The sequence below is a fragment of the Leucoraja erinacea genome, chromosome 11 (assembly GCF_028641065.1).
Source record: "Leucoraja erinacea ecotype New England chromosome 11, Leri_hhj_1, whole genome shotgun sequence".
NCBI lineage: Eukaryota > Metazoa > Chordata > Chondrichthyes > Rajiformes > Rajidae > Leucoraja > Leucoraja erinaceus.
In genome coordinates this window covers 15,348,890-15,493,068 of record NC_073387.1, presented here as the reverse complement: position 1 = coordinate 15,493,068, position 144,179 = coordinate 15,348,890, and the positions used below count along the sequence as shown (strand labels likewise).

General features: G+C 42.7%; 1 protein-coding gene across 9 annotated transcripts; it reads right to left on the bottom strand.

The window, feature by feature from the left end:
- Positions 1-48,150: 48,150 nt before the first annotated feature.
- On the bottom strand, positions 48,151-143,627 carry LOC129701489 (uncharacterized). 9 transcript variants are annotated; one of them, XM_055642705.1, is made up of 14 exons: positions 142,529-142,636; positions 137,996-140,146; positions 137,287-137,395; positions 132,914-133,255; positions 127,645-127,914; positions 123,699-124,040; positions 123,310-123,570; positions 72,672-72,773; positions 70,741-70,839; positions 69,644-69,718; positions 68,476-68,550; positions 52,890-52,943; positions 49,317-49,360; positions 48,151-49,188 (listed from the first exon to the last, which is right to left on the bottom strand). In XM_055642705.1, exons 3-14 carry the CDS (start codon positions 137,363-137,365, stop codon positions 49,120-49,122), a joined length of 1,812 nt encoding a protein of 603 aa, XP_055498680.1. In that variant the 5' UTR covers positions 137,366-137,395; positions 137,996-140,146; positions 142,529-142,636; the 3' UTR covers positions 48,151-49,119. The 9 variants fall into 9 exon arrangements, with proteins under 9 accessions (XP_055498680.1, XP_055498681.1, XP_055498679.1 ...); XM_055642706.1 differs by lacking the exon at positions 137,996-140,146 and having other exon boundaries at positions 142,529-142,638; XM_055642704.1 differs by lacking the exons at positions 123,310-123,570; positions 123,699-124,040; positions 127,645-127,914; ... (2 more) ...; positions 137,996-140,146; positions 142,529-142,636 and adding exons at positions 74,072-74,332; positions 74,461-74,802; positions 79,286-79,555; ... (1 more) ...; positions 89,013-89,121; positions 95,609-95,736.
- Positions 143,628-144,179: the final 552 nt, after the last annotated feature.

Here is a 144,179-nt window from a genome sequence, read left to right as displayed (position 1 = left end):
GTCTTCTCTTTGCAGTGTCATTGGATTCACCATCAGGGCAAAGCCAGAAGAAAGATGTCAAATATCCTGACCAACTCTGGAGGAAGTCCATTAATCTCCAGGAATGACGCAACTTTTTGACTGATTGGAATCATCACCAATTCAACACTGAATTTTAAAAAAGCACCAGTGATGACGAAGAGGAGGAAAAGACCCAGCCAGGACTTAACAGGAGAGCATGAGTATCATAACTGATACTGCTTGTTGGTGGGAAACACAAGCGAGGAGGTTAAAGAGAACAATGTGTGCCGTCCAAGGGAGGATTCAGCAGCTAAAGACGGTCCTGTGGTGGGTTCCGGAGGTTGGACGAAGACAGGCCCTCGATGGGTGCCGGAGGACGGAGAGAAGACGAAGAGGAGCATCTGCCAATGGTAGTTACGACAAATGCAGAATGCGACACTTGAAAGCCAAGGGATCTCGTAATGAAGCCTATCCGTGTCACAGGACAGAACCCACATCCAAATCAACACTGGTCAAAATGTGTAAGGAACATACATGGGAGGAACAGGAGCAGCAGAACTCTATTACGGATTGTAACTGGGAAAACCAAGGCATCACAACTGACCAGATGTAGCCGGAGCTAACGATGATTTCGAACCAAGCTGGACTCCTCTTTACAGTGTCATTGGATTCACCATAAGAGCAAAGCAAGAAGAAATAAGTCAAATAGCCTGATCAGCTCTGGGAGGACTCTACTAGCAAGGCTGACTCTCCGGCAATTATGCATTTTTGACTGAAGATGGAGCCATCACCAATTCTACACTGAAGAAAAGAAAGCACCAGTGATGACGAGGAAGAAAAGACCCATCCAGGACCAAATAGGAGTTCATGTTCATCATAACTGACTGTGCTAGTTGATGGGTGCCAGAGGGTGGACTTGCCCCGGGGTGGGGACCGGAAAGAAGATGAAGAATAGGAGCAAATGGCAAAGATAGTTGTGACAAATGACCCAATTTCGTCACCCAAGCGAGACGGATAAAGAGAGTGAGCTGGGCCCTCAGGGAGCGAGGAAGACGGATGGAGCCATCCCAGCGAAGATTCGACAGCTGAAGACAGGACCACGGTGGGCTCCGGAGTTCAAGGAGAATATCAAGAGGAGCAAGTGCCAATGGTAGTTATGGCAAATGCAGAAAGCAACACCTGAAACTCAATGGATCTCTGGTTATGAAGTCTATCTTTGTCACAGGACAGAACCCACACCCAAGTCAACACTGGACAAAGTGAGGAACATACAAGGGAGGAACGGTAGAATCCGAACCCTACTACAGATTATGATCATGAGCTTCATAACTGACGCTGCTTGTTGGTGGGAACACAGGCAAGGACGTTGAAGAGAGCAAGTTGTGTCGTCCAAGAGAGGATTCTGAGCTGAAGACGGGCCCGCGGTGAGTGCCGGAGGTTGGACCTTACCACATTGTTGCTGGACTGAAGATGAAGAAGAGGAGCAAGAAGCAAAGATAGTTACGGCAAATTACCCACTTTCATCACCCTAGCAAGGCGGTTGAAGAGAGTGATCTGGGCCCTCAGAGAGCGAGGAAGATGGATGGAGCCGCCCAAGAGAGGACTCGGCAGCTGAAGACGGGCCCTCGGTGGGTGCCAGAGGTCGGAGAGAAGACGGATAGGAGCAAGTGCAAGTGGTAGTTATGACAAATGCAGAACGCCTGAAAGCCAAGGGATCTGTGGTAATGAAGGCTATCCTTGTCACAGGACAAAAACCACACCCAAGTCAACACTGGAAAAAATGAGGAAGGAATGTACATTGAGGAACAGGAGCATCAGAAACATACCATGGATTGTCGATGGGGAACCAAGCTGGACTCCTTTGCAGTGTCATTGGATTCACCATCTGGGAGGACTCTGCTAGCAAGGCAGACTCTCCAGGAATTATGCATCTTTGACGGAAGATGGAGCCATCACCAATTCAACATCGAATAAAGAAAGCATCAGTGTTGATGAGGAGGAAAAGACCCAGCCAGGACCAAACAGGAGTTCATGAGCATCACAACTGTGGGCGCTGTCCTGTGCACGGCTGCCCTGCCAGCAGTTGTCTGTCTTTTCATCGTTTTATTTTTATTTTTAGTTAGTTAAAGTGTTTTGTTTGGAGGTCTAGACTTTTTTGTGTGGGGGGTGGAGGGGAGGGGGAATTTGCCTTTCAGGGTCCCTACCTGGTCGAAGAGGCAGCTTTTTTCCGGGCTGCAGCTTCGACCCGTCCTGGTTGATGAATCCCTGTGGCCGAACACTGGGTCGGAGCAATGAAGCCCTCAAGAGTGGACCCGGCTACGATAGGATTTGGCTTGGTGGTTAGCCTGATGGACCCGGGTTCGATCCTGACTACGGGTGCTCTCTATGGAATTTGTTTGTTCTCCCTGTGACCTGTGTCGGTTTTCTCTGAGATCTTTGGTTTACTCCCACACAAGGCGTACAGGTTTGTAGGTTAATTGTGTACGGTAAAAATTATAGAAACATAGAAAATAGGTGCAGGAGTAGGCCTTTTGGTCCTTCGAGCCTGCATCGCCATTCAATATGATCATGGCTGATCATCCAACTCAGTATCCCATACCTGCCTTCTCTCCATGCCCCCTGATCCCTTTAGCCACAAGGGCCACATCTAACTCCCTCTTAAATATAGCCAATGAACTGGCCTCAACTACCTTCTGTGGCAGAGAATTCCACAGATTCACCACTCTCTGTGTAAAAAATTGTTTTCTCACCTCGGTCCTATAAATTGCTCCTACTGTGCGTGATAGTGTTAATGTGCGGGGATATACGGTACGGTATAGACTCAGTGAGCCGAAGGGCCTGTTTTTGCACTGTATCTCTAAACTAAACTAATTCACTGATTCTCTTTTGCCCTTGCCTCTGTCTCTATCTTCGCTTTCACCAACCAATCCGGAGGGCATCAACTCCCACTAACCTTCCTCCTCAACCCTCCTTCTATGCTGTCTTGGGTAAGCAGAAGTCACCAGTCATCTATGTAAGTGTTAACATTTACATTCAAAAAGAGATTTTCAATTTTAAAAATGTTTAATTTAGATACCTTCACTGTTGATCTTGTTTTTAAATTTTTTTCTTTATTAAGGATTGATGGACCAATGCTCTCAGATCTTGGCTATTATAGACCTTCTGTGGACCAATGAGCTTAACCCGGCCAATCTGCATACTGACAGTTGCCGTCTTGCCCGAGGAGACCCAGAGCATCTGCAATGTTCCCTTGCTCATTCCAACAAAGCCTCTGGTAAGAGCAATCAAAAAGAGTAATTTATTCCTCACTGACTGTCTTTTAAAAATCCCTAGAAAAAAATGTATTGCCCAAGTCTGCCATTTACATTTATTTTGTCTGGATGTCCTATTTCTTTATTTGTAGTGCTTCATAACAAAAGATGCAAAGTTCGGGCTGGGAGTTGAGATTCAGGCTGGGCAGTAGGTATCATACAACTTAACACAACATGGTTTGTGTGAAAATATTGTACACAAGCTAACATTTTCTTGAAGATCTCAATTACATAAATGCAAGTTGCAGGCATCAAAGGTCTATATTTTTCAGCTGGTCCCAGTCATTAAATGTCAAGAAACTGTACACGGTAATTTAGAGCCACGGGAATCTGTAGATGCTTGAATCTTGATCAAAAAATAAATATGTTGCTCAATGGGTCATGCAAACCTCTATGGAAGAAATGGTCAGCCAACATTGTGGGTTGTGACCCTTCTTCAGTCTGTTAGTTTAGCACTAGCAGGGGATATTAGAGGTAAATTTGAACAAAAAATGGCAAATGTTGGAACAACAAAAAATGCTGGAAAATTCAGCCCATCAGGAAACATCACTGAAGAGAGAAACATCATAATCAATGTTAATTAAAGAACAATCTATAATCTTTTGAGATGTTTTTCATGAAATCTGGTGCTTCAGTAGATTTGTACTCAATGAACGCATGACTTTAGGAACAGAACTGAGTTTTTTTAACTGGCTGCATCTGATATTTTACTTGAGTAAGACCAGAAACTCCCTGATTTTGTGCATCTTTTTGTCTCTAGATGGTGCCAGAGTCTGTCTTTCCATAGCAATAATCTATTACATTTATAATTGTGCACCAGCTAACAATACTTTCTAAAGAGTCATGCACGACAGAAATAGGCCCTTTGGCCCAACTTAACCCCGTCAACCAAGATGATCCATCTAAACTAGTCTCATTACTTGCATTTGGTTCATATCCCTCTAAATCTTTTCAATCCATGTACCTGTCCAAGTATCTTTGAAATATTGTTATTGTCCCTGAAATACTTTCCCTGGCAGCTCGTTCTCTATACCATCCACTCTCTAAGTGGAAAAACTTGCCCCTCACTTCCCTATTACTTTTTCCCTCTCACCTCACCTATGGTTTAAATGATATGTGGACAGGTACATGCATTGGAAAGGTTTAGAGGGATATGGGCTAAATGCAAGCAAATTGGACTAGTTTAGATGGGGCATCTTGGTCATATTTTTTTCAAAGCTTATCAAGAGAATGTTTTATGTTATGCTGACAATGTTTGTTTAGGGTCAGAGGTCAAATATGACTGGTCACGTGTGTGACCTCACAAGGATTTTTTTTTTTTTTTTTCATAACTCGGTTTTATCTTACAAACCCTGTGAATTAAAAAAAACTAGAATGTTCATATCTTTAGCAGACATGCATTATAGTTCTGTCGGTAGGAAAATAACAATGAATAGCCGGGAAGTGGTGTTAGGTAAATTGAATGGATTAAAGGCCGATAAATCCCCAGGGCCAGATAGGCTGCATCCCAGAGTACTTAAGAAAGTAGCCCCAGACATAGTGGATTCATTAGTGATCATTTTTTTAAACTCATTAGATTCTGGAGTAGTTCCTGAGGATTGGAGGGTAGCTAATGTAACCCCACTTTTTAAAAAGGGAGGGAGAGAGAAAACGGGGAAATACAGACCAGTTAGTCTAACGTCGGTAGTGGGGAAACTGCTAGAATCAGTTATTAAAGATGGGATAGCAGCACATTTGGAAAGTGGTGAAATCATTGGACAAAGTCAGCATGGATTTATGAAAGGTAAATCATGTCTGACAAATCTTATAGAATTTTTCGAGGATGTAACTAGTAGAGTGGATAAGGGAGAACCAGTGGATGTGTTATATCTGGACTTTCAGAAGGCTTTCGATAAGGTCCCACATAAGAGATTAGTATACAAACTTAAAGCACACGGTATTGGGGGTTCGGTATTGATGTGGATAGTGAACTGGCTGGCAGACAGGAAGCAAAGTGTAGGAGTAAACGGGTCCTTTTCACAATGGCAGGCAGTGACTAGTGGGGTACCGCAAGGCTCAGTGTTGGGACCCCAGCTATTTACGATATATATTAATGATTTGGACGAGGGAATTGAATGCAACATCTCCAAATTTGCAGATGACACAAAGCTGGGGGGCAGTGTTAGCTGTGTGGAGGATGCTAGGAGGCTGCAAGGTGACTTGGATAGGCTGGGTGAGTGGGCAAATGCATGGCAGATGCAGTATAATGTGGTTAAATGTGAGGTTATCCACTTAAGTGGCAAAAACAGGAAAGTAGACTATTATCTGAATGGTGGCCGATTAGGAAAGGAGGAGATGCAACGAGACCTGGGTGTCATGGTACACCAGTCATTAAAAGTAGGCATGAAGGTGCAGCAGGCAGTGAAGAAGGCGAATGGTATGTTAGCATTCATAGCAAAAGGATTTGAGTATAGGAGCAGGGAGGTTCTACTGCAATTGTACAGGGTCTTGGTGGGACCACACCTGGAGTATTGCAAACAGTTTTGGTCTCCTAATCTGAGGAAAGACATTCTTGCCATAGAGGGAGTACAGAGAAGGTTCACCAGACTGATTCCTGGGATGTCAGGACTTTCATATGAAGAAAGACTGGATAGACTCGGTTTGTACTCGCTAGAATTTAGAAGATTGAGAGGGGATCTTATAGAAACTTACAAAATTCTTAAGGGGTTGGACAGGCAAGATGCAGGAAGATTGTTCCCGATGTTGGGGAAGTCCAGAACAAGGGGTCACAGTTTAAGGATAAGGGGGAAATCTTTTAGGACCGAGATGAGGAAAACATTTTTCACGCAGAGAGTGGTGAATCTCTGGAATTCTTTGCCACAGAAGGTAGTTGAGGCCAGTTCATTGGCTATATTTAAGAGGGAGTTAGATGTGGCCCTTGTGGCTAAAGGGATCGGGGTATGGAGAGAAGGCAGGTACAGGATACTGAGCTGGATGATCAGCCATGATCATATTGAATGGCGGTGCAGGCTCGAAGGGCCGAATGGCCTACTCCTGCACCTATTTTCTATGTTTCTAATAAGATTAATCTTACTATAATTTTTTAATGTATTACTTTATGTGATGCCATCTGATCACATGTGTGACATCTTTGGTTCACTTTCCAAAGAATGGCCCATAAACTATTTTATCTTTTACAGCTGGGTACGATCCAGAGTATGAGGCACTGCCCTAACCATTAGAGATGGATGCCATGTTGAAAATAACCTCAAGTATTCAGAAAGGAATGGATGGATCCTGCTTCTTATTGCTCCCTCCAGCAAGATGGCAATGGTACGCTTCATCCTCCAGATCACCACAACAGCAGTCTGCAGTACCATCGGGCAGCTCATTATGATGATGGTAGCTGGAATCACCAGGACAATGGTCCAGACTTCCAATTTGTACATTGACATAATTGAAACCGCCTTATTGGGTTAAAGCATGGAATGGATTTAGATGAAGGAAATAATATGAGCGACTGAATTCCATCATCACCAAAAAAAGCATACCATCGTTTCTACTTCCTCAGAAGACAAGAATATTTGACATTAATTTAAAGACTCTTACCAACTTCTACAGTTGAACTGTAAAAAACGTACTGCCGGGTTGTATCACAGCTTGGTTTGGGAACAGCTTTGCCCAAGACCACAAGAAATTGCAGAGCTATGGATCACTCCAGCACACAGACCAGACTTCTCACCATTGACTACATATATAGACTTCACTCCCTTGGGAAAGTAGCCAACATAATCAAAGAACTTTTCCACCCTTGTAATTTCTACTTTTCCCTGTTTCCGCCATAGAGGATATAAAAGCTTGAAAGCGCGTACCTTCAGACTCGGGAACAGCTTCTTTCCCTGTTATTTGAATTCTGAATGGTCCTTCCAGAAGCTAGGATACATTTCCTAATTTCCAACCAACATTATTGTGAACATTGGACTTTTTCCTCAGGAACGATTATGCTACAATGTTGAGAAATTGTGCTGCACTATGCATGTTTCTCCTCTCTCTACCTATTATGCTTGTGTATGGCTTGATTGTAATTATGTATAGTATTACCTGATTTAATTGCATAGCATGCAAACAAAAGCTTTTCACTGTATCTCAGTGTACACAACAATAAAGCAATTTAAACTTGTTTTGTGTGCCACAGTAGATGACTTCACATTGCCATATTATATTCCTTCTCTTATGTTCTGACCCACACACTCACCTTGTTTCTATCCCTTTAAAACCTATTTACATCATTCTCACTGCTCAAACATTTCCCAGGTTTAGTATCATCAGTAAAATTGGAAATGTGATATTTGGCTTCCTCATCCAACTAGTTGAAGAAGACTGAATAATCAGGGTTCCTGTGTTACCCACCTATTTATTCCCAATCCTTGGTTTCTGCCTCAGCCAATTCTCAATAGCCAGCAGTATACTACACGAATCACACACCTTCTGAAGTTCTAAATGTACCACTGCCATTGTCCATTTAACATATCCTCAAACATCTTCAAAAAAATTAACATTAACTATTGCTCAGACCATTTGCCCAACTGATTTAGATCCTGCTGTAATTTTTGATAACAATCTTCACTGTCTATGATACCACACACATTAGTGTCACCTGCAAACTTCCAATCCCAAAAGGCCACTCCATTACAACTTGCCTTCATTTATTGCCTGCTTAATTAGTCCATTTTGATCACTTTAGCAAGTCTACGGCTGCCTTGAAATCCCTTGGGAAAGCAGCCAACATTTGTACTGTTTCATTCCATAACTTGGAATCCAATTCAATTAGTGATTCACTTTCTAGTTCATCAGGCACCTCCCAAAATATTTGAGGAGATTGGGCCATTGTTTTGTGATAAATGGGAAATATTTAGAAATTATATCAACATCTTCGAAACTGCACATTATTTGTCTGAGGTTGGGACTGTCATAAGGAATAGGAATAGAATGAGGACGTTCGACCCATCAAGTCTACTCCACCATTCAATCATGGCTTATCTATCTCCCTCCTAACCCCATTCTGCCTTCTCCCCATAATCTCTGACACCTGTACTAATCAAGAATCTTCTCTGCCTTAAAAATATCCACTCACAGCTTCCACAGCCTTCTGGGGCAAAGAATTCCACAGATTCATCACCCTCTGACTAAAGACATTTCTCCTCAACTTCCTAAAAGAACGCCCTTTAATTCTGAGGCAATGACCTCTAGTCCTAGACTCTCATACTAGTGGAAACATCCTCTCCACATCCACTCTATCCAAGCCTTTCACTATTGTGTATGTATCAATGAGGTCTCCCTTCATTCTTCTAAACTCCTGCAAGTACAGGCCCAGTGCCAATAAACGATCATCATAGGTGCCTCATTACTGTGAAGAGTAAGCCACGATTGAATGGCGCAGTAGACTTGATTATCCACACTGAACAAGGATTTGACAAAATTATGTTCAGGAGGAGAGAAAAAAATGTTTTTACCATTATCAAATAATCAGAAAACATATTGGGTCTTGATAAACATAAATGCTTGTAACCAGCAGAAATCTAATGAAACAGGAGCTGAAAACTGCCAACATTTTTATTGCTGGTGATTAGGATAATAAAAACTACTGGAATTTTAGTTTAGAGATACAGCGTGGAAACAGACCCTTTGGCCCACTGAGTCCGGACCGATCCCCACACACTACCACTATCCTACACACACTAAGAAAATATTTAATTCATACCAAGACAGTTAATCTACAAACCTATATGTATTTGGAGTGTGGGAGGAAACTGAATATCTTGGAGAAAACCTACACAGGTCACAGGGAGAACGTACAAACTTCGTACAGACCGCACCCGTAGTCAGGATCGAACCCAGGCCTCTGGCGCTGTAAGGCAATAGCTCTAAGGCACCTACCACTTTTAGAGGTGGGATGGTACTTTTAAATTAACCATAAGCTGCAGCGATGGACAGGAAAACGGCTTGCACAAACTGACAAGAGAAAATACACCAAACAAAAGCAAGGCCAAGATAGGTTGGCAGCTCAAAGGTAGGTACATTATCAGAAACATTAGTAAACAGTTACATTCACCAAGTGTCGGCACATTTTAGATGTTTCTTAAAATACATAATCATAATCATAATTTATTAGCCAAGTATGTTTTGTAACATACCAGGAATTTGGTTTGCCGTGGTCATATCAAAAAAGCAACAAAGATACACAACTACATAAAAACTTGACATAAACATCCACCACAGTGGCTCCTCCACATTCCTCACTGTGATGGAAGGCAAGTCTTCTTTCCTCCTGCAGTCGGGGGTGTCGAACCATCCGCAGCCGAGTCCCCATGCCGGAAGCTCCCGCATCAGGGCGGTATAACTCCTGCGGCTTGGAGTTCCCAAAGTCGGTCGCTAACCTGTGACCATGAGCTCCATGATGTTAAAGTCCGCAGGTTGGAGCACCAAAAGCCGACTCCTAGCAAAGGGATCACCCGCTCCGAGATGTTAAAGTCCACAGGCTCCACGGTTTTGGTGCTCTAGACATCCCAGCAAGAGGCTGCCAACTCCACGATGTTAGGCCGCAGTGGCGGACGGAGATACGACAGAAAAAGTTGCTTCTCCGTCGAGGGAAGAGATAAGAAAAGTTTCCCCCGCATAATACAAAAACTATAGATAAACAACAACATATATTTTACAACAAACTAAAAACACAAAGAAGGATAAAGACGAAGACAGGCCGTTGGCGAGTGCAGCCATTGTGCTGAAAAAAACAAGGAAACTGCAGATGTTTCGGGTCAGAGTTCATTTGTTAGTGAAATATTGCTGCTCCTCAATGCAAATTTGGAACATAACCAGAGGTGCCAGTGTGTGTGTGTGTGTGTGTGTGTGTGTGTGTGTGTGTGTGTGTGTGTGTGTGTGTGTCTGTCTGTCTGTGTCCTTGTGTGTGAATCAGTGAGTGTGGAGGGGAATTGGAAAAAAAACACAAAAGTGGAAACCAAGAAAAGATGTACATTAGTTTTTAGTTTAGTTTAGCGATCCAACGTGGAAACAGGCCCTTTGGCCCACCAGGTGTGTGCCGACCAGCGATCCCTGCACATTAACACTAGGGACAATTTTTACATTTACCAACCCAATTAACTTACAAACCTGTTCGTCTTTGGAGTGTGGGAGGAAACCAAAGATCTCAGAGAAAACCCACGCAGGTCCCGGGGAGAACGTACAAACTGTACATACAGCACACGTAGTCGGGGTCAAACCTGGGTCTCTGGCGCTGTGAGATATTTCCACTGAAATATTTCCAAGAATGGCAGGCAAAGAGGTCCCAATAAGTAATTACCAGTCAGAAAGAAGGCTGACCAAACTGTTGAGAGTAGCTACAGAAGTATTGGTCTTATAAGTTAGTCCTTTGAAATGATATTTTTCCAGATGGTAGATGGTGGATTAAAAAAATCCAGCTTATTCAGGGCTGCATTCTATTCTCCAGTGTTGGTCCAGCTGTTCTCTTTCTCACACTCTGCTCCTCTTGAGAGAGGTGCCCTGCCTATGAGCAACTTTAGAGCAGAGATGTAAGTGGATGTGGGCATGCCTGGGCATGCTTTTACTGACAGCTTATCCTCCCACGTATTTTACTTATTTCAGAAGAAACCATTTGCATCAGACATAACCTTTACAGCCATCATGTGTGGGAAGGAACTGCAGATGCCGGTTTAAACTGAAGATAGACAGAAAAAGCTGGAGTAACTCAGCGGGTCAGACATCATCACTGGAGAAAAGGAATTACTGACGTTTCTAACGTTTCAGATCGAGACCCTATTTCAGACGGCCATCAGTTAGAGCAATGAGCACAGATTTTATTGTGTAGGAAAGAACTGCAGATGTTGGTTTAAATTGAAGGTAGACACAAAATGCTGCTGCATCTCTAGGGAGATGGGGTGGGGTTTTGGGTCAAGACCCTTCCTCAGACTATTTCCTGCTATCGGGTAAACAATAATCAAAATATGTATATATGTGTTTGTGAATGTTTGAGTTTTTTTCCCTTTTTTGGCTCGACTTTTTTTCACTTTTGGCTTTTTTCCCTTTTGCCGTTTTTGGGGCTTTTTCCCTTTTGGCTTTTTCCCCCTTTTTTCCCTCCTTTTTTTCCACTCATTTTTTCCCTTTGCCTTTCATTCCCTTTTGCATTCTCCCCCCCTTTTGTTTTTCCCTATAGCCTTTTTGTTGGCTTTATTTGGCTTTTTCTCCTTTTGGCTTTTTCCCCCTTTTGGCTTTTTTCCCCTTCTGGCTTATTTTTGCTTTTTTTCCCCTTCTGGCTTTTTCTTGGCAATAATTTGCAGTGCTAAGAGGAAATATCTAAGGAAAAGGACATGGAATTGTTCTGCCAGAGCCAGTACAAACACAATGGGCCAAATGGCATCTTTCTCTCCAGCTACATTTCTTTGATTCTATATGTGTCCTTCATTTCCCTTTTAACCACCTCTTCCCCCTCCCCCTCCCACATGGTGGCGCAGTGGTAGAGTTATTGCCTTGCAGCGCCGAAGTCCTGGGTTAGATTCCGAGTCCGGGTGTTGTCTGTACGGAGTTTGTGAGCGTGTGGGTTTTCTTTGAGATCTTCGTTTATGGGATGTTGAAGGAAACTGGAGGAAGCCTACACGGTCACAAGGAGAACATGCAAACTCCACACAGACAGCACACAAGGTCAGAATCGAACCTGGATCTTGTGCACTAGTGAGATAGCAGCTCTACCAGCTGAGCCACTGTGCCTCCCAATGATCTTAGCAACCCAGTAACCTAACCCAACTCTTCCCAGCCTCAACTCCACGTAAACCTCCTATCATTTTATTGGATTAGTCGAACACACTCTTAATACCCTCCCATCTGCTATGGTATGGAAGAGCCACATCAATGATCCAAGCCTTCAATTGCCTTGGAAGTTTCTGCCTTTGTGATAAGCTGCCGATTATGAAAAGTGCCCCCATTGTTCCCGCTGCTTCTATGCTACCCTGTGTATTATGATCAAGGGATTAGTTACTTCTAATGGGAGAGGATGTATCTGCAATAATACTATTAGCTCTGCTTCCATGGCTACTCATAGGTATTTCTGATGTAAACACTTCACCTTGTTCAGTTAGCACAATTATAAACGCATTAATTTTCTTGATTGGGTAAATGGAATGAGAATAGATGTGGGAGGAGAGGTAAGTCTAAATATAAGAATATAAACAGAAGTAACATTTAACTTCTCAAACTTTGTGCAAGACCATGTCTATGTCTTGGGTTCACCTTTCATCCCACGTCTGCCATTTCCCCCCCAAAAAATAAACTATATGCAGAAGAAAAAATATATACAAAACCAAATACTGCAAAAACTCATTATCAGTGTCTATACATTGGATGTTGTCATAGAAACATAGAAAATAGGCGCAGGAGTAGGCCATTCGGCTCTTCAAGTCAGCACCACCATTCAATAAGATCATGGCTGATCATCCTAAATCAGTTCCCCATTGCTGCTTTCTCCCCATATCCCTTGATTCCGTACTTTGATTCCCTTGATTCATACTTTGTAGTGTTCACACCTATCTTTAAACAAAAAACCCTTGTGGCCTCCGTGGGGTGATATCCCTGCCCTTGTTTGAGGGGGATTTCCCCTAGACTCTGCCCCTCAATGTTCAGCTGCGGAAGGACCCTAGACTGTGCTTCTGGAGTGTCTACCGTCATTCCTACCCCAAATAAGCATTATTCAGAATAATTAAAAAATATACACAAAACAAGAACAGTGCAAAAAAATTTCTGATATTCTCAGTGTTTATACATTTATTAGTGTTTTATGGTAGTGTTCTTATCCTTATTCCACGCACCCTTGCCACTCATGTGGCTCCCTTCCCTTGTTTCAGGGGTGCCTCCACCAGGTACTGCCTGCCATCTTATTTAAAGAAGATAAACACAAAATGCTGGAGTAACTCAGCGGACAGGCAGCATCTCCAGAGAAGGAATAGGTGACTTTTTGGATCGAGACCCTTCTTCAGAGCTGCCATTTTATTTAACTTGTCCCACTTCTTCCTTAACGTTTGACTGTTGCTGCAGCAGTCCCTTCCCCTGGGGTGTATTCATAAGTTATAAGAGCAGAATTTGGCCATTCGGCCCATTATGCCTCGCGGGTCAATGGTCGATGAGAGTGTCGAGGACCGCCATGAGGGGAGGGAAGAACAACGGAAGACCCGGCATGGGGGGAACCGCCGTGAGGGGGGGGGAGAACAATGAACAATGGGAGGGAGGGAGAACAAAGGACAATGGAGACCCGGTGTAGGTGAATCGCTGTGGTGGGGAGGAACGATACGCGGAGCCGAAGTACTTTGTAACTTTGCCAGTGTCATAGGTGGCTGTTATTTGTATAAATTGGGTATTCAAGCAAAGAATTTCACTGTGCCTTGTCACATGTGACAATAAAGTGTTCCATTCCGTTCCAAGTCTACTCTGCCATTCAATGGCTGATCTATTTTTCCCATTTAACCCCATTCTCCTGCCTTCTTCCCATAACCCCTGACACCCTGACTCGAGCACCAGTTATGCCACAGGGGGTGGAAACCAAGATCCCTCGATGAAACCTTATGCCCACCATGGCCCTTTTACACTGTTTCCAAATGTTTATGATGAACACAGCCATGAATGAACAGCTGCAAACCAGTTAAAAATAAATGGACGGCACAATGGCCTAATTGGTAGGGTTGCTGCCTTATAGTGCCAGAAACTCAGCTTCGATCCAGACTAAGGGTGCTGGCTGAACGGAGTTTGTAGGTTCTCACTGTGATCACATGAGTTTTCTCTGGGTGCTCCAGTTTCCTCCCACTTCCCAAACATGTGTAGGTTAATTGCCTTCTGTAAATGTTCCCAAATGTGTAGGATAGAACTAGTGTACAGGGAGTACAAAATAGTGTGTGGTACACATATTGGGGTAGACATTGCACTATTATATTATCTGACAAAATGGGTGATCCAATAGCTAAGTTGTCTCGCTCCACTTTCTGAAGCAGGAAGGTTATGAAAAGGACTAGTGACTTGTTGCTGTGTCTGTCAGGTGTGGCTCTGCAGGGAGTGCCCTTGTTTGTGGGTTAAAAGACAACAGGTTAACATCCCACTCCAGAGACTTGAGGTCGTAACGCACTGTCAGAGGAGCTGTTTCCTAATAAACAAGTTATAGAAAATGATAGTATATGGACCACAGCTTCAATGGGGCAAAAGGGGGTTAGGGGTCAGAGAGTTTGGATATTAACACAAGGTCCTGTCTGACCTTGTGTGTAGGCATAACGGATCCCATGGCATGAATGGCAGCAGACATTATCCCCCATTACTGGGGCCAATATTTATCTTTCAATCCATACCACCAAATCTGATAGCTATTATCATAGTGCTGTGATGTTTCTGTGCACAAGGTAGGTGTTCCCAAACAAACAGGGAGATGCAGAGGAATTTAACACTTCTGACAGGGTGAAACAGAATTACAAGCCCCTTTTCTATTTTCATGATGGTGCACATAAAATCCATGTATATGTGTTAGGAGTTAAGGGGAGAAGGCAGGAGAATGGGGTTAAGGGGGAAAAGATAGATCAGCCATGATTGAATGGCGGAGTAGACTTGATGGGCCAAATGGCCTAATTCTGCTCCAATCACATGAACTCATAGCTAGATGCAATCATTAGTAACACAGCCCCAACAGTACTGCAAGCTAACTGCAGAGGGTGCTGCTGAGTTCGCAAGGGCATGTGAGGGCTCGTGTGAAACTGCAGCATTTCCAGTTTGTGATGATTACTGCAATTTCATGATTCAAGAGAGTTTATTGTCACGTGTCCCAGATAGGACAATGAAATTCGTGCTTTCCTTCAGCACAACAGAATATAGAAGGCATGAATACAGAACAGATCAGTGTGTCCATATACCATTGTATAAATATATACACACATGAATAAATAAAACAGATAAAGTGCAAATAAACAGATAATGGGCTATTAATGTTCAGAGTTTTGTTTGAGTTGAGTTCAATAGCCCAATGGCTGTGGGGAAGAAGCTGTTTCTGAATCTGGACGTTGCAGTCTTCAGGCTCCTGTACCTTCTACCTGAAGGTAGCGGGGAGATGAGTGGGGGGTCCAGGTTACTAGACCTGGTGGATTTATTGGAAAGGGAAGTATGGTTCATGTTAGATCCATGCCACGGAAATATTCAAGATCATAAACCAATTGCAACTGTCAAAGATTCTACCTTTACTAAAACTAAAGAAAGATCAGGACCTAAGGGAGGCAGTTTTGCTACCGCTTTAATACCAATGGAAACGACAGGTGGAATGAAAGTAGATGTATCTACTATCAAGCAAAAAGGATTTTGTTTGTTATGTGATGAAGTTGGTCACACCATAAAGTGGTATTGAAGATTCAAGAAGAAGGAATATAAAGAAAATTTGATTTCTTAAAGGGAATCTGCTTTAGATGTTTGACAAAAGAACATGTGGTTAAAGACTGTGAGAGTCCTATAACTTGTGATAAGTGCAAGCAAGATCATCCTGAAGCACTTCACACTGAAAAGAAGAGGCCGGAGCAAATAGAACAGAAGGAGAAGCCAGCTACTGGTAATGCTATCACCTCACCTCAAGTAACTGCACATATTGGGGCCAGGGTCAAAACCTGTATCTTCTCTATCTTACCAGTTCAGGTAAGGAATTGCAAGATGAATACAGTGTTGCAAACATATACATTTTTGGATCATGGAAGTCCGGCTACCGTTTGCACAGAAAGCTTGATGAGAAGGCTGGACATCACAGGAGAAGAGGTTAAGATTCTATTTTGTACCATGAATGAAGAGAAGGAGTGCGTTAGTCATTACATTACAAGTATGGAAATATCTAGTCTGGATGAAGACAATTTTATACCAATATCTGAAGTATTTACACATGAGACCATGCCTGTTTGTCATCAAAATATACCGAGACTTGAGGACTGGAGACAATGTCCTTACTTGAAGGATGTCAAGATATCTAAAATAAATTATGGTATTGACCTACTTATCGGATCGAATGCTTTGATGACATTGGAACCTATGAACTGTGAGGAGCCAAGGGGATGGACCGTTTGCTGTGAAAACCCTAATAGGATGGGTTAACTATGGTTCCTTGAGAAGGGACAACGAAAGCAGGAAGACCGGAAGAACTACCCTGCTGCTGCTGTTTATCAAATATCTACTGGTAAATTAGAAAAACTATTGATCAAGCAATACAATCATGACTTAAATGAAAGTACCAGTAAGGAATCTGAAGAAATGTCCAGGGAAGAGTTAAAGTTCTTGGATATTATGAACTACTCAGTAAAGATAATAGACAGACACTATTGTCTGGTCTTACCTTTCAAACAAAAAAGTGTTAATCTGCCGAATAATCGTCGTATGGCAGAGCAACACACCCAGAATTTGAAACGCAAGTTTGGCAAGAATACGAAATTTCATGAGGAATATATACGCTCTTCCTAAATTCAGACAAGAACCAATTGCTTTAATGGCTGATATCAGAGCGATGTTTCATCGTCCAAGTATCAGAAAAACACATTGACTACTTGCAATTCTTATGGTGGCCTGAAGGGGATGCACAACAAGATCTTGTTGAATACCGGATGAAGGTACATCTCTTTGGAGCAGTGTCATCACCAAGTTGCACAAACTTTGCATTAAAGAAGACCGCAGAGGACAATAAAGTTCACTTTCCAGAAGAAGTGATAACCACTGTGAAGAATAATTTATTTGTGGATGATTGCTCAAATAAGCAGTAAACAATTCAATGGTAAAATATATGACTTCCCTCTGCAATAAGGGAGGATTCACGCTTTCCAAGTGGATCAGCAACCGTCGTGTTGTATTGGAAAGCATTCCACCAGCTGATAGAGCCAAAGAGACCAGGGAGTTGATTTGGACAAAGACAATTTGCCAATGGAAAGAGCATTGAGACTGCACTGGTGCATTGAAACAGATGTGTTTAAGTTCAGAATCTCGATTCAAGAGCGATCATGTACTAGAAGGGTCTGTGATTGGTTTACATTTACGACCCTTTAGTATTTCTTGCACCGTTTACACTGCCAGCCAAGTTGATTTTGCAGGATCTTTGTAAGGAAAAACTTGGATGGGATGAGAGTATAACACAAACTTCCTCTCACCAATGGACAGAATGGTTAGCAGATCTCAACAAGATCTCAAAATTAATAATGGACCGGTGCATGAAGTCTACAAGCTTTGGTAAGATCAGAGGTGCACAGCTGCATGGTTTCTCAGATGCCAGTGAAAGTGGCTATGGTACTGTTTCATATCTAAGACTGGAAAATGATAACAAAGAAGTACATGCGTATCCCTCCGCAACTCCCTTGTTAATTCTTCCCTTCCCTCCCGTACCACCCCCTCCCCATGTACTTTCCGTTGCAACCGCAAGAAATGCAACACCTGTCCCTTCACCTCCCCCCTCGACTCCATTCAAGGACCCAATCAATCGTTCCAGGTGCGACAAAGGTTCACCTGCATCACCTCCAACCTCATCTACTGCATCCGCTGCTCTAGGTGTCAGCTGATTTACATCAGGGAGACCAAGCGCAGGTTGGGCGATCGTTTCGCCGAATACCTCCGCTCAGTCCGCAATAACCAACCTGACCTCTCGGTGGCTCAGCACTTCAACTCCCCCTCCCATTCCCAATCCGACCTCTCTGTCCTGGGTCTCCTCCATTGCCAGAGTGAGCAACAACGGAAATTGGAGGAACAGCACCTCATATTCCGCCTGGGGACCTTGCGTACGGATGGCATTAACATTGACTTCTCCCAATTTTGCTAGCCCTTGCTGTCTCCTCCCCTTCCTTAACCCTCTAGCTGTCTCCTCCCACCCTCCTATCCGCCCGCCCTCGGGCTCCCCCCCCCCCCCGACCAGGATGCGGTTGAAGAAGTCACGGACTTCCTCGCAGACCCCCCGGACAATAATAAATATCTCGGCCTGAAAGAGCTCCTGCTCCAGATTTATGGACTGAGTAGGATGGAGCGGGCAGGTAGGATCCTGCATATGGGGGGCCTGGGCGACCAGCGGCCATCTACCCTCCTAAAGGAGATGGTGGCGCTACTAGATGGGCACATGCCGTGCCTGTTGTTTGAATATACCTACCTGCATCTGCTGCCGGCCTACATTCGGTTGCAGCTCACCGACGTCTCGTTTGCCGACCTTCGGGCCCTCGGGAGGCGCGCCGACGCCCTGTGGATGGCGCGCCCTGATGACGTCAGCGTGCTGGGCGTCAGCAGAGACGGGGTCGCGCTGAGGTCGACGCGCCCTGATGACGTCAACGCGCTGGCCGTCGGCAGCCACGCCGATGACGTCACCCCAGCAGCTCCCGATTTCCTCCGGTGGGGCGGGGGAGCTGTGGAAGGAGTGACAGCTCCAGCCCGACGGCCCGCACGATCACCCCCAGCGGCAGTGAGGGGTACTGCACCCGCAGTCCAGCGCCAGCAAGCTGCAGGCACCACCAGCAGGGGCAGGCAAGCTCCAAATAGCACCAACACAAGTAGCTGGTGCTATTTCCATCAGCGTTGGGGTGCTGCAGCACGACAATGCCGCCAGCCATGCACGTTCCCGGGAAACGCCTGGGCCGGCTGCCAATAGTCCCCGCGGTGGCCGGCCAAATTCACCGCCTTTTCGCCTGGGATCGGCGCTCCGGGATCCGCTTCCTCGTGGATACAGGAGCGGAGCTCAGCGTCCTGCCCCCTTCGCTGGCCGACATTCGTTCCGGTAAGCGGGTGCCCGTCCTCACCGCGGCGAACGGCAGCCCCATCCGCACATATGGACTGCGCATGGTTCCCATCGTGCTCGGCTTCTGCCATTTCTCATGGAACTTCACCATTGCCAACGTCTCCCAACCATTGCTCGGGGCCGATTTTCTCCAGGCGCATTCCCTCATGGTGGACGTCGGGCGTCAGCGTTTGATGGAGCCGATCACGTTGCGTTTGGATCAACCGGTGGGACGGCCACTGGCGTCCTTGGACTCCCGATTCGCACGGATCTTGGCTGCGTTCCCGGACATTCGCACTCCGCAGTTTCAATCAGCAACCCCCAGCCACGGAGTGGTGCATTATATCCCGACTACCCGCCCACCACTCCATGCATGAGCACGACGACTGCCACCAGATAAACTGCGTCTGGCACGGCGGGAATTCCACACGATGGAGGCCTTGGGGATCGTCCGCCCTTCGAGCAGCCCTTGGGCGTCCCCACTCCACATGGTCCCTAAGTTAAGCGGGGGCTGGCGACCTTGTGGGGATTACTGACGGCTGAACGCTGCAACAACAGCGGATTGATACCCCGTACCCCACATCTAGGACTTCACGGCCCATTTGGCTGGGGCCACAAATTTTTCAAAAGTGGATCTGGTACGGGGTTATAATCAGGTCCCGGTTCACCCGGATGACGTACCCAAGACGGCGATCATCACGCCATTCGGGCTTTACGAGTTTACTCGGATGCCGTTCGGCCTCAAAAACGCTGCACAGGCCTTTCAGCGCCTCATGGACGGGGTTTGTCGCGACCTCGAATTCGTGTTCATGTACCTGGACGACATCCTGGTGGCCAGCCGCTCGCAGCAGGAACACTGCGCTCACCTTCGACAGCTCTGTCAGCAGCTCAGCGAGCATGGTTTGGCCATCAACCTGGACAAGTGCCGTTTTGGGGTCATCGAAATTGACTTTCTCGGCCACCGCGTGACTGCGCAAGGCGCGGTTCCCCTGCCTGACAGGGTTGAAGCCATCCGTCGGTTTCCCCATGCACGCACGGTGCGTGGCCTGCAGGAATTTGTCGGCATGGTGGCATTCTACCATCGTTTCGTGCCATCCGCGGCCCACATCATGCGGCCCCTGTATCAACTTCTGGCGGGTGGGCAGCACAAGAGCGTTGAGTGGACCCACGAGGCGGAGACAGCTTTCGACGGCGCGAAGGAGGCCCTTGCTCGGGCCGTGCTGTGGTGCACCCGCGGGAAGATGCCCCGACTGCTCTCACGGTGGACGCCTCGGAGTCGGCGGTTGGTGCTGTGCTGGAGCAGCTGACGGGCGGAGTTTGGTGGCCCCTGGCCTTCTTCAGCCGGCACCTCAACCGCGCACAGACCAAGTACAGCGCGTTCGATCGTGAGCTCCTGGCTCTGTACCTGGCTGTGCGCCATTTTCATTACTTCCTGGAGGGCTGCCCGTTCACCGCCTACACCGACCATAAGCCGCTCACTTTCGCCCTGCAGAAGGTTTCCGACCCCTGGTCCGCACGTCAGCAGCAGCAATTGGCTTACATCTCCGAATACACCACAGCCATCCGCTACGTCAAGGGGAAAGAGAACCGGGTGGCCGACGCATTGTCTCGCCCCGCTATAAACACCGTGTTCGAGGTGGCGCCCGGAATTGACTATTCTGCTCTGGCGGCCGCACAGCTCACGGACGATGAGGTGCCCGCCTACCGGAATGCCATCTCCGGCCTCCGCCTTGAGGATGTCCCTCTCGGTCCTGGGGGAGTGACAATCCTGTGCGATGTGTCGTCCAGTCAGCCGCGCCCCATCGTCCCTGCCACCTGGCGCCGGAGGTTGTTCGAGGTGATCCACGGACTGGCTCACTCATCAATCCAGGCGACAACGGCACTGGTGGCAGCTCGTTTCATGTGGCACGGTCTGCGCAAGCAGGTTGCCCATTGGGCTCGCACCTGCATTCCATGCCAGATGGCAAAAATCCAGCGCCATGTCCGCGCACCTCTCCAGGAGTTTGGTCTACCTCACCGGCAGTTCGACCATCTCCACGTGGACATTGTGGGGCCTCTTCTGCCATCCCAGGGCATTACCTACCTTCTGACCATAGTGGACCGCTTTACGCGGTGGCCGGAGGCCATTCCGTTGGCCGACACTTCAAAGGCTACGTGTGCTCGTGCATTGTCCGCGCACTGGATTGCTCGCTTCGGGGTGCCGGCGCACATCTCCGACCGGGGGCCACAGTTCACCTCCGAGCTGTGGTCAGCCATGGCTCGCATGCTGGGGGTGCAGCTGCACCACACCACGGCTTATCACTTGCAAGCTAACGGTCTGGTGGAGAGGTTCCACTGGCAGCTGAAGGCGGCATTGAAGGCACGACTCTCCGGCCCGGACTGGATGGATGAGTTGCCGTGGGTCATGCTGGGCATCCGGACCGCTCCCAAAGAGGACTTGGCCTCATCATCGGCGGAGCTTGTGTACGGATCGCCACTCACAGTGCCCGGGGAGTTCGTGCCATTGGCGCCGGAGCAGCAGGGAACGCCCTCCTCCACCCTTCAATGCCTTCGCGAGTGAGTTGGCAGGCTCGCACCCGTCCCGACGTCCCGCCATGGGACATTTCACCCACACGTGCCATTGGCCCTCATGGACTGCCCATACGTTTTCCTGCGCCGTGATGCCCACCGGACACCCTTCCAGAGGCCGTACGAGGGCCCGTTCCGGGTGCTGGAACACGGGCAGTCGACTTTTGTCCTGGATATGGGGGGCTGGCCGGAGGCCGTGTCGATTGACCGTTTAAAGCCGGCGCACCTGGACATTGACCAGCCGGTGCTGGTTGCCCATCCTCGGCCCCGAGGGCGCCCCCCCTCATGACTCCCTCCACCTGTCACTCCATCTGTCCTTCCGCCGGTCCCTCGACCTGTCCCTCCATCTACGCCCCCGCAAGCCCCGGGATCTGCTGACTTCCGCACGCGGGCCGGCCGGGTCGTGCGCCCACCGGGACGTTTTGTGCCTCTGGTTCTGGGGGGGGTGGGGTCCTGTGGCGGCTCCTAAGGGTCGTGCCATTATAATGTCGAACCCCTCGGCACAGGAGTGGTACAGTCCGGAGGCGGCCCTCAGCCTGAGGGTTTAAAATGCAGGGTTTGGGTGCCATCTTCCTCTGGTTTCGACTTCCCTTCAACCGGGAGGAATACAATAAAGGTGCTTCTCAAACACTGGACTTCGTGCCTCCTTTTGAGACCCACACACCACACTAGTGCATTTCAGTTTGGTTTTATTACTAACTAAAACTACTTTTAGAGGTGTTCAGTGTAAATCATGATGACCACCCAACCTTGCTGTCTGAGATAGTTTTATGCATGCCACTACATACAAAGGGCCTGTACAGAAAAAAGGGCGGTCACGGTGGTGCAGTGGTAGAGTTGCTGCCTTCCAGCATTGTAAAATATCTGTGTCCTGTGGGCCAGCCGCAAAATGTGGGACTGGACTTCAGCCAATCTGAAATGGTTCATCTGGCATAATAAGATTTAATGTACAAGTAATTCTGCTTTATAATGTGTGCTTCATTGTAAGCAAGCGTCAGTGTTTTGACTGATTTTAACAGCAATCATGCGATATCTGGTTTATACAGAAATGATTATAGGCCTTTGTGACATCAAACAACTTCTAACAATAAAGGAAACAGGGACCCATCCACTCTCCCACTGAGTCAGTTTGAGACTGATCCTGTTTCACGAACCCCCTCTCCTGCCTGATTCCCACATCTGTTACTTTCCATAGAGAGGGAAAGTCAGTGAACATATTCAGTGATTAGCTGCCACAGATTGCCAACATGGATAATTCATCAGAGAACTGTGCTTGTTCAGACATTGAGCCCTGCATTCAAAGCTGTAAGTTGACCAGAGTCGGATACAAAGTGCTGGAGTAACTCATCTGCAGTATCTGTGCAGAAAAGGTGTCGGAGATATTTTGGGTTGGAACCTTTCTTCAGACTTCGTATACCTCATCTACTGTATCCAGTGTTCCCGGTGTTGGCTCCTATATATCGGTGAGACCAAGCATAGATTTCACAATCATTTCACTGAACACCTAGGCTCAGGTGGCCTGAGATGGCCTACGCAATCTCTCGTTTTCCAAACATTTTAACTCCCCTTCACATTCCCATACTCACTCTTCTGTATTGGGCCTCATACACTGTCAGAGTGAGGCCACACACAATTTGGAGGAACAGCACCTCATATTCCGCTTGGGCAGCTTACAACCCAGCGGTATGAACATTGATTTTTCTAATATCAAGCAACACCTGCATTCCATCCCCTCCCTTCTCTCCACCCCCTCCCTCATCCAAGTAATTCTATAAGTTCCACTGGTTGCATCCTTGTATCCCTCATGTTATCACAACTTCCTCAGCCAACAATGGGCCATTAAGGGGCTCACCCTCCATGAGCTCATCTGTTGCTGGCCCTAATTTATTTCAGCCTTTTCTCACCTCCAGTTTAGTCCCTTTCGCCAAAGATGCTGCCTGTTGAGTTACTCCAGCATTTGATGTATATCTTTGGTGTAAACCAGCATCTGCAGTTCCTTTCTACACACGGCCAACCCTAGCCACACCATTGATTGAATCCTAGATAGCTCTCCCGGTGACAGACTGTGATTTCTATAAACTGCAATTATGTCTGAGAAATAAGTGAGTTCTAATTTGCAGAAACCAACTGATAGATGTTTAAATGACATTGAAAGATGACAAAAAATAAATAAATGGCATGAACATTTGTTTGTAGTTAAATTAAGTGAAATTATTTGTGAAGCAATAAATGTTGGAAATAATTGAACGTAATTAGAATGAAGTGAATTTTAACATCAACATTTTAAGGACACAATGTGTTGGAGCTGTTTACAAATACACAGGACTAGATGTTAAAAGTCCAAAGTGCCAAATATCAATTTACTCCCGATGGTGATGGGAGCTTTCTGCACTCACCTATGCTCCTCCGATGTTGAGAAAGGCTAGGCAGACACGTCATTGGGGTTATCAAGTGGGCACCTACTTTCATCGACGTTTCACTGATTGAACCCACAACGTCTCCAGTAAGCTCAGCGGTGCATTCTGGCATCCCAGACCCACCCCCCTCTGCATCTGTCTAGTCGGTTATTTTGGAGACCAAATGGGGTCGTTCCTCTTCAGCCAGAGCCACTGGCTATCTGCTCTGCCACCCGTGATGTTTATTTGATGGCCTGCCATAGGGCTCAGCAGGTCAGGCAGCATCTTTGGAGAACACAGAGATACTAATTTTGACCTGAAGAAATTGTTTCCAACATAGACTTTGTTCCTCGTAACATGATTCAAATATTTCGTAGCATGTCTTGCAGTTACGCGCTCCTTTAGCTTCACCCAAAGCGGATAAAGTAATTTTCACATAAAGGAATTGGAATGATCGGCATTAATGTCTTATCAATGGCTGCAGTTTCAAAGCGGCTGGGCTTGTATACACTGGAATTTAGATGGATGAGAGGGGATCTTATTGAAACATATAAGATTATTAAGCGTTTGAACACGCTAGAGGCAGAAAACATGTTCCCGATGTTGGGGGAGTCCAGAACCAGGGGCCACAGTTTACGAATAAGGGGTAAGCCATTTAGAACGATGAAGAGAAACTTTTTCACATAGAGGGTTGTGAATCTGTGGAATTCTCTGCATCAGAAGGCAGTGGAGGCCAATTCTCTGAATGCTTTCAAGAGAGACTTAGGTAGAGCTCTTAAAGATATCAGAGTCAGGGTATATGGCGAGAAGGCAGGAACGGGGTACTAATTGTGGATGATCAGTCATATGATAATCATATTAAATGGTGGTGCTGGCTTGAACGGTCGAATGGCCTTCTCCTGCACCTATTGTCTATTGTTGATTGTAATATACCAACCAGCAGACTGTGGTGGAGGGAGTCACAAGTCAGACTTGTTGCCCATGCAAACTATCTGTGACCCATGAGGTAAATATGAATTCACCATAATAGATCGGCCAATGTTGACCTGTTGTCCAAGTCCAAAATAGTGAAGGACAACACAATAAAGGATGGGTTCAGACACCTACCCCTGAAACAACAATGAAAATAAATGTCAGCAAAGTCACATGCAAGCTTAGCCAGCTGTCAAAAGATTCACGAGCTGTGAATTCTTTGAAAATGCCTGTTATTCAGAAACATTCACAACTATTAAAAATATTAAAAATTAACAGACAATTTAAAATGTAAGAATTATTCAAATGCATAAAAATAAGTTTGTGACAATTTTAGAAACAGCTGTTACTTCACTCCTGCGGGTGGATGATTGATTGCCAACGTGGCCAGGGTATGTTACTCTCTCAAATTACCATGTTGAAGATCCACAGAGACTGCAAACGGTTCAGGAAGGCAGCACATCAGCACCTGCACTGGAGTAGGCCATTCGGCCCTTCGAGTCAGCACCGCCATTCAATGTGATCATGGCTGATCATCCCCAATCAGTGCCCCGTTCCTGCTTTTTCCCCATATCCCCTGACTCTGTTATCTTTAAGAGCCCTATCCAGCTCTCTCTTGTAAGCATCCAGAGAACCTGCCTCCTCCACCCTCTGAGGCAGAGAATTCCACACACTCACAACTCTCCAGTGAAAACTGTTGGGTACACCGAAATTAACCTTTGAGAATGCAGTCAATATTGCAACAATGATGGAGGTTGCTAAACAAGACATAGAGCAGATCAAGAAGATCGGAAGGCCTAAAGATGATTTTACCTTCGTCCATCAGCTTCAAAGGAAGGAGCCTGTACTAAAGAAGACAAGGAGTCCACAAAGGGCATCCAGAGACAAGGAGCCTGGACTAAAAAAGACCAGGAGTCCACCAAGGGCATCCAGTGACGAGGTTCAACACTCAGAGAAGTGCTGCAGATGTGGCGGCAGCCATGAGCCAGCGACGTGTAAATTCCGAGATGTTACATGCTTCAGGTGCTCGGGAACGGGTCACACCCAAAGCCAGTGTGATGCTGTTAGAGCTTACCAGCAGAGGAGACGATTCCAGAAAGAACCAAACCACTTGGAGGAGACTGATTCAAATTCATCAGAGGATTGTATGAGCCACTTGGAAGATGAATTAATTAACAAGTTGACAAACTCTGAACCGTATACAGCCACTGTGATAGTGAGCGGCAGGGAGGTATAATTAGAAGTTGACACTGGGAGTACATGGACTACCGTACCAGAAGAAGTCTTCAGAAAACTTGGTCAGGACCCCAGGCTAGATCCATGTAGCCTCATGCTGAAATCCTATACATGCGAGAACATTGACATCTACGGACAAGCAGCAGTACAGGTACAGCTCGAACCTCGCAGGAAGCCAGAAACGCTCACCCTAGTGGTAGTAAAGCAAGGTGCAAGCCTATTGGGAAGAGACTGGTTGAGGAAGTACCCTGGATTGCTGTCAAATCTAGTCAGCCAGAACACTCTGGTCCAAGCCTAAGTCCACCGAGTAGCATACACAGAAAGAACTTCAGAGAGGGACGAACCTCGAGTCCATAGTGATAACATATCAAAACCAGAGCCCGATATCGCAAATAACATGCAGTCCAACTCAGACAGAGAGACGCAGGTCTAATAGGACTCAAAGAATACCTAAAATATTTGAGGATTTTGTTCTTCATAAATGAAAACACAAAGCAATGTGTAATGTATTTCGTTTGCCACACCATGTTTAAGGAAGATGGATGGAATGTAAAATCATAAGTGCCAAGTTTATGCATGATTATTACGGTTATAATGATGTAATTGTAAGACGACTTTAATAATACAACTTGGGAACAGTGTATTAGTCAATTATATTTCAGATACTGTGAAGGTGAAAATGTATTTCCTGCCTTCGTTAAATGGGGAGGAGTGTTGTGTATGAAAATATGATTTGTTTATTTAATGTCTTGCGCATGGCGGGCACATTAGGACTTTTGCGAGGCTAAAAAACACTCCTGGGAGAATAGTTGGCACGATTTACGTTAAGTTGCTGTTGTGGGCTGGCTGGGTTGAAATCTTTCAACCAGCAAAGTCTTTCAACGCGCAATGGAACAACTCTTCACAGAATATCCATGTGCCATCAATGTTGACGATATCCTGGTCTATGGCCGTGATCTGGCCGAGCATGACGCCAACTTAAAGAAGATACTAAACTGTGCTAGAGATATCAACCTCAAACTCAACCGTCTTAAGTGTAAGGTACATGAAAATGCTGGAGAAACTCAGCGGGTGCAGCAGCATCTATGGAGCGAAGGAAATAGGTGACGCTCCATAGATGCTGCTGCACCCGCTGAGTTTCCCCAGCATTTGTGTGTACCTTCGATTTTACAGCATCTGCAGTCCCTTCTTGAACATCTTAAATGTAAGTTCGGGTTCCAGATGTCACCTACGTCAGTCATGTATTCACCGGCGACGGATTAAAGCCTGATCCGTTAAAGACTGCACCCATCAACGAGTTGCCAGTTCCAATCAACGTCACCAGCTTGCAACGATTCCTCGGCATGGTTAACTACCTGGGCAAATTCATTCCTATCCTCAGCAAATTTTCCATTCCCTGCGCCAATTAACCCACAAAGACAATGCATGGTCCTGGTATCCCCAGCACCAAAGAGCCTTCGAGACACTCCAGCTCCAGCTAGCCAGCGCACCAACACTGGCATATTTGAACCTCAACTTGCACTGCAGTCACAGTCACCTGCGATGCATCCCAGTACGGGCTAGCATGCCTACAGACAACTACCGACGGCGACGTGATGCCTGTCTCCTATGCATCACGCACCCTAACAGACACTGAACAATGCTATGCCCAAATCAAGAAGGAACTGCTCACCGTCGTCTTCGCCTGCTCAAAATCTAAAGACTTTATATTTGGCAATACCTTACTGTCGAGACTGACCACCAGCCACTAGTCACCATCCTAAACAAGCCCATCCATGCCACCCCAGCTCGTCTACAACGCATGATGATGCAGCTGCAGCAGTTTGACTTCCGCATCGTATACAAGAAAGGTAAAGACATGCACATCGCAGACATGCTCTCCAGAGCCCTGCGCACTACAGCGAATGTCAGCCTATCGAACAGGACGAGTTCTCATTTCTGATGTTCTTGTTCATGCCCACAGACCGCCTATGCCGCCTTGCTGAACACACAGCTGCGGACCAAACTTCACAACTGCTGACCCCCGTCATAAGGAACGGATGGCCAAACAAACAGTCAAGCATTCCTGGTTCGTGACAAAATAGTGCTCCAGAACGGAATAATTGTCAAAGGCCACAAGGCAGTCATCCCCTCCATTATGCGGAGTGAGTACTACAAAAACATCCACGGAGGTCACCCCGGCACATTAGCCACTCTAAATCGGGCACAGTACATGATTTACTGGCTCGGGTTGACAAGCTACATAAGCGGAAAGATGGAATCATACGCCATCTGCAACAGCTTGACACCACACCAATAGAAGCAACCACTCAGCCGGCTCCCTCCCTCCCGTGGTCGTCACTGGCCACTGACATCTTTGAATGGCATGGGAAACATCTTGTCTTGGTAGACTCCTATTTGGGCTGCTTCGAAATCAACCTATTCCCAATGGTAACCTCTGAAATAGTTATCCAAAAACTATCAATCCACCTGTCTGTGCATGGAGCACCCATCCGTCTTCAAACTCAATTTACCAGTCAAAAGTTCAAGAACTTTGTCAAACGTTGGAACTTTCAACATGTCACCGGCAGCCCAGAGTACCCACAGTCCAATGGGCTTGCTGAGCGCACGGTTCAGAGCGTTAAACAATCTGACGTTTACCTGGACCTACTAAACCTGCGGAACAGTTCAAGGGACAGCGTTGTTTGCTCCCCCGCTCAACGGCTAATGTTCCGCCAGACGTGTCCACCTGCTTCCCAGCAACAGCTGCAGCCGCAGGACCGCTCTCCCACCATGATACAAAACCAAGTGCAGTTTAAACTGACACACAGCCCCCAATTCACAGGCACGTCGTCGGAGGGGGGGGGGGGGGGGGGGGGGGGGGGGGAGAGATTGAGGGCAGTGAGAAGGGGGGAGGGACAGAGAGAGAGGGGCAGAGACAGAAGGGCAAGAGACAGAGGGTGGGGAGAGAGAGAGGGAGGGGAGAGAGCGAGGAGGGGGGAGTGGAGTGGGACGGTAGGTCGTGGGGGCCCGACCGAGTCCGGAGCGATCCTGAGGACCAAAGATCCTGCAAGCTCTTTGCTGAGGACTGCCAAAAGCAGTGGACGACCAGCCGATCATGGCTTCCGCCAGCGTTACAGACGTTCGGGTCGTGGACACGGAGAGGAGGTCGTCCCCTGTGAGCGGTAGAGACGAGAGGAGAGGGGAGGAGGTGAGAAGAGGGGGGGGGAGTGGAGGAAAGCCGGGCGAGTGAGTGCGCTGCCTAAAGCTGGAAACCTGCAGCTGAGTGAGCGGGCGGGGGAGGGGAGGGGCGTGGCTTCACATCCGCAAACTTGGTGATATTGACTTCAATTCCCTCATCCAGATCATTAATATATATTGTAAAAAGGTGGGGTCCCACCACTGAGCCTTGTGGTACCCCACTAGTCACTGCCTGCCATTGTGAAAAGGACCCGCTTCCTTTGCCAGCCAGTTCTCTATCCACATCAATACTGAACCCCCAATACCGTGTGCTTTAAGTTTGTATACTAATCTCTTATGTGGGACCTTGTCGAAAGCCTTCTGGAAGTCCAGATACACCACATCCACTGGTTCTCCCCTATCCACGCTACTAGTTACATCCTCAAAAAATTCTATAAGATTCGTCAGACATGATTTACCTTTCGTAAATCCATGCTGACTTTGTCCAATTTTTTCACCACTTTCCAAATGTGCTGCAATCCCATCTTTAATAACTGACTCTAGCAGTTTCCCCACTACCGATGTTAGACTAACTGGTCTATAATTCCCCGTTTTCTCTCTCTCTCCCTTCTTAAAAAGTGGGGTTTACGTTTGCTACCCGCCAATCCTCAGGAACTACTCCAGAATCTAAACAGTTTTGAAAGATTATTACTAATGCATCCACTATTTCTGGAGCTACTTCCTTAAGTACTCTGGGATGTAGCCTATCTGGCCCTGGGGATTTATCGGCCTTTAATCCATTCAATTTACCCAACACCTCTTCCCGACTAACCTGGATTTCACTCAATTCCTCCAACTACTTTGACCCGCGGTCCCCTGCTATTTCCGGAAGATTATTTAGGTCTTCCTTAGTGAAGACGAAACCAATTCAATTGGTCCGCCATATCCTTGTTCCCCATGATCAACTCACCTGTTTCTGACTGCAAGGGACCTACATTTGTTTTAACTAATCTCTTTCTTTTCACATATCTATAAAATCTTTTGCAGTCAGTTTTTATGTTCCCTGCCAGTTTTATTTCATAATCTATTTTTCCTTTCCTAATTAAGCCATTTGTCCTCCTCTGCTGGTCTCTGAATTTCTCCCAGTTCTCTGGTATGCTGCTTTTTCTGGCTAATTTGTACGCATCATCCTTCGCTTTGAAACTATCCCTGATTTCCCTTGTTATCCACGGATGCACTTCCTTCCCTGATTTATTCTTTTGCCAAACTGGGATGAACAATTTTTGTAGTTCATCCATGCAGTCTTTAATTGTCTTCCATTGCATATCCACCGTCAACCCTTTTAGTATTAATTGCCAGTCAATCTTGGCCAATTCACGTCTCATACCCTCAAAGTTACCTTTCTTTAAGTTCAGAACCATTGTTTCTGAATTAACAATGTCACTCTCCATCCTAATGCAGAACGCAACCATATTATGGTCACTCTTGCCCAAGGGGGCACGTACAACAAGACTGCTAACTAACCCTTCCTCATTACTCAATACCCAGTCTAAAATAGCCTGCTCTCTCGTTGGTTCCTCTACATGTTGATTTAGATAACTATCCCGCATACATTCCAAGAAATCCTCTTCCTCAGCACCCCTGCCAATTTGATTCACCCAAGCCATATGTAGATTGAAGCCACCCATTATAACTGTTTTGCCTTTGTTGCACGCATTTCTAATTTCCTGTTTGATACCATCTCCAACTTCACTCCTACTGTTAGGTGGCCTGTACACAACGCCCACCAGCGTTTTCTGCCCCTTAGTGTTTCGCAGCTCTACCCATACCGATTCCACATCCTCCAAACTAATGTCCTTGATTTCCATTGCGTTAATCTCTCTAACCAGCAATGCTACCCCACCTCCTTTTTCCTTTCTATCTCTCCTGAATATTGAATATCCCTGAATGTTCAGCTCCCAGCCTTGGTCACCCTGGAGCCATGTCTCCGTGATCCCAACTATATCATAATCATTAATAGCTATCTGCACATTCAACTCATCCACCTTATTACGAATGCTCCTTGCATTGAGACACAAAGCCTTCAGGCTTGTTTTTACAATGCTCTTACACCTTACCCAATTATGTTGAAAAGTGGCCCTTTTTGATTTTTGCCCTAGTTTTGTCTGCCTGCCACTTTTACTTTTCACCTTGCTACCTATTGCTTCTACCCTCATTTTACACCCCCCCCTGCCTCTCTGCTCTTGTACCCATCCCCCTGCCACATTAGTTTAAATCCTCCCCGACAGAACTAGCAAACACTCCCCCAAGGACATTGGTTCCATTCCAGCCCAGGTGCAGACCGTCCTGTTTGTACTGGTCCCACCTCCCCCAGAACTGGTTCCAATGCCCTAAAAAATTGAATCCCTCCCCCCTGCACCGGATGTACGTCTTTGGAGTGTGGGAGGAAACCGAAGGTCTTGGAGAAAATCCACGCAGTCATGTGGAGAACGTACAAACTCCGTACATACTCTGTAGTCGTGATCAAACCCGGGTCTCCGGTGCTCCATTCGCTGTAAGGAAGCAACTCTACAGCAGCGCCACTTTGTCGTGCTGCTCTGGAGAGAAAGAATGGGTGACGTTTCGGTTCGTGATCCTTCTTTCGACATTGATTTTTGGACAGGGAAAACCAGATGCACATAGTAAAATCCCACACAGTTATAAATTAGATGACTACATTTGCATTTTTCATCCATTCCTTGAGGAATAAATCACAACCATGAAGCCCATCTCATCTATATGAGACATTGCAGCATTCTGTCAATATTGCAAATCAAAGCGATGGCCAAGAAAACACAACTTTACTTTCTTCATAGGCTCATTCAGCATGTCTCCAACACTCCTCACTAACTTCTCAAATGGTTCGTAGAAATCATTTTATTGGGATGCGTCACAGACTGTTTGGGAACAGGTCCATCCAAGACCGATGAATTTCAGAGAGTTATGGACGTAGTCCAGACCACCATGCAAACTAACCATCATTCCATTGACTCCATCTACATTTCTGGCTGCCTCAGCAAGGCCGCTAGCACATTCAACGACCGGGCTCACTTTGCTCACTAACTCTTCTCCCCTCTCCAATCAGTCAAGAGGTACAGAAGTGTGAAAACACATACCTCCAGCTTCAGGGACAGTTTCTTACCTGCTGTTATCAGGTAACTAAATGGCCATCTAAATCAACCCCACCAGATACCTTTGAACTGTCTTTTATTGGACTTTACCTTGCACTAAATGTACCCGTTATCATTTATCTGTGGATGGCTTGATTGTATTCTTGTGTAGTATTTGACTGGATAGCACACAAACAAAACTTTTCATTGTACCTCAGTACAGATGACAATAATAAACTAAACAAAACCATTACTGAACTATCCTACACAATAAACATTTTTTTTTCACATTTACCAAGCCAATTAAGGATTGTCAGCGGGTGGTGCCACACGCGGCAGCCTTGCCAGTTCGTCCTTTCGACTTTTTTTTTGTTTTTTTGGTATGTCAAAATGTATGTTTTACAATGTGTGTGGGGGGGGGGGGGGGAATAGGGGGAAACCGTTTTCAGCCACTTACCTTGACGGAGATGCAACTTTTCTCATTGTCGCATCTTTGGCCCCCTCACAGCCTAACAACTGGATTGGTGCGGCCTTTCTCATAGACCGGCAAAGAGCTTCAGCAGCAGGTGCAGCCCGTACTTTAACATCGCAGAGTGGGGCTATCAGACTGGCACACAAATCAATACACGGCGCTACAGACTTGACGCTTAAAGGTAACATACAGCGTTGCTGGTTTGGTGCGCAAAGATTTAAACAACGCTGTTGGCTTAAAGCGTGGGAATTTAAAGATAACGCTACCGGCTACAGCGTTATGGGGTTTAAACATAGCGCTATGGCCACAACGCCATGGGTCACAGACTGTTCTTAAAAATTCTCGTAAAACACCATCTCGTATAAATTTTACTTATGGGATTCAGCAAAAGTCAGGCTAAATTAAAATCTCGGATCCTAAAATCTTGTACTGAAATTGGAATTTAACATACTAAGCTCCTGAATCAATGAAGCCGTTAGTTATGTCCAGGGCCATTTATTAAATGTTCACTATGTTCTTGAATTCTTCGCTTCCCAACAGCTTTTCAGACACTTATTTTCATTCGGTTTTCCAGGTGTTGAAATGTTAAGTACTGACAGTTAACATGTTGGATATTAATATGATAACTGAATTGTTACACCATAAGCCACATTAATGGTGAGGAAACATTTTCATTATCCACTTCCTCATTTATATTAACAAGAACTAGCAGCTTGAAATGAAGAACTGTGCCAAGTTGCTAAACATAAAAACAGAAGTCCAAATGGATCAAAATAGTAAGATTAAACGAGAACTTACCAGTTTGAAGTTTGATCTGTATTTTATGAGGAGGAACGTTGAGGGAATACATGAAAGAAACCCGCTACGCGCATGCGTGTCATCCTTCAAAGCAGCGGTGTGAGGTCACAGATACCCTATATTGACCTAAAATAGCAAGATTATCAAAGAGATACCAGCTCAAGATTTGACCCTATGAGGGTGGGAGCGGAGGGCATGTATTCCCTCAACGTTCCTCCTCATAAAATACAGATCAAACTTCAAACTGGTAAGTTCTCGTTTAATCTTACTATTTTACTTCGGAGTCACGTGAGGGACTCCATGAAAGATTTCAAAGCTCTGTGACCTCATGCCGTGGAAACGAGTCCATGCTTCACAACTGCCTTGGTAGTTAGAGAGAAATTGTTAATTATATTCAAAGCATTCATACCAATTATTTAATGGAAATGATAAATAATATCGAATTAATTGAAATCATAACCCTGTATTCTTCAGGGATAAATTATCATACAGAACTTAAAATTGGTCCCCGAAAACACGTTCCCATACTGCTAACTGGTTTGTTAACATTTCTGAAACGTATTCTCCAACAACCATCCTGCAATCCTGATGATTTGGTCCATGGATACATCAAGGCGTTTTGCTGCAGATGTAGCTGCAGCCCTGGTGGGGTGAAAATGAAATATGTTATTGTCCACTCCCGCCTATCAGACCATTTCGCGGTGGCAGAAATATGGGATATGAGTTACACTCTATGGTACAGTATCATAAAGCTGATTAAACGCCAATTCCTTGCCTCTGATAGCCTTTTTTCTTACTGTATAACAAAACCGTACTTTACTATACAGAGGCATTGTCCTCTGGGTAGGCCATCAATTCTATGACCTGCCCCGCTAATCCTGGCCTATTTTGTTTAATAATACGGTCCTGGATCACAAACCTCAATCTTCGTGCCGAAATAGTGAAGCCATCCAGTCTTACTTTTAGCAATAACTGGAGCTTATACACTGTGACTAGCGCTATCAGCATACCATTTCTAGTTAGTTATCCAGATATAATGCTGTAGCCGGCGACCAATTCCTTAGCAAGATCAAAGCCACACTTACATTCCAAATATAGTTATGTTACTGTTTCTTGCCATAAATAACTTGACAATGCACTTTCGGCATTATTCACAGTGCTGAAACACAGTCCTCCATATTGCAGGCTGGTAAGCAACTGTAGCACCCCCGGAACATCCTTATTTCTGTGGTCCAGAAAGTTATCATGGCAGTAATTAGTCCATTTTAATAGGACGTAAATACTGTTATAGAGTAGACCTTCTTCGTGCTGCTGTGATCATGTCCACAGTTCTATCGATAGCCCCATATCCCATAGCGGTGTTATAGAGTCTACAACCTACTAAATCAATATTTTCTATGACATGGATAGCTATCCTCAGTTACTGGATGCACCAGCAACTTAGGACTACGGCTATCGTTATACATAGTTCCAGCACCATGTCCTGTACCCCGGGAAAACCATAGTTGGGTAAGCCAATCAGGTACTAAGACATCCCCAATGCCGATTCCTGTTGAATGTCCCTTCGTACCCCAAATTTATAACTAGACAAGGAGGTAATACATAAATGGAAAACCCCTCCCCTAGTGCAGTGAAAACAGCATCTGTAGCTTCTGCCTCAGGATCTGGTATCAATGATACATACCTCGGTAACTGGTGATTTAACCCCGGATGCAATTCTAATATCCGGCCTTACCTACTTTACTGATTTTAGCAAATACCATCTATCCAACATCCATTTAGTACTTCCAATAATTTTTCGTGGCCTGGTGTCTGCCACTGATTTAGTATCCCTGGTAGATATGTAGCCCATAACCAAATATTCCTTTGGACACACCATTCCCAACTTTAATTTGCCAATTCATCACAAGCTGGTGATATCTTTCCACCCATATGACTTAAATATGCCATCACCGAGGTATTATCTATCTACCATCTAGCATGCTGCAGTTTCATTCCTGAGCAATAAGATTTTTGCCCATGAAATGCACTTAACATTTCTAACCCTTAGTGTTATGTAGGTTAGCTTCTTATATATTCCATCTCCCCCATAGCTCGAGATGGTATCAGTTGTACCATAACCAATTGCACTGGCGTCTGTTTGTAATAGCACAGACGGGTTGTGAATAACTATTGGGTTTGGAGCAATACTAAACATTGTGTTCCCCACATTGTAATTCTTTTATAGCTTCTATCATTTTTCCATTGGCCAAAATAAATGACCTCTATAATATATGCACCCATTAAACTCTGTGGCTTTCCATATTAGTAAAGTCATTAACATATTAAATGTGTTAATGGTGTCAATTTTGACTTAAGTGGATGGATAATGAATCCCAGCTGTTCAAACAATAGTTTAGTGGCAACCACTGGCTAACATGCCGATTCATAAGTTATTCCCACAATAAGGATATCATCCAACTATACCATTACTCTATGATTTTGGTGTTGCAGCAGTCCCAACGCTGGTTTAAAATTTTTCCCCCTGTTGGATATTGAGTAGCAAGGATCTTAAAGATTAATACTTGCCATACAGTAGTCTGCTGAACACTAAGTCTTTAGCACTGCTAAAAATATCCATTTTTAAAATGAATATATTGCACAACATTGTGAAGTATTGATAATCCATAATAATACGGCAACCCCCATCTTTCTTATTTCTAATAAAGATATTTGAGACAAATCCTGTTGTTCAGGTTTGGTTTATTCCATTACCAGCATGTATATCTGTCCGGTATATGTTGTACTGGAGGGTTTTGTTTGTGTAGAAACTCTATCAGATATCCCTTAAAACTGCTAAGGATATATCTGTCCATAGATATATTACACCACGCTTCAACATGAAGTTGCAATATCCCTCCAACTTCCGTGCTCCCTATTAATGCTGGAGCCCCAAATTCACCTACCTCCATGGTATTGGTGGTAACCAAGTTATTTTTCTTGGTTTCATATGCAGTTGTGGAGAGCCTAATGGTTAATGTTACTTATGCATCTTCCACAGTGGTCGTCCCGGCCGAAACCCTAAACAGGACGCTGCTGCTGGGTACCTCTGCCCAATTCTTTGTAGTATAATACAAAAACACTACCTCTCTTAGGATGCACATGAGGTTAATGTCTTCCCCAGATAACCTTTGGATGCTTTAATCAGCCCCAAAGTGAAGCCTCCTCACCAATTCTTTACCTGTTTAGACAGGTCTCCCCCCCCCCCAAATAACGGGGTGTATAGCCCTTTGCTTACATAGTATAGCGAACTAGGGTCTAGAGCTGGCTTAATGGCCCTTCAAACTGCACATTCCAAAAAAAAATAGTGCTAATGGCATCCTTGTGGTCACTAATATTGTACACCTTATTTAACATGCGGGCCAAAGCTGTTATGCCCGCCATGAGACCTTTCAGAGTATTACGGATTTTCCCAACTCCTAACGGCCTTCCCAACATGTCTGCAAATGCACCTGTAACAATGGCTACATTAAGAGCAGCACAATATTCCGGGGTATAGAAGCCTTGCCAACACTTCAGCAAAATATTAGCTTGAAGTTGATGGGTGGACACACAGTCCTTCAATACTCACAGCCATCCTCTCGCAATCCTTCTCCGTGAGTTCTGCTGGCAGTACTGCTCATCATGTTCGGCAGGTTGTTTCCCCCCCCTTCAATAAGGGACAGTGGCTCCATCACCTGCTCAGGCTTTACCCCGTCAGACCTTCCATACCCTCCTAAGAGGCGTCCGACATTTCATGCAGCCCATATGGGAAACTGCTGTGGGACTTATATTATTATTTGCCCACTGTGGCTACCTCCAATCCCGGAGCCTGCCAATATGGAGAATTTTACTCCAGCAAACCGCTCCAGCCGACTTACATGCTCTCGGGCACTCGTCGTCGCGGGTGCTTAATATATGGGACCGCTCCTGCCGACCTTGGTGCTCTCGGGCACTAGTCGCACGCGGTATATCCCACAGCCCGTCCCCATGCCTACGGGCACTGGACCGTTCCCCATGGTCCTGGTCCTCACGGGCACCTCTACCCATTTAGGGTGAAGTTTGGCACTCGCTCCCATCTGGGAGATGCTGGTGCCGACATTTATAGCTGGCTGCTGCTGGTCATTAAACAACAGCCCTTCAGCTCTATACTGACATCAGTCGGTGGCTCCCTGCTGTTCAGCATCCCACCAGTAACCACCTGTGGCTGTGCCCTGACGTCCTAGCTGGCTCCCTGCTGTTCAGCAACATACCAGTCTCTTCAGAATTCAGCAAGCACTCTGGAAAAAGCACCAAAAAAGGTAAGGGAAATTTGTTCTTACCTGTACTGGTTTTCAGCCTGCCGTTTTCGGAGGAACGTCCTTCCTCCCGCAGCCCCACGGACCCCGTAGCACAGGTCCATGGGCTGCTGTTCCCGATGTCTGCTCTCTCTCTCTCTCCCCGGGTGGTGCAGCTGATTTAATCAGCTGCGGAGCGCCGAACGACTGCGTCTAAAAATAGACCCGACTTGGTCTAGAAACTCCCCGGGCCGTGTAGCTTAGTTTCCCGCCCGGCAGCAGTGTCTTGCCGGTGCGGGGAGCAACGTCGGGCACAGCTGTTCTGTGCTAAAAATAGCCGTTAGGGAAACCTCTCCGGAGGATTCCCCGCTAACGGCTGCTGCTAGCTGGTTCTGGCTGCAACATTTCTACAGTCTCCCTCCAGCTCCTGCAGCTTCTTGTATTTCCTACCTGCAAGGTAAGTGGAAAAATTTTGCAGTCTCTTACCTGCTTCTTTGCCTTTCTCTCTAGGGAGACGTTGTCTCCCACTTCTGACTCCTTCAATGCGTGTATGCGATATGACACGCATGCGCGTAGCGGGTTTCTTTCATGGAGTCCCTCACGTGACTCCGAAGTAAAATCCTTCAGACTACTACCAACCACCACTGCACCTTCAACAGGTGGATCACAGTCATTTAAGAAGGCAGCTCACCAGTTCGGGATAGGTAATAATTATTGGTTTTGAAATGACATCAACATAGTCTGGAATAATAAAATAAAATACCACTCATCCAGTCATAACACATTTTTATCACACTTTCCTCTGTAGATGAACACAAGGAATGGATTTATCATGAGAATTAAGGCAGCACTATGGGGTCACATTTTATTCATGCAAGATGCAACAAACAATGCTATTATGTAAATATTTTGGATTGAACAGATTGAATCAATTTTGCAGGTTTCTGTATATTTTAATATAATTTGTCAACACAATCTTCATGGACAAAATGTTCACATTAATTTTTCCATTGTGCCCAAATGAGATCAACAGCAGTGTAAGATTAAAAATCATAAATTTGTTTTTATTTTATGCCATTGATCTGTTCATTTCACACTTTACTCTCTTAAACATTGTATAAACTTATGTTCTGAGATGTCATTGTTTTCCCTGTGTTTTGGATTCTGCCTAATTCTCCCATTCCCCCCCCCCCCCCCCCCCCCCACTTTCCCTGTGCACCTGGACTTACACCTACTTCTCCACACCCTTTCCACTTATATTCATTCCTCTAGCTTCACAATTCGCATCTCTTCAATTATTTTGTCTCACACCTTTTACACTTTTAGCCATTATCCAACTGTCCGCTTCAAAAAATTCCAGTCGTCTATGTCCGCCTATTACCTGCTAGGTTTTTTCCAGCCCCTCCTCTCTTCAAGTTTTCTTCCCCATCTCCCTTACAATCAGTCTAAAAAGGGGTCCTGACATGAACCATCCTTGCTCTCCTGAAATGTTGTCTGACCCGCTGAGCTACTTGAGCACTCTTTTTTAAATATTTATATCTGTATCAAGCCTAATTTATATTGCTAAAAAAAACACCTGTTCATGTATGGCCTCATTTATCCCAATAATTCAACTATGGCTGGAGTGTGATACAGTTAGGAAGCAGGTCCTATGGCCAAACTAGTCCATGCTGACCAACTTGCTTAATTTAGTAGGTCCCATTTCCTATTAAGTTACACATATTCCTCCAAACCTGTTCCATGTAAACACACCATCTATGTGACAATGTTACCCCTTAGTTCGCTTTCTCATCTTAAATCCTCACTCTGGTTTTAAAATTCCCTACGGTGTGGAAAAGACTGTAGCTATTCATCTTATCTGTGCCTCATAATGTTATGCACCTCTGTAAGATCACACATCAGCCTCTTAGAGATTAAAAAATAACCCAGACTATCTATTTTTTCTTGTCACCCAAATCCTCCATATCTTTGCCCCTCATGATGTTTTGTACCTATCTAAGTTCACATTTCAGCCACCCATATGCCATAGAAAAAATGACCTAGCCAATCCATTTTCCTAGTCGCTAAAATCCTCCATTATCCTGTAACCTGAGAAACGTTTTGTTCACGCACAAAGCCATGCTGTCCATCCCTGATTAGTCCTTGCCTTTACAAGAAGAACCTATCTCTCAAAATCCCCTCCACCAACATAACCACTACTGATGTAAGGTTGATCTGCATTTCCCAGCCTTTATCTTGCATGCTTTCTTAAACACTTTAGTTTAGAAGTACAACATTTAAACAGGCCCTTCAGCCCACAAGTCCATGCCAACCATGGACTAGCCATTCAAACTAGTTCTAGGTTTCCAATTTCTCATCCAATGCCTACACTTTATAAAGGCCAATTAACCTACAGACTCGCATATCTTTGCAACGTGGGAGGAAACTGGAGCACCTGGAGGACACCCATGCGGTTACACGGGGAACATGTAAACTCCACACAGACAGTATCCAAAGTCAGGAACGGATCTAAAATTCTGGCGCTGCGAGATAAGCTACACCACTGCACCACCCTATAGAGTCACAAGTTAAGCCATCCTTCCTTTAAAGTAATTGTTATCCTTCTGGCGTAAATATTTAAGGGCTTCCATGCCTTGTCATAACAACCATGTGCTCTTATTTAACCAGTATGGACTTGCCATTCTGTATTGTTTACACTTATAAGGGCGGTGGGTATATGGATCGATTTGCTTAGGTCGCGCTTGCCGCATGGAGTCGCATGCTCGTTTGACAGGCCCTTACCACTTCAAGCAGGGTGCAGGCCACCAAACTCAAGTGCAGTTTCATACCACTTCAAGCAGGGTGCAAGGCCACCAAACTCAAGTGCAGTTTCCTACCACTTCAAGCAGGGTGCAAGGCCACCAAACTCAAGTGCAGTTGCATACAATTTCAAGCAGGGTGCAAGGTCACCAAAGACAGAGAATCGTGACCTTTCCCTCCCTCATCTTGCAGCGACTGAGCCACGCCTGCACTTCCGGGTTTCATAGTCCCTCACCTCCTCCCACCGGAAGGGGCGTGGCCTTCATGGCGTGATTGACAGGAGAGAGAATCTCAACATTATTAAAACACTTATAACTCTTTTTATTTTTCATCGATGGGAAAAATGTTCGGCACTTGATGAGCGAGGGGGACTCTGAGTAAGATGGCTAAAAATCACAGCCGTATGTGGTAGCATTTTTTCTAAAATCAATATACAGCGCAAACAGAGAGTGGTCAAGATTAGACTTTTAACTATAAACTAGACCAAGTGCAGACCTGTTGGGTCTGTATCCCCAACGGCGTTTTAGGGGGGGGGGGGGGGGGGGGGGGGGGGGGGGTGCTGCGGCATCACACTCACATTAACCACCCCCCAAACACACAGGTGGGGGGAGGGGAGGGAGGGGGAGAGGAAGAGGAAACGGGACAGATTTGGGAGGGAAAGGAGAGCGGAGTAGGGGGTGAGAGAGGGGGATGGGGAGAGAGATGTGGGGGAGGGGGTATGGGGAGGGAGGGAGAGGGGTGAGAGGGGGAGAGAGGGGGAAGAGTGTGGAGGGAGAGTGGAGGGGGAGAGGTGGAAGAGTGGGGAGGGAGGAGGAGAGGGGTAGGGGGAGTGATGGGTAGGAGGAAGGGGGTGGGCTAGAGAGGGAAGGGGGGGTGGGGAGAGAGAGAGAGGGGTGAGGAGAGGGAAACATAGAAATTAAGTGCAGTAGGCCATTCGGCCCTTTGAGGCTGCACAACCATTCAATATGATCATGGCTGATCATTCAACTCAGTATCCTGTACCTGCCTTCTCTCCATACCCCCTGATCCCTTTAGCCACAAGGGCCACATCTAACTCCCTCTTAAATATAGCCAATGAACTGTCCTCAACTACCTTCTCTGCCAGTGAATTCCAGAGATTCACCACTATGTGTGAAAAATGTTTTTCTCATCTCGGTCATAAAACATTTACCCCTTATCCTTAAACTGTGACCCCTTGTTGTGGACTTCCCCAACATCTGGAACAATCTTCCGGCATCTAGCCTGTCCAACCACTTAAGAATTTGGTAAGTTTCAATAAGATACCCCCTCAATCTTCTAAATTCTAGCGAGTACAAGCCGAGTCTATCCAGTCTTTCTTCATATGAAAGTCCTGACATCCCAGGAATCAGTCTGGTGAACCTTCTTTGTATTGCCTCTATGGCAACAATGTCTTGGAGCATTGGGCATTGTGACATCACACGATGGAACATTCACCAGCTGCTGGTGCTCCTGCAAAGGCATATGTAAATGAATCCATTCTGATTGGACATATGTGAACATTGGGCATTGTGACATCACACAATGGAATGTTCACCAGGGGCTGGGGCTGGGACTGATTCTATGGGTGAGATGCCAGTTTTTTATTTAATATGGGTGGGGGGGGGGAGAAGGATTTGATTAAAAATGTGTACATAATCACGACGAATTGTAATCAGGAGTTTCTATAAGATCCCCCTCAATCTTCTAAAATCTAGCGAGTACAAGCCGAGTCTATCCAGTCTTTCTTCATATGAAAGTCCTGACATCCCAGGAATCAGTCTGGTGAATCTTCGCTGCACTCCCTCTATGGCAACAATGTCTTTGGGCATTGGGCATTGTGACACCACACGATGGAACGTTCACCAAGTGCTTGTACTCCTGCAAAGGCATATGTAAATGAATCCATTCCGATTGGACATATGTGAACATTGGGCATTGTGACATCACACAATAGAATGTTCACCATTGGCTGGGGCTCCTGCGAAGGCATATGTAAATGGATCCATTCTGATTGGACATCTGTGAACATCTGGCATTGTGACATCACACGATGAAACGTTCACCAGGGGCTGGGGCTGCTTCTATGGGTGAGAAGCCAGTTTATTTTTGAAATATTGGGGGGGGGTGGGGGGAAGGATTTGATTAAAAACGTGTACTTAAACACGACAAATTGTAATGAGGAGCAGATACAGTGGAGGAGGAAAGAAAAGTGAAATCTCTATCGAAATGGAAAAGATGTCTGCGATTCTGCGTGTGGTTTCGGAGTTCCAGGGAATCAAAGGAAGAAAGGCGGCCGGCAGCCGTCCATGCAAATGGATCCATTCCGATTGGACATCTGCGAGTATTGGGCATTGTGACATCACACGATGGAAACGAATCAAAAGGAAGAAAGGCAGCCGGACGGACGGACGGACGGCAGGCGGCAGCCACAGGCTTTTATATAGTAACTATACCAAGTGCAGACCCATTGGGTCTGTTTCCCCAACAGCGTTTGCGGGGGGGGGGGGAGGGGGGCGTGAGGTGTGAAGAGGGGGGGAGGGAGGAGGAGGAAACGGGATAGATTTAGGAGGGAAAGGAGAGCGGGGTAGGGGGTGAGGGATGGGGAGAGAGATGTGGGGGAGGGGGGGATGGGGAGGAGGGAGGGATGGGGAGAGGTGTGTGGGGGAAAGAGGGGAAAGAGTCGGGAGGGAGAGTGGAGGGGAAGGGGGAGAGAAGTGGAAGAGTGGGGAGGGAGGTGGAGAGTGGTAGCGGGAGTGATGGAAGAGGGATAGGGGAAGGGGGTGGGGGAAGAGAGGGAAGGGGGTGGGGTAGACAGGGAAGGGGGGGGGGGGGAGAGAGGGATGGGAGAGGGGTGAGGAGAGGGGGAGGAGACAGTGGGAGAGAAGTGAAAGAGGGGGAGAGAAGTGAAAGAGTGGGGAGGGAAGGAGGGGTAGCGGGAGTGGTAGAAGAGGGACGGGGGAGTGGTGGAAGAGGGACAGAGGGGTAGGGGATGGGGTGGGGGGGAGAGAGGGGAAGGGGAGGGGAAGAGAGAGTGGGGGGGGGGTGGGAGAGGCGTGGGGTAAGGGGATAGAAGTGGAAGAGTGGGGAGGAGGGGGTAGGGGGAGTGGTGAAAGAGGGACAGAGGGGTAGGGGGAAGGGGGTGGCGGTAGCGAGGGAAGGGGGATGGGGGAGAGAGAGATGGGTGGGAGAGGGAAAGGGGTGGGGAGAAGGAAACATAGAAATTAAGTGCAGGAGTAGGCCATTCGGACCTTTGAGCCTGCACCACCATTCAATATGATCATGGCTGATCATCCAACTCAGTATCTTGTACCTGCCTTCTCTCCATACCCCCTGATCCCTTTAGCCACATGGGCCACTTCTAACTCCCTCTTAAATATAGCCAATGAACTGGCCTCAACTACCTTCTGTGGCAGAGAGTTCCAGAGACTCACCACTATCTGTGTGAAAAATGTTTTCCTCATCTCAGTACTAAAGGATTTCACCTTTATCCTTAAACTGTGTCCCGCTTGTCCTGGACTTCCCCAACATCGGGAACAATCTTCCTGCATCAGACAAATGCAATTCAGGACTTTTCTCTTCACAAGCAAAGTCAGAATGACGGTTAGTGAAGAATTCGAACAATCGCTGAACGTTCAGATGCTGCACGCGCCTCCTGCACCAAAGGGGGGGGGGGGAGCGTGTGTCGTCACGCAAAAAGATCTTGTAGTGGTGAGCTCCACTATAAGATCTTTGGTCACACACTAAGCTCGCGCCTCCACAAACAGATGAGCGTCTTCTTGAATGGAGAGCGCGTGGCTGCCTCCACAAACAGTCACACGCACTGTGGACCCGCCCCCACAAAAAATATTGTGTGAGGAAGGGGAGGAGGAGGGTGGAGAGGAGGGGGAGGGGGAGGGGGAGGAGAAGAAGAGGGGGAGGAGAGGATGGGGGAGAGATGTGGGGGGAGGGGTTGGAGCGGGTGTGCATGAGTCGAGAGAAGAGAGAAGGGCAGAGAGAGAGAGAGAGGCTGGAACAACACCAAAAAAGCTGGATAAACTCAACGAGTGCCTTCTTCCGGGTTTCGGCCAACGGTGACCATTCAATTCGCTCCATAGATGCTGCCGCACCCGCTGAGTTTAATTCAGCTTTTTTTATGTCTACCGTCGATTTTCCAGCATCTGTAGTTCCTTCTTAAAGACAGAGACTGTGCACGGTAAGGGAATGAGGAGGGAGAGGGGGAAGAGTGTGGAGGGAGGGGAGGCGAAAGAGTGTCGGGGGAGGGGGGGGGTCTAAGCTATTACAGTAAATTAAACATTGTCACTAATGCCAGCGTGTTGTAGAGTAATAAGTCTTTAACAAATAATCTCGGAGCTGCCTGTGAAAACTTACCGGTACTCGCGGTAAAGTGAAGCCGCGGTCTCAATTAATAAGCGGCCGATTCGCGATCGTGGAGCCGAGGATCTCCGCGGGCGGGCAGGGGTAGGTGGGGGGCTGTACATAGTGCCGTCTGTAGCGGTCGTTTGCTCGTTTTCAGACCCTGATAACGGGAGAAAAACGGAGGGATATCGATCGCTATTTACCGCGAGTACCTAAGTTCCGCGATCGGAGCACTTTTTCCCTGCAAGTTTTCGCAGGCAGCTTCGAGATTATTTGTTAAAGACTTATTACTCTACAACAGGCTGGCATTAGTGACAATGTTTAATTGACCGTGTTATAGTTTAGGCCCTCAATTTCATGAATGAATGAGTGAGTGAGTGAAGTGAGTGAGTGAGTGAAGTGAGTGAGTGAAAAGTAGGGACTTTGCTTTCTTGCACTTTAATCCACTTCGCAGCACTTTCTTCAGCCTTTTTTATGCTTTTCCCACTAAATACAATGAACCTGCTGCAAGTTTCCATGACATATATTCTACAGGACAACACATCGGAATCTCCAGTAAAACAGGCATCTGTGAAGCCCCCTCGGCCATTTTGTGTGCTTGCCTGAAACAAAGCACGTGATTGGCCAACTGGCAGACAACTCAATGTCAAACGTGCTTTCATTGGACTAAAAAATTCCCGACATTTTTCCCGGTTTTCTCTAATTTAATAAAAATGTGCAGGTCTTCTTCATATCGGTTTCAGGGGTGATTTATATAAATATTTTTACACAATATGTGACAATTTCATGTAGTTTGGTGACTTGGGTCACGAAACTGCTGAATAAAGCTCCTCGGCCCACAGCCTATTCTCTGTACTCCCAATATGGCAACAATGTATTTGAACAATGGGCATTGTGACATCACACGATGGAACGTTCACCGGGGCTGTGGCTCCTGCAAAGGCATATGTAAATGAATCCATTCCGATTGGACATCTGTGAGCATCGGGCATTGTGACATCACACGATGGAACGTTCACAGGGGGCTGCGGCTGGTGCTGCTTGTGTGGGCGAGAAACCAGTTTATTTTTGAAATATTGTGGTGGGTGGGGGGGTGAAGGATTTGATTAAAAAAGTGTACTTAAACACGACGAAATGTAATGCGGAGCGGATACTTAGAAAGAAAAGCAAAATCTCTACCGAAATGGAAAAGACGTCGGCGATTCTGCGTCCGGTTTCGGAGTTGCAGAGCATCAAAGGAAGAAATGCGGCCGGAAGCTGTACATGCAAATGGATCCATTCCGATTGGACGTCCGCGAGCATCGGGCATTGTGACATCGCACGGCAGGAACGAATCGAAAGGCAGGAAGGGATCCGTACTGCAGGCAGACGGATGGGTTTGAGTTTTATATATTAACTAGACCAAGTGCAGACCCGTTGTGTCTGCTCCCCCAATGGTGTGATCCCCCAACCCCATTCCACCATGCACCCGTCTCCTCCAACGGAACTGAAGCCGTTCCCAAATGTAAGATTCCGGCACTCCCCTGCCTCCCTCAGCAGTGGATTGAAAAAAAATTCCAATTGCACCTACCCTGCCTGCTGCAGCAGTTCCAATTGCAATATCAATTGGCCCTCCCCCTCCTGTTGAAGCACTTGCTGTGATATCCCATTGAGATGAAAAGTTCAGAGTGTTCCTGTCTTGCAACTTTGTTTTGAAGTGTGTTGGAAGCTGATAGGAAGGAGTGTATTGGGGATTGTGACATCACACGATGGAACAAATCAAAAGGCAGAAAGGCAGTCGGACTCCGGACGGCAGGCGGCAGCCACACAGTTTTAATATGATAGATAGATAGATAGATAGATAGATAGATAGATAGATAGATAGATAGATAGATAGATAGATAGATAGATAGATAGATAGATAGATAGATAGATAGATAGATAGATAGATAGATAGAGCACACCACTTTACAATAAGGCACACCCCAACCAACCTTCGCATTTCCAAACCAACCAACTTTTGCATTTTCGTACCAACCAACTTTCGCATTTTCGAACCAACTAACTTTCGCATTTCCAAACCAACCAATCTTTGCATTTTTGAACCAACCAACCTTTGCATTTTAGAACCAACCAACCTTTGCATTTCCAAACCAACTGACTTTCACATTTCCAAACCAACTAACTTTTGTATTTTCAAACCGACCAACCTTTGAATTTTTGAACCAACCAACCAACCTTTGCATTTTCGAACCAACCAACCTTTGCATGTTTTTAAAACATGAATACGTCTTTATTTTTCATCGATGGGAAAGATCCTCTTGTCCTGCACAGCGGAGGGAGACTCTGAGTAAGATTGCCAAAAATCACAGCCGTAAGTGGTAGTATTTTTGTCTAAAATCAATATGCAGTACAAACAGGAAGTGGTCAAGATTTGAGTTAATTATATAGATGGACCAACTGTGGGCAGGTGGGATGAAAAAAGATATTGGTCAGCCTGGACAAATTGGGCCAAAAGGCTTCTTTCTGAGCTGTATGACTGATTATAATTACAACGTTTGTCTTAATTTGTCAATTTTGCATAATTTCCTCTTTCCAACTCATGAGCACAGTTGGGCTTGATTTATTGTGAGCTTTTCAGATTCACTGTCAGTGTAGTCAAATTGCCAACTGGATATCCAAATATCTTTGGTTTGTCATTTTCAGTAGTATTGTTTTTGTTTTGCTAGGCTGGCTTTCTTACCAGAGCCATTGCAGATTATGCATATTTGAAGACACAATAAACACAAACAAGTTTATTTGTTTACATTGTGTTGCAAACTAACGAACAGGTAGTTTTATTATACAACTTAAAGCAGTTACAGCCTTAGATGAGCATATATTGTTCACATCAGTAATATTTATTGCAGGCACATTTTACTTATGGGAAAAAGCTAGATTTTTTGAATTTTATTTTTTATCAGAAGGAGCAAACAAATCTCTAACATTAATAAGAAACATTGCATTCACATGAACAACTGACCTATAGTTTGATCCATCCTAATTTCCCACTTCAGATTCCTGTTATTCTAGAACAATTATGTGTAGCCAAACCTTTCAATCCTTTCTTCTTATAAATTTGCCTTTTGACTAATTCTCCATTTTACAAATTTCTAAGACATTGTAACATATAAAACATTGAATAACAGCTTCAAAAATTGTGAAGAAGCAACACCCCAAATTAGCCTGAAAAAAAATCATATGGTTATCATACTTTTTGGAGAGATACTATTTTAAAAGTCATAAGATTTCATTACTCTTGTCTATTTAAGTTTTATGATTTTAAAAAAAGAACATGGAAATGAATTATATTTAAAAAGTGCAAACGTATGAACATCATTTTGGTTCAAGGAGTTGGCACTCTCACTGAACGTTAAGTTGCCTATGTAATTCTACCATTTTCTCCGTGGGATTGCTACTCAAGGGGAGTTGTAAATTCCTGAGGCTTTTCAAGTAGGGTCAACACAGAGTTGTGAGGATGATTGATGATTCTTGGGCAGCTGTACCTTTTCCTCATCTTACCTTGGAAATAATATATTGTCCCCTCACCCACGAGAACCATTTCTAAGATAGGCCAGGAGAGTAATCTACATATGATGTTGCATTATTTGCACTCAGGTGTAACAAAAGAAATATTTTATATAGCATCTTCAGATATTGCCAAAAATTGCTGAGGCATGAAAAACATCATTTCAAAGTATATCAACAGTGCAGATTTCCATGAAAATAACTACAAAGCAGTTTCAAGCAGCTTATACAGCAATTCCCCAAAATATACAATTCTGAAATCTTTGTCTATTTTCAAAAGCTTATTCATATGTTGTTTGTGATATCTGTGCATAGATAACTAAATTGTCTTCATTTGATGCAGCCTTATTCTGAAAGAAAAAAAACATTTATGAAAGTCATATTTGTTGGACCTTTTATGTAAGATAACTATCTAAATCTCTGGCAGTTAGTAAAGTTTAGCACATGAAATTTAATCAATATGAATTAATGTACTTACAACACCTGAAGAGTTGCCACTGCACTGCATGTCATGTGTGCTCCCTGTGATAATTACAAACACCACAATTAAAGATAGTGTTGATGGTTAGAATTTAATAAATACAAATTGAAAATAAATATCCTTATTCTATTGCTACAGTGTTGACTACAGAAAATGGATCAACAAGATTTTGGATTGACTATGAACTAGTTGCCATCTCCAAGAGTCACATCCAAACCAAGTATGGTGTTTACACCGTGAACCAAATAAATTAGACTCCTCCATGATTGATGGGAGCCCATATTAAGCACCTTGAAGATAGTGGTAAATTTCATCCTAGATTTTTGCATTTCCTGAGAAGGACTCCATAATATGGGGAGTGGTTCCAATTTTGAATGGACTTGCCATCATCAGTGGGGCAGCCAAGGCAAGTTATTATACGAGCTTCACCTTGTGAATGTTGATGGTAAGGTCCTTCCTGGTTGGAGTTTGACCTTTGAGTATGAAAAAATACGAGTGTCATCTGCACACTGTAGCTTGATTACTGAGGTTTGGGTAACCTTGGTTCTGGGGTGTATTTGCCATTGTTTAAACATTGTTTTATTTGTACTAAACATACCTCCATTACTGCAGGAGGTTTGTTTGTCATGAGATTGAATACAATAAGGGGTGGGAGATTGCAACCTTCACGTGGTTTGCCCTGTTTCAACAAATGCAATTAACATGGAGTGCACAATCAAATAAGATCAAATAGAACAAGTTGTCCCACAACTTTAGGCTGTGCATTCCATATGCAAGAAGAAGAAGAATACAATAAGAAAGATTCTGAAAAGTGTTTGATACCCTTCTGAGAATTTGATGTTAGTATATTAGTTACTGTCATAGTTGGCATGCCAATATGAAGCAGAACTTAGATAGAGGTGGATTTAGAGTCAAATTTGAGAAGGATGTTCCATTGCCCCTACTAATTATTGGAGTCAACGGCATTGGTGCGATTAAAAAAAACCCACAAACACTGTGCCCTACTTAACAGCCAGTGCTGCTCCCTGCATTCTTTATTGAAGCTGTCATGTAATGAAGATTATGTCTCTGCTTGGACGTGATCCATGCTATGATTAGGAATAACACTGACCACTAGAATGCAGTGGTTGATGAGATCTTTGGCAATAACTTCCTGTAGATTCTTATTGTGGTAGAAAACAGGGAGCAGAGAGACCCCTCTATGTTAACAATAAAGCGGTCTCCCTGCTCCCTGTTGTCTACCACATGCTTCCTTTCTTAAAGACAGTCACAATTACAGCAGCCCCTGGGATATCTTCCTTTCCTCAAATGTCGGAGATTATGCTGTGGATTTGTGACAAATCTTGGGCATCTTTTAGGAATTCATAAGGGATATCGCCTGTTCCAGTGGTTTTGGTATTTTATGAGCTGGGATATGATCTTTTAGTCTTTTGTTGTCATGGGAATGCCTTTTGTTGTCATTCAAACAGCTTGGTTTGAATGAAATTTCATTTCTACAGACTTAACATTAGAAAAAAAACCAAGACCCACACTTAACACAATTTACACAAACATCCATCACAGTGAATCTCCAACACCTCCTCACTGTGATGGAAGGCAAAGTCTTATCTCTTCCCTTTGTTCTTCTCCATCTTTTTGTCAAGTCATAGCAAGGCTGTCTTGGATGGGCTGCTGTGTGATGTAATCGTGGATGATCATGTGAACTATTGGGTTTTAAATCTTTGAAATGGTCCTTCCATTATGTGTGGACAGCCTCTGTCCCTGATGAGTTCATCCCCGCTCCTAGTTTTCAGTAAGTTGGGTTCTTAGGTACTGTGTCTGAAAATATCTATTAACCTGTTGCAATGCCATCGTTGTCGTGACTGTTGCTCACGTGGTGGGCTTCCTACAATCTGTGCCTTGACTTTATGTCCCAGGATTTATTTTACCTATCAGAACTCTGCTTTCAGGTGTTACTTTATCCGAATTGGAATTTGAAGGATTGAAAATGAGCACAAGGTGGTAGCTAGGGTGGGGGAAGAAACGGCTAGAAATGGGTATAATAAAATGTTACTGACTGATGTATGTTAAGACTAACATTAGACTGTATGAAGTTAATAAAACTACATATCAGGCAGGGAATTATAATTAATTCCTGAACCATCACTGGTATGTCCAATTTATTTCTGTACGATAACTTTCAGACTCGTTGTTACTCTATTAACTAATTTGGTGAGTGAGATAATGTAATCTCGTACATTTTCTAGTAATTTCAGACTAAGAATATAATTTAATTTTTTAATTCCTCGTTGTATTTCCCTTCGTGCAAGCAGATTTGTGACTGTTTATCAAAGGTGAAAATGTCAGTTGTGCACCATTGAAGTCCCACTCATTTATTGCATTTCATGACCATAGGATGTTGCTAAACAACTTGTTTTTAGAGATGCAGCGTGAAAACAGACCCTTCAGCTCCCGAGTCCACATTGACCATTGATCACCCTCACACTAGTTCTATGTAATTTACAGAAGCCAATTAACTTACAAATATGCATGTCTTTCAAATGTGGGAGGAAACCAGAGCACCCAGACTAAACCCATGCAGTCACAGCGTGAAAATACAAACTCTGCACAGACAGCACTCGTAGTTACGATCAAACCCCAGTCTCTGGCACTGTGAGGCAGCAGCTCTACCACTGCTCCGCTGTGCCATTCTTTAGATTTTAGTTACTCATGGAAATATAGTGGGAAAAAATAAATGCAGCAAACAAAAATGTGATAATATCCAGATAATCCGCTTTTCAATGATGTTGGTTGAAGTATAAATATGTTAGCAGGGTAACAGGGTGACCAGCACGGTGGCACAGCAGTAAGGTTGCTGCTTTACAGCGCCAGAGACCCGGATTTGATCGTGACTACGGAGTTTATATGTTATCTCTTGTTTCCATCTACATTCCAAAGATGTCCAGGTTTGTAGGTTAATAGGCTTGGTATATGTCTGTCCTTAGTGTCCATCTACATGTCGGGGGGATGTACTCAGGTTGGTAGCTGTGTGGAATGAGCTTCCAGTGAATAGGCTTGTTTTTATCATTTAAAAATTGTGAATTGTCCTTATGGTGTCTATAGGATAGGGGCATTAATGTTGCGGGAAGGGTCGAGATCTGTTCCATTGTTAGATGGTATTGGTAGGCAGTAGGGCCTCTGTAGGGCCTCTGCTGTGCTAAACACTAAACTCCTCCTCTGCTCTGCTATGAACTACTATCATGGCAGTTTTATGATCCCTTCAATATGCAAATAGTGCCTTAACATTTTATCTAAAGACCAGCAGAAGCTTTGAGCAATGATATACCCATTATTATATTAGCTCCAATTTCTGTGTTTGAATATCCACAGCAAGATTAAGCAATGACTTTCTAACTCAGAGAAGCATCTGCAACTGATTGAGTTTTAAGTTTCCAGATTGGGAGAATATTCAAGAGCTTTATTCCAGCCCCTAAGATGTTAAAAGACAATGAGTTTTCTTATCTAGCATAAACAATCTTTAGGAAAGATAAAAAATGAAAAAGAAAATTGAAAAATGTGGCCTTTGAGTACCTGATTCATTGTTCTCAAAAGATATTGATCCATAATGAATATCTTCCTTATTGCCTGCAGAGATAAATAATGTTAAATTTACATCATGCATATAGGGGGCTTTAAAATGGAAGCATTGTAGTTAGATAACCAAACATTTAAGGACATTATTCCATTAATGGAACATTATTCCAGCACCAACATCCACCACCTCTCCGACCCTCACTGCCTTCCCAGCCGAACCTGGCCCGGACCACCGAAACTGCCACGGCGATCAACTCACCACCTCCCTGGGCCCACCGCTGTCGCTAAACTTCACTGTCTCCCCGGGGCCACCAATGCTGCTGCCGCCAACCTGTATCTTTACTCCAGCCCTCCATGGGCCACCAGCGACCTTCGCCTCTCCACCGCCCACCAGCGGGCTGCAGCTGTCGCCTCACCAGAGTTCCAAACTCAGCACCAGGCCCACTGCCTCCATGATGCAGACCCCCACACCACGTGGTCTGACTCTGCTGGGTCCTACTGCTCCTTCCCTCCTACAGGGAACCTCAGTAATGATGGGTCTTCCTCTTCACCCTCTAACCAGATTATCCAGACCACACCTCACCCATACAATAGTCCTCACACCCCCCTCCTCTCTGAACACTCACCAGACTCGCCTCAGCCTTTGGCCATTACTTGGCCCTCCTCTGACTCTAACCCCCACCCTTGTCTTCTTCTTCTTGCATATGTCGTGCACAGCATAAAGTTGTCAGACAACCCGTCTGTTTGATCTTATTTGATTGTGCACGCCAGGTTAATTGCATTAGTCGAAACAGGGCAGACCATGTGAAGGTTGCAATCTCTCCCCCCCCCCCCCCCCCCCCCCCCCCCCCCCACCCTTGTCAAGTCTTCACCATCCCCCCTGATCTTCCCCTTTCCGATACGGAACGGTCTGTCCGCAACAGAGGCCTCACCTTTATTCCCCTCTGCCCCACCTCAACATGTTCTGGGTCCGCCACGATGTGGAGCTTTTCTTCCGTCGCTTCCACCTCCGGGTCTTTTTCTATGGGAAGGAGTCCTCACCACCCAGTGATGACCCTCTTTTCCCGTCTCCACTGGTCTCACTCCTCTTGGACGCCCCAGAATGGCCTTCTACCCTCTCTAGACCTCTTTATTTCCAACTGCCAGCGTGACGCCAACCGTCTCAACTTTTCCACTCCCCTTACCTACTCTAACCTCACCCCCTCTGAACGTACAGCCCACCACTCACTCTGCAGCAACTCTGATATTATAATCAAACCTGCCGACAAAGGTAGGTGCCGTGGTAGTCTGGTGCGCTGTCCTCTACCAGGCTGAGGCCAGGCAACAACTCTCAAACAGCCCCTCCTACTTATCCTTGGACCATGATCCCACAGATGAGCACCAGGCCTTAATCAGACCACCATTTCTGATTTCATCACTACTGGCTGTCTGTCTTCCACAACCTCCAAACTTATCGTTTCCCAGCCACACACAGCCCGGTTTTATTTTCTCCCCAAGATCCACAAACACAACTACCCTGGCAGACCCATTGTTTCTGCCTGCTGCTGTCCCATGGAAAAGATTTCCACGTACCTCAACTACAATCATATCCACCCTGGTCCAATCTCTCCCGACCTATGTCTAAGGTACCTCACATGCACTTTGCCTCTTTAATGACTTTTGCTTTCCAAGCCCCCACTCCCTCATATTTTCTATGAACGCTCAGTCACCCTACACCTCCATCCCCCCACCAGGAAGGCCTTAAAGTCATCCGTTTCATCCTCGACCGCAGAATCATCCAATTTCCCTCTACTAACACTCTACTCGGTCTAGCGGGGCTGGTCCTCGCCCTCAACAACTTCCCCTTTGACTCCTTCCACTTCCGCCAAGTCCAAGGCGTAGCTATGGGCACCCGCATGGGCCCCAACTATGTCTCTTTGTAGGGTGCGTTGACCAATTCCTGTTCCAGGCGTAAACAGGCCCTATCACCGAACTCTATCTTGTTACATTGATGACTGCATCAGTGCGACCTCCTCCACCCATGCAGGACTCATGGAATTCATCAACTTCACCATCAATTTTCATCCTGCACTCAAATTTACTTGGAACATCTCCGACACCTCCCTCCCTTTCTGGATCTCACAGTCTCCATCACAGGAAATAGACTAATGACTGACGGATATTACAAATCCACTGACTCCCACAATTATCTTGACTAAACTTCTTCCAACCCTGCTTCCTGCAAAGACCCTATCCCCTACTCTCAATTCCTCCGTCTACGATGCTTCTGCGCCCAAGATGAGGTGTTCCATACTAGGACATCCGAAATGTCCTCATTCTTTAGGGAACGGGGTTTCCCTCTCCCATAATAGATGAGGCCCTCATGTCTCCTCGGTATCTCGCAGCTCCGCCCTTGCTATCCCTTCCCCCTTGTCACAACAGAGACAGAGCCCCCTAGTCCTTATCTTCCAACCCATCAACCGTCGTAGACAATACATAATCCAAAATCTCTGCCATCTCCAATGGGATCCCACCACTACCCACATTTTCCCATCTCCACCCTTTTCTGCCTTCCGCAGAGACCATTCCCTCCTCAACTCCCTGGTTGACTCATCCCTTCCCACCCAAACCACTGCCTCCCCAGGTACCTTCCCCTGCAACCGCGGAAGATGCAAAACCTGTCACTATACCTCCCTCGACTGTCCAGGGATCCTGACAGTCCTTTCAGGTTAGGCAGAGGTTCACTTGCACCTCCTCCAACCACATCTACTGTATCCGTTGTTCAAGATGTGGACTCTTATACATCGGCGAGACCCTACGCAGACTGGGCAATCGTTTCGCAGAACACCTTCGCTCAACCCACCTGAACCTATCTGATCTCCCAATTGCTGGACATTTAATTCTCTTTCCCATTCCTACCCAGACCTTTCTGTCCTAGGTCTCTTCCATTGTCAGAGTGAGGCTAAATGTAAATTAGGAACTGCATCTCATGTTTCGCTGGGCAGGCCAGTGGGATAAATATTGATTTCTCTCACTGCAGGTAGCCCCGGCATTCCCTCGCTCTCTATCCCTCCCCCACCCAAGTTGCACTAACTTCTCATTTTCATCCTACAAAGAGCTAAAAAATATCCTAGATCATCGTTACTTTTTTGCATATCTTTCATTCATTGTTCTTTATCCCTCCACATCACCATCTATATCTCTCGTTTCCTTTATCCCTAACCAGTCTGAAGAAGGTTCTCGACCCGAAACATCATCCATTCTAACTCTCCAGAGATGCTGCCTGTCCCGATGTGTTACGCCAGGTTTTTGTGCATATCTTCGGTTTTAACCTGCATCTGCAGTTCCTTCTTGGCCCCATAGCTGAAGCGTCCATGTCGCGGGGCTGGAAACTGGAAGTATACTGAGCTAATTCTTGTACCACCATCATCCATTGCCATCACCATCATCAGTTTTATTCTCTTTTCTCCTTCCTTTGCTTCTATCACTGGGCTGTGATTGAGTTTTCTGGTTTGTAGCCAAATGTGCTTTGTTTCTTTGGCCTGCTAAAAAGTGATGAGAAGCTATTGATCAAACCTAAGTGTGGCCCTGACATCCGTGCTTGTTGCTACAGACTTACTTACTTCATATTACACTTACAAATCACTGGAGAATCTGGAGCATCACAGAAATATCTCCGTGTTTGAACTGCAGCAGGGGAGGCAGAGTGTTCAGGGCAAAAGCAGGGCAAAAATGTACACAGAGTAAATGTAAAGAATCAGAGAGTAGAGGAGCACATAAACTTTCATCTAGTTCTGGCAATCGATGCAGCTATTTTAAGGAAGTCTTCAACAAGTTCCGGAAACTTCAGAATGGACAGAAAATTGGCAATGAAATGTCAACACTGATAGGTGTGAGACACAAAGACTGCAGATGCTGGAACCTGGAGCAAAACAAATTACTTATGGAACAGCAAGTCAGGTAGCCCCTTTGGAGGGAAATGGACTGTCAATGTTTTGGGTTGAGTCCCTTCATCAGGATTGAAAGATTGAGGGGAGATAGCAGTGTAAAGAGTTGGGGTGGGGCAAAAGTTAGCACCTGATAGGTGGAGACAAAAGGAACTACAGAAGCTGGTTTACAGAAAGATATACCTGATAGGTGGATCCAGGTAAGGAGGGATGGATTGTTAGATGAAGTCAGGTGGGGCATTGAGGGGTAGAGATAATGACTGGGGCATAATAGTGGGATTGCATAAGAAGGCGCTGCAGATGATGGAACTCAATGAGAAAGGAAGGTGAAATATAGTACTAATTAAGGGAGGTGCGATAGTCAGATGAGAATAGTGGGGGAGGGGACCTGACCTTAGGAGTGTGTGGGTGATGGGCAGATGGAACGGGTAACAAAGAAGCTGAGTGAGAGGACATAGGATAGTGTGAGAAAAAAGGGAGGGGGGGGGGGGGGGTGATGTGTGGGAAGAGCTGAGTGTCTGAGGGAACACTGCTTGACAAAATAGTCACCTAGTCTGTGTTTGGTCTCACTAATGTGGAGGAGGCCAAAGGAAAGCTATTGCAATAGGCAAGGTTAGAGGAGGTGGATGTAAATCTCTGCCTCACCTAGAAGGGCTGTTTGGGTCTGGATGGTGGTGAGGATGGAAATGTAGGGACAGGTGTCGCTCAGTTGCAGGCTAAGTGCTCGGGGAAGGGAAGGAATTGGTGATGTGTGAGATATTGCCATTCGATAATAAAAATATGGAATTGATTGAACAATAATAATCATTGTAACAGTAAGGGCATTGAATATATTGTTTAGCAGAACTGAATAGTTTCCTAATGTTAGTTTGATGGTATTCACTTATTGTTTTAGAAAAGGATATGGAGTAAATACGAACACGATAATGATACCAAACCCATGGGTTCATAATTCGCAAGAAAGGATGCAAAATTGATATATGAAAAGTTAACATTGAGTGGTAAGAGGCCAAAGAGATTTTTTTTAAAGGATGCATTGTTTTTTATCGTCTTTATTCAATACTACTTGCTCTTCCATCCTGGATTCTGTTGCTCCTCTTAAACTGAAAAAAGCCCAAGCCTAAAGGCTGGCTGGGCTCAATGACACCACTAGAGCCCTGAGAAGAGTGTCGAAAATCAGAAAGGAAGTACAAATCTGATAAGCTTCTAATTTCCATTGAACTTCTGAGAAAAATCTTCACAAATACCAGGAAGCAGTAAAATCTGCAAGAACAAAATACTTTTCAGCCCTTATTTCCCAAAACACTCATAACTCCAAGGTCCTTTTTAGTACCTTCACCTCTATCATATGTACTGCCCCAGCACCAGCTTAACTGGGTCCCCTGCCAAGTGTGAGGAATTTACTACGGTTTTCACAACAAAATTAAGAACATCAGATCGAATATTTCCCCTCCCATCCGTGACCTGGCTGTCTCATTGGTCTGTTCTTCAAAATTCTTTCCAACCCGTTACTCTACCCTCCCTTGTAAAACTGGTCACCACCATGAAACCTACTACCTGCCCCCTCGACGTTGTCCCCTGTGCCCTTCTGAAGGATGTCATTAGGATAGGGGCAAGGAGGCCCAGGAGCCGTTGGTGAGGGAGGAGCGATGTCCGAGCGGTGAGTGTAAAAAACCCAGCACGGGGCTTGTTTCAGCAGAGGCCCAGGAGCCGTTGGTGAGAGAGGACTGCCAAAATCTGCAACGTTCCATTCGCAGATCACATTTCAAATTAAGTGGGCTTGAGGAAGCCGCTGATTGGCTTGTATCCCGGGTAAGGCTTTGTGGCTTGTATCACGGGTAAGGCTTTGTATAGTATCCAGGGGGGGGGGGGGAGAATGAGGGCCAGGGCAGTTTACTGTTCTGGATGTAAGATGTGGGAGGTCATAGAGTCTGATAGCCCTCCAGACATCCACATCTGCGCTAGGTGCGTCGAGATGGGGCTCCTAAAGGACCATGTTAGGAACCTGGAGCAGCAGCTCGATGACCTTTGTCTGGTCAGGGAGAGCGAGGAGGTCATAGAAAGGAGTTACAGAGAGGTGGTCACTCCAAGACCACAGGAGGCAGACAACTGGGTCACAGTTAGGAAGGGCAATGGGCAGTGGCAGGGACTAGTGCATACCCCGGTGGCTGTACACCTTGAAAATAAGTACTCATGTTTGAGTACAGTTGGGGGAGACAGCCTACCTGGGGGTAGCGACAGCAGCCGGGCCTCCGGCACAAAGACCGGTCCTGTTGCTCAGAAGGGTAAGGAAAAGAAGAGGACAATAGTAATATGGGACTCTATAGTTAGGGAGTCGGATAGGCGATTCTGTGGACGCAGTCAGGAGGCCCGGATGGTAGTTTGCCTCCTTGGTGCCAGGGTCAGGGATGTGTCTGAACGTGTCCAAGATATCCTGAAATGGGAGGGAGAGGAGCCTGAGGTCGTGGTACATATAGGTACCAACGACATAGGTAGAAAAAGAGAAGAGGTCCTGAAAGGAGAATTTAGGAAGAGAGTTAAGGAGAAGGACCGCAAAGGTAACAATCTCAGGATTACTGCCTGTGCCACGCGACAGTGAGAGTAGGAATGGAGTGAGGTGGAGGATAAATGCGTGGCTGCGGGACTGGTGTAGGGGGCAGGGATTCAAGCTTCTGGATCATTGGGACCTCTTTTGGGGAAGGTGTGACCTGTACAGAAAGGACGGGTTGCACTTGAACCCGAGGGGGACCAATATCCTGGCGGGGAGATTTGCAAAGGCTACTGGGGAGACTTTAAACTAGAACGGTTGGGGGGAGGGACTCAAATAGGGAAAGCTAGCAGTCAGTGTGTGAGGCAGGAGGCAGAGAAGAGTAGCACTCGGATCCAAAATGTAGGGGAGAAAGCAGAAACAGATAATAAACAGAGAATAAGAGGGTGTGGGTTTCTTAAATGTGTATATTTTAATGCTAGGAGCATTGTAAGAAAGGTGGATGAGCTTAGAGCCTGGATTGACACCTGGAAGTATGATGTTGTGGCGATCAGTGAAACATGGTTGCAGGAGGGCTGTGATTGGAAACTAAATATTCCAGGATTTCGTTGCTTCAGGTGCGATAGAATTGGAGGGGCAAGAGGTGGAGGTGTTGCATTGCTTGTCAGGGAAGATATTACAGCAGTGCTTTGGCAGGATAGATTAGAGGGCTCGTCTAGGGAGGCTATTTGGGTGGAACTGAGAAATGGGAAAGCGGTAGCAACACTTATAGGGGTGTATTATAGACCGCCAAATGGGGAGCGAGAATTGGAAGAGCAAATATGTAAGGAGATCGCAGATATTAGTAGTAAGCACAAGGTAGTGATTGTGGAAGATTTCAATTTTCCACACAGACTGGGAAACACATTCTGTAAATGGGCTGGATGGTTTGGAGTTTGTAAAATGTGTGCAGGATAGTTTTTTGCAGCAATACATAAAGGTACCTACTAGAGAAGGGGGAGTGCTTACCTCCTGTTAGGAAATGAAACAGACCTGGTGGCAGAGGTATGTGTTGGGGAACAGTTCGGGTCCAGTAATCACAATACCATTAGTTTCAATATAATTATGGAGAGGGTCAGAACTGGACCTACGGTTGAGATTTTTGATTGGAGAAAGGCTAACTTTGAGGAGATGCGAAAGGTTTTAAAAGGAGTGAATTGGGACATTTTGTTTTATGGGAAAGACGTGGAAGAGAAATGGAGGACGTTTAAAGGTGAACTTTTAAGAGTACAGAAACTTTATGTCCCAGTTGAAAGGAAATAGTAAAAATTCGAAAGAGCCATGGTTTTCAAGGGAAATTGGACACTTGGTTCAGAAAAAGAGAGAGATCTACAATAATTATAGGCAGCATGGAGTAAATTAGGTGCTTGAGGAATATAAAGAAGGTAAAAAGAATCTTAAGAAAGAAATTAGAAAAGCTGAAAGAAGATATGAGGTTACTTTGGCAAGTAAGGTGAAAGTAAATCCAAAGGGTTTCTACAGCTATATTAATAGCAAAAGGATAACGAGGGATAAAATTGGTCCATTAGAGAGTCAGAGTGGACAGCTATCTGCAGAGCCAAAAGAGATGGGGGAGATATTGAACAATTTATTTTCTTCGGTATTCACCAAGGAGAAGGATATTGAATTATGTGAGGTAAGGGAAACTAGTAGAGTAGTTATGGAAACTATGAGATTCAACGAAGAGGAAGTACTGACACTTTTGAAAAATACAATGCATTCAGAAGGTATTCAGACCCCTTCACTTTTTCCACATTTTGTTACGTTACAGCCTTATTCTAAAATGGATTAAATTCTTCTTTTTAATCAGCAATCTACACACAGTAGCTCACAATAAAAAAGTGAAAAGAGGTGTTTAGAAATTTTTTGCAAAATAATTAAACATAAATAACTGAAATATCACATTTACATAAGTATTCAGACCCTTTACTCAGTACTTTATTGAGGCACCTTTGGCAGTGATTACAACCTCAAGTCTTCTTGGGTATCATGCTACAAGCTTGGCACACCTGTATTTGGGTAATTTATCCCATTCTTCTCTGCAGATCCTCTCAAGCTCTCTCAGGTTCGATGGGGAGTGTTGATGTACAGCTATTTTCAGGTTCCTCCAGAGATGTTCGATCGGGTTCAAGCCCGGGCTCTGGCCGGGCCACTTACGGACATTGACAGACTTGTCACAAAGCCACTCCTGCGTTGTCTTGGATGTGAGCTTTAGGTCGTTGTCCTGTTGGAAGGTGAATGTTTGCCCCAGTCCGAGGTCCTGAACGCTCTGGAGCAGGTTTTCATCAAGGATCTCTCTATACTTTGCTCCATTCATCTTTACCTCGATTCTGACTGGTCTCCCAGTTCCTACCGCTGAAAAACATCCCTACCGCATGATGCTGCCACCACCATGCTTCACCGTAGATATGGTATTGGCCAGGTGATGAGTGGTGCCTGTTTTCCTCCAGACGTGACACTTGGCATTCAGGCCAAAGAGTTCAATATTGGTTTTGTCAGGCCAGGGAATCTGGTTTAGGTGCCTTTTTGCAAACTCCAAGCGGGCTGTCATGTGCCTTTAACTGAGGAGTGGCTTCTGTCTGGCCACTGTACAATAAAGGCCTGATTGGTGGAGTGCTGCAGATATAGTTATCCTTCTGGAAGTTTCTCCCATCTCCACAGAGGAACTCTGGAGCTCTGTCAGAGTGACCATCGGGTTCTTGGTCACCTCCCTGAATATGTTAGAAAGTCTCTATCCTAAAGCACTTCTCCCCCGATTGCTCAGTTTGGCCAGGCTCTATGAAGAGTCCTGGTGGTTTCAAAGTTCTATTTATGAATGACGGAGGCCATTGCGCTCTTCGGGACCTGCAATGCTCCAAAAAAAATGTTTTATACCTTTCCCCAGATCTGTGTCTCAACACAATCCTGTCTCGGAGGTCGACAGACAATTCCTTCGTCTTTATGGCTTGTTTTTTGCTCTGAAACGCACTGTCAACTGTGGGACCTTATATAGACAGGTGTGCGCCTTTCCAAATCATGTACAATCAATTTAATTTACCACTTGTAGACTCCTATCAAGTTGTAGAAACATCTCGAGGATAATCAATGGAAACACGATGCGCCAAAGCTCAATTTTGAGAGTCACTGCAAAGGGTCTGAATACTTACGTAAATGTGATATTTCAGTTATTTATTTTTAATTATTTTGCAATAATTACTAAACACCTGTTTTCGCTTTTATATTATGAGGTATTGTGCGTAGATTGATGATAAAAAAATGACTGTAACCAATTTTAGAATAAGGCTATAATGTAACAAAATGTGGAAAAGGTCTGAATACTTTCTCAATGCACTGTATAAAAGTGGATAAGTCTCCAGGTCCGGACAGGATATTCCCTAGGACATTGAGGGAAGTTAGTGTAGAAATAGCAGGGGCTATGACAGAAATATTTCAAATGTCATTAGAAACGGGAATAGTGCCGGAGGATTGGCGTACTGCGCATGTTGTTCCATTGTTTAACAGGGGGTCTAAGAGTAAACCTAGCAATTATAGACCTGTTAGTTTGACGTCAGTGGTGGGCAAATTAATGGAAAGGATACTTAGAGATAATATATATAAATATCAAGATAAACAGGGTCTGATTAGGAACAGTCAACATGGATTTGTGCCTGGAAGGTCATGTTTGACTAATCTTCTTGAATTTTTTGAAGAGGTTACTGGGGAAATTGATGAGGGTAAAGCAGTGGATGTTGTATATATGGACTTCAGTAAGGCCTTTGACAAGGTTCCTAATGGAAGGTTGGTTAAGAAGGTTCAATTGTTGGGTATTAATGATGGAGTAGCAAGATGGATTCAACAGTGGCTGAATGGGAGATGCCAGAGAGTAATGGTGGATGGCTGTTTGTCAAATCAAAATAGGACCTAAATGGTAGTGAATTGAGGAATGCAGTTGAACAGAGGGATCTAGGAATAACTGTGCACAGTTCCCTGAAGGTGGAATCTCATGTAGATAGGGTGGTAAAGAAAGCTTTTGGTGTGCTGGCCTTTATAAATCAGAGCATTTAGTATAGAAGTTGGGATGTAATGTTAAAATTGTACAAGGCATTGGTGAGGCAAATTCTGGAGTATGGTGTACAATTTTGGTCGCCTAATTATAGGAAGGATGTCAACAAAATAGAGAGTACAGAGGAGATTTACTAGAATGTTGCCTGGGTTTCAGCAACTAAGTTAGAGAAAGGTTGAACAAGTTAGGTCTTTATTCTTTGGAGCACAGAAGGTTAAGGGGGGACTTGATAGAGGTCTTTAAAATGATGAGTGGGATAGACAGAGTTGATGTGGATAAGTTTTTCCCACGGAGAGTAGGGAAGATTCAAACAAGAGGACATGGCTTCAGAATTAAGGGACAGAAGTTTAGGGGTAACTTGAGGGGGAACTTCTGTACTCAGAGAGTGGTAGCTGTGTGGAATGAGCTTCCAGTGGAGGTGGTGGAGGCAGGTTCGATTTTATCATTTAAAAATAAATTGGAACGCAAGCTTATACTGAAAATAAACTACCAGAAACCCTAGCAGAAGCAACAATAACGCTTATACCAAAAAAAGATAAAGATTTAGATGAACCTGGTTCTTATAGAGCTATATCACTTCTAAATACGGATCAGAAAATTTTAGCAAAGATTCTAGCTAGAAGGCTAAATAATTATATTAACAATTTAATAAATACGGATCAAACGGGATTTATACCCAAAAGACAATCATTTAATAATTTGAGAAGGCTTTTTAATATAATGTACTCTCATAAGGAGGACAATGAAGATATCTCAGTAGTCACGTTGGATGCAGAGAAGGCATTTGATCAAGTAGAATGGCAGTATTTATACAAGGTACTCCAAAAATTCAATATGGGAGAGAATTTTATTAGATGGATTAAACTACTTTATGATAGACCTACGGCAAGAATATTAACTAACAATACGCTATCTCCAAAATTTTACTTATCAAGGGGTAATAGGCAAGGGTGTGCCTTATCACCATTGCTATTTGCCCTTATGATAGAACCGCTGGCCGAAAGGATTAGAAATCACCCGAATATTCACGGATATAACAGCAAGGACTCAAAGAATAAAATTTCATTATACGCTGATGATATCCTTTTATATATTACTAACACACAAACGAGTATACCCACCTTATTAACACTAATTGAGGAATTCGGCTCTTTTTCAGGATATAGAATAAATTGGAATAAAAGCGAAATTATGTCTTTAAAACCACAGGATTCGAGACACTTACTAAAATTCCCCTTCAAAATTGCAACAGAAAAATTCAAGTACCTGGGTATTCAAATTACGAGAAGACACAAATCATTATTTAGTGCCAATTTTATACCACTATTAAATAAACTGATTGATACGATTAAATTTTGGAAAACGCTTCCGCTCTCATTGATAGGTAGAATTAACGCTATAAAAATGACTTTCTTACCACAATTAATATATTTGTTTCAAGCGATCCCAATATATATTCCAAATATTTTTTCAAAAAATTAGATTCCACTATCACTAATTTTTATATGGACTACAGAACACATAGAATTCAACGAAAGCATTTGTGCAAATCTAAAGAAGTTGGGGGTTTATCATTACCTAACTTTATATATTACTACTGGGCAGTGCATATTAAGAACATAATATACTGGCTGGATAGTTCCACTCAGCAGTTGGAGTGGATAAGAATGGAGAAAGAGGAGTCCTATCTGCACGATATAGGAACGATCCTGCTCTCACCGATAAAATTGAATAGTATAATATATAAGAAGAACCCAATTATTCACAATATAATAAGAATTTGGAAACAAATAAAAGTATCCTTGAAATTAAATAATTTATCAGTACTAACCCCACTATTGAACAACCCCGCATTCAAACCTTCTCTCATCGACAACACATATCAACAATGGGATAGACTGGGGATTAGGAAAGTAGGGGATATGTATGAAGTGGGCAAACTGTTATCATTTCAACAATTAAAATTAAAATTTAAATTGAAGGATAATCAATATTTTAAATATATACAGGTATGTGACTTTATGAAGAAATATACACATAGATTTCAAACTATATTTTTAGATCCTTTAGAAGAAGCAATGAATATTAAGGCTGATTCACAAAAATTAATATCATACTTTTATAATAATATATTAAATAGAGAATCACCCTCAACAGAAGCATTAAGGGAAGATTGGGAACAAGAGCTAATGATAAAGATCTCGAAGGATAGATGGGAAAAGTATTTGATGAATACACATAACTGTTCTATTAATGCAAGACATAATTTAATTCAATTCAAATTATTACATAGACTATATTATTCAAAAACGAGGTTGAATAAATTTTATCCAAACGTCTCTCCCAGATGCGATAAATGTTTGTTTCAAAACGCTAATATAACACACTCATTTGTAGGATGTACAAAGTTGAATAAATTTTGGAGTGATATATTTGATATATTTACAAAGATTTTCAAGTCAAGAATAGAACCCAAAACGGAATGGATTATATTTGGAATAATAGGAGAAAATATCAATTTAAATAAAGATCAACATGTTTTTTTTAATTATGGGTTAATAATTGGAAAGAAATTGATACTTAAATTTTGGAAAAATACAACCATACCAACTGTTAAAATGTGGATTAGGAATATGATGGACATAGCACGCCTTGAAGAAATGAGACTCCGACTAATAGATAAATATGACCAATTCTTAAGGAGTTGGTCTCCTTTCATCGACTTTTTGGAATCATGTGATGCAGCGGTACCGTAAGGATTGCTGATTTCAGTTCATGACGCGGATAGATCTACATCTCCGAATACAGATTTGAAAAATTCTCTTTTAAGGGGCCTTCTCTTCTATTTCTACTTTCCACTTTCTCTCTTCCTTTTTTTATTTTTTATATACACACTTCACGTTTTTCTACTCTCTACCATCTATTTTTCCACTTTTTCCCCTTTCTATTGTTTTCTTTTTCTTGTCCTGCTTACTTCCTTCTTATAACATAAAACTAGAGGTTGTACATAGAATGGATTACGGTATTACATAGTTGGCACCTAAAATTAGGTGCCACTGTACTGTTTTATGCTGTATTAACTTCTAATGAAATAAACAAAAAATAAATAAATAAATAAATTGGATAGTTATATGGATGGGAAAGGAATGGAGGGTTATGGTCTGAGTGCAGGTAGATGGGACTAAGGGAGAATAAGTTGTTCGGCACGGACTAGAAGGGCCGAGATGGCCTGTTTCCGTGTTGTAATTGTTATTTGTTATATTATATGGTTATATTACAATAGCCAGTCCCAGCATCCTCGCCATCTTCAACAGTTCTGTGGCTACTGGCACTGTTCCTGCCTGCTCCAAGCATGAGGTGGTCCAGCCTTTCCTGAAAAAAGCTAACCTCGACCCCACCTTGCCAAGCAACTACAGACCTATTTCAAAACTGCATTTCCTTTCAAAAGTTCTTGAAAAGGTAAATTTTAAGTCAACTTATGCCTTACCTTCACCAAAATACTATCTTGGAAACTTTCCAATCAGGTTTCAGGGCCCACCACAGCACAGAGTCTGCCTTGTTGAAGGTACATAATGACCTACTTCTCACCATTGACACCGGCGATTGTGCAATCCTGCTCCTTCTCGACCTCAGCTCAGCATTTGATACTGTCCACCGCACCATCCTAATTGACCGTCTCCGGTACGGGGTTGGTATTGATGGCACTGCCCTGAGCTGGTTCATCTCCTACCTCAAAGGTAGGAGTCTCTCTACTACCATAGGCAACTCTTTCTCCTCCCCAGCTAGCCTCTGCAACAGGGTTCCACAAGGTTCCATCCTTGGCCCCATTCTCTTCTCCCTGTATATGCTCCCCTTAGACCAAGTCATTCAAAGGCACGGCATTTCCTTCCATTGCTATGCAGACGATACACAACTCTATCTCCCGCTGAAGCCCAACAACTGATCAAATCTACTTAACCTTATCCACTGCCTCAAGGATATAAAGTGTTGGGTGTCCCAGAACTTCCTCCAACTAAACGGAGGCCCCTGGAAATCAATCAAAACGATAGCAGGCAGCCTTGGAAGCCTAACCTCCTTAATCAAACCTTACGTCAAAAACCTTAGCGGGATATTTGACTCAGCGTTGAAATTTGACAAACAAGTCAATGCCGTGGAAAAAGTTAACTTCTTCCAGCTTCGGAAGATGGCTAAAATAAAACAATGCCTCCAGCTTGACGCCCTTGAAATGATCATCCACACATTTATCTCCTCCCGCCTCGATTACTGCAACTCCCTTTACACTGGCATCGGCCAATCTTCCCTGTCCCGCCTGCAACTGGTCCACAACGATGCGAGACGCTTGACGGGCACCCGAAAAAGGGACCACATCACCCCGATTCTGGCCTCTCTCCACTGGTTCCCTGTGCGGTTCCGAATAAATTTCAAGATCCTTCTTTCTGTTTACAAAGCCCTTAATGGGCTTGCCCCCCCCCCCCCCCCACCTACATCAGAAGCCTGCTTACCCACCACATTATCTCCAGGTCCCTTACATCGGCCGACTTGGGGTTACTGAACGTCTATGCACAAGCTCAGGGGTGACCGCGCCTTTGCGGTTGCAACTCCTAGACTGTGGAACAGCATCCCTCTTCCCATCAGAACTGCCCCCTCCATCGACTCTTTTTAGTCGAGACTTAAAACTCATCTTTACTCTCAAGCCTTTCTTGACCTCCTCTGAGGAAGGGCTATATGTATGTATTTATGTATGTACTTAATCTATAACGTTAGTACCTCCACCAATGTAAAGCATTTTGGTCAACGAGAGTTGTTTTTTAAATGTGCTATAGAAATAAAAGTGACAACTTGACTTGATTTGAATTATACTAGAGATAGTGTTTGTACTTGTGGAAAAGAACAAATCTGGAGGTTTTCCATATGGTTGTCCAACACTACAAAACACATGGTACTAAAGATTACACGGAATTAATCATTTACAAATAATTTGGGCTTCCGAGCTAAACTGTTTGAAAACGTTTAGCTCCATGACATCTGGAAGTGCCTTTGTTAACAACATGTTTACTGAAAGATGTAGAAAGTGATTTTTCTCCTTACCTTCCTGCTTTGCCTTTCTATCGACAGACATACATTCAGCAGGATTATTGGTCTCAGGTACTGGTGCCTCATTTCCTGAAAATGGGATATTTTTTGTGATTAAAACTTGAAAGCTACTTCAGATGTTTCAACAAAAAATGCTTAATTGTTACAGAGAGCTACGAGAATAATTGGGAACATGTGCTCAGTCCATCAGAGAAAACAATCCTGTCTAAAGCCTAGCTTAGTGTGGACTGTATCTTAGGCTTCACTTGGGATGAGTAGTTGGACATATGTTAGAGGCAATTAATATTAGGATGATTTTACGAGAAATATGTAGCTGCGCAGAGAAGTAAAATATTATCTACTCAGTATGGTGCTATAATTCTCATGTTTCATTGTGAAACGGCAATCAGTGAGACACCAAGTGCTGGTGTAACTCGGTGAATAAGGCAGCATCTTTTTCTCTTCAGATATCTATAAAAACTTTTGCAGTCAGTTTTTAATGTTCCCTGCCAGTTTTCTTTCATAATCTATTTTCCCTTTCGTAATTAAGCCCTTTGTCCTCTTCTGCCGGACTCTGAATTTCTCCCAGTCTTCTGGTAGGCTGCTTTTTCTGGCTAATTTGTATGCTTCAACTTTTGTTTTGATACTATCCCTGATTTCCCTTGTTATCCACGGATGCACTACCTTCCCTGATTTATTATTTTGCCAAACTGGGATGAACAATTGTTGTAGTTCATCCATGCAGTCTTTAAGTGCCTTCCATTGCATATCCACTGTCAACCCTTAAAAAACAATTGCCAGTCTATCTTGGTCAATTCACGTCTCATACCCTCAAATATACCTTTCTTTAAGTTCAGGACCCTTGTTTCTGAATTAACAATGTCACTCTCCATCCTAATGAAGAACTCAACCATATTATGGTCACTCTTGCCCAAGGGGCCACGCACAACAAGACTGCTAACTAACCCTTCCTCATTACTCAATACCCAGTCTAGAATAGCCTGCTCTCTTGTTGGTTCCTCTACATGTTGGTTTGGAAAACTATCCCGCATATATTCCAAGAAATCCTCTTCCTCAGCACCTCTGCCAATTTGATTCACCCAATCTATATGAAAAAGATTTGTTCCATGACATCTGGAGCCTTTGTTTACTGAGAGATGTAGAAAGTGATTTAGCTCCTTACCTTCCTGCTTTGCCTTTCTATCGACAGACATATATTCAGCAGGATTACTGGTCTCAGGTACTGGTGCCTTATTTCCTGAAAATATGATTTGTTTTGTGATTAAAACTTGAAAGCTACTTCAGATGTTTCAACAAAAACTGCTTCATTGTTACAGAGAGCTACGAGAATAATTGGGAACATTTACTCAGTCCATCATAGATAACAATCCTGTCTAAAGCCAAGCTCATTGTAGACTGAATATTTGGCTTCACTTGTGATGTGTAGTTGTGACCTATGTTAGAGGCAATTAATATTAGGATGATTTTACAATCAATATGTTGCTGCTCTGAGAAGTAAAGTGTCATCTACTCAGTGTGGTGCTATAATTATCATGTTTCATTATGAAACGGCAAACCATCAGTGAGGCACAAAGTGCTGGAGTAACTCAGCGAATAAGGCAGCATCTCTGGAGAACATGGATAGGTGACATTTTTTGTCATCACCCTTCTTTAGGTGATCAGTGAGATTTTACCTCAAGCAAGCTGTTGGTGCATTTCGTGGTTCCCCAATGTTCCCTAAGGATAAGATTGGTATATGGCACTTTGACAATTATTGGAATCAACATCACATCAAAAATTAGTATGAACTCAATTTAAAATGTTGTTAATCAATTTTGCTGCTCAGAATACATTAGTCTTCATTGGTTTTATATGGTTAACTAGAAGCAGCCTCGTGACCAGAAGTCTTACTCGGAGCTAATATTTGGGAACTTTGTGACTTTGTTGAAGAACAATCAAAAGAATAAGGTAAAATATTATGTACTTCACTCTGCCTTTGCCACTTGGTACTTTTATTTGACAGAGTATTTTATGATTCGCGTGTCCTTGAACATAAGAAAAAATTGTAATTGTGGTTTACACTAAAACCAGACAGAAGTGGGTATGTGAAGGATTATAAAATGTACTAAAGTCCAATGGGGTTTTGGGTGAAACAGAATAAGTGGCAACGTGTGATGAAGTTTAGAAATTCAAAATTGCAAAATGGCTGAAGATCTGCCTTGATGAATAGAACACAACACTGGTAAAATCTCTGTTACATTTTAATTGTTTCCACGATACCTTGCATTTTCTGGATTTCCATAGCATTTGAATAAAGATGTGATGCTTCTTCTGTATTTCCCTCTATTTGTTGAGGTTTCTGCCTTTGATTTTCCAAACCTGTTCATGTGGAGGACACCCATTAAAATGAATTAATTGATCCTCATGAATTTCTTGTATTCAACTAAACAAACTATAAAATGGTGTTTAAGAAGGAACTGCAGATGCTGGAGAATCGAAGGTTACACAAAAAAGCTGGAGAAACTCAGCGGGTGCAGCAGCATCTATGGAGCGAAGGAAATAGGCAACGTTTCGGGCCGAAACGTTGCCTATTTCCTTCGCTCCATAGATGCTGCTGCATCCGCTGAGTTTCTCAAACTATAAAATGGGTTGCTTAGATTTTACTTTGTCTGAAATTCATTGTAATAAAAGATAATTAACATTTCCAATGAAACTTGACACAGATTTGAAGTTGATTTGTTTTCAAACTTTTGAGGTCAGGCCCATTTCTTGATAATGTTCATATAATCTGGTTTGGTCCATTCATATAGTACTAAGGAAGGTGCATTATTGTTTTAATAATCTCATGTTCAAATGGTTGCCCATAATCACAATGCCCAAATTTAAGAATGGAAGAAACAGGAGCAAATATAAGATCTTTGGCCACTTGAGCTTGTTCTGCCATTCAGTTTGACCATGGCTGAACAATCTAGATTTCAACACCACTTACGCTCTGTCTCTTCATAAACTTTGACCGAATTGTAGTTCAAATGAGTGTCACCACCTTGTATATATTAATTGATTTCACCACTATGATCTCGGGTAGATAATTACAAAGCATCAAAGCCTTTTGAGAGAAGAAATGTCATCTAAATTTTGTCTTAAATGAACAACCGCTTATTCCGAAACACTCGTGCACCAAATCACACTCTAGTTCTGGATATCTCATGAGGTGAAGCAACCACCTTATCACATCTCCTCAGAATCAACCCCTTCATCATTGGAGTCAATCCTGAGAACCTCCTCTACATATCCTTCCATTCATAATGAGACCAAAACTGACCAGACTTGGAATAATGCCGCCAAAAATGGCGGCTCCAGCATGTGTAATTTATGAAAATTAAAATTCACTGTGCAGTTACATATCTGACAAATAAAGCACCAATTAATCTTAAAACAAATAGACATAACATGAAGGTACAAATAAAGCACCACTGAACGTGAAAATAATAAAACTCAACTAAAACTAAACATATTATATAATTCTACATCCTCAATATTTAAATATATTCCCTGATTTGAGAAATAACAAGGAATTAATAAGCAAACATTAAAACTTGCAACCTTTATAATACCTATTCTGCCAATAACTTATTTTTTAAATGATCTTTGATTACAAATAATTTTATCTCTATAATCACTTCCAGACCTTTGGGATCTCTGGATTTATCTAATTCTATCATTGGGAAATTAGCCTTCAATTTACGAGATTTTTTAAATGGAATTCTATTTCCTAGTCTCTCTGCCTTACTTCCTGTCCATGCTCTTAAATCTGAACATTTGCATAAGTTTTCATAATTATCCAAATCTTCTAACCTTTCAAGATTTCGTTAGATTTAGATCTTAGGGCTAAAGGAATTAAGGGAGATGGGGAAAAAGCAGGGATGGGGTACTGATTTTGGATGATCAGCCATGATCATATTAAATTGCATTGAAGGGCTGATGGACGACTCCTGCACATATTTTCTATTTTTCTATCTCTTTTTGTCAAATTTAGTTTGATAACATTCTTGAAAGCACCCTTAGGGGGTGCAATCACTTAAAATATGCCACAGCAAACAATTGTCTGCAGACTACATTTGACATAGTGGAACATAAATGAGTGTAAGATATAGTTATCATTGGCAATTTTTGGAATCGTATTTCATTAATATTTTTGGTATGCATCTTACCTTTATTCTTGCACTTTTTCAAACACAGCACCACTCCCAAGATAACGATGAGCAGAAGAGCCAAACTTCCAATAATAGTAATAATAATATAGGTGTAGGTATCTGATAGAAGAGTAAGCATAGATTTCATCTTTACATAGTTCATAATTAGTATATTTTTAAAGATCCGTCAATAACCAAATGGATAATATTGCTGTGTCAGATTTGAATTCAACATTCAAGGAAACTGAAGTGTTGCAACTATCAATTCAGGTAGGGACACAGAAGCAAATCACACATGGATTCCATTCCTCAAATCAATGCGTTGATTCTATCTGGCAGATGGGTGCAGATGGATCATCTGCAAAAGCATCTGATTCAGCTGTAAAACTTTCTGCCGTACAACAGGCAAATGTCGCTCATTGTTTGGCTTCAAGCGAAATAATCACTGTTTCACTGAGAACTTGTGAGAGTGAACTTACGAACGGCTCGAGGCTTCATCCCGAGAACAAATGTGATGAAGACAAAAAAACTAAGAGCAGCCATCATCTTAATAACCAGCATAACTTTGGGATGTGAGAAACATAGACTGACATAGAGTCCCGTGATTTGGTCATGCACACAGACAAGGGGAGAACATTGGATTGATAGATCGATCTTGCTTTGCTGGTGCTCTGGAACATCTTCTCCACATGCAGCACATTTAATACAAAAGATGAATTGAGTTTAAATTACATAGTTTCCACAATGGGTTTTGAACAAGTGACGTTAGACCATTGAACAAGGTTTCTCGATTACAATGTTGGTAGCAAATACTGCAAGAGTGCAGAGATAATTTACAAGGATATTGCAAGGACACAAGGGCTGAGCTATAGAGAAAAGTTAGGCAGGCTAGGATTTTATTCCTTGGAGTGCAGGAAGCTGAGGAATGAAAATCAAGAATCAAGCCATACATGAGAGGGTTGATATTTAATAGGAACTTGAGTGGCAACTTTGGCACTCAAGTGTTTGGTGGATATATGGAACAAAGTGCCATAGTATGTAGATGAGGCAGGTACTATAGCAGCATATCAAAGTCACTTGGACAGGTACATGGGTAGGAAAGGTTTGGAGGGATATGGTCCAAATGCAGGCAAATGGGACTAGCATAGATGGGCTATCTTTGTCGGCATGGATGAATTGGATCAAAGGGCCTGGTCCATGGTGTATGACTGACTCAAATCCAATTAACTACATTTGAATAAATACTGATGCTATCATGCCCACATCAACCCAGGCTTGATCGTAACTAATTCTAAGTTTCCGCTCTGTACAGTCAACCACACAGGATTGAAAGAGTCACTGCTGCCAAAAACGACAATGCTTGTCAAATTGCCTTAACATGAACATATATACAAAGAGAAAATATTTGCTTCACTTACTACTGAATTCCAGATTGTAAGGGACTAAAATCTGGAGCCTTTCTTGCTGGAACAAACCACATCTCCAGTTCCCTTTGCCTCTCTCAGCTTTCTGAATAACCAGACTCAGTGATTTATCTTCTCCATTCAGTGTCTTTTCTTCAACAGTTTTGCCATCAACATTGATCCAAACCAGTCTCACCAGTTCAGTGACGTGGGACACAGAGCAGGTCAGGGTAACCTTGCCTCCGTCAGTCACTGCATCAGATGGCTCGGCTGTGACTGGGAACAAATAAAACATTTAGATTTTAAATATTATTTTATAATTAATAACACAAGCAATGTTTTATCCAATAACAAAAGGCTGCTGGTGCTGGAATTCTGTTGTTACATGACATTCTGTCTCCTACCTTTAACTGTGATTAGTGTCATAGTTACAAAAGTAATTCCGCCCAGAGTACAGGTGTAAACTCCTGCATCCTCGAACACCACAGGGGAAATCCTCATCGTCAAATTATTGCTGTTAAATTCTGTCACTGAGGGCTCCAGTCGATTCACAAAGCGACTACTGGTGACAGTGATGGGCTGAAACGTTACTGCCGTTGCTATTTCTTCGGTCGAACCGGGAAGAAGATGTGATGTCCAGGACCAGGCAGCGTTTTCGTAATTTGTTGTAATACTGTAACAAAGGAGGTGGAGTTCACTGCCATCTGTGCCTGTGCGATAAAGTGTGTAACTTGCTCCATATAAAGCTGCATCAAGAGACAGAGAAGACATGTTAACATTTCACAGTTATTATTTAGGGCAAGGGCAGGTCAGGTCATGAGGACCTGATGCTGTTGTTGTTCCCCACAGCCATCAGGCTATTAAACACTACAACCTCATAGGTTATGAACTACAATAGACTATTATTATTATTATTATTATTATTATTATTATTTATTATTATTCTTATTGCACTGTTATTGTTTTATTTTTGAGTGTTTGTTATATTATTTATTACGATTACATATTCTACTGTGCTGCAGCAAATAAGAATTTCATTGTTCTATCTGGGACAGATGACAATAAAACCCTCTTGACTCTTTACTCTTGATTTTGTATGCCTCGACTCTCATCAGTCCGATCTGCAGCAACTGCAATCATTTCAAACAGCTGCAGGACTCAGTGCTAAGGATCAGTGAGGGGAGAGGGGACGGATTGTTGTTCAATGCTGATGTGTGCACCGGGACCCCCAGTGTCTGTGTGAGCAAGAAGCGCTGGTGACATGCTGACCCCTTTGATTATGTAACACTTTGACATGGGTAACACTTTAATATTGATCGGAGGAGATGAAAGATTAGAGTAAGGAATCGTGTATATCCACAGTTTCAATTTCCTGTTAAAAGTCAATGCACAATTATATTTGAATGACCTGACAGAATGGTCTGAATATTACCAGGACGGGAGGGTTTTAGTTGTAGGGAGAGACAGGATAAACTGAACCTGTTCCCACTGTAGTAGGAGGTTGAAGGGTGTCCTCACAGAGGTACTGTCAAGTCCAGTTTATTGTCATTAACACTAGTACGGAGAGATATAGTTACAATGTCACCTTCTTGAGGCAGCCTCCCACAAATATATTTTCGATGGTGGAGAGGGCTGTCCCTGTGATGGATTGCACTGTCATGGGGGGCATAAATAAGGTGAGTAGTCACATTATTTTTCTCAATATAGCAGAGTCCAACCCTAGATGGCTTAAGCTTCGAGGGGAAAGCATTAAAAGGGATCTGAACAACAGGTTTTTCACTCAGAAAATTATGGGTATGTGGAATAAGATTACAGTGGAGGTATAGGGGTGGATAGGATTACCACATTGCAACATTTGTGTGATTATGGATAGGAGAGGTTTGGAGGCATAATCACCATCTCTAAAGGCTGTTATTTCCACCATTGCTTTTACATTGGTTTTTAGTCACAGCCGAATGAACGCTTTTTTTCCAAACACATCTGTTTTTGAATCAAACCATGTTAGGGGTGGACAGAAGAACAAGTTTGCAGAGCAAAGAACCTCACTGGGTCGATGTCTCCATCGCTCCCACTTCTCCCCAGTCTCCTGCTCTGGATGTGAAATCAGTTTCAGGGTAAATAGAAGGACACGTTTCAGCTGTAGATTATTGGGTGAAGCAAACCTATACTCAGGGTCCAGTTCAAGAGATTAAAAAAAATCCAATGTATATTTACCATATGCACCAGATATAATCCAGAACAATTATATATTTATTTGCTGCAGATTTACAGGCACATTAGATATAACAACACCAATAAATATATCATAAATTATCAGTTACTCTTAGTAAATAAGACCATGATAATGCAAAGACCAAGGTATGTTGAGGAACCATTGTCATGCAGAGTCCACAGTAGTTAGCTGCTGTGGTTCGGTTGTGGTTGGGGTTGTGCGATGAGGTTCAAGAACCTGATGGGTGATAAGAAGAAGGTAAAAACTTCTGTAGATAAGTAAAAACCTGATGGGTGATGAGAAGAAAGTAAAAACTTCTTTACATATGTAAAAAGCAAAAGATTAGTGAAGGCAAATGTACGTCCCATACAATCAGATACAGGTGAATTTATAATGGTAAACAAGGAAATGGCAGAACAGTTAAATGAGTACTTTGGTTCTGTCTTCACAAAGGAAGACACAAACATTCCCCCGGAGATACTTGGGGATCGGGAATCTAGTGAGAGGGAGGAACTGAGGGAATCCACATTAGTTCCGAAATGGTGTTTGGTAAACTGTTGGGACTGAAGGCAGATAATTCTCCAGGGCCTGATGGTCTGCATCCCAGAGTACTCAAGGAGGTGGCCCTGGAAATCGTCAATGTATTGGTGATCACTTTTCAATGGCCACCGACTCTGGATCAGTCCCTGTGGACTGGACGGTAGCCAAAGTTAACTCCACTTTTTAAGAAAGGAGCGAGAGAGAAACCTGGGAATTATAGACCAGTTAGCCTTACATTGGTAGTGGGGAAGATGCTAGAGTCAATTATTAAATATATTATAACAGCGCATTTGGAAAGCAGTGACAGGATCGGTCAAAATTAGCATGGGTTTATGATGGGGAAATCATGCTTGACTAATCTTCTGGAATTTTTTGAGGATGTAACAAATTGTATAGAGAAGGGAGAGCCAGTGGATGTGGTGTATCTGGACTTCCAAAAAGCCTTTGACAAGGTCCCACACAAGAGATCAGTGTGCAAAATGGTATTGGGGATAGGGTATTGACATGGATAGAGACCTGGTTGGCAGACAGGAAGCAAAGAGTAGGAATTAACGGGTCCTTTTCAGAATGGCAGGCAGTAACTAGTGGGAGTGTCGCAAGGCTCTGTGCTGTGACCCCAGTTATTTCCAATATATATTAACGATTTAGACAAGGGAATTAAATGTTACATCTCCAGGTTTGCAGATGACGCAAAGCTGCATGGCAGTGTAAGCTGCGAGGAGGATGCTATGAGGCTGCAGGGTGACTTGGATAGGTTGGGTGAGTGGGCAAATTTTTGGCAGATGCAGTATAATATCGATAAATGTGAGGTTATCCACTTTGCCATCAAGGAGAGGATGGCAGATTATTATCTAAATGGTGTCTGATTTGGAAAAGGGGAAGTACAGCGAGACCTGGCCGTGCTTGTACATCTGTCACTGAAAGTAAGCCTGCAGGTACAGCAGGCAGTGAAGAAGGCTAATGGCATGTTGGCCTTCATTCTGAGAGGATTTGAGTTTAGGAGCAAGGAATTCCTACTGCAGTTGTACAGGGCCCTGGTGAGACCGAACCTGGAGTATTGTGTGTAATTTTGGTCTCCTAATTTGAAGAAGGATATTATTGCTATTGAGGGAAAGCAGTGTAGGTTCACAAGTTCAATTCCTGGGATGGCGGGGCAGACTTATGATGAAAGAATGGGTTGACTGGGCTTGTTTTCACTGGAATTTAGAAGGTTGAGAGGGGATCTTAAAGAAACATATAACATTCTTAAGGGATTGGACAGGCTAGATGCTGGAAAAATGTTCCTGATGTTGGGGGAGTCCAGAACCTGTGGTCACAGTTTAAGAATAAGGGATAGGCCATTTAGGACTAAGATGAACACTTTTCCACCCAGAGAGTTGTTAATCTGGAATTCTCTGCCTCAGAAGGCAGTGGAGGCTAATTCATTGGATGTTTTCGAGAGAGTTAGATTTAGCTCTTGGGGCTAATGGAATCAAGGGAGATGGGAAAAAGCAGGAACAGGGCCCCAATTTTATATGATCAGCCATGATCATATTGCATAGTGGTGCAGGCTCGACGGGCTGAAGAGCCTATTCTGGCATCAATTTTTCTCTATTTCCGTGAAAAGGTTCTTGAATTTTGAGGTAATGGTTCTCAGACTCCTGTGCCTGCTTCCTAATGATAGCAGCGAGATGAGAGCATGGCCATGAGTTTGCTGATATTAGCTGCCTTTTTGAGATCCCTTTGATGGTGCGAAGATCAATATGTAATGGACAAGGCATCAACCACCACCTACAGCCTACCTTGGTTTTTCAACTTTAGAATTTTCAAACCAGACAGCCAGTCAATATCCACTGCACTATATACTTGTAGAAGATAGATAGAGTATCTGGTGATAACGCCAAACATTTGAGGAAGTTTAGGCATTGGTGAGCATTTTAGTGAGTGTATCAATGTGGTGGGCCCAGGACAGATGAGAGTTGTGCACGACCAGGATCTTGAAGAGGCCGACTCTCTCCATGTAGAGCCATTGAAAATAGGTGCATGGTCCTTTGGTTTTCCCTTCCTGTCGGAGCTTTGATTAGGTGACTAATGCAGATATCCAACCAGGGATGCACATAATTAATGCATCAATCATGTGTGTTAATGTCAATTGACTGATACGTAAATACGTAGATAACAGAAGATTCACTTTCAAAGAGGCAGGTGAAAGATATTGTACTTTGCAAAGAAGGAGTTTAGATTCACCAAAGCTAAAACAATAATGTTATTCCATGGAATCTAGCACCAGATCAATCCATTGGATGTGAATGGGACTCACAGGCAGTGGCTCTTGTCCCAGGGGAAGGTGAATGTTGTATTTGGACTAAATGTATGCATTATTTTCATGTGAATGGGCATGATTAATATATTTTATTCAAATATTTTTTTGTTTATCATGTTAGTTAATTGTGATGAAGTGGCAACCTTAATATTTATGGTAAGATAACAGCACTTACAGTTTTTTACAGCAAATTCTGCTTTCCCTTTGCCAACAACCTTTACATTTTTCTGCACTTCACAGTTATACATCATCCCATCCTGCACTGTAACGTATCGGATCATCAGATAGACCGTGTTATTCAAGCAGATCTGATCAGTGTTCGTCTTGTTCTGCTGGGATGAGTCCATTGGTCTCCAGTGAAGACTGATTGTATCTGAGAGTCTGGAGATGGTGCAGCTGAGTGTGACGTCACTGCCCATCACAGGCTCATGTGGACTTGCCTCGACTGTGAAAAACAATGAGACTCAGAATGAGTAGTGGCTTGTACAATACAATGATTGAGTTTAATCTGACCTAAAGGTGGGCCAATAGCAGCATTTGTATTTTTAGAATCAGTCCAGATATAGTTGGATCTTAGACATAAAATAATGCAGAGAGTGCACTGACTCACAGTCTAGCTACGCCAAATCAGTGATGCGGAGCCGAGGTAATGATTGCATGTCACGGCTCAGATCAGAGTTCCACGGTTTGGACAGCATTTGCCGATGCCAACAATAGGGTGGTTGAGTGATGCAGCATGGTTGCATCACAGCTCCAGTCACCTGGGTTCCATCCCAACCTCCAGTGCGTTGTGGGATACTTGCACTATCTCCCTGTGGGCACAAGGGCTTCCTCAAAGTCCTCCTATTTCATATCCTAAAAAACTTGCTGATTCGTAGATTAGTTGGCCACTATATATTTCCCCTGGTGTGCAGGTGAGCAAATTAGTTTGAGCGAGTTGTGGAGAATAAAAAGGAATTAGTATTGTGAAATTAGTAAAAATCAGTTGGATTATATACACACAGAAATGGATGATTTCTGTTTATATTGGATATGAGGGAATGCACCAGTGTAAGTCTTGTGTTCATTGGTCAGCTAACTACAGTAAGACCATTGAACACATTCATTGGTACGAAACCAACACTGAATAGACAATAGGCGCAGGACTAAGCCATTCGACCCTTCGAGCCAGCATTCAATGTGATCATGGCTGATCATCCACAATCAGTACCCCGTTCCTGCCTTCTCCCCATATCCTCTGAATCCGCTATCTTTAATAGCCCTATCTAGCTCTCTTGAAAGTATCCAGAGAACTGGCCTCCACCACCCTCCGAGGCAGAGAATTCCACAGACTTACAACTCTCTGTGAAAAAGTGGTTCCTCATCTCCGTTCTAAATGCCTTACCCCTTATTCTTAAACTGTGGTCTCTGGTTCTGGACTCCTTCAAAATCGGGAACATGTTTCCTGCCTCTAGCATGTCCAAACTCTTAATAATTTTATATGCTTCAATAAGGTACCCTCTCATCCTAAATTCCAGAGTATACAAAGTGTGCACTTTAGAGAAAAATCAAGAGGGGGGGAAAGAGGAATGAAATAGATCTGATGTATGATGTCAATGGAGTTGAACTATAATATTAAAACATATTTCTCATGAGTTTGCTTGCAGATGCTCGTAGAAGGTAAAGAAATGAGGGGAATGAATTGTGATCTTGGAATATAAATGAATTACCAGAGAGGATTATTTGATCTTAAAGTGCATTAATTTGGATAAAACCCCATCACCTGACTAAATGCAATCTCAGACATTATGGGACTCTGGGGAAGAAATTGCAGAGATATTTGCATCACCTTTAGCCACAAGTGAAGTTCCCAAACACTAGAGTGAGGGTGACTAGAGTAATGTTATGCTGTTATATAAGAGGGGCAGCAAGGACAAAACAGGAACTTAGAGCTTGACATCAGCAGTGGGTTAACTACTGAAGGAGATTCTGAGGGATAGGATCTAATTGCATTTGAATAGATGGACTGATTAGGGATAGTCAGCGTGGCTTTGTTTGCGGGAAATCCAAAATCTCAAAAACCAGAGATTTTTTTCAAATGGTAACAAAGTGGATTGATGAGGCAGAGAAGGTGATGTAGACTAGGTGGCCATTTGCAAGGCCTTTGATATGTTGCACATGGTTGGCTAGCATGGAAGTTTAGATCACATGGGATTCAGGAAAAGCTAGCTAAATCAGTACTGTGACAGAGGGCCTTCCCTCTGCTGAGAGGGAGTGAGGGAGATAAGCATGAGACCGCCAGTGCCTTATTACGAGGCAAAGATGAACTACGGCGAGAAGCCTGAGATCGCTACACCTCCTCCTTCAAATCTGGGACTGTGCTGAGGAATAAGTCTGAGATTGGCAATGCCAATCTTGTGAATAAAAATATCACACGAGTTCACCCTTCTGCAAATGTCCCTATGGTCACTGCCAACCTAGCATCATCGGCAATGCCAATACACAAAATTGGTTTGATGTAGGAAACAGAGGGTGATGGTGGAAGGTCACTTTTCAGACTGGAGACCAGCGTCTAGTGGTGTGCCTCAGGAATTAGTGCTGGGACCAATGTTGTTTGTGATTTTTTTTAAATAATTTGCATGAGAATGTAAAAGGCCAGTAATTTTACAAATGGCATTAATAGAAGAGTTATCATAGACAGTGAAGAACGTTGTCAAAAATTACAATGGGGTTTGGATCAGCTAGGTACGTGGGCTGAGGAATTGCAAAAGGCATCTAAATCAGACAAGTGCAAGGAGATGGGATATTATTTTGCAGTGTACAAGATGTTGGAGTATTGTGTGAAGTTTTGGTTCTTTGTTATAGGAAAGATGTCATTAAGTTGGAATGAATGGAATAAAAGGATCATGAGAATATTGCTCGGATTGCAGGTTATGGGTTACAGAGAGAAGTTGGTCAGGTTAAGACTTTATTCTTGGAGGGTAGGAGACTGTGGGGTTGATGTTTTTGACCACAGAATATAAAATAGTACAGCACAGGATTAGATGCTGCAGCCCAAATGTCTTCTTCTTGCGTATGGAGTGCACAGCCTAAAGTTGTAGGACAACTTGTTCTATTTGATCTTAATTGATTGGCCCTAATGTCTGTGCAGCACATTAAACTAATCATGGAGCTCATGATGCTCTGTATGTTAATACTGTCATTAACTGTATACTTTCCCCTTGCATTTAACCTCCCCCCCCCAAAGTGCAACACCTTACACATGTGCAGATTAAACTCCATCTGCCATTTCTCTGCCCATATCTGTGTTTGACCTCTAACTGCTGCATCATTAGCCAGACTTCTTCACTGCCTGATACTCCAATTTTTGTGACTCCAAATATTTGCATATTATTTGCATCAATAAACCCATTTACATTTTCATCTAGGTCAATTATATATCACAAACAACAGAGGTTACAATACTTTTCCTTGCGGAGCAGCATTGGACAAAGACTTAGACCCAGCATGACACCTTTCCACCACAAACCTCTGTCTTCATGGGAAGCTAGTTCTGAATCGACGTTGCTAAATCACCATTGATCCCAGATATCTGAACCCTCTGGATCAGTCTACCTTGTCATTTTCCTAATGTCAACAACATCCCTTCAATTATCTACAGTAACTCCCAAAATTCTTAATCAAATTTGTAAAATTTGACATGCCCCATCGAGACCATCAGCATCGTTCCGTAATGTGTCCATTACCTTCCAAATACAAGTACGTCTTATCTCTGAATCCCATCTTAAACTTCCCTACCACTGATGTGAAGCTCACTGGCCTACAATTTCCTGAGTTACTTTTATAACATTGGCCTGTCCATGTTCTCCACAGATCCATAACCTGCTGAGTTACTCCAGCACTTTGTGTGTGTTTCTTTGCAAACTAGTATCTGCTGTTCACTGGGTCTAAGAAATTCTTTGGCTGCTATCCACTCCTCTGGGACCTTGCTTGTGAATAGAGAAGATACAGGGATCATTGTCTAGGACTGGCAGTCTTCTCTCTTGCCTCGCTCATTAATTTAGGTCAGATCCTATCAAGTCCAAGCGATCTATCCTTATTGCATTTGCTCTTTTACTGTCCCACTTGGGCGACCTAATCTGCGAGTTTAGGAGGGTGTCTTCGACCTTCAAACTTGCGGCATGGTCAACACATGGTCCTAGGAGGTCCTATGAGGTCACTGGAACTCTCCTTCATGCTCGAGGAAATTTGCGATTAGGTCGCCCATGTGGGACAGCCCCTTAAGGATCTATCCATAATGCTTTTCAAGAGCGCCACAACTAACTGCTCTTACATATTCGTATTCTCCATCCTGATCTCAATGTCTTCCATGTCCTCCTCTCTGATAAATACTGACGTAAAGTATTTATTTAGTAACTTACCTCCTTTATCTTTGAGTAGTCCTGCATCTCCATTTTTTTAGTGTATGTATAAAAGGTTTCAGATTCTCTTTAATACAATTTGCCAATGACATTCCAGGACCCCTCCTAACTCCTTGCTTCATTCTTTACTGTTTTCCTTCATCTTGCTGGACCATGCTGGTATTGAACTCTGAACAACTGGTCTCTAAATTACTCCCAAATGTCAGATATGGACTTATCCAATAACAGCTGCTCCCAATTTACAGCCCTATGCTGAATATGATGCCTCACCTCAATTCAGTGCTTTACCCCAAGGTCCATACTTAATGGATCAATTCACTTTTACTCAATGGATCAATTAACTTTTCTGTGCTAGGCATTGAATTGTTCATGAAGAACTCTTTTTCAATACTCACTTTTAATACCAAATATTTCGTACTGTTTCAGGATTTTATAACTCGGCGATGTTTGTGCCAAGATGAGGGATCCTGCAAATTTAAATGTGAGACGGCGTATCCTCAGATGTACAGTACCATCATCGCATTTCATGTCTTGGAACAACTCAAAATGTCTGAATTCAGGGTTCGAATGTTGCATCCACCGACCGGAATTATCTCTCTGTAAACCTATCAGCTGTTGTATTCCTTGCCCAGAATGTGATGTCCAGCACCAGGCAGCGGGGCCACTTCCAGCATTGGTTGGTCCAAGGAACACAATGACATGCATTTTATTGAAAATATAAATATCATTGGGGTTATCTGTTTAAAAAGAGGAACAGTGGAAGTCTTTTAATATAATCATGTATGTTTTATTCCATAGTAATTATTAATCTTGGTATTCCACTGATGCAATATTATTATTTTTAATCAAGTGATCATCATATCTAAATGTCACACTATTACTCAAGCAAATGAACAACACTATTGCACATTTGGTGCAGTTATCAATATATACATCAATGATTATAGGTTGAATTTACTGTAATTAGGAGTCACAGGGGAAGGTGTAGTGGATAGGAGGGTGAAAGAGAAACGCAATAGATATGGAGGAGTGAGTCTGCATTGGTTTCCCATTTGATGGGGGTTTCTAAAGCTGATAGTGAGCATCACTATCGTTTAATGTTCTCCCACAAGTGGCAGCAACATCTCCATCTTCATAATTTTAGGAAGCCCATGAGAGTTCCTCCCAACCTTCCTTTTACTAAAGTAGAGGTTGCAATGTTGTGGATCTTTTTCAAACTCTCTTGACTGAAGTGTAAATTCCACTGGCTCAGAATGTAACTTTGCAAAAATTCCAAATTTTACAGACTATTATTTTTCTTATTTTTCAAATCCTATCCATGATTCAGCCTTTTAAAAGTTGAATGGTAAACTTTATGGAAATCAGTGATTACACGTTTGTAAAATAAATGGAAATCAGTGGGAATTTTGGATGACTTGGGACGGGACAACATTGTAGCTGAAAGCAAATGTGCACAGATTTTACACAGGAGCAGGGGTGGAGATAGGTTTCAAGGTCAGTTTATTGTCACATGTACCAATTAAGGTACAGTGAAATTCGAATTACCATACAGCCATACTAACAAAAAAGCAACAAGACACACAACTACATAAAAGTTAACATAAACATCCACCACAGCGGATTCTCCACATTCCTCACTGAGATGGAAGGCAATAAAGTCTAAGCTTCTTCTTTATTCTCCCGCTGTCAGGGCAGTCGAACCATCCGTGTAGAGGTGGCTGAAACTCCTGCGGCTTGGAGCTCCCGAAGTCGGTCTCTCACCAGAGACCATGAGCTCCACAATGTTAAATTCAGCAGGCTCCCGCGGTAGAGGTCAGAGGTCGATCCCAGGCAAAGGGATTGCGAGCTCAACGATGGTAAATCTGCTGGCTCCCTAGGTGGAGCTCCTGAAGTCAGTCTCCAGTAAAGGCTGCTAATTTCTCGAAGTTAGGCCGCAGTGCGGACGAAGAAACGATTTGAAAAAAAAATTGCATCTCCATCGAGATTAGAAAAAGTTCCCCACAACCCTCCCCCTCACATAAAGCAAGCTAAAGAACATTAATACATACATTTAACACATACAAACAAAAAACAAAAGTAGAAAGGGACAGGCAGACTGTTGGCGAGGCAGCCATTCTTTGTGCCACCCGGTGGAATAAATACCTTATCTGCCTATTGTATGACTTAATGAATCATACAACGTGCAACGGTAAAGACCAGAGATGGGTGTAGGCCATTCAATGCTTCATACATCGCCTACAATTCAATAAGATCATGATAATGATTATGATATAGTTGGGATCATGGAGATATGGCTCCAGGGTGACCAAGGCTGGGAGCTGAACATCCAGGGATATTCAATATTCAGGAGGGATAGACAGAAAGGAAAAGGAGGTGGGGTAGCGTTGCTGGTTAGAGAGGAGATTAACACAATGGAAAGGAAGGACATTAGCTTGGAGGATGTGGAATCGATATGGGTAGATATGTGGAGCACTAAGGGGAAGAAAATGCCCCTTAGGTGTACAGGCCACCTAACAGTAGTAGTGAAGTTGTGGATGACATCAAACAGGAAATTAGAAATGCGTGCAACAAACAGTTATAATGGGTGACCAATCTACATATAGATTGGGTGAATCAAATTGGCAGGGGGGCTGAGGAAGAGGATTTCTTGGAATGTATGCAGCATAGTTTTCTAAACCAACATGTAGAGGAACCAACGAGAGAGCAGGCTATTCTAGGCTGGGTATTGAGTAATGAGGAAGGGTTAGTTAGCAGTCTTGTTGTGCGTGGCCCCTTGGGCAAGAGTGACCATAATATGGTTGAGTTCTTCATTAGGATGGAGAGTGACATTGTTAATTCAGAAACAATGGTTCTGAACTTAAAGAAAGGTAACTTTGAGAGTATGAGACACGAATTGGCCAAGATTGACTGGCAATTAATTCTTAAAGGGTTGACGGTGGATATGCAATGGAAGGCATTTAAAGACTGCATCGGGGATAGTATCAAAGCAAAAGATGAAGCGTACAAATTAGCCAGAAAAAGCAGCCTACCAGAGGACTTGGAGAAATTCAGAGTCCAGCAGAGGAGGACAAAGGGCTTAATTAGGAAAGGGAAAATAGATTATGAAAGAAAACTGGCAGGAAAAGTTTTTATAGATATGTGAAGAAAAAGAGATCAGTTAAAACAAATGAAGGTCCCTTGCAGTCAGACACAGGTGAGTTGATCATGGGGAACAAGGACATGACGGACCAATTGAATAACTGTTTTGGTTCCAACTTCACTAAGGAAGACATAAATAATCTGCCAGAAATAGCAGGGGACCGCGGGTCAAATTAGATGGAGGAACTGAGTGAAATCCAGGTTAGCCGGGAAGTGGTGTTAGGTAAATTGAATGGATTAAAGGCCGATAAATCCCCAGGGCCAGATAGGCTGCATCCCAGAGTACTTAAGGAAGTAGCTCCAGAAATAGTGGATGCATTAGTGATCATTTTTCAAAACTCTTTAGAATCTGGAGTAGTCCCTGATGATTGGAGGGTAGCTAATGTAACCCCACTTTTTAAAAAGGGAGGGTGAGAGAAAACGGGGAATTACAGACCAGTTAGCCTAACATCGGTAGTGGGGAAACTGCTAGAGTCAGTTGTTAAAGATGGGATAGTGGATGGGACATTTGGAAAGTGGTGAAATCATTGGACAAATTCAGCATGGATTTACGAAAGGTAAATCATGTCTGACGAATCTTATAGAATTTTTCGAGGATGTAACTAGTAGAGTGGATAGGGGAGAACCAGTGGATGTGTTATATCTGGACTTTCAGAAGGCTTTCGACAAGGTCCCACATAAGAGATTAGTATATAAACTTAAAGCACACGGTATTGGGGGTTCATTATTGATGTGGATAGAGAACTGGCTGTCAAACAGGAAGCAAAGAGTAGGAGTAAATGGGTCCTTTTCAGAATGGCAGGCAGTGACTAGTGGGGTACTGCAAGGCTCAGTGCTGGGACCCCAGCGATTTACAATATATATTAATGATTTGGACGAAGAAATTGAATGCCTCATCTCCAAGTTTGCGGATGACCCTAAGTTGGGGGACAGTGTTAGCTGTGAGTAGGATGCTAGGAGGCTGCAGGGTGACTTGGATAGGCTGGGTGAGTGGGAAAATGCATGGCAGATGCAGTATAATGTGGATAAATGTGAGGTTATCCATTTTGGTGGCAAAAACGGGAAAGCAGATTATTATCTAAATGGTGGCCGATTGGGAAAGGGGGAGATGCAGTGAGACCTGGGTGTCATGGTACACCAGTCATTGAAGGTAGGCATGCAGGTGCAGCAGGCAGTAAAGAAAGCAAATGGTATGTTGGCTTTCATAGCAAGACGATTTGAGTATAGGAGCAGGGAGGTTCTACTGCAGTTGTACAGGGTCTTGGTGAGACCACACCTGGAGTATTGCGTGCAGTTTTGGTCTCCAAATCTGAGGAAGGACATTATTGCCATAGAGGGAGTGCTGAGAAGGTTCACCAGACTGATTCCTGGGATGTCAGGACTGTCTTATGAAGAAAGACTGGATAGACTTGGTTTATACTCTCTAGAATTTAGGAGATTGAGAGGGGATCTTATAGAAACTTACAAAATTCTTAAGGGGTTGGACAGGCTAGATGCAGGAAGATTGTTCCCGATGTTGGGGAAGTCCAGGACAAGGGGTCACAGCTTAAGGATAAGGGGGAAATCCTTTAAAACCGAGATGAGGAGAACTTTTTTCACCCAGAGAGTGGTGAATCTCTGGAACTCTCTGCCACAGAAGCTAGTTGAGGCCAGTTCATTAGCTATATTTAAGAGGGAGTTACATGTGGCCCTTGTGGCTAAAGGGATCAGGGGGTATGGAGAGAAGGCAGGTACAGGATACCGAGTTGGATGATCAGCCATGATCATATTGAATGGTGGTGCAGGCTCGAAGGGCCGAATGGCCTACTCCTGCACCTATTTGTTATGTTTCTATCATGGCTGATCTATTATGTCAGCAATACTTCCCTGCAAACACCTAAATTCCAATTTTTATTTAATATCACTGCCCTGAATATGCTGGAGCAAATACAGTATTCTTTTCTGTTGAAATACAGATTTATTTTTCTAATCTTTGTCTTGAATGACCTGCAATAGGACAGCTCAGCCAGGGAAACATCATCCACATATCTAGCTTCTCAAACAAAATTAAAACTTCATATATTTCACTGAGATCATCTTACTATTAACTTCTGAACAGTTCATGCCAAGCCTACTTACCTTGTTCTTGATGAACAAGCTCTATGGCATGCCAGCACCGAACATCTTCAACACACACTGTGTGTATTTTCCCCAAATACCATGCTTGTAACATTTTTGGTTAACTTCTTGTGTGGTACCTTATTTGAGGAACTTATAAAAATCCTCACTCACCTCATCTGAGAGCTCTCATGACCTAACATGCTTTGTACAAATTCAGAAAAAGTAGAAACAAATTGATAGTGATTGGTGAACCAATGCACTTACTCTGGGTGAAAACAGACTGAAGTAAAGCAACCAAGACTCCGAACAGCAGACCAGGAGGCATTTTGCTGTGGGCCATCATAGCCTCATTTCACAGATTCCTTCTCTTACCCTGTAATAGCGAAACAAATAGTTTTACATGACATATAAAAACTATCAAGGATGCATTTTCAGCCCCTTACTATAACCCTTATGCACTCACGCCTACATAGCCAAATTCTGGTTTAACTCCACTTACAAGAACCTCAAAAAATTATGAGACAAGAGTGCAGGAAGGAGATAGAGAGCTTAGAAGCTTGGTGTCAAAATAACAACTCTATCACAATGTCAGCAAGCCAAGGAGCAGGTCATCAATTTCAGAAAGCAAGGTAGAGTACACACCCCAGTCTACATCATTGGTGCTAAAGTGGACACAAAGTACTGGAGTAACTCAGCGAGTTATGCAGCATCTCTGGAGGACATGAATAGATGATAATTTGGGTCAGTGTCTGAAGAAAAGTCTTGACCTGAAACATCATCTATCCATGTCCTCTAGAGATGTTGCCTGAACAGCTGAGTTACTCCAGCACTATATATCCTTTTTGTAAACAAGTATCTGCAATTCTTGTGTCTATATTGCTGATGTGGAATTGGCCATTGTATTTGTGTCGGCTGGATCATATTCATGTATGGCATGATTTGCCTGGATAGCAAAAAAAATTTCAACTGTACCTCATGTGGCAACATCAATGTAAATCCAGATTGGGGAAACTACCTGAGGTAAATCAAAGGCCCCTTCCCTCAAACTGTGAAGGTAAAGTAATGAGATTAATCTGTTTTGCAAATTATTTCTTCATTCCACTTTGTGAACTGAAACAGTCCAAACTGTTTCAGTGAGATATGCCCTCACTTCCTTTCATGACGTGAATGAACATTACACAACCTCATTTCCTACAAAATAACTGAAAGAGGAACCAAAAAAGGAACTGTTATTTGCGAAATAGACAAAATACAGTTAAAAAACATTTTTCACCAAGTATTTTTTATTTTACACTGATCAGAAACAGATCTATTTATGTATCTAAGGATATAAAATCACTGGGATGGGCATATTCATATTGTTGACCTGTGCATTGATCATATCTACTTGGTAACTTGATTAACTACTTGGTTCAGTGGATTGAATATTAGTAGATCTCAGTCATTTTGCAAAGAATCAACTTGACAAGACGATCTAGTGAACAAGCATTTCACTACACCTCTGGTGTATGTGACCAATAAATAACCTTTGAAACTTTAAAGCATTGATATGAAAACCAGAGCCAGTGGACCAGGTGAGAGCAAGACACTCTGGGAATAAGGCCGCATACTTGTCTAGTCCTCCAATATACAACTAACACATGCTCTTGCAAGAAGTAGACGTGGCTCATCTCAGACTGATGCCGAGATAACTCTGTGATTCCATAAAATGCCACTTGATTGTGAAATATGCTTTGCACTATTGCAACTGCCATTCCAGAGGCTTATGTCTGTCACTTCACAAATAATTAATTGAACCACAGTCGAACAGGAAGTAAACATTCAGACAAGGGGATGTGTGAGTTATAGATATAGATGTGCCATTTATTGTCACTATACATGTACAGTGAAACTGAAAGCTGCTCGTACTCAGTGCATACATACAATTTAGCACAAAAAACAAGAAACAAAAAAAAAAAAAAAAAAAAAAACAGAAGGGAGGGGGGGGGAAGGGGGGGGGGACATATATACAATTAGATCATATATACATATATACAGATGGAAGTCCGTGTTGGGTGGTGTAGTCAGTGCATGTGTGAATTTTGAATTTATGGTAGATATAATTCTCGGAAAGCAACTATTCCTGAGTGTTTGTCCTGGATTTGATGCACCTATAGCGCCTTCCAGAGGGCAGCAGGTCGAACAGTCCAAACGCAGGATGGGAGCTGTCTTTGATGATCTTCTTTGCCCTGCTAAGGCAGCGGGAGGTGTAGATGTCCATCAGGGAGGGGAGAGGGCAGCCAATGATCCTCTGCGCTGTCCTGGTTACCCTCTGAAGCCTCTCCCTGTCTGCCATGGTGCAGCTGCCATACCATGCTGTAATGCAGTATGTCAGCAGGCTCTCGATGGACGAGCGGTAGAAGGTCAGCAGCAGGTTAGAGTCCAGGTTGTGCTTCCTGAGGACCCTCAGGAAGTGCAGCCGCTGCTGAGCCTTCTTGATGACCGCTGTCGTGTTGTCCGTCCAGGAGATGTCGGCAGCGATATGATACATTTTGTTTTACTTCCAAGGAAATGTGAGGCTCTTATGTGGCACTAACAATACAGGCAGCATAATCCTATATCTAGAATTAATTGGCACAGTTGAACAGATATTGATCCATGCTCTTAAATGTTCATTTTTTTCACCACATCTTCACTATGGCTGCACTATTCTACCCATTATTGATTTGTTATGGTAGCACTGGCATCAGACTTCTCCTAGTGTGTGTCGGTATCTAGCATCCACGACTGACACTGAAAATAAAAGGGAACAGATGAATTGGGAGAATATTATTTTCACCCTTCATGCTTAGTTGGACATTGGTTATTCTTCATTTATCATGTCGGACTTGAATCTAAAAGCCATTGCTTAACAACACTGGTGCAAACTTTGTTGCATGAACTGTAGTTGTTCAAATCTCCCCTGGGCATCTTGAGATGGTCAAAGTACACCAACCTTATCGGTAATCAATAAAGTGCACATTATCATTTGTGCCCTATTGAAAGACTTTTACCAGCTGATTTGCATCCAGTTAATGAATAGGTACGAGTCGTCGAGAATGTTTAATTGTCCTATGTACTGATGTGGACCAATGAAATTTTCACTTGCAGCTACATAACAGGTCTCTAAACATAGAACTCAATAGATAACATAATAAAATACAAAACAGTTCAACCAATAAAAAAAACAATATTAATGCAAAACAAAAACAAAAATCCAAAGTCCCCAGTGCAACCCAGACCTTACATAGTTCAAGTTTAGTTGGTGTTTGTTAAGTTCAGTAGCCCGGTGGTTGTTGGGTAGAAGCTGTTCCTGAACCTGGAGATCACAGTTTTCAGACTCCTAAACCATCTTACCAATGGCAGGAGTGAAGTTAGAGCATGGTCAGGATGGTGTGGGGTCATGATAATACTGGCTGCCTGGTTGAGGTCCTGCTTCCAAGAGATCCCTTCATTGGGGAGATCAATATCCACAATGAACTGAGCAGACTCCCCCACTTGTTGGAATCATCTTTGTTCCTGGGGATTCAAATTGGTGAACCAGGCCATGATGAAACTATTCAATTTGCTCTCTACCACATAACTGTAGAAGTTCAAGAGTGTGTTGGTCGACATACCAAATCCCCTCAATCTTCAAAGGAAGTAGAGGCATTGATAGGCTTTTTTACAGTTGCATCACTATTCTGGGTCCAGGACAGATCTTCAGAGATATACACGCCCAGGAACTTGAAATTGTTGACCCTCTCCTCCACCGACCCGTCGATGAAGGTAAGTTTATGATTCTTGGCCTACCTATTGCAAAGACGACAATCAGCTCCTTGGTCTTACTGACATTGAGAGCAAAGTTATTGTTCTGGTAACATACAATTGATCTTCCTCTTATACGTTAAATCATCATTATCCATAATTCGCCCATTAATGGTGGTTTTGTCAGCAAATTTAAAGATGCAATTGGAATTGAGTCCTGATACAAAGTCATTCCTAGCCTTTGTCCAACCATCTGTCTTTCACATAACCTCCTCACTTGCGTTCACCTATGACTGGCCGTGCTCTGTCCTAACCCTTCTCTATCCAGGAAGGCTGCCTGACCTGCTGAGTTTCTCCAGCATTTTGTGTCTATCTCCTAGTTATCTGCCCATGTCATATCTGAAGTGGAGAACATCTTTCTCCCTGAATTATGGGTTCTCCTCCACCATAGTTGATAGAGCCTTCAACCATTTATCATTTATATTTTTGATCTTCTGCTCTCAACCCTCTCCTGGATTAGTTCTGATAGTCTTCAATTTCTATTCCACATTCATCCTATGTAATGTCTGCCTCGTTCACCAAGATTCCTCCAGCAGACACATCTTCCCCTCAGCTTTCAACATGCTGAAGCGGCTGCTCTCTGGGGACTGATTCTCTGTCCTCACCATATCATGCACTTTCCCATGCCACAGCAGGACATCCAACACTCATATTTGTATTTCTTCCTTTCACTTCACATAAGAACCAAGTCAAAGTACAATTCACCTGCACTTTTCACAATCCAATGCACTGCATAGGATCATTGTTGTCTTATATACAATGGAGCAAGCAACTGCATGTTTGGAGTCTGCGTTGGGACAATCTTGAGTTTTATGTGGCCTGCCACCTTTATTCACCATTCTAGTTCTCCCTCTGAATTCTCTCTCTTTATCATATGTTACTGTCATAATGAGACCCAATTAAAAAATTTGAGGAAGAACACATAATCTTCTACCTCAGCACATTGCAGCCTTTGGGACACAATGTCAAAAGTAAGCCTGAGCTAATGTGCTTTCACTGCTTTCAGCAGATCTGACATTTCTGCTGCAAGAATCAAGAGTGTTTTATCTTCACATTTGCCAAAACAGAACAATCACATTCTTAAAGGCCTGTCCGTTGTCGTTGGGGCTGCAATGAGGTGCGGCCTCCAACAGAAGAAAACCGGGGACTCTGGTGCCGACTCACCTCACCGTCGCGGAGCTGGCCGAGTCCAGAGCGGGTGGAGCGGTGGTGGAGCGCTGCTGCTGCTGCTGCTGCTGCTGATGTGGAGGCTGCAACTGCGGGTCTGCGGACGGCGGCACCGGGAGCCCGCGTGTCCCTGGAGGGAGACCGCTTTTCAGGGCTCCTGCAACGGCGACTTCTCCCGCCCGAGCTGCGGGGTCGAAGAGCTCCTGGGGCGGGGCCTAACATCACCACCCCGCGCGGCTTGGAATGGCCGCGGGACTCTGCGAGCGCACGTCGGGGGTTCTAACACCAAGACCCGGTGTGCGACCTTGCACCACCCGGCGTGGCTTTAATGGCCGCGGGACAATCGCCATCGCCAGCCGGGGGCTTTGACTTTGACTCTGACATCGGGGGGGGCGGGAAGAGTGCAGTGGACAGATAAGTTTTTTTGGCCTTCCATCACAGCAATGTGATGGATGTTTATGTAAAATGTAAATTATGTTGTGTCTGGGGTCTATTTGTTTGTAATGTATGGCTGCAGAAACGGCATTTCGTTTGGACCTCAAGGGGTCCAAATGACAATTAAATTGACTCTCTTGACTCTCTTGACTGTCCCACTTATGCGACTTTCTCGGTAACTGCTGGCACTCGTCAGAGGTCGACGAAAATGTTCAACTTATTGAAAATTCAGCGGCGACCAGTACGACGCCACGACTCTTTGGGTGACTAGTAGACTATGAGACCTCTCATGATCTTAGAGGCAACCCCTGGCGACCCGTGTCACCCGCAACATGTCACCAGGGTGTCGCCAGTATGGTCGTGAGTAGTCTCCTCGTCACCCAAAGAGTCGTAGCGTCTTTCTGTTCGCCGCTGAATTTCAACATGTTGAACATTTTCGGCGACCTATGACGGGTGCCTGCAGTCGCCGAAAAAGTAGGTGGGACAGGCCCTTTACTTGCAGGAGCATAAACGGTTTGTAAACACAGTACTCAATAGATAATATAATAACCAACCATGAAATAAAATAAGTTTTATAAACAAAATGTAGATCATCCATCTGTAACATTTGCTTATTTTTACCCCAAATGTCTTGTGTTAAACCAATGCCAGCTTAGAAAATGCAGGGCACATATAACTTAAAACTACGAAATCATGAAGAAATTTTAAAATATACCAATGACTGAACTAAACATTTATCCTTCTGTAACTAATTTGTCAAAGGATTCTGGTTTACTTGGTCAGGAATCTGCTATCTAATACTTTACATTCTCACTCTTTCTTTGTTTTGCCGTGCAATGATTTGGTTAAATTGGAACTCAATCAAATCATTGATCTAAATCAGCAGCAGGAATGTGAAGGCCATGAAACTTTGAATATTACTAGAGCATTGTTGTGGTAATCAGAAAGACGTAATGGGATCCAAAATTACGATGTTACTATTAATCAGGCCAGAGTCAAATCGCAGATGGCAGTCATGAAATTGAGCAAAACACTCTTTCCTAAGGTTTATGGGGAAAGGAGATAAAACAACATAAACAAAAACAGAAAATGCTGGTAATACTCTGCCGGTCCGACGAGAGAAACAGTTCATATTTAAGGGCAGAACCATTTCGACAGACCCGTCTAAATTTCTCTTTCCACGGATGCTGCCTGACCTGGTGCGTGTTTGCAGCATTTTCTATTCCTTGTATTCCCAGCATTTACAATATTCAGTTCATCTGACCATGGTATAATGTTGATTAGTTTAAAACGCGTCATATTGAACAGAAGAAGTGGTTGAAAGAATAACAGATAAAAAGATACAAGATATTTGAACATTATATTCAGATTAAGATTTCACTTGTGGATGGTGAATCTATTATCTGAATTGTGACTGAAGTTAGATTGCCTACCTTGTGGGAAGAGACTGGTGAAGAGGCGCAGAGACTGAGCGGCAAAACTCCTAGTACGGCGACACACAATAAACTGAGGTCCCCAGTCTCACTGTGCACGATGAGTGATCTTATCTCTTGTGAAACAGTTGGCCACATGGACTTCCTCTTCCTCTTCCTTTCCAGCTGTTACATAAAGCGTAGTCACGGGGAGTGAACAGATCAGACCACATGGTAAGGTAGAGAGAGGACACAATTCTTGCCAGATGTGAGAGAATGCAAAGTAACAGCTTGTATAAGAATAAGGAACACCTGGAATGAGTCATCTCGTTGCTTGTTCAACTACATCAATAAAGAATCAATTAAACTCTGAAATAATGACTGTCTTAACAAATGGAGATCAAACTGTAGTCTCAAATAAAGACAAAGCAGAACTAATGGTTAACACTTTTAGTAGGGTTCACAGCTCCCACAACTTATCAGATGAAGGAAGAAGAGGTAGGGAAAGAACAAGAGAGGAAAATGTTGAGGCCTTACAAAGGAAAGGTATCACAGAGGACAAGTACAATATTCCATTTAATTTGGGGGAGCTAAAGAGAGCTCTGGCCATGTGTAAGAACTCAGCCCCAGGGAAGGATGATATTTGTTACATAATGATAAAGCATCTAAGTGAGGAGGGATTCCAAAAGATACTTGCACTATATAACAAGGTGTGGGAAGAAGGGCGAATACCGGAGAGGTGGAAGGAAGCAATCATTGTGCCTATTAGGAAACCAGGGAAAGATGCAAGTAATCCAGTAAATTATAGACCTATAGCTTTAACAGCACACATGTGTAAACTGATGGAAAGAATGGTAAATGAAAGATTAATGCATCTAATGGAAGAAAATGGTATAGTGGCTAATTATCAGAGTGGCTTTAGAAAAGGGAGAGGTACTAATGATCCAGTTCTGTGCTTGGAAGATGATATAAGGAAAGCACAAGTTAAAAAAGAATCTGTAGTTACTGTATTTTTTGATGTAGAGAAGGCTTATGATATATTGTGGAGATAAGGTCTTCTAATAAAGCTGCATTTAATGGGAGTAGGAGGAAATATTTTTAACTGGATAATGGATTTTCTTAACGATAGAAGTATCCAAGTTAAAATAGGGTCAGACATCTCTAGTAAATGTGTAGTCGAGAATGGAACTCCCCAGGGAAGTGCGATAAGCCCGATCCTATTCTCAATCATGATCAATGATATATTTGCAAACATTCAACCAGAGATGGGGCGATCGCTCTTTGCAGATGATGGCAGCCTATGGAGAAGGGGGAGGAATATAGATTTTATCGTGGAAAAAGTACAGCAAGGGATAGCCCAGGTGGAAGAGTGGGGAGTGAAATGGGGTTTTAAATTCTCTATAGAGAAGACACAGACAATGGTTTTCACAAGGAAGAAAATTAAAGAGGATGTCCAGTTAAAACTATACGGCAACAATTTGGAAAGAGTAAAAGATTTCCGTTTCCTGGGAGTCCACTTTGACTCCAGATTAACATGGAGGGTCCACATTACAAAATAATTGGAAAATGCAAAAAAGCCATCAATGTAATGAGATGCTTGGCAGGTTTAGAGTGGGGAGCAGATATATTATCGCTTAAACATATCTATGTATCACTGATCAGATCCAGACTAGAGTATGGCAGTATAGCTTATGGATCAGCATCTAAGTCAGTGTTGTCCGAGTTGGACAAAGTCCAAGCGGAAGCTCTAAGAATCTGTATAGGAGGTGTGTGGACGTCACCTGTATATGCACTACAGGTGGAAACTGGGGAGATGCCGTTGAGACTGCGCCGCATACAACTAATGGCTAATTACTGGCTAAGCCTTAAGGGTCATGGAGAGAACCACCCAACAAAACAGGTAGTACAGGAGTGCTGGGAGAGAGGGGTGGCTCAGTCTGGAAGCTTCGGCTGGGTTGGAGGAGGTGTGGCAAGGGACATGGAAGTAGAGGACAAAGAGTTCTGCCCTGCAGTATTGTGCCCATCTGTCCCAATATGGTTACTGAACATCCCAAAAGTTGATCTGGAGATATGGGAGGCAAAAAGGAGGGAAAAAAATTTGGACCTAAAAACAGAATACCATAACCATATATATAATAGATACAGGGAACACCTCTTAATCTTCACAGATGGATCAAAGGACCCAGTAGCTGAAACAACAGGGGCAGCTGTGGTAGTGCAAGGGATGAATGTTGAGATTTGCAAAAGAACAAATAACTATTTGGCAGTATATACAGTGGAACTGTACGCTATTTTGATGGCAGTTCGGTGGATAGAACAGGTGCAACCATGCAAAATATTAATTTGTAGCAACTCATTGTCTGCAATCCAGAGTATTGGGTCTGGTGCATCCCATAGACGGCCTGACCTAGTGTATGAAATTCTACTACTATTAAGCCAAGTAACAAGGAAAGGCAGTGACGTGACTTTGTTGTGGGTCCCAGCACACATTGATGTGCTAGGAAATGAAAAAGTGGATAAATTAGCAAAAGAGGCCGTTAAAAAAGAGAACATAGAGGTAAACCTACAATTATCCAAATCTGAAGGAAGACACATTGTGTGGAAGAAAATAAATCAGGAATGGCAACAATACTGGGAACAGGCGGCAAAGGGGAGACACCTCTATTCGCTACAAAACAGAGTGGGCATTACAGCAAGAAGAGGGGGGAACAGGAGAGAACAGGTAGTATTAGCAAGATTGAGGATAGGACACACCCACCTGAACAGCACATTCAAAATGTTGGGAAAACACCCTACTGGGATGTGTGAGGAATGCCATCAGCCGGAAACAGCATGCTCTAGTTGCATGTAGAAGATATGCAATAGAAAGAAGAGTTTTGATCAATGAAATGAAGAAAATTGGAATGACAGATATATCAGAAAAGAACATTCTAGAGTATGGAGGGGAAGGAAAAGGAGTAAATTTGTTGTTTAATTTCTTGAGGGCCTCTGGCCTTATAAAAAGGATATAAAGTAAAGACATGAGGACTGTGGAGTGAAGCCAGAAGGTGGCAGCAATGCAACATTGTGGATGCCGGCTGCCGTAAAACTCCAAAGAAGAAGAAGAAGAAGAAATAATGACTGGAGGATTTGTTTTTTTTATCGTCTGTGTAAGTGCACTCCAAACTGCCTGTGTAGTAATGGCTACAGAAGGTTGGACATTGGAAAAGTTTGAAATTGCCATTACACAGTGTTTAGTTTTGGTCACCCTGCTATTCAGAAGATATCAATAAGCTAGAAAGAATGCACAAAACATTTACAAGGGTGTTGCTAAGGCATATGGGACTGAGTTTTAGGATGAGTTTTGTGCAAGTTGGAACTTTATTCCATGGAACATAGGAGACAGTGGGATGATTTTATAGCCGCGTATAAAATCATGAAAAGCATTGATAGGGTTGATGCACGCAGCATTTTTCCCATCAATGGGAATCAACACCAAAGAGCATTTAAGGTGAGAGGAGATAAATTTAACAGGAGCCTGAGTGGCAACATTTTCACACTGTGAGTAGACTGTTGTACAAAAGATACAGTGCATTCAGAAAGTATTCAGACCCCTTCATTTATTTCCACATTTTGTGACGTTACACCCTTATTTTAAAATGGATTACATTTTTTTTATCATCAATCTGCACACAATACCCCAGAATGAAGAAGTGAAAACAGATGTTTAGAATTTTTTGCAAAGTAATTAAAAATAAATAACTGAAATATCACATTTACATAAGTATTCAGACCCTTTGCAGTGACACTCAATATTGATCTTGGGTTCATCCTGTTTCCATTGATTATCCTTGAGATATTTCTACAACTTGATTAGAGTCCACCAGTGGTAAATTAAATTGGACATGATTTGGAAAGGCACACGCCTGTCTATATAAGGTCCCACAGTTGACAGTGCACATCAGAGCAAAAACCAAGCCATGAAGAAATTGTTCGTATACCTCCGAGACAGGATTGTGTCGAGATACAGACCTGGTGCAGGGTATAAAACAATTTCTGCAGCATTGCAGGTCCTGAAGAGCACAGTGGCCTCTATCATTCTAAAATGGAAGAACTTAGGAACCACCAGGACTCTTCATAGAGCTGTCCAACCGGCCAAACTGAACAATCGGGGGAGAAGGGCCTTGGTCGGGGATGTGATCGAGAACCCGATGTTCACTCTGATGGAGCTCTAGATTTCCTCTGTGGAGATGGGTGAACCTTCCAGAAGGACAATTACATCTGCAGCACTCCACCAATCAGGCCTTTATGGCAGAGTGGCGAGTTGGAAGCCACTCCTCAGCAAAGGCACATGACAGCCTGCTTGGAGTTTGCCAAAAGGCATGATACACACGATTCTCTGGTATGATGAAACCAAGATTGAACTCTTTGGCCTGAATGCCAAGTGTTACGTCTGGAGGAAACCAGGCACCGCTCATCACCTGGCCAATACCATACCTTCGGTGAAGCTTGGTGGTGGCAGCATCATGCTGTGGGGATGTTTTTCAGCGGCAGGAACTGGGAGACTAGTCAGGCTCGAGGGAAAGATGAACGGAGCAAAGTACAGAGAGATCCTTGATGAAAACCTGCTCCAGAGGATTCTGGACCTCAGACTGGGGCAGAGGTTCACCTTCCAACCAGACAATAACCCTAAGCACACAGCCAATACAATGCAGGTGTGGCATTGTGACAAGTCTGTGAATGTCCTTGCATGGCCCAGCCAGAGCCCAGACTTGAACCCAATCGAACATCGGATGGGACCTGAAAATAGCTGTGCATCAACACTCCCCATCCAACCTGACACACCTTGAGTGATCTGCAGAGAAGAATGGAAGAAATTACCCAAATACAGGTGTGCCAAGCTTGCACCGTCACACCCAAGAAGACTTGAGGCTGTAATCGTTGCGAAAGGTGCCTCAACAATGTACTGAGTAAAGGGTCAGAATACTTATGGAAATGCAATATTTCAGTTATTTCTTGATAATTACATTGCAGAAAATTCAAAACATCTGTTTTTGCTTTTTTAATATGGGGCATTGTGTATAGAATGATAATTAAAAAAAAGAATTTAATCCGTTTTAGAATAAGGCTGTCACGTAACAAAATGTGGAAAAAGTGAAGGAGTCTGAATACTTTTTGAATGCACTATAGACTGTTGTAATTTTTATTTACAATTTTATATCAAAGTCTCGTGATGAGACTATGTGAAGAACCCTCCAGCCCGCATGCGCATCGATACGTCGATGCATGGGATTCGGATCAATTCGAAACTGCTCCGGCAGGAAAGGCATTTTTCTTTCAGGAACGGGCTGCTGCTCCGAAAATAGGTGCAACGGGCTCGGAGAGGCTGACGGGCATGGCCCGTACAGCTACCGCCGTTGAGGCTCCGAAAGGGAGCAGGCGGCTGAACGCGGAGAAGCTGACAGGGCGCGGCCCGTGCAACTACCTCCATTGAGGCTCCAGAAGGGAGCAGGCGGCCGGCGGAGTCACTAGCAGGTGCGACCTATTCAGTGAGCTTCGCTAAAGCTCCGGAGGAGCAGAAGGCCCGAAGTAGCAGCCTGTTGAATCAGGCTGGGAGTAACTGGCAGCGTGACCTGCACAGTAAGCTCCAGCAAGGCTCTGAAGAGGCAGTAGGCCGAAGGAGCAGTCTGTCTCATTGGGCTCAGAAATGCTGGCAGGCATGCCTTGCACAGCATTATCTCCTTTAAGCTCCGAAAGGGAGCTGTTTGGCAAGCGTGGGGCTGAAGATGTGGTCAGACATGGCCTGCAATGGAACTTTGCTGAATCTAAAACAAGGAGGTCAACCTGGGCTCAGAGACGCTGGCAGGTAAGATCTCTTTACTAACCGCCGTAAAAAGCTCTGAAATGGAGCAGTCTGTCGACCCGGGTTTGGATTTACTGGCAGCATAGTCTGTCTAGTATCTTTCACTCTCGCTGGAGAAGAGCAGGTTGATGCAGAGATACTGGCAGGGTGCCTGCACAGCAATCTCTGTAAGTTCCAAGAAGGAACAGCTTGGCTTCCCTGGTTCAGGGTCCACCAACTTGAAACTGGCTGTCCATATGGATCGTATTGGCCAGGGAAGCACTGCCTCAACATCTGTGATTGAGGTTATCAGGCTGCTCAGTAGAGTGAGGTAGATTGAGGTTTTCCTCAACACATGCTTAATTCTTTCAGCTCGGCTAAAAAGAGTTGCCAGTTCGCTGGAAGATCATTTGCCATCCTCTCAGGGATAGGTAGCTGGCATGCCGATGTGGCATGTAGCATTTTTTATCTGAGTTGCAGGTTCATGTTGTAAAAAATATATAGATATATATAATCTGTAGGCTCTCAATACTAGAATTCCTGATTGAGAGGCTGGTCGAAGAGAATGTGTTGCACACACTGGTGACTGAGACAGGTGGTTCCAGTCAGAGGACTGCGTCAGCAATTCCTGGTTCAGAGTTGAATTATGATATCTTCCACCCTGAGGGGGGGTGTTGAGGATTCGTGGTGACTGACTGGGAGGAGTTGACAGGGAACTCATTTTCCCACATCAAGTGGATGTTACGCTTCAACTCTGGTTGCATAAGGATCTGATGTATGTTCTGATTCTGCCATACACTGGAGGTTTGTAGGTTAATGTCACCAGTTGGAAAAACAAAGTCAAAAGGCCTTAAACCCCAGAAAGTTCTGAGAATTCTCAGGGAAGGATTTGGCTTTTGCAAGGTCAGTAGAGGGAATTCATCTGGCTGAATTACAGTGGACACCTTAGTACTTTCATGCAATATGCAGTCTAAACTCAATTGGGTTAGGATGGTATAGGCCTGAGGTTTATCCAATTTATGCCAATTTTGTGTAAGAGAATTTCAAGGCTGTGGTGGGTGTGGTAAATACACCCTTTGGGGGTAAGACTTCCGTGTACCTGCATTCACATCATCTCTACCTAGTGAGTGATAGATACCACTTCACGGAGGATGGTTGGAGCACAAGGCCTACACAATTAACCAAGCCAGAGGGCTTTTATTCGCAGGTTTCAGCACTCACCATGGATGCAGCACTCTCCTCATACTCAGTATTGTCCCCAGCCGGCCATAATGCATGTGCAAGGGGCCAGAGCAAAGTCTAGGATCAGTTGACTATTAGTCTTCTGCCTGAGGCCATTTTTGGTGGTATCAGTCTCAGGGATTGCTGGATCTTCGTGGCGGGGGGTGATAATCACCTTTAGTCTTTTATTTTATTAGCCGCCTTGGTGGTTTTTTATAGCTTTCTCAGAAACTGCCTTGATCACATCTACAGTCACTGTCTGTCTCGTCATAGACAGCAAAGCAACAAACAGGTGGGGACAGATAACCTCCGTTTTTTTCCATTTTACAAATCATAAACGGTTATAAGATTCAGTTTCTGGTTGATTAATTCCTCCGCAGCAAGAGAAGCCAAGATTTTCGTAGTTATGGTCAAAAGGGGAACCTATGGCTAGCCAAGTGGAAATAGAGACATCTCACAAAGGATGAGCAGTCTGCCCAAGAACAAGAGGTGTATATTGTTAATATTTTCTCAAGGTTGAAGAAGACTGGCGGATGCCAAATCAGACTAGGATTTGGCTAGTCTGATCATGTGTTTGGTATAACCAGTTTAAGATGGAGATTTGTCATTCAGCAAATTAGCTGAATACAGAGGATTTAAGGCCTCAATCGATCTTGAAGATGCATATATTTCCATATCAATACATAAGAGGCACAGATATATCTGGTGTTTTTATGGCAAGGCCAGTGGTGGAAAATTTAGGCTCTACATAAGGGGTTGACCAGCCCTAGGCTATTTACAAAGATCCTAATGTTAATTCTGCCCTACTCGGATCTAAAGGGCATTTTAGAAACATAGAAACATAGAAATTAGGTGTAGGAGTAGGCCATTCGGGAAGAGATCAGGGGTCACAGAGTTAGTTGTTTCAGCAACCTAGGCTCTCCTAGAATTTCAAGGGTTTGTTATTCATCCAGGAAAGTCCATTCTGGAGCCGGCATTATCTATCACATATTTAGGTACAGATAAGACTCGGGGTTTTATCAGTAGATGCCTCCTACAATAATTCAAGATGAGGCAATATGAATTATAGTAGTGCCAATTGGCCTACTCATCCAGGGCTTCCATTGTAAATAGGTCTGCTGAAAGAAGCTCCTATATTTGCTTGAAGACGGGAGTGGTGGCTAGTTCAGCCTATTTCTCGTGCATCTATCACTGCATGGTTGTATGGAAAGTTTGTGAAGAGACACTTGTGAGCTACTTTTAAACAGAAGTAGCAGAGGTTTGTGGTTTCTTTCAGTTTGGGTTTAGCGAAGTGATTATGTTATAGCACAATTGACACTGCTCGTGCTGCTTTGTCATTGTATCTAGTACTATAAGTGGGATAATAAATGATTGGTTATTCATCCACTGTTGACTAAGGTTATGGAAGGTGTCTTTCATATGAACACTTTAAAACCTAGATTCAAAGTAGTGTGGAATGTGTAATCAGTATAAATTAGTATGCAGATATTCATCAACTGTATTCCTAAAGTGGATCAGTATCTTTTAAGCTATGTATGCTTATGACACTGATTTCAGTACAAAGAGCACAGTCTATACACAATCTCCTTTTGGATCACTGGGTCGTATCTGACATAAGGGTAGCTTTTATGAGAATTAACTCATAAAGCAAAACGGGCACAGTTGGGTATAAGTTGGAGTTGACAGCATACCCACCAGATCGGAGATTGAGGGTGTTTATTATGTAAAAAGGTACACTGAACTTACTAGTACCTATGAGATGAAGGATAGCTTCTTCATAGTTATTTAATAGTTTCATACAAGATTGTTGGTGCAGACTATTTCAACATCGATAGAGTGTAAGCCGCTAAAAGCGGGATTTGAAATAATTTCAAGTCTCACTCTACCAGGAAGGCTGTCTCATTAACAGCCAATAGAATGGATATTCCCCTTTGATCATCTTCTTGCAACAGCAGGAGGCTCAGATAAGCGCACTTTCAGGAGCTATAAAATTTCGTTGAACATGTCTGGATGGGTGCAAATAGAATTCTGAATATTGTTACATGAGCTATTGTCTAACCCAAAGGCAATTGGGACTGTGGTCCGATTAATGGCAACGTACATGTATGTAAAGTTAACATCATGTTGTTAATGGCCCATGTCTTTTCTACCATTTATGATTTATCTGTTTAGTGTTTTCACATACAGATTGGTCTACTGCATGAAACCACAAAGCTTCAAAGGCTTCGTGTAGGCTCATCACGAAACTATAACTATATAAAATAGAAAGATTAAAAGAGAACTTACCGTTTGAAGTTTGATTTTTATTTTATGAAAAGTTGGAGTGAGAGACTACGTGCCCTCCACTGCCAACCCTGAATCTCATAAAGATCATTCGGTAAGTTGAGCATTATTAATCTTTCTATTGTTTAAGTTGGTGCAAGTGGTCTGTAGTTTCATTCAGTTGCTTTGAAGATTGACGCGCATGCGGGCTGGCGGGTTCTTCACGTAGTCTCTCACTCCAACTTCTCATAAAATAAAGATCAAACTGCAAACGGTAAGTTCTCGTTTAATCTATCTATTATTAACTGCAAGTACAACACTTCACAAAGTATAATGTGTAAGGATGGAAATATTTTCACCTGAGAAGATGGAACAGACAATGGATGAGAAGTGCTCCCAGCACCTTGATCACAGGCGGGTGACTTGACAGGACAGATCCTTTATCTGAAAGAATCTGCTGATCTTATTTCCATTACCTGTTAAAGCACTGCAGGTTTTGATGACAAGAGACATATGATGCAGAATTAAGACAGGTTTGGTACAAGGAAAGCTGCCTTGAAAAGAATGCACGATCAGGTGGTATTGATAATTTGCTGCTGCTGTTTGGATCAGACTCTGTTGCCTGTTTCTGCAGCCTGTCCAAAGACCATTGATAGCAGAATGGGATTGTTTGCATCTCAAAATCATCCATGATAAGAATGAAGGAATAGAGGGGGGTATTAAACTCTATTCAGGGAGATTGGAGTTGTTCAGTAATGTAAACTCAATTAAAATAATTGCCCCAAACTCTGAAAACAATGGCAGGAAAATTAATTAACTTTCAGGTTCAAGCTATTAATTGAACTCGCACTTAGTTTTTTTTTCTCTGGCAGACAATCCATTGCGCTGTCTGCCCTTTGTGTGGAAAAAGTACGAAGAAACCTGCTGCAGAGTTTCTATTCGCTTGGCCAGGACTGCCAACTGTCTTTCTACATTGTTTCTACAAAACACAGTGAGGGACATCATCTCTCACTGTAATTTAACTGTAGTGTCAGTAATATCCAGGCAAATGTGCTCTGTATCCTTCTTTACGTGGATCCTTTCTGGGCACCTTGCTCAGAACTGCACAGGCTCTTACCATTGTGTGGTAATCAGTGCTCATGCAAACTGTGTGACCTCTTATATACTATGTGCATTGCTCTAAATTCTGTCATCAAAGTTATTTTGTATAACTGCATGAAATAAAATTCAAAGTATGAGATTTCAATGTAATTAGATATTTATAGGTTTTATTTTAATATATTACATGCAAAAACAACAGAAGCTGCTTGTAGAATCAAAATCTACCCAATACTGAGTTTATTTTATGTTTTAGTTTAGTTTATTATTGTCACATGCATCAAGGTACAGTGAAAAGCTTTAGTTTGCATGCTATGCAGAAGAAAATACTGCATTTGATTGCAATTAAGTTATCCACAGTGCTCTGTTAAAGGATAAAGTGTAAGATAAATTCCAATAATGTCTGAGTAAAGATAATTCAAAACCCTTCAAAGAGGTAAATGGGAGGTCAAGACCACACTCTCGCTGGTCAGAGGACTGTCCAGTTGCCTGATACCGGCTGGTTTCAAACTTGTGTACCTCTTTCCTGATGATCATACTATTCACTCTGAACCCAGTGCATTTCTGGTTGAGTGAGAGATGGGGGGATTGCTGTCAGCTGTATAAGCACTTGCCATCTAATACTTTAATGGATGTTCGATGGTCAGCATGGACATGAGCATGGTGGGCCAAAGGCCCTTTTTCTCTTATTTCAAAGGCCCTGTTTTTATTTTCTTTGACCAGATGAGTCCAATTCCGTAAATCAGCCCAAATGTATCTTGTTGTGGTAAAACTGGTCAAGGCTCACAAGCATTACAACTCAATGTTCCTTGACTGCTTCATTACATAGTAAATACTATGATGGTGCAGTGATGCAGCAATTGTGCCAAGATAATGATGAGTCGAAAGGGCCACATTTTGTATCATTAATTTTTTTAATCATTTTTATCTTCATCTTCTACCAGGAGATAGTCATGTAACACAGAAAGGGACCCTTTGGGCTAGCTCATCCATGCTGACCAAGGTGAACCATCTAAGCTTGCATTGGCAGGATCCCTCTATACCTTTTCTATCCTTGTACCTGTCCAAAAATGACTTTTAAATGCTGTTATAGTACTTGCATCGACTAACTCCTCTGGCAGCTCATTCCATATACATATCACCCTCTGAGTAAAAAAGAGGCTCCTCAGGCTGCTTTTCAATCTTACCCTCTTACCTTAAACCTACATCCTCTAGTTCTTGATTCCCCTACCCTGGATAAAAGACTGTGTATTCACTCCATCTATTCCTCCCATGATTTTATACACTTCAATAAGAGCACTCGCCAGCTTCTTGCACCTGGTGATGAGGCCATTTAATTCATGAGGAGAATAAAGTGGTTGTTTGAGCTGGGCATCCAGGATTCATAATGTCAGAAGCAATCAGTCACTCACTCCTCTGTACCAGGAATCCAATGAATTCCTATAACTGGTGATCTGCATCCCGTTTTTGAAACGGGTAGAGTCAAAAATATTGCCAGCGCTGTCGGCCAACTTCCAACAGATTCTAGAACTGCATCTGTAGATTGGAAAGTGGCGGATGTAAATCCACGGTTTAAGAGCGGGAGGGTGGAAATGTGGAAGTATCGTGCAGTTAATCAAACATCACTTTAAAGGAGCAATGTAAGAATCTTGCATTCATGAATTGGATTCAAGGCATTTAGTAAATATTAATATCGTTAGGCAGAGTCAATATAGATCTATAAAATAGACTTCTGAGATTGCAATGAACAGGATGGATAAGAGTGAACCAGTTGACCTGCCATAATTAGACTTTCAGAAGCCTTTAATTAAAATACCACACAGGTTATTAAACAAAATTAGATCACAAGTGATTCGGGGGAATATTTTGACATAGCGTAAGTACTGGTTAATTAACAGAAATCAGGGGGTTAGCAATAAAGGCGTTACCAGTGAGAAGGGCTGTCAAAGAGATCTACTCCAGGTTCATTTTTCAAAATGTGGAGACCAAGGTTTGCTAATGATACAAAGATAGGTACCACTTTAGTGAGTCAGCCACAAAATAAAACATGGAAAACTATGATAATCCTCTTTGATGGGAAAACATCAGCTGCTGGAATCTTGAGCGAAATGCAAAGTGATTGGGAAACTTAGGGGGTCAGGCAGCATCTGTGGAGAGAATGGACAGACAGTGGGATGTAGATTTTTTTTTTAAGTGGATTTATCACTAAAATTATATCAGGCCTGATGAAACCGTACCTGGAATACCGTGTACATGTTTGGTCACTCTATCTAAGTAATAATCTTCCTGCTTGGACACCATATAACAAAGATTGATTCTCATGATAAAGGATTGGCCTATGAGATTAAGCAGACTGGATTCATACTCTCTTGAGTTTAAAAAAATAAAATACTACCTCATTGAATGTAGAATTAATTTTCAGCTGACTGAGTGTCTCGATGTTTCAAGTTTGAGAATTAAGGCATGACCATTTATGACCAAGCTTAGTAGAAGTTTCTTCATCCAGAGGGAAGTGAATCTTTGCAATTTTGTACCCAAGAGGATTGTAGAGGTTGATTTGCAACGTATATTCAAGACAGAGATTGAGAGAATATTAGACATGAAGGGAAACAGGAGATATGAGGCTTGAGGACAAAAATGACATTGAGGTAAAACTCAGACATGTTCTTATTGAATGGTGGATGCTGCACAGGTAGCTAAATGGCAATCTGCTCAATATTTCTTATGTTTTATATGTTCCATTCCAGGTTGTTTATAAAGATGACCTTGAGTCAATTGTTGCATGTACAAGTGAAATTTCCAACTTAAAAAAATACTCAACAGCCAAAGCAAGAATCAGTCAGCGTGACCATATCTAGGACTTTATCCCAGCAAATGTTATCTCACTTTTTAAGAAAGGCAGGAGAGAGAAAACAGGAAATTATAGACCAGTTAGTCTGACATCGGTGGTGGGGAAGATGCTGGAGTCAATTATAAAAGATGAAATAGCCGAACATTTGGATAGCAGGAGCAGAATGGGTCCGAGTCAGCATGGATTTACGAAGGGGAAATCATGCTTGACTAATCTTCATTTTTTGAAGATGTAACTAGGAAAATGGACAAGGGAGAGCCAGTGGATGTAGTGTACCTGGACTTTCAGAAAGCATTTGATAAGGTGCCACATAGGAGATTAGTGGGCAAAATTAGGGCACATGGTATTTTGGGGGTAGAGTGCTGACATGGATAAAGAAGTGGTTGGCAGACAGGAAACAGTGTAAGGATTAACAGGTCCCTTTCAGAATGGCAGGCAGTGATTAGTGGGGTACGGCAAGGCTTGGTGCTGGGAACGCAGATATTTACAATATACATCAATGATTTGGATGAAGGGATTCAAAGTAACATTAGAAAATTTGCAGATGACACAAAGCTGGGTGGCAGTGTGAACTGTGGGGAGGATGCTATGAGAATGCAGGGTGACTTGGACAGGTTGGGGGAGTAGGCAGATGCATGGCAGATGAAGTTTAATGCAGATAAATGGGAGGTTATCCACTTTGGTAGCAAAAACAGGAGGGCAGATTACTATCTAAATGGCGTCAAGTTGGGAAAGGGGAAGTACAATGGGATCTGGGGGTCCTTATACATCAGTCTATGAAAGTAAGCATGCAGATCCAGCAGGCAGTGAATAAAGCAAATGGCATGTTGGCCTTTATTACACGAGGAATCAAATATAGGAGCAAAGAAGTCCTTCTGCAGTTGTACAGAGCCCTAGTGAGACCACACCTGGAGTATTGTGTGCAGTTCTGCTCCCCTAATTTGAGGAAGGACATTCTTGCTATTGAGGAAGTGCAGCATAGGTTTACAAGGTTAATTCCCAGGATGGCGGGACTGTCATATGCTGAGACAATGGAGCAGTTGGGCTTGTACATTCTGGAGTTTAGAAGGATGAAACATTATATGTTTCTCATTGAAACATATAAAATTGTTAAGGGTTAGGACACGCTAAACGCAGGAAACATGTTCCCAATGTTGGGAGAGTCCAGAACCAGGATCCACCGTTTAAGAATAAGGAGTAAGCCATTTAGAACGGAGACAAGGAAACACTTTTTCTTACAGAGAGTTGTGAGTCTGTGGAATTATCTGCCTCAGAGGGCAGTGGAGGCAGGTTCTCTGGATGCTTTCAAGAGAGTGCTAGATAGTGCTCTTAAAAATAGCGGCGTCATGGGGAAAAGGCAGGAACGAGGTACTGATTTGGGATGTTCAGCCATGTTCACATTGAATGGCGGTGCTGGCTCGAAGGGCCGAATGGCCTACTCCTGCACCTATTGTCTATTTGTATTGTTTAGAGTAACGCACGATGGGAACTTCACTCACCCCCCTGCAGGAACTATACAACAGGAGGTGCAACTCCAGAGCAAACAAAATCATGAGAGACCTCTTCCACCCCTGCAACGGACTGTTCCAGCCGCTACGGTCAGGCAAACGCCTCCGTTGCCAAGCAGTGAGAACGGAGAGGTTGAGAAGGAGTTTCTTCCCAGAGGCAATTCGGACAGTAAACGCCTTTCTCACCAGGGACTAACTCTACAGAACGTTTTTCCTTCTATTATTTATTATGTAAAAGAATATGTGTGCTATGATTGTGTTTATAATTTGTTTGGTTGTTTTGTTGTTTGTCTTTTGCACAAAAGTCCGCGAGCATTGCCACTTTCATTTCACTGCACATCTCGTATGTGTATGTGACAAATAAACTTGACTTGACTTGACTTGACTTCTATATCAAGCTGGTCGTCAGAAGTATTGCCTGACACTTGGGTATACACAAGCCATTGGAGGAGAATGTGGAAGATGGACAAGAGGAAAAATTGAGATACAATGCTGGGAAGTTCTCAGAGACTTACTCTGCATCTCTGAAATACAGATCATTTATATTATTGAAGATTTTACCCGTGAAGAGCAAATCAACGATTTGCATCCACTGCGGTATTTCTGCAATTTTAGTTTGATTTGCATAATTATAGAAGCAGAGGTTCTCAACTTTGAGGTATTGTTGTAGATATTATTAGGAAACATATTATTGTGGCACTGTAAATTCCGGTTCTCGACCTATCCCCCTTAGTATGGTTTAGTCAAACACTTTCAAACTCTGGTTCCAAAACCTTACTTTATTGAAGAAAAAAACTGCAGGGATGGTTGCTAATCCACTCACGCAGGACAACAATATCTCATGCAAGCAGATCAGAAGTCACAATCAACTGACACACCCCAAAGAAGTACCCACCCTCTTATACCCTTCCAAACCTAGGGCATGACATTACTTGGGGGACACAACCCCTACAAACCAATCACACATGTTGATCACATTATACAGTTATTGACTGTTCCCTAACCCAATAACAAAGTACCCCATTACAATGTTTCAACAGAAGCTTATGGAAAGAAGTCAGTTATCAAGTAATGCAACATTCTCCCAGGTTGGATAAACAATTCAAACAAGGCTTCACACTTCAGCCAATCATCAAGCAGCAGTACAAACACCTTGCAACATTATTAACAATACCTTTTCACACCCCTTTCTATAACCAATCCCCACTATGCATTTGCAGACCTTATCTCTTTCTGTAAACCCTCATACATTTTAACAAAGTAAGGACATCTGGACCTCTCCTTATCATCAACTTCCATCTGGGGTCCAGACTCCTTGGAGCCATGACTCTTAGCTTGCAACTTTCGCAGAAAGAGGCCAAGCAGGCCTTGCAAATGCAAACATCCTCCATTTTGTGATCTCCCTAATTTAGCCAATATTAACATTCCTCCATTTTATCATTTGTGATAACCCTCATCATTAATGATAACCAAAACACAATAATGATTACTTTACTATACAGATATTCTAACAAGAAGATGATGATGTGTTTTCTCAGAATTTCATCAAGCTTCCCGGGTTTACTAGGGTGTAGCATAATAATTTCTGTCTGAGGAGCCTTCGCCTCCCGAGTTTTCGTGGGCATGAATCCCCTCCATCCATCTTGATATGTCCACCTGTTGCTGACTCGTTGAAGAGTATAAAGTTCCTTAGAGCATCTGAAGTAAAGCCAGTTAACAGCCTACAACCCCACTGATGCTCTTAAATTGGTGGAGATGCACCCTTGCATTCTTGCCCTCTACTGTCACTGCCTTCGGGGTTGTTAGGACTGCCTGGTAAGGTCCTTCCCAGCGACCCTTTCCTTACCGAGTTCGTTAGAAGAACATAGTCTCGAGGCCCCACTTTAGCTGAAGCTGTCAACAAAGGCATTTTGTTACATGCTGCTCTTACTCTACAATGGTATTCTTTTAACGCTCGAGTCAAAGCTAGAATGTAGTCGGTCATCTCCACAGTCATATGATGGAAATGTTTAAACTTTCATTGCATTCTGGTTACAAGATGTTCTTAGGGGTCTATCATAAACAATTTCAGCTGGGCTCAGTCTCGATTTCCGTACAGGCACGACTCGCATCTGAAATAAAGCTATGGAAAGTAATTTAATCCAACCAATTCCAGTCTCGCCTTCAATTTAGCAAGTTTAGTTTTAAGCGTCTGACTTACTCTTTCTACAAGTCCAGCAGCCTGTGGCCGATAGGCACAGTGCAATTGCTGCTGGATCCCCAACTGTTCACATACTTTTTATTAATTTGTTCCATTAAGATGTGGACAATTATCGAAACTAAGTCAAATAGGGATGCCAAATCTAGGGATATTTTTCTTTAACTCCTTGATAACAGTAGCCGCTTTATTATCAAGAATTGGGTAAGTTTTGATCCACTGGCCGAATGCATCGATGTTGACAAGCAAGTACATATAACCCTGGATACCTCCTCTAATTTGATGTTATCCTTCTATAATAATTTAAACAGACCAATAGGCAATAGTGGTTCTTTCTTTTCACTAGCCTCCTCCTGCAACTAAATAACCTTTGGACAGCGGTGCTGGCTCGAAGGGCCGAATGGCCTACTCCTGCACCTATTGTCTATTGTCCAACCTCCTGGGTGGTTAGTAACAACTTCTCCGAGGGGGACCTGTTATTCAAACTTTTAATCTGCTTCATTATTCTATTTTGTACCACCATCCTACATTCCCAGGGTATTTCTTTCACTGTTCCTCTTCCTGCATTGTTTTATGGAATAAATGGTGTTGAAATGTAGCATTTGGCACCACCACATAATGACTGTTCAAAGCATCAACAGCTTTCTTATAGTCTTCCTTCATTCCGGTATCAGGGAGTGTTTTAAACATTTCTCGAACTGCTTGCACGGCGGTGAAACGAAGCAACACTCTCCGCTGCGCTTTCTGCCCCAGGATACTTTCCTCAAGAAAGAGCCCTTGACTGTTGGCATAAGCTTCAAATTCCTCCAACCAAGCATTCCACCTCACGCTGACGGTACTCGCATCACCCGTCGAATTGAAGTGTGTTACTCCGCGAGGTGCTAAGAAATCAGCTCCAATGACTGCCATTTTAAAAGAAAATTTTATTCCAGCTCGTAGCCATGGATTCCGAATCCTAAATATCCGAAATATCCTCGCCGCCAATGTCAAATCCTGGCCTCAGATGTGGAATAATAACGATACTGACACAATATTTATAGGTGACATTCCTTGGTCTCCGTGTTTATTATCTCACTCAGCTATGGCCTCCTCCCTAGGCTTACACAGTGCACATGCGATCTGACCTCCAAATCAGCTAATACAAAGGTCAGATATTTGCATATCATCATCATGACTCATCGTCATGACAATGTCCAGGTCCTCTATGGGTGCGTCTCTTAAGTCCTCTCCTTGACCCATCTCTTCTCCGTGGCCTTTGATACCCAGTAAGATGTCGACTTTATTTACTTGATTTAATTTCTTATTTTGATTGTTAACTTGAACTTGTACTTGTGGAAACGAACAAATTGGAGGCTTTCTATATCCAAAATTACAAAAAACATGTTACTAAAAATTATACGTAATTCATCATTAACAAATAATTTGGGCTTCCAAGCTAAACTGTTTGAAAAAGTTTAGCTCCATGACATCTTGAAGTGCCTTTGTTAACAACATGTTTACTGAGAGATGTAGAAAGTGATTTAGCTCCTTACCTTCCTGCTTTGCATTTCTATCGACAGACATATATTCAGCAGGATTACTGGTCTCAGGTACTGGTGCCTCATTTCCTGAAAAGGAGATTTTTTTTCTGATTGAAACATGAAAGCCACTTCTGATGTTTCAACAGAAAATGCTTGATTGTTACAGAGAGCTACGAGAATAAATGGGAACATGTGCTCAGTCCTTCAGAGAAAACAATCCTGTCTAAAGCCAAGGTAGACAAAAATGCTGGAGAAAATCCACGGGTGAGGTAGCATTTATGGAGCGAAGGAAATGGGCAACGTTTAAACGGAATCTTTGGCTTCACTTGTGATTGAGTAGTTATGACATTGTAGTGGCAGATTTTCATATTATTCAAGAGATTATTCCCTCTAGCCGCTAAATGGACAGCATGATTTGGGGAAATGTGTTTATACGCATGCGAGCTCACCGTCAGAGACCTTCAGAGCTTCTTCACAGATAAGTCTTCAAAACACAGTCTTTTGATTCATAAATTCTTTATTGTTGATCAAAAACAATAAGGTACATCCAAACTTCTTCCGACCCATTACTATAATCTTCATTGAACTCCAGCTTATCGTTATAAATGCTAAAAAATTCCTTATGTCTCCGCATGGTGAAAGGGTAAACCTTCTCCATGCTTGTCTGAAACTAAAACTAACAACTAAGTTTCTGCAGAAGAAACTTAACCCCAAGCACGCCCAAAAAGATTTCATAAATCCCACCCATAATATAACGGGCAGTCTAAAATTTAAAGACACATGCCATCATCAATGACATACAAAACAAGCCAAATGGCCACTACATACCGGCCCCTAATTGTTCCGAGTATATAACGAGGCAATTATTAATAAACATCAAAAAAAGTACCCATGAAGGCTTAACATATATCAAAAACAAAAAGTCAGGGATTTGAACCCCGTGGCTCCTCGTCGGCCGATTGAACCGCGGTCTACCGCGTCACAGGCGGGGATACTAACCACTATACTAACAAGAAAAAAATAGCATGCACTATATATCCGCAATCAGAATTCTTCATCGACTCTTCACTTTCGCCTTCTAGAAGCAAGCATAACTTGATTATTAATCTTATTAAAACACTGGTTTTAGTTTAAAGTCGTACCGTGCGCACCAAACCCTTAAAATCAGGCATGATACCCAGTATATAGTCCAAAATATAACATTCCAAAGCTTTGATAGCATGAAACGTCTTCCTCCATGTCTGATCGATTCATGAATGTGTTGTAACAGCAATGTTGAAGTGTGAAAATCCTTTGAGAGAATAACAGGATTTTTAGCAATAAAGTTCACCATTGGGTTTGGTTTAATTTCCGGATCATTAACAGAGATTTCAAATCCCAGCTCAAGCTTTGGCCATTCTCTGTCTAGCTTACAGAGAGACTCTAGTCCATTGATCCATCTCTCATCGCTTAAGAAGCGGTTCGCTGTCAGTTCTCTGAAAACTTCATCCGCAGAATTTTCTTTCACAATTGTCACTGATCCACTTGGAAAGTGTGAATCCACCCTTCTTGCAAAGAGAAGTAAGATGTTCTGGTAGAATTCCTTCCTGCTCAGTAGACGTGGATCTTAAGCAATCATTCTTGTAGAAATTATTCTTCAAAGAGATTCTTACTTCATGAAATGTAATATTCTCGTCAAACTTGCGTTTCAAAGTCTGGGTACGTTGCTCTGCCATACGATGATTATTCTTGTTTGAAAGGTAATTCCAGACAATAGTGTCCATCAGACTTCTAATTTATCAGTAGATATTTGATTAAAAGCAATGATAGGATAGTTCCTCTGATTCTCGGTTTCGTTGTTCCTTTTCACTGAGCCATAGATAACCCACCCAAGTCGGGTTTTCATAGCATATGTTCCATCGCCTTGGCTCTTAACATTTTGTATAAGTTCCAATGCCTTCAAAACATTTGTTCCGATAAGTAGATCAACAATAGAATTTATTTTAGATATCTTGACATCCTTTAGGTAAGGCCATTGTTTTAAGTTTTCATGTCTTGGTATATTTTGATGACCAGCAGGCTTGGTTCCACGTGTAAACACTTCAGATATTGGTATAAAATTATCTTCGTCCAGATTGGATAACTCCATCCTCGTAATGTAATGACTCCTGCTCTCTTTATCTTTAGTCATGGTACATAATTAAATCTTAGTCTCTTCTCCTGTGACGTTCAGCCTTCTCGTCAGGTTTTCTGTGCAAAAGGTAGGCGAACTTCCGTGATCCAGAAAAGCATATGTTTGCAACATTGTATTGGTCTTGCTGTTTTTTACCTGTACCGGTAAAATAGAAAAATTACAAGCTTCAACCCTGGCCCCAATATGAGCAGTTACTTGAGGCGCGGTGATAGCATTTCTAGTAGTTGCCTTCTCGCCCTGTTCTGTTTGCTCCGGTTCATTCTTTTCTATTTGCTCTGGTAGCTCATCATCCGTTTGTTCAAGTTCTTCTTCTTCCCAATACTCTGGCAGCTCTTCTTCAGTGTGAAGTGCTTCAGGATGATATTGCCTGCACTTATAACAAATCATAGGACTCTTAAAGTCTCTCACCATATGTCCATTTCATCGAGTGGCTATTTTGAAAACAATTTCCATAACAAATTGAGATTGTTGCCAACATCTCTCCACCATCCATGGGCTTAAGGATGACAATAATTTGAAAGGATTGCGTGTTATCAAAAGTTCAAAACAATCTCCAAGGTCGGTCTCCTTTCTCCAAACAGATTCGAAAAAACACTTTTAGGCTCTTCTACAGAAGCCGTTTAAATGTAAAGCTTGCAGCCTCAAATTTCAAAGAAATATAATTGATTTTTACTCACAATTCCTGTGATATGGTCTTCAGATATATCTCGATGCTGTTGATAGACCTCAAGGCCTTCTCTTGCCGAGATCTATTTTCTTCAGTTCCTCGGTGGAACCGGAATTCTGGCCAAAACCTCTCCAAGATCTTTGCCAAATCTTCTGCCCCACTCTCTGGGACTGGTATTCACCACTTGCCAGAGATGTCCTTTGACTTAATGTAGCGACAAATTTATATATCGTTCGAGAGATTACTCCCTCTAGCTGCTAAATCGACAGCATGGTTAAGGGGAATGTCTTTATACGCATGCAAGTTCACCGTCAGGGACCTTCAGAGCTTCTTCACAGATAAGTCTTCAAAACACAATCTTTTGATTTAAAAATTCTTTATTGTTGATTGAAAACAATGAGGTTCATCCAAACTTCTTCCGACTTGTTACTATAATCTTCATTGAACTCCAGCTTATCGCTTTAAACGTTAGAAAACTCCTTGTGACTCCATTGCACTTCACATGGTCAAAGAATAAACCTTCTCCATGCTGGTCCGAAACTAAAACTAACAACTAAGCTGTTGCGCAAACACGCCGAAATGTACGTCATAAATCCCACCCACAATATAACGGGCAGTCTAAAGTTTAAAGACACATGCCATCATCAATGACACACAAAACAAGCCAAATGGCCACTACAGACATATGTTAGAGGCAATTAATATTAGGATGATTTTAGAATAAAAATGTTGTTGCTCGAAAAAGTAAAGTGTTAACTACGCAGTATGGTGCTATAATTCTCATGTTTCATTATGAAACAGCAAACCAACAAAGTGCTGGAGTACCTCAGCAAATAAGGCAGCATCTCTTGAGAACATGGATAGGTGACATTTTGGGTCAGAACCCTTCTTTAGATGATCAGTGAGATTTTACCTAAAGCATGCTATTGTTGCACGTTGTGGTTCCCCAATGTTCCATAAGGATAAGATTGGAATATGGCACTTTGACAATTATTGGAATCAACATCACATCAAAAATTAGTATGAACTCAATTTAAAATGTTGCTGATCAATTCTGCTGCTCAGAATACATTAGTCTCCATTGGTATTATATTGTAAACTAGAAGCAGCCTCGTGAACAGAAGTCTTACTCAGAGCTAATATTTAGGAACTTTGTGACTTTGTTGAAGAACAATCAAAAGAATAAGGTAAAATATTATGTAATTCACTCTGCCTTTGCCACTTGCTACATTTATTTGACAGAGTGTTTTATGATTCACGTTTCCTTGAACAGCACTGGAAAAATCTCTGTTACATTTTAATTGTTTCCACGATACCTTGCATTTTCTGGATTTCCATAGCATTTGATTAAAGATATGATGCTGCTTCTGGACTTCCCTCTATTTGCTGAGGTTTCTGCCTTTGATTTCCCAAACCTGTTCATGTAGAGGACACCCATTAAAATTAATTAATTGATCCTTATGCATTTCTTGTATTCAACAAAACAAACTCTAAAATAGTTTGCTTAGTAATCTTACTTTGTCTGAAATGCATTGTAATTTATGATTATTAATATTTCCGATAAAACTTGACACAGATTTGGTTGGTTTGTTTTCAAAGTTTTGAGGTCAGGCCCATTTCTTAATAATGTTCACATAATCTGGTTTGGTCCAATCAAATAGTACTAAAGAAGGTGCATTATTGTTTTAATAATCTCATGTTAAAATGGTTGCCCGAAATCACAACTTCCAAAATTAAGAATGGAAGAAACAGGAGCAAAGATAACACCTTTGTTCACTTGAGCTTGCTCTGCCATTCAGTTTGACGATGGATGAACCACCTAGACTTCAACACCACTTACCCTTTCCATACCCTTTGACTGAATTATATTTCAAATGAGTTTCTATCACCACCTTGTATATATTGATTGATTTCACCACATTGCTCTGGGGTAGATAATTACAAAGCATCAAAACCTTTTGAGAGAAGAAATTCCATCTAAATTTTGTCAAATTAACAACCGCTTATTCCGAAACACTCCTGCACCAAACCACTCTCCAGTTCTGGATACCTCATGAGGGGAAGCAATCACCTTATCACATCTGCTCAGAATCATCATGAGAGTCAATCCTGAGAACCTCCTCTACATATCCTTCCATTCATAATGAGACCAAAACTGACTGGACTTTGAACTTTGAATAATGCCGCCAAAAAGGCGGCTCCAGCATGTGTAATATATGAAAATTAAATTTCACAGTGCAGTTGCATATCTGACAAATAAAGCACCAATTAATCTTAAAACAAATAGACATAACATGAAGGTACAAATAAAGCACCATTGAACGTGAAAATAATAAACTGAACTAAAACTAAACTTCTATTATATAATTCTACATCCTCAATATTCAAATATGTTCCCCAATTTGAGAAATAACGAGTAATTAATAAGCATACATTAAAACCTGCAACCTTTATAATACCTATTCTGCCAATAACATAGTTTTAAAATTATCTTTGATTTCAAATAATTTTGTCTCTATAATTTCTTCCAAACCTTTGAGATCTCTGGATTTATAGAAACATAGAAACATAGAAATTAGGTGCAGGAGTAGGCCATTCGGTCCTTCGAGCCTGCACCGACATTCAATATGATCATGGCTGATCATCCAACTCAGTATCCCGTACCTGCCTTCTCTCCATACCCCCTGATCCCCTTAGCCACAAGGGCCACATCTAACTCCCTCTTAAATATAGCCAATGAACTGGCCTCAACTACCCTCTGTGGCAGAGAGTTCCAGAGATTCACCACTCTCTGTGTGAAAACATGATCTATTATCTATTTCTATCATTGGGAAATTCAATTTACTCTATTTTTTAATGGAATTCTATTTCCCAGTCTCTCTGCCTTACTTCCTGTCCATGCTCTTAAATCTGAACATTTGAATAAGTTTTCATAATTATCCAAATCTTCTAATCTTTCAAGATAGAGTTTGTTAGATTTAGATCTTAGGGCTAAAGGAATTAAGGGATATGAGGAAAAAGCAGGAATGGGGTACTGATTTTGGATGGTCAGCCATGATCATATTAAATGGCATTGCTGGCTTGAAGGGCTGAATGGACTACTACTGCACATATTTTCTATGTTTCTATCTTTGTCAAATTTAATTTGATAACATTCTTGCAAACACCCTTAGGGGATGCAATCACTTAAAATATGCCACAGCAAACAATTGGCTGCAGACGACAGTTGACATAGTGGAACATAAATGAGTGTAAGATATAGTTATCATTGGCAATTTTTAGAATTGTGCTTCATTAATATGTTAATGCATCTTACCTTTATACTTGCTCTTTTTCAAACACACCACCACTCCCACGATAATGATGAGCAGAACAGCCAAACATCTAATAATGATAATATAGGTGTAGGTATCTGATAAAAGAGTAAGCATAGATTTCATCTTTACATGGTTTGTAATTAATATATTTTTAAAGATCCGTCAATGACCAAATGGATAATATTGCTGTGTCAGATTTGAATTCAACATTCAAGGAAACTGAAGTGTTGCAACTATCAATTCAGGTAGGGACACAGAATCAAATCACACAGGGATTCCAATGCTCAAATCAATGCGTTGATTCCATCTGGCAGATGGGTGCAGATGGCTCATCTGCAAAAGCATCTGATTCAGCTGTAAAACTTTCTGCCGTACAACAAACAAATGTTGCTCATTGTTTGGCTTCAAGTGAAATAATCACTGTTTCACTGAGAACTTGTGAGAGTGAACTTATGAACAGCTTGAGGCTTCACCCCGAGAACAAATGTGGTGAAAACAGAAAAACTAAGAGAAAGGGATGGTCCTTGCAAGCGACCAAATGTGAAAAGGTGTTGTCTACATAGCCATTGGAGTAAGTGGGTTGTTTGTCTCCTGAGATGGAGATACAGAGATCAAGAAAGGGGAAAAAGGTGCTGAAAATGATCCAAGTGTATTTAAAGACAGGATGGAAGTTAGTGGCAAAGTTGAACAGATTGACAAATTGGTTGCAGGCCGCACTATCAATGCAGTTGTTGAAAGAGTGGTTCTTGTGTCTGGAACAAAGAATGATGTTCTACATTGTGGAAAAATCAAGAACTGGGAAGTCTCATAGAAAAATAACAGACCAACGAGACATGAAATTATTTCAGAAAATTGCAAGTCGTACACAAAGCAGAATGATAGCAGGGCCTTTGCAAGTTTTAAACCTGGGATACATAGATTCTTGATATGTAATAAGTTAAAAAAAATAACTTGGTTAGAGAGAAGTGTGGAAATGAAGCTCATGTCATAAGCTGTGGTTTTATTGAGAAAATAGATTACTCAGTGTATTGAGTGGCCAACGTCTATGTTTGTACTGTCTTCGTGACCAATCATTAACTATGGCCCTCCCCACGGGGGATCTTCAACGTGAAATATATACACACAATTGTTTTTGCAACTCGCAAAAAAATATTTAGTTTGTGGAGCAAAGTCAAAAGGATTGCAGGCAAGCAATACCAGTAATTGTAATCTTTTAGTATAGTTTAGTTTACAGATACAACATGGAAACAGGCCCAGCTAGTCCACACTGACCATTGATCACCCATTCACACTACGTTATGTTATCCTACTTTCTCATCTACTCCCTACTCACATAAGGAGTAATTTTTCAGAGGTCAGTTAACTTACAAACCTGGGCATCTTTGGGATGTGGGAAGAAACCGGAGCACCCAGAGGATCCCTATGTGGTCACAGGAAAAACATGCAAATGCCACACATACAGCATCCAAGGTTAGAAACAAACCTAGGTCTTTCACCCTGTATGGCAGCAATTCTACTAGCTACGCCACTTGCTCTTACTAATAAACTGTCATCATGAGATTACCGAAATCGTAATAACTCATAATGGTAGTTAGAGATCTAGGGTTAGTATATTTAGTAAATCGCAGATGAATACCCTGACTAACACATTTATAATCAATAGTCTGTCATGTTTGCTCAGACTGCACAGGCTTTGAGTTAATAAAATGGTTCCAATAGCTGATGAAAACAAATGATACCTGAAGAGAGTGGTTAAGATTTAGGTATCAACTGAATGTCTTTTTATGAGACTCCTTCGATAGTGACCAAGACATGTACTTCATGCTTCATTAGCGTGATGGAAGGAATGCAATGTCAGAAGTACCCAGTCGTGTGCATTCTTATTTTGATACGGTTAAGGAATAGCCCATATTCCACACAACAGAAATGAGGCCATTCAGCCCCAGAGGTATATGCCAACGTATAGCGGTGCAGGCTCGAAGGGCCAAACGGCCTACTCCTGCACCTAATTTCTATGTTTATAGCAAATCCATCCACCCACTTGTTCCCCTGTAACTTATTCTACCTCACATACCTATTAATCATGTCATCAGTAGTCCCAGCAGCCACGTATACCAATAGTAATTTACAGCAGCCAATCATCTTAATAACCAGCATAACTTTGGGATGTCGGAAACATACACTGACATGGAGTCCTGTGATTTGGTCATGCACACAGACAAGGGAAGAACATTGGATTGATAGATCGATCTTGCTTTGCTGGTGCTCTGGAACATTTTCTCCACATGCAGCACATTTAATACAAAACATGAATTGAGTTTAAATTACATAGCTTCCACAATGGGTTTTGAACAAGTGACGTTAGACCATTGAACAAGGTTTCTCGATTACAATGTTGGTAGCAAATACTGCAAGAGTGCAGAGATAATTTACAAGGACATTGCCAGGACACAAGGGACTGAGCTATAGGGAAAAGTTGGGCAGGCTATGATTTTATTCCTTGGAGTGCAGGAAGCTGTGGGGTGAAATTGCAGAGGTGTATAAAATCATGAGGGGAATAGATAGGGTGAATGCACTGAGGGTTTTACCCAGGATAATGAAATCAAGAATCAGGCCATAAGTGAGTGGGTTGATATTTAATAGGAACTTGAGGGGCTACTTTGGCACTCAAGTGTTTGGTGGTGGATATATGGAACAAACTGCCATAGTATGTAGATGAGGCAGGTACCATAGCAGCATATCAAAGTCACTTGGACAGGTACATGGATAGGAAAGGTATATGGTCCAAATGCAAGCAAATAGGACAAGCTTAGATGGGCTATCTTTGCCGGCATGGATGAATTGGACCAAAGGGCCTGTTCCATGGTGTATGACTCTCTGACTCAAATACGATTAACCACATTTGAATAAATACTGATGCTATCATGCCCACATCAACCCAGGCTTGATCGTAACTAATTCTAAGTTTCTGCCCTGTAGAGTCAACCACACAGGATTGAAAGAGTCACTGCTGCCAAAAACGACAATGATTGTCAAATTGCCTTAACATGAACATATATACAAAGAGAAAATATTTGCTTCACTTACTACTGAATTCCAGATTGTAAGGGACTAATATCTGGAGACTTTCTTGCTGGAACAAACCACATCTCCAGTTCCCTTTGCCTCTCTCAGCTTTCTGAATAACTAGACTCAGTGATTTATCTTCTCCATTCAGTGTCTTTTCTTCAACAGTTTTGCCATCAACATTGATCCAAACCAGTCTCACCAGTTCAGTGACGTGGGACACAGAGCAGGTCAGGGTAACGTTGCCTCCCTCAGTCACTGCATCAGATGGCTCAGCTGTGACTGGGAACAAGTAAAACATTTAGATTTTAACTATTATTTTATAATTAATAACACAAGCAATGTTTTATCCAATAACAAAATGCTGCTGGTGCTGGAAATCTGTTGTTACACAACATTCTGTCTCCTACCTTTAACTGTGATTAGTGTCATATTTACAAAAGTAATTCTGCCCAGAGTACAGGTGTAAACTCCTGCATCCTCGAACACCACAGGGGAAATCCTCGTCGTCAAATTATTGCCGTTAAATTCTGTCACTGAGGGCTCCAGTCGATTCGCAAAGCGACTACTGGTGACAGTGATGGGCTGAAACATTACTGCCGTTGCTATTTCTTCGGTCGAACCGGGAAGAAGATGTGATGTCCAGGACCAGGCAGCGTTGTAGTAATTTGTTGCAATACTGTAACAAAGGAGGTGGAGTTCACTGCCATCTGTGCCTGTGCGATAAAGTGTGTAACTTGCTCCATATAAAGCTGCATCAAGAGACAGAGAAGACATGTTAACATTTCACAGTTATTATTTAGGGCAAGGGCAGGTCAGGTCATGAGGACCTGATGCTGTTGTTGTTCCCCACAGCCATCAGGCTATTAAACACTACAACCTCATAGGTTATGAACTACAATAGACTATTATTATTATTATTATTATTATTATTATTATTATTATTATTATTATTATTATTATTTATTATTATTGCACTGTTATTGTTTTATTTTTGAGTGTTTGTTATATTATTTATTACGATTACATATTCTACTGTGCTGCAGCAAATCAGAATTTCATAGTTCTATCTGGGACAGATGACAATAAAACCCTCTTGACTCTTTACTCTTGATTTTGTGTGCCTCGACTCTCATCAGTCCGATCTGCAGCAACTGCTATCATTTCAAACAGCTGCAGGACTCGGTGATAAGGGTCAGTGAGGGGAGACGGGACGGATTGTTGTTCAATGCTGGTGTGTGCACCGGGACCCCCAGTGTGAGTGTGAGCAGGAAGTGCTGGTGACATGCTGACCCCTTTGATTATGTAACAATTTGACATGGGTAACACTTTAATATTGACCGGAGGAGATGAAAGATTAGAGTAAGGAATCGTGTATATCCACAGTTTCAATTTCCTGTTAAAAGTCAATGCACAATTATATTTGAATGACCTGACAGAATGGTCTGAATATTACCAGGACGGGAGGGTTTTAGTTGTAGAGAGAGACAGGATAAGCTGAGCCTGTTCCCACTGGAGTAGGAGGTTGAAGGGTGTCCTCACAGAGGTACTGTCAAGTCCAGTTTATTGTCATTAACACTAGTACAGAGAGATATAGTTACAATGTCAGCTTCTTGAGGCAGCCTCCCACAAATATATTTTCGATGGTGGAGAGGGCTGTCCCTGTGATGGATTGCACTGTCATGGGGGGCATAAATAAGGTGAGTAGTCACATTATTTTTCTCAATATAGCAGAGTCCAACCCTAGATGGCTTAAGCTTCGAGGGGAAAGCATTAAAAGGGATCTGAACAACAGGTTTTTCACTCAGAAAATTATGGGTATGTGGAATAAGATCACAGTGGAGGTATAGGGGTGGATAGGATTACCACATTGCAACATTTGTGTGATTATGGATAGGAGAGGTTTGGAGGCATAATCACCCTCTCTAAAGGCTGTTATTTCCACCATTGCTTTTACATTGGTTTTTAGTCACAGCCGAATGAACACTTTTTTTCCAAACACATCTGTTTTTGAATCAAACCATGTTAGGGGTGGACAGAAGAACAAGTTTGCAGAGCAAAGAACCTCACTGGGTCGATGTCTCCATCGTTCCCACTTCTCCCCAGTCTCCTGCTCTGGATGTGAAATCAGTTTCAGGGTAAATAGAAGGACACATTTCAGCTGTAGATTATTGGGTGAAGCAAACCTATACTCAGGTTCCAGTTCAAGAGATTTAAAAAAATCGAATGTATATTTACCATATGCGCCAGATATAATCCAGAACAATTATATATTTATTTGATGCAGATTTACAGGCACATTAGATATAACAACAACAATAAATATATCATAAATTATCAGTTACTCTTAGTAAATAAGACCATGATAATGCAAAGACCAAGGTATGTTGAGGAACCATTGTCATGCAGAGTCCACAGTAGTTAGCTGCTGTGGTTCGGTTGTGGTTGGGGTTGTGTGATGAGGTTCAAGAACCTGATGGGTGATAAGAAGAAGGTAAAAACTTCTGTAGATAAGTAAAAACCTGATGGGTGATGAGAAGAAAGTAAAAGCTTCTTTACATATGTAAAAAGCAAAAGATTAGTGAAGGCAAATGTACGTCCCATACAATCAGACACAGGTGAATTTATAATGGTAAACAAGGAAATGGCAGAACAGTTAAATGAGTACTTTGGTTCTGTCTTCACAAAGGAAGACACAAACATTCCCCCGGAGATACTTGGGGATCGGGAATCTAGTGAGAGGAAGGAACTGAGGGAATCCACATTAGTTCCGAAATGGTGTTTGGTAAACTGTTGGGACTGAAGGCAGATAATTCTCCAGGGCCTGATGGTCTGCATCCCAGAGTACTCAAGGAGGTGACCCTGGAAATCGTCAATGTATTGGTGATCATTTTTCAATGTTCTCTCGACTCTGGATCAGTCCCTGTGGACTGGACGGTAGCCAAAGTTAACTCCACTTTTTAAGAAAGGAGCGAGAGAGAAACCTGGGAATTATAGACCAGTTAGCCTTACATTGGTAGTGGGGAAGAAGCTAGAGTCAATTATTAAAGATATTATAACAGCGCATTTGGAAAGCAGTGACAGGATCGGTCAAAGTTAGCATGGGTTTATGATGGGGAAATCATGCTTGACTAATCTTCTGGAATTTTTTGAGGAAGTAACAAATTGTATAGAGAAGGGAGAGCCAGTGGATGTGGTGTATCTGGACTTCCAAAAAGCCTTTGACAAGGTCCCACACAAGAGATCAGTGAGCAAAATGGTATTGGGGATAGGGTATTGACATGGATAGAGAACTGGTTGGCAGACAGGAAGCAAAGAGTAGGAATTAACGGGTCCTTTTCAGAATGGCAGGCAGTAACTAGTGGGAGTGTCGCAAGGCTCTGTGCTGTGACCCCAGTTATTTCCAATATATATTAACGATTTAGACATGGGCTGAAGAGCCTATTCTGGCATCAATTTTTCTCTATTTCTGTGAAAAGGTTCTTGAATTTTGAGGTAATGGTTCTCAGACTCCTGTACCTGCTTCCTAATGATAGCAGCGAGATGAGAGCATGGCCATGAGTTTGCCGATATTAGCTGCCTTTTTGAGATCCCTTTGATGGCGGGAAGATCAATATGTAATGGACAAGGCATCAACCACCACCTACAGCCTACCTTGGTTTTTCAACTTTAGAATTTTCAAACCAGACAGCCAGTCAATATCCACTGCACTACATACTTGTAGAAGATAGATAGAGTATCTGGTGATAACGCCAAACATTTGAGGAAGTTTAGGCATTGGTGAGCATTTTAGTGAGTGTATCAATGTGGTGGGCCCAGGACAGATGAGAGTTGTGCACGACCAGGATCTTGAAGAGGCCGACTCTCTCCATGTAGAGCCATTGAAAATAGGTGCATGGTCCTTTGGTTTTCCCTTCCTGTTGGAGCTTTGATTAGGTGACTAATGCAGATATCCAACCTGGGATGCACATAATTAATGCATCAATCATGTGTGTTAATGTCAATTGACTGATACGTAAATACGTAGATAACATAAGATTCACTTTGAAAGAGGCAGGTGAAAGATATTGTACAGGTACTTGGCAAAGAAGGAGTTTAGATTCACCAAAGCTAAAGCAATAATGTTATTCCATGGAATCTAGCACCAGACCAATCCATTGGATATGAATGGGACTCACAGGCAGTGGCTCTTGTCCCAGGGGAAGGTGAATGTTGTATTTGGACTAAATGTATGTATTATTTTCATGTGAATGGGCATGATTAATATATTTTATTCAAATATTTTTTTGTTTATCATGTTAGTTAATTGTGATGAAGTGGCAACCTTAATATTTATGGTAAGATAACAGCACTTACAGTTGCTTACAGCAAATTCTGCTTTCCCTTTGCCAACAACCTTTACATTTTTCTGCACTTCACACACATACAGCTTCTCATCCTCCACTGTAACGTGTCGGATCATCAGATAGACCGTGTTATTCAGGTGGATCTGATCAGTGTTGCTCCTGTTCTGCTGGGATGAGTCCATTGGTCTCCAGTGAAGACTGACTGTATCTGAGAGGCTGGAGATGGTGCAGCTGAGTGTGACGTCACTGCCCATCTCAGGCTCACGTGGACTTGCCTCGACTGTGAAAAACAATGACTCAGAATGAGTAGTGGCTTGTACAATACAATGATTGAGTTTAATCTGACCTAAAGGTGGGCCAATAGCAGCACTTGTATTTTTAGAGTCAGCCCAGATATAGTTGGATCTTAGACATAAAATAATACAGAGAGTGCACTGACTCACAGTCTAGCTACACCAAATCAGTGATGCAGAGCTGAAGTAATGATTGCATGTCACGGTTCAGATCAGAGTTCCACGGTTTGGACACCATTTGCCGATGCGAACAATAGGGTGGTTGAGTGATGCAGCTGGTAGCATCGTTACCTCACAGCTCCAGTCACCTGGGTTCCATCCTAACCTCCAGTGCTTTGTGGGATACTTGCACTATCTCCCTGTGGGTACAAGGGCTTCCTCAAAGTCCTCCTATTTCATATCCTAAAAACTTGCATATTCGTAGATTAGTTGGCCACTATATATTTCCCCTGGTGTGCAGGTGAGCAAATTAGTTTGAGCGAGTTGTGGAGAATAAAAAGGAATTAGTATTGTGAAATTAGTAAAAATCAGTTGGATTATATACACACAGAAATGGATGATTTCTGTTTATATTGTATATGAGGGAATGCACCAGTGTAAGTCTTGTGTTCATTGGTCAGCTAACTACAGTAAGAGCATTGAACACGTTCATTGGTACGAAACCAACACTGAATAGACAATAGGTGCAGGACTAAGCCATTCGACCCTTCGAGCCAGCATTCAATGTGATCATGGCTGATCATCCACAATCAGTACCCTGTTCTTGCCTTCTCCCCATATCCTCTGAATCCGCTATCTTTAATAGCCCTATCTAGCTCTCTTGAAAGTATCCAGAGAACTGGCCTCCACCGCCCTCCGAGGCAGAGAATTCCACAGACTTACAACTGTGTGAAAAAGTGGTTCCTTATCTCCGTTCTAAATGCCTTACCCCTTATTCTTAAACTGTGGTCCCTGGTTCTGGACTCCTTCAAAATCGGGAACATGTTTCCTGCCTCTAGCATGTCCAAACCCTTAATAATTTTATATGCTTCAATAAGGTACCCTATCATCCTTTTAAATTCCAGAGTATATAAAGTGTGCACTTTAGAGAAAAATCAAGAGGGGGAAAAAGAGGAATGAAATAGATCTGATGTGTATGCCAATGGAGTTGAACTATAATATTAAAAAATATTTCTCATGAGTTTGCATGCAGATGCTCGAAGAAGGTAAAGAAATGAGGGGAATGAGTTGTGATCTTGGAATATAAATGAATTACTGGAGAGGATGTATTTGATCTTAAAGTGCATTAATTTGGATAAAACCCCATCACCTGACTAAATGCAATCTCAGACATTATGGGACTCTGGGGAAGAAATTGCAGAGATATTTGCATCACCTTTAGCCACAAGTGAAGTTCCCAAACACTAGAGTGAGGGTGACTGGAGTAATGTTGTGCTGTTATATAAGAGGGGCAGCAAGGACAAAACAGGAACTTAGAGCTTGACATCAGCAGTGGGTTAACTACTGAAGGAGATTCTGAGGGATAGGATCTAATTGCATTTGGATAGATGGACTGATTAGGGATAGTCAGCGTGGCTTTGTTTGCGGGAAATCCGAAATCTCAAAAATCAGAAAGTTTTTTTTCAAATGGTAACAAAGTGGATTGATGAGGCAGAGAAGGTGATGTAGACTAGGTGGCCATTTGTAAGGCCTTTGATATGTTGCACATGGTTGGCTAGCATGGAAGTTTAGATCACATGGGATTCAGGAAAAGCTAGCTAAATCAGTACTGTGACAGAGGGCCTTCCCTCTGCTGAGAGGGAGTGAGGGAGATAAGCATTAGACCGCCAGTGCCTTCTCACGAGGCAAAGATGAACTACGGCGAGAAGCCTGAGATCGCTACACCTCCTCCTTCAAATCTGGGACTGTGCTGAGGGATAAGTCTGAGATTGGCAGTGCCACAGCATGTGTGTACTGACAGCGAGGGACAGTGGCCCAATGTGGTCCTGGACTTCTTGTGAATAAAAATATCACATGAGTTCACCCTTCTGCAAATGTCCCTATGGTCACTGCCAACCTAGCATCATCGGCAATGCCAATACACAAAATTGGTTTGATGTAGGAAACAGGTCGCTTTGATGGTGGAAGGTCGCTTTTCAGACTGGAGACCAGCGTCTAGTGGTGTGCCTCAGGAATTAGTGCTGGGACCAATGTTGTTTGTGATTTTTTTTAAATAATTTGCATGAGAATGTAAAAGGTCAGTAAATTTACAAATGGCATTAATAGAAGAGTTATCATAGACAGTGTAGAACGTTGTCAAAAATTACAATGGGGTTTGGATCAGCTAGGTATGTGGGCTGAGGAATTGCAAAAGGCATCTAAATCAGACAAGTGCAAGGAGATGGGATATTATTTTGCAGTGTACAAGATGTTGGAGTATTGTGTGAAGTTTTGGTTCTTTGTTATAGGAAAGATGTCATTAAGTTGGAATGAATGGATTAAAAGGATCATGAGAATATTGCTCGGATTGCAGGTTATGGGTTACAGAGAGAAATTGGTCAGGTTAAGACTTTATTCCTTGGAGGGTGGGAGGCTGTGGGGTTGATGTTTTTGACCACAGAATATAAAATAGTACAGCACAGGATTAGATGCTGCAGCCCAAATGTCTTCTTCTTGCGTATGGAGTGCACAGCCTAAAGTTGTAGGACAACTTGTTCTATTTGATCTTAATTGATTGGCCCTAATGTCTATGCAGCACATTAAACTAATCATGGAGCTCATGATGCTCTGTATGTTAATACTGTCATTAACTGTATACTTTCCCCTTGCATTTAACCTCCCCCCCCAAAGTGCAACACCTTACACATGTGCAGATTAAACTCCATCTGCCATTTCTCTGCCCATATCTGTGTTTGACCTCTAACTGCTGCATCATTAGCCAGACTTCTTCACTGCCTGATACTCCAATTTTTGTGACTCCAAATATTTGCATATTATTTGCATCAATAAACCCATTTACATTTTCATCTAGGTCAATTATATATCACAAACAACAGAGGTTACAATATTTTCCTTGCGGAGCAGCATTGGACAAAGACTTAGACGCAGCATAACACCTTTCCACCACAAACCTCTGTCTTCATGGGAAGCTAGTTCTGAATCGACGTTGCTAAATCACCATTGATCCCAGATATCTGAACCCTCTGGATCAGTCTACCTTGTCATTTTCCTAATGTCAACAACATCCCTTCAATTATCTACAGTAACTCCCAAAAATCTTAATCAAATTTGTAAAATTTGACATGCCCCATCGAGACCATCAGCATCGTTCCGTAATGTGTCCGTTACCTTCCAAATACAAGTACGTCTTATCTCTGAATCCCATCTTAAACTTCCCTACCACTGATGTGAAGCTCACTAGCCTACAATTTCCTGAGTTACTTTTATAACATTGGCCTGTCCATGTTCTCCACAGATCCATAACCTGCTGAGTTACTCCAGCACTTTGTGTGTGTTTCTTTGCAAACTAGTATCTGCTGTTCCCTGGGTCTAAGAAATTATTTGGCTGCTATCCACTCCTCTGGGACCTTGCTTGTGAATAGAGAAGATACAGGGATCATTGTCTAGGACTGGCAGTCTTCTCTCTTGCCTCGCTCATTAATTTAGGTCAGATCCTATCAAGTCCAGGCGATCTATCCTTTTTGCATTTGCTCTTTTGCTAGTGGCTGTCCCACTTGGGCGACCTAATCTGCGAGTTTAGAAGGGTGGCTTTATCCTTCAAACTTGTGGCATGGTCAAGACATGGTCCTAGGAGGTCCTATGAGGTCACTGGAACTCTCCTTCATGCTCGAGGAAATTTCTCGAATACCAGTGGCCTCAGCTATTTTGAGGAAACATTTTCCGCGAGTACAATTTGGTCGGCATGGCTCTTTTTAACGCAGTGCAGGGGAGTGCGGTCGCTATTTGGTTACAGGCAGTCGAGGGCAACCGTAGGCAAGCTCCTTCGTAGACCTGGCATTCTGATTAGCTCATTGGAGTTTTCAGGACCAAGGAAGACCTACTGGTCTTACTTATAGGTAAAATGCCCGCTAAACCTTATTAAACTCCTTATAAGTGCCTCTACTCCTTCGCTCCCTCCTTCTCACCCCCCCCCCCCCCCCCCTCTCTCCCTTTCTCTCCCCATCTCCCCCCTTCTCTCCTCCTCCGCGCTCTCTAAAGGATTTACCGTTACTGTGCAGTCTTTTTACCTTCATCTTCATCGCGGGTGTGAATTTCAGACAGCCCTCCCCCGCATTCCTGGCCGTTGCTGTGTGTGTGTGTGTGTGTGTGTGTGTGTGTGCGTCGATCCAGCTCGCGGTTTCAACGCGGACGGTCAGTCCAAATCGAGGCTTTCCAGGCGTGTGCCCTCGAGCTGGAAGATCGAATACACTCTTCTTAACTCGCGATTAGGTCGCCCAAGTGGGACAGCCCCTTAAGGATCTATCCATAATGGTTTTCAACAGCGCCACAACTAACTGCTCTTACATATTCGTATTCTCCATCCTGATCTCAATGTCTTCCAAGTCCTTCTCTCTGATAAATACTGACGTCAAGTATTTATTTAGTAACTTACCTCCTTTATCTTTGAGTAGTCCTGCATCTCCATTTTTTTAGTGTATGTATAAAAGGTTTCAGATTCTCTTTAATACAACTTGCCAATGACATTCCAGGACCCCTCCTAACTCCTTGCTTCATTCTTTACTGTTTTCCTTCATCTTGCTGGACCATGCTGGTATTGAACTCTGAACAACTGGTCTCTAAATGACTCCCAAATGTCAGATGTGGACTTATCCAATAACAGCTGCTCCCAATTTACAGCCCTATGCTGAATATGATGCCTCGCCTCAATTCAGTGCTTTACCCCAAGGTCCATACGTAATGGATCAATTCACTTTTACTCAATGGATCAATTAACTTTTCTGTCCAAGGCATTGAATTGTTCATGAAGAACTCTTTTTCAATACTCACTTTTAATACCAAATATTTCGTACTGTTTCAGGATTTTATAACTCGGCGATGTTTGTGCCAAGATGAGGGATCCTGCAAACTTAAATGTGGGATGGTTTATCCTCAGATGTACAGTACCATCCTCGCATTTCATGTCTTGGAACAAATCAAAATGTCTGAATTCATGGTTCGAACGTTGCATCCACCGACCGGAATTATCTCTCCGTAAACCTATCAGCTGTTGCATTCCTTGCCCGGAATGCGATGTCCAGCACCAGGCAGCGGGGCCACTTCCAGGATTGATTGGTCCATGGGACACAATGACATGTATTTTATTGAAAATATAAATATCATTGGGGTTATCTGTTTAAAAAGAGGAACAGTGGAAGTATTTTAATATAATCATGTATGTTTTATTCCATAGTAATTATTAATCTTGGTATTCCACTGATGCAATATTATTATTTTTATCAAGTGATCATCATATCTAAATGTTACACTATTACTCAAGCAAATGAACAACTCTATTGCACATTTGGTGCAGTTATCAATATATACATCAATGATGATAGGTTGAATTTACTGTAATTAGGAGTCACAGGGGAAGGTGTAGTGGACAGGAGGGTGAAAGAGAATCTCAATAGATATGGAGGAGTGCATTGGTTTCCCATTTGATGGGGGTTTCTAAAGCTGATAGTGAGCATCACTATCGTTTAATGTTCTCCCACGAGTGGCAGCAACATCTCCATCTTCATAATTTTAGGAAGCCCATGAGAGTTCCTCCCAACCTTCCTTTTTACTAAAGTAGAGGTTGCAACGTTATGGATCTTTTTCAAATTCTCTTGACTGAAGTGTAAATTCCACAGGCTCAGAATGTAACTTTGCAAAAATTCCAAATTTTACAGACTCTCAAATCCTATCCATGATTCAGCCTTTTAAAAGTTGAATGGTAAACTTTATGGAAATCAGTGATTACACGTTTGTAAAATAAATGGAAATCAGTGGGAATTTTGGATTACTTGGGACGGGACAGCATTGTAGCTGAAAGCAAATGTGCACAGATTTTACACAGGAGCAGGGGTGGAGATAGGTTTCAAGGTCAGTTTATTGTCACATGTGCCAATTAAGGTACAGTGAAATTCGAATTACCATACAGCCATACTAACAAAAAAGCAACAAGACACACAACTACATAAAAGTTAACATAAACATCCACCACAACGGATTCTCCACATTCCTCACTGAGATGGAAGGCAATAAAGTCTAAGCTTCTTCCTCTTTATTCTCCCGCTGTCAGGGTAGTCGAACCATCCGTGTAGAGGTGGCTGAAACTCCTGCGGCTTGGAGCTCCCGAAGTCGGTCTCTCACCAGAGACCATGAGCTCCACAATGTTAAATTCAGCAGGCTCCCGCGGTAGAGGTCAGAGGTCGATCCCAGGCAAAGGGATTGCGAGCTCAACGATGGTAAATCTGCTGGCTCCCGAGGTGGAGCTCCTGAAGTCAGTCTAATATGAAGCGTACAAATTAGCCAGAAAAAGCAGCCTAGCAGAGGACTGGGAGAAATTCAGAGTCCAGCAGAGGAGGACAAAGGGCTTAATTAGGAAAGGGAAAATAGATTATGAAAGAAAACTGGCAGGGAACATAAAAACTGACTGGAAAAGCTTTTATAGATACGTGAAGAGAAAGAGATTAGTTAAAACAAATGTAGGTCCCTTGCAGTCAGAAACAGGCGAGTTGATCATGGGGAACAAGGACTTGGCGGACCAATTGAATAACTACTTTAGTTCCAACTTCACTAAGGAAGACATAAATAATCTGCCGGAAATAGCAGGGGACCGCAGGTCAAATGAGATGGAAGAACTGAGTGAAATCCAGGTTAGCCGGGAAGTGGTGTTAGGTAAATTGAATGGATTAAAGGTCGATAAATCCCCAGGGCCAAATAGGCTGCATCCCAGAGTACTTAAGGAAGTAGCTCCAGAAATAGTGGATGCATTATTGATAATTTTTCAAAACTCTTTAGATTCAGGAGTGGTCCCTGATGATTGGAGGGTAGCTAATGTAACACCACTTTTTAAAAAAAGGAGGGAGAGAGAAAACAGGCAATTACAGACCAGTTAGTCTAACATCGGTAGTGGGGTACTGCTAGAGTCAGTTATTAAAGATGGGTTAGCAGCACATTTGGAAAGTGGTGAAATCATTGGACAAATTCAGCATGGATTTACGAAAGGTAAATCATGTCTGACGAATCTTATAGAATTTTTCGAGGATGTAACTAGTAGAGTGGATAGGGGAGAACCAGTGGATGTGTTATATCTGGACTTTCAGAAGGCTTTCGACAAGGTCCCACATAAGAGATTAGTATACAAACTTAAAGCACATGGTATTGGGGGTTCATTATTGATGTGGATAGAGAACTGGCTGTCAAACAGGAAGCAAAGAGTAGGAGTAAATGGGTCCTTTTCAGAATGGCAGGCAGTGATTAGTGGGGTACCGCAAGGCTCAGTGCTGGGACCCCAGCTATTTACAATATATATTAATGATTTGGACGAAGAAATTGAATGCAACATCTCCAAGTTTGCAGATGACACTAAGTTGTGGGGCAGTGTTAGCTGTGAGGAGGATGCTAGGAGGCTGCAGGGTGACTTGGATAGGCTGGGTGAGTGGGCAAATGCATGGCAGATGCATTATAATGTGGATAAATGTGAGGTTATCCACTTTGGTGGCAAAAACAGGAAAGTAAACTATTATCTAAATGGTGGCCAATTAGGAAAAGGGGAGATGCAATGAGACCTAGGTGTCACGGTAAACCCAAGGGTTGGACAGGCTAGATGCAGGAAGATTGTTCCCGATGTTGGGGAAGTCCAGGACAAGGGGTCACAGCTTAAGCATAAGGGGGAAATCCTTTAAAACCGAGATGAGGAGAACTTTTTTTCACACAGAGAGTGGTGAATCTCTGGAACTCTCTGCCACAGAGGGTAGTTGAGGCCAGTTCATTGGCTATATTTAAGAGGGAGTTAGATGTGGCCCTTCTGTCCAAGGGGATCAGAGGTTATGGAGAGAAGGCAGGTACGGGATACTGAGTTGGATGATCAGCCATGATCATATTGAATGGCGGTGCAGGCTCGAAGGGCCGAATGGCCTACTCCTGCACCTAATTTCTATGTTTCTATGTTTCTATGTACACCAGTGATTAAAAGTAGGCATGAAGGTGCAGCAGGCAGTGAAAAAAGCAAATGGTATGTTAGCATTCATAGCAAAAGGATTTGAGAATAGGAGCAGGGAGGTTCTACTGCAGTTGTACAGGGTCTTGGTGAGACCACACCTGGAGTATTGCGTACAGTTTTGGTCTCCAAATCTGAGGAAGGACATTATTGCCATAGAGAAAATGGAGTGCAGAGAAGGTTCACCAGACTGATTCCTGGGATGTCAGGACTTTCATAAGAAGAAAGATTGGATAGACTCGGCTTGTACTCGCTAGAATTTAGAAGATTGAGGGGGGGATCTTATAGAAATGTACAAAATTCTTAATGGGTTGGACAGGCTAGATGCAGGAAGATTGTTCCAGATGTTGGGGAACTCCAGTACAAGGGGTCACAGCTTAAGGATAAGGGGGAAATCCTTTAGGACCGAGATGAGAAAAACATTTTTCGCACAGAGCGGTGAATCTCTGGAACTCCCTGCCACAGAAGGTAGTTGAGGCCAGTTCATTAGCTATATTTAAGAGGGAGTTACATGTGGCCCTTGTGGCTAAAGGGATCAGGGGGTATGGAGAGAAGGCAGGTACAGGATACCGAGTTGGATGATCAGCCATGATCATATTGAATGGTGGTGCAGGCTCGAAGGGCCGAATGGCCTACTCCTGCACCTATTTTTTACGTTTCTATCATGGCTGATCTATTATGTCAGCAATACTTCCCTGCAAACACCTAAATTCCAATTTTTATTTAATATCACTGCCCTGAATATGCTGGAGCATATACAGTATTCTTTTCTGTTGAAATACAGAATTTATTTTTCTAATCTTTGTCTTGAATGACCTGCAATAGGACAGCTCAGCCAGGGAAACATCATCCACATATCTAGCTTCTCAAACAAAATTAAAACTTCATATATTTCACTGAGATCATCTTACTATTAACTTCTGAACAATTCATGCCAAGCCTACTTACTTTGTTCTTGATGAACAAGCTCTATGGCATGCCAGAACCGAACATCTTCAACACACACTGTGTTTTTTTCCCAATACCATGCTTGTAACATTTTTGGTTAACTTCTTGTGTGTTACCTTATTTGAGGAACTTACCTCATCTGAGAGCTCTCATGACCTAATGACTATGTTCAATTTCAGAAAAAGTAGAAACAAATTGATAGTGACTGGTGAACCAATGCACTTACTCTGGGTGAAAACAGACTGAAGTAAAGCAACCAAGACTCCGAACACCAGACCAGGAGGCATTTTGCTGTGGACCATCATAGCCTCATTTCACAGATTCCTTCTCTTACCCTGTAATAGCGAAACAAATAGTTTTACATGACATACAAAAACTATCAAGGATGCATTTTCAGCCCCTTACTATAACCCTTATGCATTCACGCCTACATAGCCAAATTCTGGTTTAACTCCACTTACAAGAACCTCAAAAAATTATGAGACAAGAGTGCAGGAAGGAGATAGAGAGCTTAGAAGCATGGTGTCAAAATAACAACTCTATCACAATGTCAGCAAGCCAAGGAGCATGTCATCAATTTCAGAAGGCAAGGTAGAGTACACACCCCAGTCTACATCATTGGTGCTAAAGTGGACACAAAGTACTGGAGTAACTCAGCGAGTTATGCAGCATCTCTGGAAGACATGAATAGATGATAATTTGGGCCAGTGTCTGAAGAAAAGTCTTGACCTGAAACATCATCTATCCATGTCCTCTAGAGATGTTGCCTGAACAGCTGAGTTACTCCAGCACTATATGTCCTTTTTGTAAACAAGTATCTGCAATTCTTGTGTCTATATTGCTGATGTGGAGATGGCCATTGTATTTGTGTCGGCTGGATCATATTCATGTATGGCATGATTTGCCTGGATAGCAAAAAAAAAATTCAACTGTACCTCATGTGGCAACATCAATGTAAATCCAGATTGGGGAAACTACCCGAGGTAAATCAAAGGCCCCTTCCCTCAAACTGTGAAGGTAAAGTAATGAGATTAATCTGTTTTGCAAATTATTTCTTCATTCCACTTTGTGAACTGAAACAGTCCAAACTGTTTCAGTGAGATATGCCCTCACTTCCTTTCATGACGTGAATGAACATTACACAACCTCGTTTCCTACAAAATAACTGAAAGAGGAACCAAAAAAGGAACTGTTATTTGCGAAATAGACAAAATACAGTTAAAAAACATTTTTCACCAAGTATTTTTTATTTTACACTGATCAGAAACAGATCTATTTATGTATCTAAGGATATAAAATCACTGGGATGGGCATTTTCATATTGTTGACCTGTGCATTGATCATATCTACTTGGTAGCATTAGTTCAGTGGATTGAATATTAGTAGATCTCACAGACATTTTGCAAAGAATCAACTTGACAAGACGATCTAGTGAACAAGCATTTCACTACACCTCTGGTGTATGTGACCAATAAGTAACCTTTGAAACTTTGAAGCATTGATATGAAAACCAGAGCCAGTGGGCCAGGTGAGAGCAAGACACTCTGGGAATAAGGCCTCATACTTCTCTGGTCCTCCAATATACAACTAACACATGCCCTTGCAAGAAGTAGACGTGGCTCATCTCAGACTGATGCCGAGATAACTCTGTGATTCCATAAAATGCCATTTGATTGTGAAATATGCTTTGCACTATTGCAACTGCCATTCCTGAGGCTTATGTCTGTCACTTCACAATTATTAATTGAACCATAGTCTGCCAGGAAGTAAACATTCAGACACGGGGATGTGTGAGTTATGATACATTTTGATTTACTTCCAAGGAAATGTGAGGTTCTTATGTGGCACTAACAATACAGGCAGCATAATCCTATATCCAGAATTAATTGGCACAATTGAACAGATATTGATCCATGCTCTTAAATGTTCATTTTTTTCACCACATCTTCACTATTGCTGCACTATTCTACCCATTATTGATTTGTTATGGTAGCACTGGCATCAGACTTCTCCTAGTGTATGTCGGTATCTAGCATCCACGACTGACACTGAAAATATAAGGGAACAGATGAATTGGGAGAATATTATTTTCACCCTTCATGCTTAGTTGGACATTGGTTATTCTTCATTTATCATGTCGGACTTGAATCTAAAGGCCATTGCTTAACAACACTGGTGCAAACTTTGTTGCATGAACTGTAGTTGTTCAAATCTCTCCTGGGCATCTTGAGATGGTCAAAGTACACCAACCTTATAGGTAATCTATAAAGTGCACATTATCAGTTGTGCCCTATTGAAAGACTTTTACCAGCTGATTTGCATCCAGTTAATGAATAGGTACGAGTCGTCGAGAATGTTTAATTGTCCTATGTACTGATGCGGACCAATGAAATTTTCACTTGCAGCTACATAACGGGTCTCTAAACATAGAACTCAATAGATAACATAATAAAATACAAAACAGTTCAACCAATAAAAAAAACAATATTAATGCAAAACAAAAACAAAAATCCAAAGTCCCCAGTGCAACCCAGACCGTACATAGTTCATGTTTAGTTGGTGTTCGTTAAGTTCAGTAACCCAATGGTTGTTGGGTAGAAGCTGTTCCTGAACTTGGAGATCACAGTGTACAGACTCCTAAACCATCTTACCAATGGCAGGAGTGAAGTTAGAGCATGGTCAGGATGGTGTGGGGTCATGATAATACTGGCTGCCTGGTTGAGGTCCTGCTTCCAAGATATCCCTTCATTGGGGAGGTCAATACCCACAATGAACTGAGCACAGTTCCCCAATTGTTGTAATCATCTTTGTCCCTGGGGATTCAAATTGGTGAACCAGGCCATGATGAAACTATTCAATTTGTTCTCTACCACATAACTGTAGAAGTTCAAGAGTGTGTTGGTCGACATACCAAATCCCCTCAATCTTCAAAGGAAGTAGAGGCATTGATAGGCTTTTTTACAGTTGCATCACTGTTCTGGGTCCAGGACAGATCTTCAGAGATATACACGCCCAGGAACTTGAAATTGTTGACCCTCTCCTCCACCGACCCGTCGATGAAGGTAAGTTTATGACTCTTGGCCTACCTATTCCAAAGACACCAATCAGCTCCTTGGTCATACTGACATTGAGAGCAAAGTTATTGTTCTGGTAACATACAATTGATCTTCCTCTTATACGTTAAATCATCATTATCCATAATTCGCCCATTAATGGTGGTATTGTCAGCAAATTTAAAGATGCAATTGGAATTGAGTCCTGATACAAAGTCATCCCTAGCCTTTGTCCAACCATCTGTCTTTCACATAACCTACTCACTTGCGTTCACCTATGACTGGCCGTGCTCTGTCCTAACCCTTCTCTATCCAGGAAGGCTGCCTGACCTGCTGAGTTTCTCCAGCATTTTGTGTCTATCTCCTAGTTATCTGCCCATGTCATATCTGAAGTGGAGAACATCTTTCTCCCTGAATTATGGGTTCTCCTCCACCATAGTTGATAGAGCCTTCAACCATTTCTCATTTGTATTTTTGATCTTCTGCTCTCAACCCTCTTCTGGATTAGTTCTGATAGTCTTCAATTTCTATTCCACATTCATCCTATGTAATGTCTGCCTCGTTCACCAAGATTCCTCCAGCAGACACATCTTCCCCTCAGCTTTCAACATGCTGAAGCGGCTGCTCTCTGGGGACTGCTTCTCTGTCCTCACCATATCATGCACATTCCCATGCCACAGCAGGACATCCAACACTCATATTTTAATTTCTTCCTTTCACTTCACATAAGAACCAAGTCAAAGTACAATTCACCTGCACTTTTCACAATCCAATGCGCTGCATAGGATCATTGTTGTCTTATATACAATGGAGCAAGCAACTCCATGTTTGGAGTCTGCGTTGGGACATTCTTGAGTTTTTAGTGGCCTGCCACCTTTATTCGCCATTCTAGTTCTCCCTCTGAATTCTCTCTCTTTATCATATGTTACTGTCATAATGAGACCCAATAAAAATTTGAGGAAGAACACATAATCTTCTACCTGAGCACATTGCAGCCTTTGGGACACAATATCAAAAGTAAGCCTGAGCTAATGTGCTTTCACTGCTTTCAGCAGATCTGACAATTCTGCTGCAACAATCAAGAGTGTTTTATCTTCACATTTGCCAAAGCAGGATAATGACATTCTTAAGGGCCTGTCCCACCTATGCGACTTTCTCGGCGACTGCCGGCACTCGTCATAGGTGGCCGAACATGTTCAACCTGTTGAAAATTCAGCGGCGACCAGAAAGACGCTACAACTCTTTGGGTGACTTGGAGACGTCTCATGATCTTAGAGGTGACCCCTGGCGACCCGTGTCACCCGCAACATGTCTCCAGGGTGTTGCCAGTATGGTCGTGAATAGTATCCAAGTCACCCAAAGAGTCGTAATGTCTTTCTGCTCACAGCTGAATTTTCAACATGTTGAAAATTTTCGGCGACCTATGACGAGTGCTGGCAGTCGCCGAAAAAGTCGTGTAAGTGGGACAAGCCCTTTACTTGCAGAAGTATAAACGGTTTGTAAACACAATACTCAATAGATAATATAATAAACAAACATGAAATAAAATAAGTTCTATAAACAAAATGTAGATCATCCACCTGTAACATTTGCTTTTTTTTCCCCCAAATGTCTTGTGTTAAGTCAATGCCAGCTAGGAAAGTGCAGGGCACGTATAACTTAAAACTAAGAAATCATGAAGAAATTTTAAAATATAGCAATGACTGAACTAAATATTTATCCTTCTGTATCTAATTTTTCTAAGGATACTGGTTTACTTGGTCAGGAATCTGCTATCTAATATTTTATATTCTCACTCTTTGTTTGTTTTTCCGTGCAATAATTTTGTTAAATTGGAACTCAATCAAATCATTGATCTAAATTAGCAGCAGGAATGTGACGGCCATGAAACTTTGAATATTACTAGAGCATTGTTGTGGTAATCAGAAAGACGTAATGGGATCCAAAATTAAGATGTTACTATTAATAACTATTACAGAGTCAAATCGCAGATGGCAGTTATGAAATTGAGCAAAACACTCTTTTCTAAGGTTTTAGGGGAAAGGAAATAAAACAACATAAACAAAAACAGAAAATGCTGGTAATACTCTGCCGGTCCGACGAGAGAAACAGTTCATATTTAAGTGCAGAACCATTTCGACAGACCCGTCTAAATTTCTCTTTCCACAGATGCTGCCTGACCTGGTGCGTGTTTGCAGCATTTTCTATTCCTTGTATTCCCAACATTTACAATATTCAGTTCATCTGACCATGGGATAGTTGATTATTGAAATGTGTCATATTCAACAGAAGAAGTGGTTGAAAGAATAACAGATAAAAAAGATATAAGATATTTGAACATTATATTCAGATTAAGATTTCACTTGTGGATGGTGAATCCATTATCTGAATTGTGACTGAAGTTAGATTGCCTACCTTGTGGGAAGAGTCTGGTGAAGACGCAGAGACTGAGCAGTAAAACTCCTAGTACGGCGACACACATTAAACTGAGGTCCCCAGTCTCACTCTGCACGATGATTGATCTTATCTCTTGTGAAACAGTTAGCCACATGGGCTTCCTCTTCCTTTCCAGCTGTTACATAAAGCGTAGTCACGGGGAGAGAACAGATCAGATCCCATGGTAAGGTAGAGAGAGAGGACACAATTCTTGCCAGATTTGAGAGAATGCAAAGTAACAGCTTGTATAAGAATAAGGAACACCTGGAATGAATCATCTCATTGTTTGTTCAACTACATCAATAAAGAATCAATTAAACTGGAAATAGCGACTGGAGGATTTGATTTTTTTATCGTCTGTGTAAGTGCACTCCTAACTGCCTGTGTAGTAATGTCTACAGAAGGTTGGACATTGGAAAAGTTTGAAATTGCCATTACACAGTGTTTAGTTTTGGTCACCCTGCTATTCAGAAGATATCAATAAGCTAGAAAGAATGCACAAAATATTTACAAGGGTGTTGCTAAGGCATATGGGACTGAGTTTTAGGAAGAGTGTTGTCCAAGTTGGAACTTTATTCCATGGAGCAGAAGACAGGGGGATAAATTTATAGAAGTTTATAAAATTATGAAAAGCATTGATAGGGTTGATGCATGCAGCAGTTTTTCCCATCATTGGGAATCAACACCAAAGGGCATTTAAGATGAGAGGAGATAAATTTAACAGGAACCTGAATGGCAGCATGTTTACACTGAGAGTAGACTGTTGTACAAGAGATACAATGCATTCAGAAAGTATTCAGACCCCTTCATTTTTTCCACATTCTCTCGTCTCAGTCCTGAAATCTCCACTCAAAGCATTTTTTTGCCTTTCTACAGTTTTGTGAATTTAAGAATGGTGGACATCATCTCACACTGTAATTTAACTGTGGTCTCAGTAATATCCTGGCAAATGTACTCTGTATCCTTTTTATTAATGTGGATCCTTTCTGGACACCTTGCTCAGTACTGCACAGACTCTTACCATTGTGTGGTAATCGGTGCTCATGCAAACTGTATGACCTCTTATATAACATGTGCATTGCTCTAAATTCTGTCATCAAAGTTATTTTGTACAACTGCATAAAATAAAATTCAAAGCATAAGCTTTTAATGCAATAAGATATTTATAAGTTTTATTTTAATATATTACATGCAAAAACAACAGAAGCTCTCGTAGAATCAAAATCAACACAATACTGAGTTTATTTTATGTTTTAGTTTAGTTCATTATTGTCACATGCATCAAGGTACAGTGAAAAACTTTAGTTTGCATGATATGCAGAATAAAATATTGCATTTAATTGCAATTAAGTTATCCACAGTGTGCTGTTAAAGGATAAATTGCAAGATAAATTCCAATAATGTCTGAGTAAAGATAATTCAAAACTCTTCAAAGAGATAAATGGAAGGTCAGGACCGCACTCTCACTGGTCAGAGGACTGTTTAGTTGCCTGATACCGGCTGGGACGTATGCATTTTCAAACTTGTGTAACTCTTTCCTGATGATCATATTATTCACTCTGAACCCATGGCATATTCATTTCTGGTTGAGTGAGAGATGGGGGGGATTGTTGTCAGCTGTATAAGCACT

Excerpts from the sequence above, each read along its gene's own strand:
- LOC129701489 (XM_055642706.1), bottom strand. The coding sequence starts at position 137,365 with ATGATGGTCCACAGCAAAATGCCTCCTGGTCTGGTGTTCGGAGTCTTG. Across the intron at positions 68,551-69,643 it reads TAGAAAGGCAAAGCAGGAAG|GAAATGAGGCACCAGTACCT; the intron begins GTAAGGAGCTAA and ends TCCCATTTTCAG. Across the intron at positions 52,944-68,475 it reads TAGAAAGGCAAAGCAGGAAG|GCAATAAGGAAGATATTCAT; the intron begins GTAAGGAGAAAA and ends TTATCTCTGCAG.